At 41.1% G+C, this 144,179-nt stretch overlaps 7 protein-coding genes across 10 annotated transcripts in view; 4 read left to right on the top strand and 3 right to left on the bottom strand.

Moving 5' to 3' along the window:
* Window positions 1–5,722, bottom strand: part of hs3st3b1a (heparan sulfate (glucosamine) 3-O-sulfotransferase 3B1a) — a 14,478-nt gene extending 8,756 nt beyond the window's left edge. The window contains exon 1 of the mRNA XM_084071103.1: window positions 4,991–5,722. Coding sequence (XP_083927229.1) covers window positions 4,991–5,517 — 527 coding nt within the window. The 5' untranslated portion in view covers window positions 5,518–5,722. The remainder of the gene's footprint in view (window positions 1–4,990) is intronic.
* A 26,110-nt stretch (window positions 5,723–31,832) lies between these two features.
* Window positions 31,833–80,480, top strand: arhgap44a (Rho GTPase activating protein 44a). 4 transcript variants are annotated; one of them, XM_084071326.1, is made up of 21 exons: window positions 31,833–32,104; window positions 52,447–52,486; window positions 53,414–53,533; window positions 54,084–54,160; window positions 56,155–56,266; window positions 56,469–56,545; window positions 58,711–58,825; window positions 59,388–59,456; window positions 59,656–59,737; window positions 60,824–60,951; window positions 62,291–62,402; window positions 63,908–63,989; window positions 64,196–64,276; window positions 65,283–65,396; window positions 65,899–65,990; window positions 67,025–67,211; window positions 70,526–70,720; window positions 71,998–72,570; window positions 75,605–75,753; window positions 76,253–76,663; window positions 80,017–80,480. In XM_084071326.1, exons 1-21 carry the CDS (start codon window positions 32,052–32,054, stop codon window positions 80,142–80,144), a joined length of 2,997 nt encoding a protein of 998 aa, XP_083927452.1. In that variant the 5' UTR covers window positions 31,833–32,051; the 3' UTR covers window positions 80,145–80,480. The 4 variants fall into 4 exon arrangements, with proteins under 4 accessions (XP_083927452.1, XP_083927451.1, XP_083927454.1 ...); XM_084071325.1 differs by having other exon boundaries at window positions 65,283–65,411; XM_084071328.1 differs by lacking the exon at window positions 71,998–72,570 and having other exon boundaries at window positions 65,283–65,411; window positions 75,647–75,753.
* A 2,172-nt stretch (window positions 80,481–82,652) lies between these two features.
* On the bottom strand, window positions 82,653–84,881 carry LOC311055046 (RING finger protein 222-like). The gene has a single exon (XM_084071120.1). The coding sequence runs from the start codon at window positions 84,862–84,864 to the stop codon at window positions 84,217–84,219; it is 648 nt and encodes a 215-aa protein (XP_083927246.1). The 5' UTR covers window positions 84,865–84,881; the 3' UTR covers window positions 82,653–84,216.
* A 1,231-nt stretch (window positions 84,882–86,112) lies between these two features.
* LOC311055045 (RING finger protein 222-like) lies at window positions 86,113–87,010 on the bottom strand. Its single transcript, XM_084071119.1, has one exon. It carries the CDS (start codon window positions 86,818–86,820, stop codon window positions 86,125–86,127), a length of 696 nt encoding a protein of 231 aa, XP_083927245.1. The 5' UTR covers window positions 86,821–87,010; the 3' UTR covers window positions 86,113–86,124.
* Window positions 87,011–88,039: 1,029 nt separating this feature from the next.
* Window positions 88,040–103,994, top strand: LOC311055634 (nuclear distribution protein nudE-like 1-B). The gene is made up of 9 exons (XM_084071883.1): window positions 88,040–88,154; window positions 92,397–92,502; window positions 96,095–96,248; window positions 99,283–99,431; window positions 99,908–100,044; window positions 100,223–100,393; window positions 100,494–100,585; window positions 100,784–100,932; window positions 101,618–103,994. The coding sequence occupies exons 2-9, from the start codon at window positions 92,408–92,410 to the stop codon at window positions 101,706–101,708; spliced, it is 1,038 nt and encodes a 345-aa protein (XP_083928009.1). The 5' UTR covers window positions 88,040–88,154; window positions 92,397–92,407; the 3' UTR covers window positions 101,709–103,994.
* Window positions 103,995–111,009: 7,015 nt separating this feature from the next.
* On the top strand, window positions 111,010–117,121 carry LOC311055271 (nuclear distribution protein nudE-like 1-B; the record flags this gene model as incomplete). Its single annotated transcript, XM_084071398.1, is given in 9 exon segments — window positions 111,010–111,095; window positions 112,334–112,487; window positions 114,488–114,636; window positions 114,925–115,061; window positions 115,353–115,523; window positions 115,939–116,030; window positions 116,229–116,377; window positions 117,033–117,035; window positions 117,037–117,121. Coding segments are annotated over 9 exon segments (1,026 nt in total).
* Window positions 117,122–118,351: 1,230 nt separating this feature from the next.
* Window positions 118,352–121,545, top strand: LOC311054737 (TATA box-binding protein-associated factor RNA polymerase I subunit A-like; the record flags this gene model as incomplete). The annotated part of the gene is made up of 5 exons (XM_084070742.1): window positions 118,352–118,405; window positions 119,109–119,175; window positions 119,398–119,521; window positions 120,846–121,006; window positions 121,505–121,545. The coding sequence occupies 5 exons, from the start codon at window positions 118,352–118,354 to the stop codon at window positions 121,543–121,545; spliced, it is 447 nt and encodes a 148-aa protein (XP_083926868.1).
* Window positions 121,546–144,179: the final 22,634 nt, after the last annotated feature.

Below are 144,179 nucleotides of genomic sequence, written 5' to 3'. Positions count from 1 at the left end.
CTTATACTGAGAGCTCTCTCACTTAACACAAATTCCCCTGCGTCCTTGAAAAAGACGAACCAAAAGTGTCGAGTAAGCAGAATGCCACTGGTGGACTTACATGAACCTACTCCTGGGAAATGCAACTTTCAACTCACAGATGCCTCAGAGCAAAGTCAACTTTCTGGCAAAAAAACAACAAAAAAAAAGCTTAGGCGTTTGAATCTTTTTCCTGGTCGGGTTCCATTGAGGGTTCTTTCTGGTGGAACCCCCGCTGGGCTTCGTCAAAGGGCACTTTCACCCTCTCTGAGTACATTTGCATACAAAGTGAAGGCAGAGAAAACATGTTTCACACTAATTGTCTGCTCTTTTATTGTCAGGGTTAATGCAGACCTCAGGGGTTCCCCGGCATCCCCTTTCACTCCAGCTTCATAATACTGCCGGAGTTTCTAAAGACTCACTTAAAATTTACTACCCTCTATCTGCCAGTGTGCACTGTAAAATCCTGAGCGTTGATTAACTCCAAGAGTGTGCAAATGTAACCAAATGGACCCTTGGTAACATTTGTACACTCTCAAGAGTTACAAATGGATAAATTCACATTGACGATATTACTGTGTGGGCTGCAATGAGCTCCCCAGGGGCACTGTTCTGGACTGGGCTGTCTTCTCTGACACCCTCGGTGAGTTATGGTAAGAAAACCACTCATTGTTTTATATTTGGAACCTCCAGAGGAAAACACAATTCAGCATGAAACATGCACCCTCAAGACCTTGATTTTAGCTGGAGCAAAGATACAGTAGACAAGTACAGTAGTAAAGACGTCAAAAGAGGCGTCAAACGGAACACGCCGGCACAACGAGAGAACTGTTATTAAAGAAAAGGAAGAGGCAAAGAGGAGGCCGTTTCCCACGGCTTTGGGAGTTGCCTTCTGCGTTCTGTATGGGTAAGCGTGTACAATTGTCCGGCTGTTTCTCTTCTCCCGACTGTGGGTGAAAGCGTGGTGTATTTTGTGGTTTGGCGCCCCCGCTGTGGCGGGCCTCTCCGCTAACCCCTGCAGGAGGCGCATGATGGCAGACCTCCTCCGTGTCAGGACAAAATGGTGTGGGCACAGCTCAATGCCACCACAGGCGATGATGAGCCCACCCAGAGATCCGCCTCTCTCGCCAAAAGCCACCGCTCGCTGTTAGTCCGGGAGCAGCGGAGTGAAACATTTAGCCAATGACGTCAACACACTTTATCCAGGGTTTTACACCCTTTCTGTTATCTCCTGTGACATGCACTGGCTTTATGAGGACAGGTGGATGTGTTGAGAGAGTTTTAATTGGCCTAATAAACCGATTTTGAAACAGAGTTTTAAGTTGTGAAATTGTAGCCCATAACACGATGCGTGCAAAAACCTCATGTGACCAACCGCAGTTCTCCTAACACTAAAAATGTAGTTCACTGTGTCACAGGGGGTGATTATTTCAGTTGGACTGAGGTGGCGATGGTCTTGCTCTTGTATAAAGACAGCTGGGGTTTTCCTCGCCGCACAAAATGATCATTAAGGGCTCACTGTGGCGCTGCTCTGCTGTGTGGGGTCAACCTATAGCATGGTACTCTGGCTGGGCCCGCTCAAGCCAAGCTGTTTTAATTAGCCAGATTACAACTCCAGGGAAATTAGACTTCATTAGACACAGATCTCCAGATAAATCTGTAATACAGGTCTCCCAAGTCCACCCGCATAGTAACGTTTCATGTAAGGTACTGAGTGTACTGTGTAGTGAGAGCTGGTTTCCTGGATGTACTGTATATCCTGTGTGAAAACCACAGCTGCAACTTCTCTGCATTAAATACACCTTCGCTGTCACCTATAGTATTAGGGGACATGTTGGCCTTTGATAATATTTCTCCCCACTAGCCAATAACTATCTTTTAGTTCAATGGTTACTGTCTACTGTGTATCAATTACTATTTTGTTTGTTCTCATTCCTCAACTATGGACAAAGGACTCTTCTTTACATACTAATCATTTGAAAGTGTCCAACCTAAACCTAGATCCGGAAATTCTTGGACATGCTTAAGCGAAAAGTCCTTTGAACAATGCTTCACTTCACCCCTATTGTAGCTTCATGGAGCCAGCTTTGACACAGAATGTCTAGTCTAGAGCCTTTGACATCAGTCTGCTAATCTCCAAACTCAGTCAAATGGACACTTGAAATGCTAGTATTATTAATCCCTTATTGATAATGTTGTTCCTTTGATGCAATATGTCTTCAGTGCCAAATGATTCGTGGAACTTTTTTGGGTACACAGAAGATCAATAATGTCAGGGTTATATGTGTTTGTGAATTACACCAGATTCCTCAAGAGAACAAGTTGCATAATTGTACACAGGACTGAGTAAACAGGTGGCTGAATCACAAATGACATCACATCAAGATAGAGAATTTTAATTAGACATGATCATGTCGCACAACTTGTGGAAGCCGTTAGCAACGTTGGCTCCTTGATCTCCTTCCTTTGAAATTTGAGGCCTGGCTTGCTCCAGTTCTATAAGAAAACATTGCCACTGAATCAATACCATAGGAACTAATACTGTATGCTACTCCTGCCCAGGACTGATATCCTACCATGATGTAGCCAGTGCTGACTCTGAACTATAAACCATTGGTTCTCGAAGTGGGGTCCGGGGACCCCCAGGGGTCCTTGAGGGAGTTCCAGGGGGTCCCCAGCTAAATGATTGATAGTTAGGGAGGGACCAAGTGGACCTTTATGGGTCTGTAGCTCTGAGAGTGTACAAATGGAACCAAATGGACCCTAACAGGTCCATTTGGTTCCATTTGTACACTCAGAGTTAAATTATCATTGATTTTACAATATAAATCGGAGTAACAGAGATAGAAATGCCATTAAATGGCCGTCCGTAGGCTAATGCATGTCAAACTGGGGGTCCTTGAAATTAAAATGGTTGAGAATCACTGCTAGAGCCGTAAAACTCTTCTCTTATAGGGGTCCCTGGCATATATTTTCAAATGGGGGGGGGGTCCGTGGGCTAAAAAGTGTTCATTTGGGGGTCCTTGACATGAAAAAGTTTGAGAACCACTACTATAAACCATCAGCTGTTTTACTGCATAAGGGACTCTGGTCAAGCTAAATGGACACTCATTGCACGAACTGGTATTCCCCCCTCCCTTTTCAGAACACCACAGCTTGTGGAATTCCAAGGGCAGATGTATAAAAATTCCAGGAACTCTGAGCGAAGGTCATGCAAACCGGCATAAAATCGATAGTGCTTTGTAAATGAACACGACATGCTGTGAGGTGAGTAGCCTGAAATACCAGAGTAAATGGAATATTTCTGGTGTTTACGGAAAGATGTGCAAGGAGTCCTCTACCGAACACTACCAGGGTTAGGGGTTTGATTGCCTTTGGCATACCACCCACCATTAAAAATGTAAGCTATGTGGTAAAGGCATTGGCCATGCAATCTTTAGGCTTCTTCTCACTTTTCACAGCAAGTGATTTCAGAGGCTTCAGCTCACTTTTCACAGCAAGTGATTTCAGAGGCTTCTGCTCACTTTTCACAGTAAGGGATTCAGAAAAGAATCTAGGCTAATGATAACATTGTATAATCAATTCCTTAGCTGACACTTATCACTATCTCATCTCTTGATTGTTTAATTGGGCCAATATGTCATTTTGTTCATATTCATTCAGTTGTTATACAAAATTGGAAAATGAAATAAATGTGTTAGGCTATTTCATTATTAGTTTATGAATCTGATGGAAATCAATTAAGCCCATGGGTTTGTTTTGAAACTTTTGACTTTATGCTCAGCCTCAGATCAAAATTGGGAATGGAAAACAGGGCCATGGCAGACAGCAGAGTTTCATTTTCAATTTGATGAAAATTAACACTCAATACCAGTAGCCTATTCTCTTCTGCTCCACAAAATATAAATGTATTTTCTTGACATATCATATAAGGCACCAGGCTACTAGACATTTATTTTATTATACTTCCTATCTTCTATTATTTATTCAAAACATAATGTTAATTGGACTACCAGGATATTTGTATTGTGTGTTCAATACAAAACCTTTTCCTCAATCATATATATTATACCTCTGTTTGATTTCTGCATATAAATAAATCGGGTCAATTTCAAACATAACATTAAATTATGGCCATGTTTATTTTTATAATAAATGACAGTCCATCTGTCTAATAATAATTTACCTGCAGTGGTGTAAAGTAACTAAGTTTTACTCAAGTAGGCCTACTGTACAATTTTAAGGTATTTTTACTTGACTGGAATATTTCCAGTTTTAAGTAGCCTACTTTTACTTCTACTGCACTACATCTCAGAGGCAAATATTATCCTTTTTACTCCACTACAATGTTATGAAAACGTACAGATTATTATTACAAAGGACATTAACCACTTAAGCCTTATATAGCCTACATTTCGGCCATTTGAACATAGCAGATCTACAAGCTCACAATGCATTGCATCGCAACACATTGTGAGCTTGTAGATCTGCTATTTTCTAAAGATTTTTATACATTTGAAAACTTGTGAAATGGGGACATTATGCGTGACGAGTACTTTCTACTTTTGGTACTTTAAGTACATTTTGATACCAATACTTTTGTACTTTTACTCAAGTGAATTTCAAATTCCGGACTTTTACTTGGTAACAGTATTTTTCTACATTGCATAAGTATTGATACTTTTACTTAAGTAAAAAATGTGAGTAGGCCTACTTTTTACACCACTGATTATACCTCCGTTTGATTTCTGTATATAATAAATTCGGGTCCATTTCAAACAAAGGCAAACCTTAAATTATTATGGCCATAATTATGGTCATAATAAATGTGAAGTCCGTCTGTCTGTCTGTCTACTAATAATAATGTAGCCTACCGTATATATGATGATGATGATAATATATAATGATAATAATGAAGGCCCTACCTGTACCTATAATAATAATATTTAATATATAAATATTAATAAAGTACCTGTACCACTCCAGGCCCTTGTCGTAGTTGCGGTCAAAGAAGTGCGGCTCCGCTCCCACCGCTCTGATGTCGGGGTGAACGCGGAGGAACTCCAGCAGCGCCCGCGTGCCTCCCTTCTTCACCCCGATGATGATGGCCTGGGGCAACGTCCTGCTCTCAGACTCGTTGGAGAAAGAACCTGACGCGATGGCGCTATCTTCCCTCGCCTGGTCGCCTCTGATCTCATCCCAGTCCTCTCCTCTGCTGTCCAGATCATTATTCTCGTTATTCAGTAAGTCCCTCCTGGACACTCCGAGAGAAGAAGAGGAGTCCCGATTGTCAAATAATCCAACAACGTCGCTCCCGGTGTCCGTCTCCGGACGTCCCGCTGGTTTATTTACGCTCGGCATGGTGGAGCAGTAGCCCACGCAGCAATAGATCATGTACACCCAAAGTGACAGCATGATGCAGAATACAAAGAGTTTGTTTTTCACGTGGGGTGGTGGCACAACAACATGTAGATTGTGTAAAAGCGGACTATATTCCATAGGGCTGCCGGACAGGAGTCATATTCCAATTAGGCATTTTGGCAAAGTTCCTCCTTCAGTCCTCTTGCATCGCTGAAGAATCTTCTTTCTTGAGCATCACATCAGCATAACTGCCGACAGCTTGTTGTATGCAAAGTAAAACTCCATAATGTGAAGGTAGCATAGATACCAGGCTCTATACAGGACATAAAAGAAAATCACAGTCGCGCAGGTAAATCAGCTGAGCTGTGCGTAAAGAAGTGAAGTCTCTCATCACTTGTTCTGGTGTGTGTGTGTTTGCGTGTGTATGTGTGTGTGTCAGAGCGCAGCCCAACACTCCTCCACGGTGATGCGCACACGCACACACGAGGTGCGTTTGAATGACAGCGGAGCTGGCCAATCCTAGCAGCCGTAACGGAGAGCAGCACAGCCCCATAGCCCAGAGGGAGAGTCCTGTTGTGATTGGCAAGTTAGGATTTTTGTTTGGGTTTAAGTTCAGTTTAAAAAAACTAAAATCATAGGAGTGTATGTATGTATGTATGTATTTTTGTTTTTCTTTGAGTTTAATTCTATATATAGATATATAAATGTTTAAGATTTTTGTCTCGTTATATATATATATATATATATATATATATATATATATATATATATATATATATATATATATATATATATATATATATATATATAGCTAAGCTAGTATTGTTGCATATGTCTCTTAGAATTGTTCTTTTCTGTTGGTTTAATATGCAAAATGGCCAATCAAAATGTAAGTCATAAAAAAAAACAAAAAAACATGCTGTTCACTCTTAGAGGTATTTGAAGGGGTCTCTGCAACTTTTGTTTAAAGAAATTCTGGTTTGAGAAACTATATCTAGCCACTAAGGATCTTAGACCGGATGAAACATAAATCAGAGCAGTTATTTTGGTTGTCTCTTGTTAGATAATCAACACACACATGTATGTGTGTTCCATTCTGCTGTGCAAAGCATACTATCATTTGTTTTTGGTGGAGCCTATCCATTCATTTGTGTTATTGTGAAGGCACAGGGTCACCACAAATCTATTCTCTTTAAAAAACAATTGTGGTTGTGTCAGTCTATTGATCTTAATAGGCAACCCTAGACGAATATTGATATTCGAATGATATATAAAATTGGTACCAGAGCTAGTTGACTCATTCTTCCCGTCATTTCCATCAGAATGTTTCGACTTTCACTTGTGAATATCTGTCATAGAGAACTTGGCATTGATAAAAGGGTACACGTGTGAAAATATCTGACACTACTCAACTCAAACTTTATTTATAAAGCACATTTACAATGACCAGGGGTCAACCAAAGTGCTTTACAAGGTCAGATGAAAAACAAGCATACAGAAAACAGGAAGGCAGATTAAATAGGGGAAACAAATAACACAAGGAAAATGTCACTTCTCACAATCTCCCCCACATTGCCTGGTGTTGTATAAACTGCAGTGCACACTGAATCATTGCTCATAATTAGGTTACTAGTACATACCATTAACAGAGCTATAGGTGAAGAAAACGTGTGTGGTGCCACCTTTAACCCTTTAAAACCGGGAAAGAATTTGTCGTTTTAGATTTTATACGTTGACTGTTCAAAAATAGCAGATGTACAAGCTCACAGCACGTCACTTTGTGCCGCGCTGTAAGCTTGTACATCTGCTATTTTTGAACATTTTTAAAAAATCTTGTAAGTGTTTGAAAAGTGTTGCATAATTTTGAATTACGAAAAAGTTTGAGAACTGCTGATTCAGAAGGCATTTGTAGAATCGGCCTCAGGTCTTAATGGTTTTAACTCAGTCAGGCTTATAATGTAGATGTGTGACTACTATCTTCTTATGACACCAAATCGTGTGTGTGTGTGTGTGTGTGTGTGTGTGTGTGTGTGTGTGTGTGTGTGTGTGTGTGTGTGTGTGTGTGTGTGTGTGTGTGTGTGTGTGTGTGTGTGTGTGTGTGTGTTGATTAGCACCCTCCTCTGGTGTGCAGGTCAAAGGCGTCCGGACCCTGAGCACCCCTGAGCTGCAACAGGATTAGCAGGATTACCGAAGAGCTGCCATGTCAGTCAGAGTTTCACCAGAGACACCCCCCGGTAAGCCCCCTATCTCATATCTCCCACAGCCAGATATGATATGTGAGAGCGGTGGGCATTATGCTGTGTGTGTGTGTGTGTGTGTGTGTGTGTGTGTGTGTGTGTGTGTGTGTGTGTGTGTGTGTGTGTGTGTGTGTGTGTGTGTGTGTGTCCTCACAAAATAAAGGATTGTTTTTAAGCCTAAATATTTTTGAATTATGAAAAGATTCAGGTTGGGTCTATTTCACCCATTTTCAACCTGTTTTCATATACAGTAACTGGTCCTCACTAATGCTCATTATAGATGGTACCGTTTCTGTCTATACTTGGTCTATGTCTCAGGACAGTTCAGAAACCTGCCTACCAATGGCATCATCGGTACGCAGGTTTGGCAATTTCAAATTCAAACAAGATTTCAAACTTTGTTTACTTTTTCGTATTTTTTTTTATGAATGCAAGAACAATGGCTTCTATTTCAGCATGATAACTTTCCAGGAAGAGAAAGGCTGTACATTCTATTTAATTAGATTGGAATCCCCATCGATGATGTTATTGGTAGTCACTGCTAGGCAGGTATCTGAACTGTCCATAGCCCATGAGACGCAGAGTGAGTAGATTGTGCTATCTTATAATGCCATTAGTAAGGACCAAATATATGAAGACAAGGTTGTTGTTAGGGTTACACAGATTGGCTATTTTCAGTGTGAAACACTGTCACACAACTAAGTATCTCACTATCGATTAGTCACCCCATGGAGACTTGAATTCATGGATATTTCTTTGTTTTTGTCGCATTCCTAAGCCAATAATTTGATGTCCATCGGACCGGTAAGTAGTGGTTCCGGTAGGAGACACAAAGGAGACTCTTTGTGTCTCCTACTGGAACCGCTGCCGGTCATCAAATTATTAGCTTAGGAATGCGATAAAACCCCCAAAATATCCATGAATTCAAGTCTCCATGGGGTGACTAATCAATTAAAAAAAAGTTATTTTGGGGGTGAACTATCCCTTTAAGGGTTAAGGTTAAAATGGCCTAACATTTTTACGCCTCACAAGTATACTAATACCAATGTGTGTGTGCATTAGAGAGAGAGAGAGAGAGAGAGAGAGAGAGGGTTCCACTGGATGTTATAGCATTTCCACTGCTATATAGTTTCTGATGTACACCTCGAGGGTTCCGTGTTCACATTCAGATACTAATGACCAACAGTCAAGGCTGGTGGAAGTTGCCTCCGGTGCAGTATGGCATTCAGCTCAAGCACAGGACCGACATCATTATCTCACAATACACAATGCACAGTATCACATCATGGACACAATGAATAATTACAGCAAATTATCACCCTGTTGGACACACACAAAGTAATCAAGTAAACCTTGTGGGATATGTATACATTATCACATTAAACACAGAAGTTACATCACAGAAGAAAATGCAGTGTGTGTAGGACAGAGATTTTACTGAACCATGGATGTACTGTATATACAAGTCCATAGCTTCAGAATTAAATTAACCGTCCAGATTTTTCTGTGTGGGTGGTAAAAGGCGGATGATGCACTGCCTTTAACCTTATGGCTGCTGTCTAGTCAACTTTGTTGTGTCTCACTGGAGAAATTGAGAATCAAAATGCAGCTGGAGTTGTGAATATTAAGCCTGATTTATACTTTGTCGTATGACGGAGTAATGTACAACCTACAGTGTAGTCTACCTACAAGCTCACAATCATTGGGACTTGTTTGTAAAGTTGAATTAATGTTTTTGTTAAAATGTTTGTCTGTGTCGGACCCCAGGAAGACTAGCTTTTGTCATGGCAAAAGCTAATGGGGATCCTAATAAACAATGAACAAACAATACACTTTTGAGCTTACAATTTTCAGCACACAACTAAATTAAGTTACACTACTATGAACTTAAGTCTTTTGTGCAGTATGTATGGGTGACCATTGACCAATATGAAACTACAAAGAAATCAACTCAGATCTGCCTATCAAGGATTAGAATTGCTAACAAAACGCACTTGTCTGAAACAATGTTGTTTGTCAAGTATGAGTTGTAAGTCAATTATGAGTCACAACTCACAACAAATGATCTTTTTGGGCCCAGTCAATTAAGTTTGACTAATGCAAACATACCAAAGAGGCATTAGCCTAAACATTTCTTGAGGTACTCTCAGACGGACTGAAATAGAGTTATAGCGGTCGGAAAACGCAATGCCACTGTAGCGTGTCAAACTAAATATGTATAGAACTGTTGCCGTTGGCAAGAGACCTTTTTGAATGACAGTTTGAATGAACTAAGAAAATGTGTAATATACACAAGGCCCTTTTTTGTGGACCTAAAAAAAAAAGCATTAAACATTGTTCAGTTGGTGCTCTCAGTTGCCTTTGAAAGTCTTAATTTCATGTGACCACAACATAAAAATGATATTTTTTCAAGATATATTTTGGCATTTTATGCTTGATTTCAGATTGGATAATGTAGAGAGACAGGAAACCATGGGCAGAGAGAGGAGAGACATGCGAGACAAATGGTCTGCATTTTTATAGAGCTTTTATCCAAAGCGTTTTACATTCTCCCATTGACCCACACATTCAAACACCGATGGCAGACGCAACCATGCAAGGTATCAACCTGCTCATCAGGAGCATTTAGGGGTTCGGTATCATGCTCAAGGACACTTTGACACAAAGCCAGGAAAAGCTATGGATCAAACTGGTACCTTCCAGTTCCCAGATGGTTAATCTAACTGTCCAAGGATTTGAGCTTGGGTCCTTGCTACAAGGCGCATAATGGTCTGTAGCTAAGCCACCATGCAGGCACCCCTCTTTTTTACATGCCAACATGTAATATGCGTTTAAAAGTTGTATTAGGGAGGGCCCAAAGCACACAAACTGTTTTTTAATCTGTAGATGACTTTTAACCATCCCAGGGAACACCTGCTTGATATTTGGAAAAACAGGAGACCCGTTTACCACCATTTTCTTTTTTGTTTGATGAATGTTTTGAATAAGAGCAGTTGTAAAACAATTTGACTGTCTTTTTTTTTATGTTTTCAATTGCATTTGTTTTCACCATTAAAAGCTAAAGATATAGCCGTCAAAAATGTGTACATGCACATGCAAGCACACAGACGCATGAATTTACACAGTAAGCATTTACTGTAGCTGATGCTCTTACCCAGAGTGACTTACAAAGTGCAAGATCAGAGTTAATGATATGAACCCTGGTCCACAAACAACAGGGTAAATGGTCATGTAAGTAGAGTGCAAAGAAAACTATTTAGTGCTTCAAAGTAACTGTACCAGTTAAACGTCAAACCTAGAATTTGTCTAAACAACATGCTTTTTACCTAACATACTTAGCATTTGTGGACAGGCAACCAACATACGGTCTGCATAGTATAACTAGCATCTATCTAAATAGAACAACAAATGACACGGAATGAGGAGTGCTAGGGTGAGGTAGAGGTGAGTTTGAGAGTACAATGGAAAATGGGTGAGTCTGCACACCTCACACCACACACACACACACACACACACACACACACACACACACACACACACACACACACACACACACACACACACACACACACACACACACACACACACACACACACACACACACTGACACGTACAAGTGGAGACATACTCCTTATTTGTCCCATCTCCTGTGGTTTAGTCTTTGTGTGCATGGATCCCTTTGGAGGGGATTGACACTTCAAAGTATAGACCAAAGTCATGGCAGGAGGAGACAGAGAGCATAGGAACAAAAGACACCTGACGGGCGCGCACACGCACACACGCACGCACCACACACACACCCACACCCACATGTGCGCACACACAGATGCACACACATCATCACATACAAGCAGTGCATGTGCACAGACTTTTTCCACAGTTCCGGAAAGATCATGTGTACTGATTTGTTCCATCTGTTATGCTTCATGATGCATGGAGACAATACCTCATGTGTGTGTGTGTGAGCACACACACACACACACACACACACACACACACACACACACACACACACACACACACACACACACACACACACACACACACACACAGAAACTGTTTCATCTCACAGCGACTCAGGAGAGGTACAGACGACACATTAAAGAGAACTTCTTGCCCTTACACATCTTCAATAAGATTACACCAACTCAACCATGTTAACAAGCTCCTCTCCCCCGCAGCATAAACACATGACAACATGTCGCTGCCACACGTACATGGAAACATGGGAAGAGTCTCACACCGCCCGCTTCATGGAGAATATTTAAGCAAATGCTTAAAAAGATGTATTGGTTAGCTGTTTTATTTATTCTAAATAGGAAAGCACTGCATCTTTACTAATGCAGTGCAAATTACTAATGTACGTCTAGTAAATGTGTGACTAGGGGTTAGTGTCTGCATTACAGAGCAGATAGTGTTGTTGTTTTTTGCCATTTGAACAAGGTAAGTAAAATCCTGAATGTTAATTTAACCAGTTGTTGAGAGTATACGAATGTAACCGAATGGACCCTTACATATGTCCATTTGGTTACATTGTACACTCTCTGAGTTTAATTAACACAGAAATGTTTTGCTGTGTAAATGTAATAAAAAAAACTTTAGGTAGCACATTCCAGCATAATATACCTCAGTGTGCTTTTCAATATTCAAAACAAGAGAGTCGCTATAGAAGTGTTGCTGCTTTCTTGCTGGAGAGGAAACCTCAAGCTGTAACATTCTACCTAAAATGTCCATGTTCACTCACCACTTATCCAGCCTACTTAATATAGCTGTAATGGTGCTGTTAACAGCCTGTACTTCCTTATCACCTTCGCGTGTCAACACACTTAAATTTTAGATTTCGGCGCCTGCAGCCTATACTGTATCTCATTATTTGTGTGAATCAAATGTGGGAATTAGATGCATATAAATGTATGTGTGCGTGCATGTGTTTGCGCTTGTTTGTTTGTGTGCGTGTGCATGTGCGTGTGCGTGCGTGTGTGTAACGGCAATCTATGGTAATACCTCCTGCACACACAGACAACCTCACGTACACATAATATAGGCACTGACGACACTGCCGGAGCACCCGCCAGATGTCAAAGATCCGAGCCCATTAGCTGGTTAAGTGGACTGATGGATGAGCTCATCCTCCTCCCTATCCAACAGAGTACAAACAAACCCAAACAACAGTTGGACCAACCTCGTATACTGTACGTCCGCACACAATACCCTCGCTCTAATGACGGGGTTATTAGCTGGGCCCGTCGGCTCTGGCTCCTTAAGCCCTCCTCCAAGGTCTGCTGCTCAGGCTAAGACCATTTAAAACGTATCAATTCTCTGGAGCCGTTTTATCTTATCTTCTCTTTAGGATAGCCCCGGATAGCCTGAGCGGATTTCCTCACTTCATCCTGTTGAAAAGGCTATTGCTGTCCTCCGCATGCTAGAGGCAGTTCCTTGGCAGGCTGGAAAGCACAGAGAAGCTTTAGATAGTTACAGTGCTCTGCCAAACCAAGCACACGCCAAGGTAAAGCTCCATGCAGTTAGTTCCATTATAATAGCCCTTTGCAAAAACAGTGATTTTCAGTCCATTAGAGTGATGTTGAACTGTAGTAGAACCTAGGTTATATAGCTACCTGGTCATAAGTTCATAGTGTTGCACAATGTATACTGTACAATACATAGACAAATGAAATGGACAAGAAAAATGTATGCATAATGCCTTCTTCCTTAATGCACATTACCCATTGCTGCTAAAGATATCGTACCGTAATAGGTTTATCATACGTGCCGCTATACCTGTACTTTAACTTTATTTCTATCTTATCTATAATTTTCTTATTTCTGTTACGACATTACATCCAGTATTATTTGTATTATTAACTTGTTATATTGTATTGTTGTGTTTGCACCGTCTTTGTGGAACACATTCCATCAAAAATTCAAGGCTTGTACTTGTATGAGTGAGTGACTTCTTGATTCTTGATTCTGTGCTCTGTGAGCAAGGAATTACATGTTCTCTCTCCATTCGCTCTCATTGCAAAACAATCACACTTTAAAAACAAAATCATATATATACTGTATAAATAAAAAATATAAAAATCAAGTCCTGGTATGGTATTTCTTTGGAAATATTATGGCTTTATTCCCAATATAGAAATCTATAGGTCCACAATAACAATAACAATTGACTTGGTTGTCTCTCTCTTACCAGTAGGCGGAATAGGCTGGGGAAAAGTAGCAGGAATGGAGAGAGAAGAAAATTCAGTTCCTTATTCGCAGAACACAGGAGCAACTGATAAAGGTGATTGACAATATTTGGATTCATTTCATGCCTAGTACCCATTAACCCAATGTCCTACCAAAGTTCAAGGGGACTGAAAAAACTATGTCTTGATTAATTTCCTGAAATAAATGTGTAAGAGTACTCTCATATATGCCCATTTTGCTCTTTTTATGTTATGTGATTTATGACAACAATCTGCACTTTGTACATAAAAGTAGAGTAGTAGCCTGCTGTAAGATTCTAATGTAAGGCTACAGGAAATGACAAGGAGGCAATGTTTCCTCTCTTTAAACGGCTGGTGACAGTCTAGACATGACCCATCAGCTCATGTTAAAAGCATTCATTTGGTAAGGCAGCTGAGATGTTCAGCAGAGACGTTCTGCAGCTTGTCCCAGATATGTTATTTAATGGGTTCAAGCAATCTAAACACATGCTCTAATTTGGATATTATGTTTGGTACTCGCAGGAAGATTTTGCCAGCTCATTTAACAGCCCTTTTACCCCAGTAATGTTGCCAAGAAACTGAACATTTTTGCACAGCGTATACACACCATCACTTTGAGGAGTTGTTTTTGTTATCTCCGCCAGGAGATCATACGCTCCGCTGTGTGTGTGTGTGTGTGTGTGTGTGTGTGTGTGTGTGTGTGTGTGTGTGTGTGTGTGTGTGTCTGTCTGTCTGTCTGTCTGTCTGTCTGTCTGTCTACAGCTAATCTTGCATAATGCTTGGCCAGTCAACGTAATATTTCTTGAGTATGCTAACAGCAGGTCACGGACCTGAATTTCCGAATAACTTTCAAAATGGTCAAAGAAAACTATGTCATTTGGGGGAATTAATAATTGTAAAGCAATCATCGCTCCAGGCTATTGGATATTAAGCGCCCGGCCAGGCTATGGACCAGAACTAGCCAATGGACAGGCCCCCCAGTTAAGCCATTCCAGCAAATTAAGTTCAGCCATTCATGTCTGTCGACTATGTTTAAGAATTTGTCCTATTTGATCAGATAATGCGTGTTGCTGTGCCTTTGTTTATTTCTCTGTGTTCCACACATAACAGGCATTTATAGAAAATAGGTCTCACAAAAGACTCACAAAGTAAGTGAGTCACTTGCTTACATCTCAAATCACAACCTTTGATTGACTTGTGATACAAACATAATTGAATCAACAATCAGGCACATGTGTGAAAACATTGTCATCACATGTGGCAGGCGTTTCCCTTGGCAGCACAGTGACACAAGCTTCGTTTTTTGCCTCTGAAAGGCAGACAATAATATGTCTGTCTATATTTTGGATTAATTACACACTGCATAATTGTTCATCAGTCCATAATAAATAATGATGTGTGTGTGCATATACTAATACAAATAAATGTAATAATATCAGCCTCTCTCTCTCTCTCTCTCTCTCTCCCTTTTCACCCAGACTATTGTTCTCCAGCTTTAGCGGCCGTCCTGGAATCGGAAAGGCTCCCGGTTCGATTCCCGCAGCTCCTCCCAGCTGTGTGTTGAAGTGTCCTTCAGCAAGACACCCTTAACTGCCTCCGATGAGCAGGTAGATAGATAGATATATACTTTATTAATCCAGAACGAAATTTGTTCTGTTCAACAGCTCCAGTTGTCATACATTCATACAGATTTGTCAGTAAAAAAGAGCAAGATAAATATATATTAAAAAACCTTGCATCAGTAGAATTAGAATGCAGAGAAAAACTATAAGTTCTAAGAAGTTAGAAATCCTAAATAAAAAAAGCACAACACAGTTAAAACTCAGTTCCACCACCATCGGTGGGTGCTATATATTCCACCACCATCGAAAGGTGCTATATAAATGCAGTCCATTTACCTTTCCCAGACAGAGGGAAAGAAGTAGACATGAATGTCTACCAGAGAGAGGAAGGAAGACAATAATCGTACACCTGGTGTTGCACTAATGCCTGATTAATACTTAGCCGTGCGCCGGTGTCTCGCACTGAAAATAGCCGATCTACAAGCTCACAACGCGCTGTGAGCTTGTAGAACGGCTATTGTCAGTGCGAGACACAATGTGCAAAGTATAACTGAGACATACGTCTTCCATGGCTGTAAGTCTAGGTAGTCATGTAACTGCATACACAGTGATTCACTGTAATTATTAAGGAATGCCTCCTGGTGGAGATTTGCACTCTACTGAGTGCACCTTTCTAGTTGGTCTATAATTCTGGTCCCTTTTATGCCAATCTGTCTTGTTATTTATGGGTTGTAAATGTTAAAACGGCAAATAATAAATTGCAGATTACAAAGAGAGTTTTATTATATGAGATTCTCATATTTTATTGATCCATTGCCCTGAGCCATTTAAGGTGTGAGTAAGTGTGCCACTGCCAACTAATGCCTGATTTATACTTATACTTCGTGCACCGAAAAAATAGCACATCTATCACGCATTGTGATTTTTGATGCGCGCAACTAAATAAGACTTTACTGTCACTACGCCCTTTATCCCATTATGCTTTCAGCACCCCTTGTTTTTAAGTAACTATATGCTTTGTAGATGCTTTGCTTTTCTCAACACTTCTTTGCTTGAGTATCCATTTTCTCAGCACCCTCTTCTTCTTCTTCTCTCAGGTCCCTACAGTAGCACCATCTGATATTGTTGCCTCACTAGTTTGAGATTCTTCATAATAATGAAACAACAGCAAGGAAAGTGAGAAATATCACATATGTAGGGAGTTGATTATTATTGCACTACTCCTAAAACCCAACTGAGGTTTATCAGTGCAAGCTCAGTCATGGACATGGTTCAGTTTGATCCCAGCTGCCAAAGTTTGCACATCACCTACCTGTTATTCAGGTATTAATCAGTTTCTGTGTCCTTCATTCATAATCAGACATGCAAATGACACCTTTCAGTGAAATTCCCCATTTAGAATGAGAAATAGGTTAATAGGTCAACTATACACATGATACATCTCATAATCTAATAGGCAGATTGCAGTATTATGAACCCTACTGATTCTGGTGACCTTTTACTTAATCTAATTTTACAGTACAGTATCACTATACTGTGTACTAACTGTGTTTAACAGGAAATTATACAATGGTGCATATCTTTCTTCACTGCTGCTAATGTACATACAACCTCATATGTGAATATTCCCAAAATAGAGATTCTATTAGCTGACAAGCAGAGGTTGCGATGAACATAACATTGAGTTGTAACAGTAGTAGCAACTAGATACGCTCAAGTTCAAGGTTTGGAGGCTGGGAGTACCCCAGGGGGTATACCCTGAATGAAAATGTAGCCCATTGTTTGAACTGAGAACAGGTGCTTTCAACAAAGAGCTCTGCATCATTACGTTCCTCTGGGAAGCAAGGGAAAATGTCAACCTCCAGGAATTTACTACACAACCCTTTGATCGCAGAGCAGATTAGATGGATCAGACCAAGCCAGGGTTATGAGTCAACTACTAGAGAATCCATTTATTTGAATGATATGGATGAACAACAGGAAAGCGTTTCTAAATGAGGAAAGGATGGAGGGTAATTTTCTTTATCAGCATATGTGACACCACATGAAAATTATGATTAGTTGTCTGCAATCAAAATGTTATTTTGATTCTGCCATGTATGATTGATTGGCTTCATTACTGTTAATTACTAGGTATCATTAGATTGCACAACCATGGTGAAGATTGTTTGAAGATTTTTCCCCTTCTTGTAAAAATGCAGCATTCTAATATGTATGATTTTATTTTATATTATTGATGTAATATATTCCATTTTAGTTGTGATGGATAAGCAAATATAACTGCATTGCTCAATGTTATGATCTACAGTTTGATTTGTAAGACATGTAAAAACCATGTATCCCGCAGTGAGTAAGACATTTCATAAGCCATTTGCTTCGGTGCTCAGTGTCAATTATTTGATTATTTCACACAATTTATTGTTCAGTGGAGAGATCATGCATGTCAGCAGTATTCTGAGGTCAGAGGAAAGCAGGTCTGAGGCCAAGACAAATCTCTGACTGGAGCGCACTGTGGGTGGAGGTCCTCTAAAGACACATTACGCTCCAGCATTTGTGCCGGAGCTCTTGCTCCATGCTTTTGTTTCAAACATTCCTGGCGTGCTTCACCTTTCACACCTCTTTCATCCGTCCCGCTTGTCTGGATTAGAAGTCTTTACAGATATCTGATTGTCCACAGATATCTAAACCACTTAAATCCTACATGCTTCGTTGTAGGTAAAACGGCAAAAATAGCCGATCTACAAGCTCACAAAGCGCGTGGTTGCCGAATGTTCACCTATCGTGACATGCCCATAATCGGGACGCTAATGTTCATGTGGTTAATAATCTCTCTCTAATCTAATATAATATAATCTCTAATCATCTCGCTTATAAACAAACTTTCCCTCAATGCCATGAGAGCTGGACACAGGGCATCCCACCTGATACCTAATTCATACTTATAGTCACACGACTGTGCCGCTCACATGCAGAAATAACTAAACTAATAAATACATGTTTTGATGATGTGTACAGTATACATCCTGGTTAGAGATCTCCCACCTCCGCTCATGGTGGTGACCAAGCCCCACCCATGTGCCATAATACTGGCCTTCAACAAGGACCTTGGCTGCCGACATACCTGAGCGGGGGACCCTTTGATCAGGGTTGAGATGACAAGGCTGTGTGGTCCCTCCGCCCCAGGCCACCTCTGTCACCACACAGCCACTATAATATGACAGGGTCACCCAGGGGAAGGGCAACGGCCAGGAACACACATGTTCCTCAACTGTGACATGCTCAACAGTTTTGCTCTGTGAGCAGCAAAATAAATGATACTTTGTCACGTTGTATGTGTGTCGTGTGTCAAACTCATCTTCAAGTGAAAAACGTTCACCTGAAAAGCTTAATACTTTTTTCTTAAAGTGTAAATTAGGCGTCAGTGCCCTAAACCTCAACGGCATGAAGGAGAGTATGTCTTTTTTCGCTGTTATGATTTAAATATGTAAATTTGATGTCCTACACATGGGATTTGGAACCGGGTGGCCCGGTGAGAAGCTAAACATCTACCACTCAGCCAAGAGGCAATCCCGCTTGGCCAGGGGAGTTATTGCTTAAGGCAGTGTTACTGTCCGACCGTCCGACATCAGGGTCTAAATGCCTCAATGGAAGAGTAGGGAGACCACCTCCAACCACTGCAGATGTGCAAGTTATTGACACACTTTACCATACAGATTGCTTAAAATAACGTTTCATTTATTCATTAAAATGAGTTCCAGATTGCAGCTTTAAAAACACCCCACTCAAGGTATTTACACACACACACACACACACACACACACACACACACACACACACACACACACACACACACACACACACACACACACACACACACACACACACACACACAGTGTAAACTTCATCAAACCTGTTGACGGTATCTTCTGTAGGCTGTCAGGTCCCTGGGCGACTCGTCTACCCCCTGAGGAAGACAAACATGATAAGAGGCTGTGGGTAAAATTACAGACTGCAGACAACCCCTTAATGGAGTTCAAACCCAGAGCTGAGGGAAATAAGGTCAGTCAGACAGTCAGGCAGTCAGTCAGGCAGTCATTGAAGCTGATGCTAAACTGGAATAGTGACTAATTATTGCAGTCAAAGGCCTCAAGCAAAACAAAAACAAAGAATCCTATGTGCATAAAACTTCTATGAACACATAAACAATGCTTTGTGAGACTGTATAGTGTATAGCACTTCCAGGACAGAAAATAAGGCTCATTTTAAAAACTTGAATGAAGCCAACCCAAACAAGGTATTAGGATGAATGTGAACCGTTTCTGTATAGGGCTAACCACAATCATTAGCATTAGATAAACACACGGCTACACTAGCAAACTGTGTGGTGTACTGTATGCATATTTCACCAGCACTGTGACAGTCCATTGAACTTTCGGTCTCCGTCCAGGTTTTCATAGCAGTGAGGGTGGGCAAAAACAATCATCATCTAATGGTTGGTGATGGTACCTTTCTTATGCATAGTTAAAATCCTAATAGTAGTTTTTGTTAAGCCAAAAATTCTCTACACGAGCTGTATTATAACCTGAGGCTTCATGGTTGAACTATACCAGAGGGATTCATTACTCTTTCTTTGCATACAGTATAGAGCTACTGCTACTGTATATAGTAAAATCCTCAGTGTTAATTTAAATCTCAGAGTATACAAATGTACCCAAATGGAGCTTGGAGAACTAATTTGTTGACCGGGGTCCCCCGGGCCCTATGGTTGGTCCCCCCCTTATTTAAAAAAATTGCAGATCTATATATTGGCTATTGTTCGCCCAGAACGTCTGGGTTCATGTGGTTAACATTCAAGATTTTAGGAGAGGGCATGTAGGCTTATACGTTCCAACACTGTACATTATATTACATTATATTCTTCCCATGGTCTAAAAGCAATCAGCTGTGATATGTTGCCTGTAAATCTCTATCAACGGTGGCAGATTGCCCAGAGAAAGAGAGTTGGCTTGTCACTCATGCTGTTTGCTTAAATTTATATCATAAATTCTGGACCATCTGAGCTTAATCTGTTCTTCAGAAACCAGGAAATGCCAAGGCTACCTCAAGGCCTCGGTTTCCAGCAGTGGTGTGTGTGCGTGCGTGCGTGCGTGTGTGTGCGTGTGTGTGCGTGTGTGTGTGTGTGTGTGTGTGTGTGTGTGTGTGTGTGTGTGTGTGTGTGTGTGTGTGTGTGTGCGTGTGCTTGCGCGTGTTTGCGTGCTTGCGTGCAGTGCATGTGTGTGTGTGTGTATGTGTGCGTACAGTATGTGTTTGTGTATATGAGGCTGTTGGAGCTTCACACCAGTGACAAACTGTACCAACATCACCGTGCCAAACCTGCACGATAAGGTGAAGTCAATTGCGTCAATCTGTTGGATAACTTTATGATTAGCCTTTCAGCAACGAACCACACCTGCAGAAAGCTGAATGTCGGGTTTACGCTGAATGTTCTGTGAAATGTTGGTGGAGGTGATGTGAGCATCTCAGATACTAGAGCTATTGTGCGTCTATCATAAAAATCTCATAATTTACCCATTTTTTTCCAGTCAGTACAAAGCAACGCAAAGGCGCCAAAACATCTGCACTGGTACAAATCAATATACATGGTGGTTTGGCACATACTGTACACTGTAAACTTCTAAGCGTTAATTTAACTCTGTGAGTACAAATGAAATGGAACACTCACAGAGTTACAGAGCTGCAAGGTTCCAATTGGTTCCATTTATACACTTTTTTGTTAAATTAACATTATAAATAGCATTTTACTGTGTTGCTCTCCTCTCACAAGCATCTGCTCTCCATCAATGTACAAGGCACGCTAAACTCCCCCTACGGTTGCATGTGTGCCTACAAACTGGCTTGCATGTGCACACATGCACTCTCTCAGAACGCAAATATACACGCAAGGATACACAGCAGCTGGAGCCTTTACCACACCCTGGCAACCAATTATATTGTTCAAGGAGATGTGGTAGCAAAGAGCACAGCAGCATGTGAAGAGATCGAGCTTCTTGAGTGAATACTGGCTTCAGGACAATGCTTGTTGTCACAAACTATTCCATATCATTCCATATATAGTGTGATTTTGGAAATATATGTATTCTTATTATTTTTTCTCTTTTTGTCATTTGGGTACCTTTTATGTCATTTCACCAATACAAAAAACAACAAACAAAAAACAACAAAGAAAAGGTATTCCATACTTTATATAGGCTGGATAGAACCTGAAGGTCCATTATAGATCATATACTGTAGCAATTGCCGACACCCAGCATTTCTCTTCAATACTGTCAAATCCTGAGCGTCAATTTAACTCTGAGAGTTACTAAACAGCTACTTCCCCCGTACAATCAGATTTATGAACGAATAAGCCAGGAAAAAGAAAAATAAGCTTAGAAAACATTTTTCTAAGCTTATTTTTAATTTTACTCTTATGTACACAAGATAAAGGTAACAATAAAGAAACCTTGATCCCTGAAAATTGACCCCCAACACATGTTGGGTTCTCAACCATAATTATTATCTGTAACAGCATCTCATCACCAAGCTGAAATGAAGGTGTTGAGAGGTATCCTGTGAAAGATAGCACCTTGGCTGCTGATGTGAAACCATTATTACAAATTACTTTTATCATTGTTTCAGGCACCTATAGATTGCTCTCCTTATAAATAGAATTGACTTACACCCCCGCACCCCGCTCAACCTAATCTGGGAAATACTGAGGGCTACTGTGAACTCAGATCATCATCATAGTCATTTATATTACTTTTTAAAAATGTGTATTATTTCTTGATTATTGTGATACTTTACTGTTTTTTAAACCGACATGTGATCTAATATAATAATAATTATATATTTTTTATTAATAATAATAAAAAATATAATCTCAATATAGGGCTTTGCTGGTATCACTGAGACCAAGGGATATGATCAACAGGTCCATCTTGCAGACCTACGTTTAGTGTCTCAAAGGGGTTGTGACAACCATCGTTTTCCTCCATTTGATGCACGGTAAAACTGCCAGGGTTGCACAGCTTAGACCTGTAATATCGGCCTCCGTCAGATGTCGCAACGTTTTCATTAGGTCTGGCGCTTGGCTGGCTATAGGGCTCATTATGGCCTCAGATAACCCTTCAAAGACAAAACATAAAGTCTGGCCCCAGCGCTTGGGATTAGGACCTTAAAGGCTGGAGTTAAAGCCTAGAATGCACTTTGTTTCTCTACACCCAGATATTCAGGAGGGAGGAACATCTTCAACCACAGAAAATAGAACCTCGTCCTACAATTTGTTTTGTTTTTTAAAGTGTCAATCCATAATTTACCCGAGAATGAGTGGACACATGCTGCACTTAAACAATTTCTCCAAGCAGAGAGTTTAAAGTTCATGACATTGTTGATCTGCTTATACACAGGTCCTAGATGGACATGTCATACTCCTCTTAATGACAGGCTAAAAGGCTTGTAGTGGCCCACCCAGTCTGATTGATCTAGGTAATACGACGCTGTTTGTCTGAAGATAAAACACAGGCATGGTGTCAGGTGATCCCGCTGACCCACCCCTCTGTTGACCATGTTGTCTTTTAACCTCCGGTCATAACCTCCCATTAAAGTCTGTCTGCCCAACGCCCTGAGTCTGATGGCTTTGTGTAAGCTAAACACTTTTCCACAATCATGACATTTACATTTCTAGTCAGACCTAACCCATCTAATGACAGAAAAACATGCATACCAAGAACCATAACCAGAACTTACAATTGCAACTGTAATGCCTGTGTGTGTGCGTGGGTGTGTGTGTGTGTGTGTGTGTAGTGTGTATGTGAGAGCAGGTCATTGTCAAAGTCCAGCCCACATATCAGTAGCATTGGGGGTTGGCAGGTTGAGGGGTTATGACCCCGAGAGAAGGCTTCATTAGGCTAACTGGAGATGTACTGCCTGGGGCCAACGACTCCCCAGCTGCCCAGTGGGAGGACATTATGGCCAGGGAAGCACCGCTCAGTCACCTCTGTGCATGACAGGAGTAGTGGGATGTCCGATGAAGGATTGTGGACATTTCATATCCTTTTGTTTTGGCCAGTGGTGGACAGTAACTAAGTACATTTACTTGAGCACTGTACTTAAACTTCTTTAAGTGTCTGTACTTTACTTGAGTATTTGTTTATTTTTATTTTTACATTTCAGACAAGACAAATATGGTACTTTTGACTCCACTACATTTCAAGGAAGGGGCCCACAGGACCACAAGTTACAACATTACATTATGAATTAACCACTTATGTTCTATATAGTTCAGTATTTTTGGGACACATTTCTGAAACTTCTTTGAATTTAGTTTTGCAGGGAAAATGTCAAAAATTCAATCAACAATGTATTGATATTGAAAAGAAAACTGTGTAGTTGGTTCTAGAATACTTTTTTTTAAAAAAGCATTTATTTTTGAATAAGTACTTTAACTCAAGCACAAATTTGACTGAGCAACTTTCACTTGTACAGTAGTTGAGTAATATTTGTCCAGGAATATCTATACTTTGACTCAAGTGCTGGGATCGAATACTTTGTCCACCACTGGTTTTGAGTACTACTGTCATCAGCACACAGCGCTGGATAAAAAAATCCAGAATGAAAAACGGGATAGAGACCCTCCTCTGGGTCCTGTTGGAGTTACTGTATATTCCCTGATTGTCCTTTCTCCTCTGTTGCTTCTGCACAAGGGTATAGCCTTCATTTCAGAGGGATTTTTGGGTGAAAGAGTTTCTGAACCAGGACAGCGGATCATGTGATGATCATCCATACTGATTTAGAAGTGTCCAGGGACCCTCGGGGGGGCCTGAAATATGGAGTTGACAGGACCCCCTGACGCCCTGAGATGGTTTCAGACATACTACTGAGTGTTGGTGTGGGGATAGGTTGTCTGGATTGGGACCGGCCTGCTTGTCTGTGTGGGGGCTAATGAAAACAAATGCTGGGACAAGGTCAGGAGGTCGAGATCAAGGCCACGGGACCCCCCCCCCCCTTCCTCAATTTCCAATGTGGAAGATTAATGATGCTTAAGCAATAATGGCCCGGAGAGCAGTCATTTCTCAGTATCACTTACCCCCTGAGGTCTCAGAACACTGTGGTAGTTGGTGATTAGCCCACCTGTTGTCCCACTGAGTCTTAAAACGACTTAAATCCTATATACTTCATTGGATGTCAAATAGAAAAAAGAATCAACCTATAAGCCTGTAGATCTGCTATTCTCACCAAATGTTTGCCTATTTTCGCCAAATGTTCACCTATTTTCGCCGAATGTTCGCTCATTGTGACATGCCGAGAATAGGGCCGCTAGGGTTCATTTGGTTAAGATTCTGGGCCTGAGGGCATTGGTCTTGTGACTTCTCGGTTCTGTTAACATGACAGTTAGAACCAGAGCTCACCATGATTCATTTTTTTTATCCCCCCCATGCAGTCCCACCAGTATAAACCAGTGTTTCTCAAACGTTTTCACGTCAAGGACCCCCAAATTGATATGTATTTAGCCAAGGACCCCCATCTGAACAGGTTTTGTGCCAGGGACCCCCAGAGGAGAAGATTTATGTAAAAAAAATGATAATAATCTAAATTATTCACAATATAGCCCCTGTTGAGCTAATCTGGGAGATTTCACACAAGATGTTTCTGCTCCTTTTAGAACACAATTCAAGCAGCACTGCATCTCCCCAAGTGAACACATGTACTGTACATGGGTTTCAGATTCAGGATATTCTTGGCAGATCAAATGTCCCAAAATTGCATGTGATATTAATTAGGGAATTATATACAACCAGCAAATGATCAGCCAGTGTAATGATGCTTCAACAATATGGTAGCTCCTTTTAGACAAGGCTCACTGATGCTGAGGGGTAGTTGAGGCAAGGCCGCTCTCTACTGGACAGTTAAAACAACACAAGAGGCAGTCAGCATTAGAAAATCAGAAATCAAATTGATATACAATCCTCTGAACCTCGCACACAAGTTAAGAAAAGAAAATGGATATAATAAAATACTAATTGTAAATCAGTAAAAACGACATACTAGCGCCACTGTTAAATATTGTGATCATATGAGAAGAATTTTGATTAAACTCTTTCAAAATGGCATCCCTACTTTGGGCATGTAATTAATTACAGGCTTTACAAAGCCTTGTGCAGTGTTGGGAAAGCTACTAAAAGCGTAAAGCTACAAGTAGTTCACCATGGCAGTAGCTTGATCAAGCTACATTTCTACCCTTGGAGAAATGTAGCTTGTAAAGCTACAGCTACATAGAAAAAGTAGCTCAGCTACTTTTTTTCCCCAGCGTTAAATTGAGAACATGAAACAAAATATAATAAAAAATATAATATCCTACAACAAAGTCACTTGCCAGCAGAAATATGCCTCTCAACTGAGTTTTATTTAAAAAAGGTTGACATTTTCTTTAACAAACATCTGTGTTCCTAAAGCAGGGGTCATCAACCCCTGGGCTTGTGATGGACATTTTCCTCAAATAATATTAGGCACGTATCCGCCACTGTTTGGTACCTGGTTTATAAGGTTTGAATACCTGTCTCGCAGTGTCTTTATTAGAGTGTTAATGTCAAAGGGCATTTGGGAAACAGCTCTTATCCTGTTAAGTCAAAATCAGGTCATCATTGGCATGGAAGACATTTTTTTAAATGGAGGGAGTTCCAGGGGGTCCCTAGCAAAATTGCTTAATAGCATCAAAATATGTTTAACCACGTTAAACCTATTTAAGCATACAACAATGGACAGCAGGCATCTTGATACTTATATACTTATGCTGTGCTTAATATGATGTTGCAGATATGCTGTGAAGAGAGAGAGAGAGAGAGAGAGAGAGAGAGAGAGAGAGAGAGAGAGAGAGAGAGAGAGAGAGAGCATTCTGTTGGGTTGAGGCCACTGTTCAACCAGATCAAAATTATAACACAAAGCCTTATGCTCCACCATACAATGCTATTTTCACGCTTTCATGCTATTTAGTGCAGTACTCAAGTAAACCCTTACTGTGTCCAGACTGTGTGTGTGTGTGTGTGTGTGTGTGTGTGTGTGTGTGTGTGTGTGTGTGTGTGTGTGTGTGTGTGTGTGTGTGTGTGTGTGTGTGTGTGTGTGTGTGTGTGTGTGTGTTTGTGTGCGCGTGCGTGCGTGTGTGTGTTTTAATGACGCTTTAAGGCTCATAATGATACCAAGTGGTATTTCTTTGAGACAAGGCTGCTCTCTTCTGGACAGTTATTGCAATACCAGATACAGGCCAGGATGACACATTAGAAATCATTCAATTTGAAAGATCTTAAACCTAATAGCACACAAGTAAAAAAAAAAAAAAAAAAAGAAGGAAAAGAAAATAGACCTAGGCTACTTATTGTAAGCCTAAATTAGTAAAGAGAATAACACACTAGTTAAATATGTTGATGAGATGAGAGAGAAATGGTTCTTATAGGGCAGGCAACATGAACAGGGAGCCCAATATTTCATACTTGTGTAAGTTTTGTTCATTTATCAGTACACATTCACTCATTAGTTTTAAGATGCCATAATGAGGCTACAGTATTAGATGTACTGACGCAGCGAGGCCACTGGATGGAGGTGTAACCTAAGGCTCATTCATTATCTCATACAGAACTACATCAATATCCGATTATATTTCTGCTCTGTGAAGTAAACATACCATAAGGGTATAATGCTCCATGTAATTGTGTTTCGTCCTGTGGCAAGGTTAGTGTATAGGCCTACTAACATATTTCACGAAAACCGAATGATTGAAGTAGCTGAAGTAGCCTAGTAGCCTACCTCTGGCTCTGTGAATGAACGGTGGCCGGGAACGCTCGTATGGGCTTAAATTAGTGCCAATAATATTTTGTACTTGTAAAAATAATTTGTATTTGTAAACACATTTTGCATTTGTAAAAAAAATATTTGTACTCGTAAAAATAATATGTACTCGTAAGAATATTTTTTGCATTCGTAAAAAAAATATTTGTACTCGTAAAAATAATATGTACTCGTAAATAAAATATTTGTCTTCGTAAATAAAATATTTGTATTCGTAAATAAAATATTTGTATTCGTAAATAAAATATTTGTCTTCGTAAAACAAAGTTTTGTATTCGTAAATAAAATATTTGTATTCGTAAATAAAATATTTGTCTTCGTAAAACAAAGTTTTGTATTCGTAAGATAAAAATGTGTGTTGTAATTGTAGAATTACATTTACAATGAACATTGTGACCAGAAAAAAACAACAGCTTGCGCGCTCGAAGATCTGTTCTACGGATTGCAAAACTTTATTTTTGGCACTCTGCACTTCCGGGTCTGAGCCAATCACGTGAGGCCTTTTCCACTACCCAATCATAAAGCTCCATAGGTCTCCATGGCAACATGGCAAACGGGGTTGCCATGTTGCAACCCCAAGAGTTTTAACTGCAACATAATTCCATTGCTCAGGAAATAAACAATGGATTACAATAATATAACATTCCCTACAATCAGTAACATGTAGGTGATACCTATGTCTATCAAATATGGTTTTACTGAAAGGCAATCAAAGGCTAGATCGAGTATAGAAAGCAAACAGGTCATGTCTGGGGGCCTCAGTGCGGCTGCAGAGTTTGATTGAGTGTGAGACTAGGACCCACATGCCATATGTCAAAATGAGCGGCTTCATCGGGAATCGTGCGCATGTATTTTACTAAGAGATTGGTTACATAGTTTAATTGATATTAATGTATTAGTGCATTCAATTTCCCCATCCACTTTAATGGGAAAATTAAAAAACTCGATTTCAAGTATTTTTTTTTTCAGAAACTGTAAGGGCTAGAGTTACAAGACTTGGAGGGGAGGTTCATAATTTAATCCGAAATTATAAAAAAAAAGAAATACACCAGTCGGCCTCATGGTGGCGCTATAAAAGCCCCCTTTATGTTTTGGCCTATAACTCTTGAACCGTAGGTCGTAAAATAAAAATATTTTTTTCCCTAGATTCCTTGGGCCATGACGCAACTCCCCATATAGGCCCATTTGCGCCAGGATAGATTTTCCGCCATTTTGAATTTTCTTCAAAACACACTTTTAGCTCCTCCTCCCACATATTTTGTCCACATTTCACAAAAATCGCTACACATGATCTTTGGACCCATGCGATAAACATCTCCAAACCGAATTTTGATAGTCCATACGGTTCTTCCATAAATGGCTTCCAAAATTTGCGGGAGGGGCCTGTTTTACAAAAAAGCCCCCACCCCCTCCTCCTCCAGCATTATAGGCTTGACAGCACTGCTACTGACCTATAGGGTGTACCAACGTTGCGTCACCAAAAGTTCGCCACGCCCACCTTTTCGATGCTACAGCCCTTGAGGGGTCAGGCTGTACATAGAGACACGCTTAAGACTAGGTGGTTTGTGTTTGTAAACATTAACTTCTTTGCCGACTACATAGTGATAGGGTTCAAACAGGCCCATTGAGGGACAGATGAAGTGTGTGCGCGCGCGCAATTTTTCTTTTAGGTTCAGGGCGGGTTGGGTTCGTTTTTTCCCAGTTTTTGGTTTCTTTATTTCGGTTTTAGGGTTAGGATTAGGGTTAGGTTAGGGCTATGTTATTTAATTCTTATTTTTGCCTGATTTTACCGATTTATTATCAAAAAAAAAATCTTCTTTTTTTCATATCTTTGATTTTCGGGACATTGCTCTGCTTGTGCGGGACGCGGGACAGAGGGTTCAATTTCGGGACTGTCCCGCGAATTTCGGGGCGGGTGGTCACCATAAGTGATCATTGCACACTGCACATGTGTGGCTGGTCTATGAGAAAGCTGTCGCAGCTCTCCTCTTCAAGATTGAATACAGTGTGAGGCTAACAATGTAGGCTATTCAAGAGACGTAGTATGGCTTGGATCTCAGCTGTACCACACAAAGATTTAACGTTCAAGAACCTACCCAAATACAGCCGTGTTTGTTCACGTCATTTTCTCAAAGGTACATTTTTACCAAAAACATGAAACTGCTATTTTGTTTCTGCTAACTAAAAGTAACTAGGTAATGCAACTATAGGGTGGTCCAGAGTGTTAAGTGACTTTTTTTCCCCTCTCTAACGATTTGACACGCGGGCTGCTCTGCTCATAGACCGAACATTCCACTACCGTGCGAGGTCTCCAACTTTAATAAAAACTAGACGCGTAGCAATTCTGGGAAATTGCAAAGTGTGGTTGCGCCGATGCCGGTCGCGGGTCTCGGCCGCCGGGACTCGAGGGATACGCCGGGAGGAATACCGTCGCAGGCCGCGCAACGTGCCATTCGAATCGGGTGCCGATCGGATCCTGCCTTCGTGATACATGCTGTTTTGATTTTAAGAAATAGGCCCCTCCCACTAAATAAATAGCCCCCTCCCAGAAATGTAACGGGCCAATCATATTGTCACGTCACTCCTGATATCGCTTTTATTACATTTTGAAAGGATCGTTCCACCAAAAAATCATGTTTTTGCATCAAACGGTTACGTTTTGTGCATTTGTGAGGCCCCCTATGGGTCAAAGTGGAAATGCTTTTGGGGATTCGTTGAGTAAACCACCCTCGACATGTGATTTAAATTTGGGATTGACCGGATCGTTCGTGATTTCTGGCGTTTTTGGTAAAACAGGCCCCTCCCACTAACTTTGGAAGCCATTTACGGACGAACAGTAAGGATTATCAAAATGCCGTTTGGATATGTTTATCGCATGGGCCCAGAGATCATGTGTACCGATTTTTGTGAAATCTGGACAAAATATGTGGGAGGAGGAGCTAAAAGTGTGTTTTGAAGAAAATTCAAAATGGCGGAAAATCTATCCTGACGCAAATGGGCGTGGCCTATATGGGGAGTTAGATTTTTATTTTACGACCTACGGTTCAAGAGTTATAGGCCAAAACGTAAAGGGGGCTTTTATAGCGCCACCATGAGGCCGACTGGTGTATTTCTTTTTGTTGATAATTTCGGATTAAATTATGAACCTCCCCTCCAAGTCTTGTAACTCTAGCCCTTACAGTTTCTGGAAAAAAATACTTGAAATCGAGTTTTTTAATTTTCCCATTAAAGTGGATGGGGAAATTTAATGCACTAATGAATTAATATCAATTAAACTATGTAACCAATCTCTTAGCAAAATACACGCGCACGATTCCCGATGAAGCCGCTCATTTTGACATATGGCATGTGGGTCCTAGTCTCACACTCAATCAAACTCTGCAGCCGCACTGAGGCCCCCAGACGTGACCTGTTTGCTTTTTTAAACTCGATCTAGCCTTTGATTGCCTTTCAATAAAACCATATTTGATATACATAGGTATCACCTACATGTTACTGATTGTAGGGAATGTTATATTATTGTAATCCATTGTTTATTTCCTGAGCAATGGAATTATGTTGCAGTTAAAACTCTTGGGGTTGCAACATGGCAACCCCGGTTGCCATGTTGCCATGGAGACCTATGGAGCTTTATGATTGGGTAGTGGAAAAGGCCTCACGTGATTGGCTCAGACCCGGAAGTGCAGAGTGCCAAAAATAAAGTTTTGCAATCCGTAGAACAGATCTTCGAGCGCGCAAGCTGTTGTTTTTTTCTGGTCACAATGTTCATTGTAAATGTAATTCTACAATTACAACACACATTTTTATCTTACGAATACAAAACTTTGTTTTACGAAGACAAATATTTTATTTACGAATACAAATATTTTATTTACGAATACAAATATGTTATTTACGAAGACAAATATTTTATTTACGAGTACATATTATTTTTACGAGTACAAATATTTTTTTTACGAATGCAAAAAATATTCTTACGAGTACATATTATTTTTACGAGTACAAATATTTTTTTTACAAATGCAAAATGTGTTTACAAATACAAATTATTTTTACAAGTACAAAATATTATTGGCACTAATTTAAGCCCATACGCTCGCCCCAAAACAAAACATACCCCATTTCTTTTGCGGACCACTCACCCCCAGCCGTTCTTGTATTTGTTTTACTGAGGTTATGGTTAGGAGTAAGTTTAGGGTTAGGTTAGGCTAGGCTTGGGGATAGTTTTACTGAGGTTAAGTTTAGGAGAATAGGCCTACGGCTAGGTTTAGGCATAGCTTTACTGAGCTGAGGTTACGTTTAGGAATACGGTTAGGTGTTCGTGTTTAGGCATAGTTTTACTGAGGCTATATACGTTTAGCAATACCTGGTTGTGGCGGCGACCGTTCCGAGGTCGCCGGATTAGACCCGGGGGTGAGCGTGTTTTGGGGCGAGCGTTCTTGTATTAGTTTGTAACGGCTTTGGTTGACTACATTTCCCACACTGCATTGCTGTATAGCGACTACTACTTGTCACTGTGCTGTCGCGCTCTGCCCAAGTGCCCATAGCGGTCCAGACCAGCATCCCTGCGCAGACCATGGGACAGATGTAGAAAATGGGAAAGAATCCATTGAAAATATGTAATTTCCAATATTTACACCGTGTTGCCGATTGCAATGAGGGAAGGACAATGTGATGATAGAGTGGATCGTTTACTGTGCCTCTGTGGAGCAAAGGCCGTTATTTTTAGAGAAATGCGGTATCTTTTCCCCTGCTGTAGGTGTTGTTAACGCAGAAGATACAAGATGAAGAAGCAATTCAACCGAATGCGACAGCTCGCCAACCAGACGGTGGGAAGGTAGGTGATCTGTTTCCATTTGGATATATTTTATTATCGGATTTTACAAGTGAAAGGAAAAGAAACCGCTCCTGCTGCGTACTGTAGGCTATACGGCGCTGGTCGCACTTCTTAACCATGCAAAATGTAATTTTTATTACATGCAATGATGCTTAAATATAGGCACAGAATAGAAAATGAAGCAATGCAACCGGGATGACAACACAATCGAACAAAAGAAAAGGCTATATTCCCAATGCATTGCATTTAACAGCACTCCTTTGCGTAATGATGGCTATTGGAATTATACCGCATAGGCAGCAGCGTGTAGGCGCATTGCTGCCCTACAGTAAGAGCTACAATACAACCTGACCAGTGGCAGTGACCACTCCACTGAAATACTGGAAATAATACAACACACTCCTCCACTGACTCATCATCCCAGTGAAATGATGCTTCACGTTAATACCGGCTCTCATAGAAAGTTCATAATAAATGGGCACGGTGCTGATGCTGAAAATTGCCTCCCGCTGTCACCCGGACCTGTCAAAGGTGCATATGATGCAGACTGATGCGGTGTCGACTCGGCTGCAAAGGCGCAATGTTTTCATTACGCAGTAATGTCAGCTGTGGACCAGGGGGAGCACCTCATAGGTGTGTGTTGTTAGCAAATCTGTGCCTACATGAAGGTCGTCTTCTCTCTGGAGCTGCTGCTGCTGTGTGCTTGCTTTGTTTTCATGAGCAAAAAAACATAATTTGCAATTTCTGTTGCCATGAATATATTTTCATTTTGTAAAATAGCCTGTTTAAGGTATTGGGGGAATCCCTAAACAACACACTAGAGAAGATTGAATCTTATAGATCAGGGGTCTTCAACGTTTTCAGGCCAAGGACCCCCTAGCTGAGAGAGAGATGAAGCAGGGACCCCCTACTCTATATGGTATAAAATTGTGTTTCAGATGAAAGTTATTTTTTACTTAGTCTGCTATTTTTTCCCTCTACGCCTATAGCCTCTTTGCCAAAAATAGCCGATCTACAAGCTCTCAGCACGAGGTGTTGAGAGCTTGTAGATCTGCTATTTTCGACTAATGTTCCCCCCAGAAAAGGAATTCTAGGGTTCAAGTGGTTAATGTAAAAAAACACAAAGATTTGGCGGACCCCCTATAGTAGCTCTGAGGACCCCGTAGGGGTCCCGGACCCTCCGTTGAAGACCCCTGTTATAGATAAAGTAGGTTGAGGTTCCTATGATCCATTTCCTCTCAGACAGTCAAATCCTCAGTTGTTAATCTCTCTCTGAAATGATGTACCATGCAGGGAGTGAAGTAGAAACTCTATGGCCTCTACAGTATATGCCAAATTTTCATGATTTAAAAAAAAATAGCAGATCTATTAAACTCATAGCGTGGCACAAAGTGGCACGAAGTGCTATGAGCTTGTATATCTGCTATTTTTTGAATAGCCAAAGTATAAAATAATGGTTAAAGTGGTTACACAGATGCTACTCCCACATCATAGTGTCTGTAACTTCACACCTCACTGACATGAACATGCTCTGCTTGACGCTTGACCTTTCTAACCACGTGAACCCTACAGCTTCGCCATTCTGGCGCAATCATTTGGGCGAAAAATAGCCGATCTACAAGCTGGCGATGCTTCGCAGCATTCTCCAACACGCTGTAAGATTGTAGATCTGCTATATGGGCAGTGTGTTTATCACTTCCCCACCCACCACCACCACCACCACCACCCTGTTTGTTCACCTCCCAGGGAGTAGAGGCAGAGCAGCTTGTCATGCAGCGCGGGGGCCAGAAGGTGCTCTCCGCTCCGTATTGGGGGATTAGGACAAGGAGGTGTGGGTCATTATGAGTACAAGGCTCTGTGCTTGTCATGCACTCTGGAGGGGGGGACACCCCTCACAGTAAATACAGGCTCTGCAAGGCAACGCTCTCCCTGCCCTGGCTGCCACCAGTGGTGGGCCTACACTAACAGTATACAACGCCTGACAGCTGCCGCTGGCATGGCCCGCTTTTTTCTTAAGGTCTTTTTTTAGCCATTTCTGTGTGAATCATTTAGAGTATGTGTATCTGTGGGCTTTGTGGTCGGTTACATGTATGCATGTGTGTGTGTGTGTGTGTGTGTGTGTGTGTGTGTGTGTGTGTGTGTGTGTGTGTGTGTGTGCGTGCGCGTGTGCGTGTGCGTGCGTGCGCGTGCGCGTGTGCGTGTGCGTGTGTGTGGTTGGTGGGGCATTTCTCGGGTTTGTTTATATGTGCACCTGTGTGGGCGTGCGCGCACAATTATTATAGTTAACTGTGCACCACCTCATTTGTATTCACTGCCCACATGAAGTGGATGCATCTGCTGCTGCGCCCCATAAGGGCATCATCATCATATTCTTATTCCATAACATTTTCATTATTCACATTCCACTGACTCTTTGCCAAGATGGGCAGTCCGGGGTGGGCAGAAGGAACCTGCTGAGGTGCTTCTGTCTGTTCCGTCTTGTGCCATAATGAGCAAACACATGCTCCTTGCTTGCCCGAGAAGTGTTGCATCCCAGATACCCAGGGTACTGTGCTGTGCAACCCCAAGACTGCCACTTGTTACCCCAGTGGCCACTACAGTCAAACAGCCATCTAATGCTCTATTGCAGTGGTTGTCAACCTTTTCAGGCCGTGACCCCACAAAATAATCATATTTGAACTGGGGACCCCCCACCCAAGCACTTGGAATGTAGGAGTTGGGGCATTCAATTTAGTTTGACTGGGTTCCACTGATACTTATTGTGAAAATAGCAGATCTACAAGATCACAACGCGAGGCGGCGTTGTGAGCTTGTAAACAACATATTATATTATTTGGTCAATTGTACAATTTGGCCAATATTTGACCAGTTTTTATAGTATAGTTTTTTCTTAGGTATTAAAAAGGTCTTAAAAGTCCTTAAATTGTCACTTCACTGTCATCTGGGGACCCCCCTCAAAAAAATCATGTAGGGGGGGGTGGGGGGGGTCCCGACCCACAGGTTGAGAACCACTGCTCTATTGCTGCATGTTGGTATCAGGCACTGTGGGGGGGCGGGGAAAAAGGTAATGACACTCTAGGTGTGTGACCTTGAGGACTGTTGTTGGTCGTACTGGGAAAGATGGAGAGGCAGGGGAAAAGCACAGGTCTTCTACACCACTCTCACTGATTTAGTGCAGAGGTTAGCGACACATTAAGATTACATTTAGATTCGTATTTTGGGTTTCTGTCAGGTAATTACAATGTATGACGTGAGTAGATTATTTTATAAACACATTTTAAATAGCACAATGTACATGCATCACATGTTGTGTGGGCTATTAGTGCAGGTCATATGAATCACCTTCAATCTTGTAACCATGAAACTCAAAATGATACAATTGCACTGTTATGTAGACCATCACTGTGTGTATCTGCATGTAAGATAAGATAAGATAGGATAAACCTTTATTGATTAGCTCCCTGGGGGGCATCCAGGTGGCATAGCAGTAGCAGCAGTTATAATGAAATACAGAAACAGATTAGAGTCAAGAGCCAATAAAAAATGAAATAAAGATACAAAATAAAATAGTTAGACTTAGGTTCTGACATAAGACACGTGCAGTGGGTCTCTGAATGAATGGGTTAATATACTTATACAGTATCAATACATGTGATTATAAATGTACATTCCATACAGATACATGGAAAGCAAAGAAACGAAAATCATCATAATAATGGTAATGGTCAGCGGTCCAGTCAGGCTAATGGCTGAGTCCTCGTAAAATCATACTCATAATGTCTGGGTACATTATACATACATAAACAGGAACATTGTTCAGCTGGTCAGTAAACATCAGTCCATAATTTCAGGTACATAAAAGTAGTTGGGTAGTTCAGTGATCAAACAGTAGGTCTGGTTTAAGTCATGAATGTACATTCCTATCACGTATATGAAGGCAAATATGTGCAGACTATCAACATTGAATATGAGAGTGAATATATGTGCAGTCTATACAGTGAGTATGATAATTAATATACATTATGTACAACCTTGGTTCTCAAAGTGGGGTCCGGGGACCCCCAGGGGTCCTTGAGGGAGTTCCAGGGGGTCCCCAGCTAAATGATAGATTAGGCACCAAATGGACCCTTATGGGTCTGTAACTCTGAGAGTGTACAAATGGAACCAAATGGACCCTAACGGGTCCATTTGGTTCCATTTGTACACTCTCAGAGTTACATTGACATAGATTTTACAATATAAATTGCGGTCCAAGTGATAGAAATGCCATTAAATGGGGGTCTGTAGCCCTAATGCATGTCAAACTGGGGGTCCTTGAAATTAAAATGGTTGAGAATCACTGGTAGAGCCGTAAAAGAATCTTCTCTTATGGGGGTCCCTGGCATATCTTTTGAAATGGGGGTCCGTGGGCTAATAAGTGTCAATTTAGGGGTCCTTGACATGAAAAAGTTTGAGAACCACTGATGTACAGTGCAGGCTTCAACAGTGAGTGTCTGGATAATATATGTATCAACAGTGAATATATAATTAGGCATATATGCAAGTCTCTCATCAGTTATTCTTAACAGGCACCTGTCAGGGATCTGCACTGTACATCCTAGTAGTTCATGGGCAAGTGCACCTGAGTCAAAGCCAGAGTCAGCAGTCTAAAAGAACACAGTGCCAGAGTTAAAGCAGGAGTCACAAATCCCATAGAACAGAAGAACAGAGAGTGCAGGTCTTATATTATGGACTGGAGGGGTCAAGCTTGGTTGTGGTGGAGCCTGATGATGGCTACTGGTACGAATGACTGTCCCAAGTCTGTGTTCTCCCCGTATGGCCAGCTTGCTGCTACCTGTGTCTTGCTGTAATGTCACCGTGCTTGTATTTATAGACTCTGTGTCCTCTGCTCCCCATTCATATTTTGGTGGAGGAGAGTGGGCGTTCTGCTGAGGCGTGGGATAGCTGGAGGAAGCAGAGTTGAAGGGAAGCAGTGTCCCTTCAGGACAGGATATAACTACCGCCTACTTCGAAAGTGTGTGTGCATGCGTGCGTGCATGCAAGGGTGTGCGGCGTTAATGCATGATTTGCTGGGACTCCAATTCTGCACTCTGCATCAGTGTGTGTGTGCCAGATAACTGTGTGCATGATGAATTACAGTATGGTCACGGTCAACCGTAATGAAGCGACTCGCACAACGAGGAGACATGACATGTTACATCTCGTACCCCTGTAGCTGTCTTTCACTTAACAAAATCACTGCAGCTCACCTTCTGTACGGAAGAGAGAGAACTGCACCGTCGTTTTAATGGAGGATGGTAAATAAACTGACTAAGAGTGTCAAGGCAGGCAATGAGCTATGTTGACTGTAATGGAGATACGCCTTGGGCTTCCACACCAAACTGCCCCCTTCTCTCTCTCTCTCTCTCTCTCTCCCTCTCCATTGGGTTTCTGTGTATTCAAAACATTATGACATTATGAAACAATCTGAGGACATGGAGGGCAGTGAAGTCACAGTTTTAATTGGATCCTGATCCCCACCTAATACTTCTTGTTCTACTACTACTTCATCTACTTGTGCTCACGGAACATTCAGCTCCCCGTGTGAGACATCAGTTGTACCGTTTTGCCATGAAGCCTAATTCAGACTCATGACTCACAATGAGATGAAACAGTTTCAAGCCCATTTTATACTTTGTGGTACGACAGAGCATACATCACATTAGAATGTTGCGGAGAGTGAGTGGTTGACCTGTGCAACCCCTAATGGAGCAGTCTCAAGGGAGCCAAGTCAATGTTGCTGAGCAGTCCGTAGTCCCCTGTATTAGACTCCATGAATCTTTGCCATCCTGGAAATGGTCTAGTGTCAAATCGGTACTAAGAAATTTGGCTGCATTGACTGCATTGTGTGTGTGTGTGTGTGTGTGTGTGTGTGTGTGTGTGTGTGTGTGTGTGTGTGTGTGTGTGTGTGTGTGTGTGCGTGCGTGCGTGCGTGCGTGCGTGCGTGCGTGCGTGCGTGCGTGCGTGCGTGCGTGCGTGCGTGCGTGTGTGTGTGCGCGTGCGTGTGTGTGTGTGCGTGTTTTAAATGGAAGGAGGATTGAGGGTGGGGGGGTTTGTGGGTCATGGGTGCTGTGTCAGCATCTCCCAGGCTCTCTGCCTGCCTGGGCGGGGTCCATGTCACATGATGACTAGCCTGACCAATCCTTGAGACTTCATATTGGAAGATGTGCAGCCATGCATATTCTAAAGAAGAAGAAGACCATGCTGTGTGGAACAATAGGAGGAGAGACAAAGGAACGTTGACATCATATTTAGGCGTTTGAAGATAATAGTAATCAAGTTACTGACCTTTTAAACGGTAAAGCCATATTATGTACTACATTTGAGGTGATTTGTCTGTTAATTTCCTGACATATATACAGCAAGCAAACCAGGAGAAAAAAATAAAAGTGTGGTTCAGCTAGTTTCCACTCTCCCTTCCCTTTCTCTTGACCCATTTCTCACTTAGCCAATTCCCCATCTCACTGCCCTATCTAGGTCTAGGACAGCCTGTGAAAAGACTGAACGCTGTGAGCTTATAACAATAATTCATGCCTTACATGCGGTAGACAGTATCCGTCAGTCTGCATGCGACAGTGACAGTCAGGCGATAAAGGGAAGGAAGAGATCATTCAAATACATGCCTCACTGGTTGAATCTGTGGGTTGTATATTTGCATACTTGTCAAGGGAAACCCTGCCCCCTCCTTTACCTAGCTCCCTTAACATCCTCCGTCTCATGCACTCATATCCACACTGCATCAGTCACCACCACCCCACCCACTCAGATAGTGCAGGCCTCCTCTGGACAACACTATGGCACGATTATGAGAGAACTGCAGCAACTGGAAGTGTGGCAGATGAGTAGCGGATTCTCACACCTCTCTCTGTTTACTAGGTCTATGTTGGCCTTTCACAGTGTTTTGATGACAACATGCAAACGTCCAAGGGTTTGTGTGTGTGCGCGTGTGTGCGTGTGCTTGTGTGTGTGCGTGTGTGTGTGAGGTGGGGAGAATTGTGCACACTATGCATGTGTGGCCACATGTCCTGCACTACTATTTGAGTGCATGCTGGTGAAAGATTGGACCTTATTGATGACAAAGGCTCCTTGGCACCTTTGATTCAACCTCGTTTATGTTGCGCTTTCATGTGCTTTCTTGCATTTGGGAACACAATGGACAGTATATAAGTAACTAAGCTACTAGCTTAATCTTAGCTTAGCTTAACTACATTTCCCAGTAGCTAGTGGTATAGCTTCACTACTTTAAGTATAATGTAGCTTTCAAGTAGTTCAGCAATTTATTTTCACCATATAGCTTTGTAGCTTGGCAAAAGCTGCATCACTACATTTTCAGTGGTACATTCATTGACATCAAATAGAAAAGAATAGAATAGAATAGAAGAGCATTCTCCAGCCATTTTATTTGTAGCTTACTTACATATTTGAATATTTTATTCAATTATTCAATGTCATAATTATGTCCACATTAGGTACAAAGTAGCTTCAATGCTAACTTATTTTACCAGAGTAACTTGTAGTGTAGCTGGCTACTTATTTTGAAAGAGAGCTTTTAGTGTATCAGTTACTTCTTTTGAAGAATATACTAGTAACTTAGCTGTACATTTGTAACCACATGTAGTATCCCTATTCTGGGAATGTCATAATAGGCAAACATTCAGCAAAATGGCAGATCTACTGTATACTGTATGTATGGAGGGAGAAAAGGAGGGGGACTACTAGTATAGACCCCTGGGGGACATCAGCCATCTAAGTCTATTGCAGTGTTTCCCCAAACAATGGGTCGGGACCCATTTTTGGGTGGTGGACCCATCTTGGGTCTATCTATGGGTCTATGGGTCACAATGCTTTTTTTAATCATATTTCTTCTGAAATATTCAGAAACATTTCAACAGTGTAAACAATCACACCCAGTGTGAAGTGAGTGGTGTGGTCATCACAGTGATGGAAGCTCACTTTTAAAAAAAAGTTTTTTTTTAAGTGCATAGTCCTATTTATAGGTTATTCATTTCATCATGTGTCTCGCTAGCCAATCACAGTGCTGAATAGAGTCAGCCAATAGAGTCAGCCAATCACAGCACAGCTGGGTGTACTAATGTAGAGGGGTGTGCTATTATGAGCCAATCACAGTACAGCGAAGGGTGTACTAATGAGGTGTCCCAACCCCACTTATAGGAGCGGCTACACCGCTCAAAAATAATTCATAAAAATAAGCTTGATAAATAGTGATAGCAGATCTGCTAGCTCACATCGCGACACATTGTGAGCTTGCAGATGTACTATTTTCACTATTAAGTAGGACTGTAACTGTAAATTCATAATGTATTTTTGTCAGTTTGGGTCCCGGGGGAGACACCAAATGTATCTTTTGGGTCTCAGCTGAAAAAGTTTGGGAACCACTGGTCTAAGGGGTTTAAGTGGTGAAAGTAGCTGGACTTTTTTACCGATGCCTTTGTCTTGGCAGGAGTGCTGTACCAGGGAGCATATGGCAGGCAGACAGGTAACGTTACGCCGTGGGAGGTAACCCTATTACATACAGAGCAGCAAAGTGATCTGGCTGTTGTGTGTTCCTTCATCTTGGCCTCCTCCTCTGCCTCTCTCCTCTCTCCTCTTGTCCTCCCACACATCCTCTCTTCTGGTTTAGCAGAGCAAGGACAGCGCCATCATGGAGATCTGGCCTTCGCAGCACCGCAGCAGATGATTCACTGCTCTATTTAACACACCTCTGTGGAGGTTCTTGCTCATCACATTGTCAAGCTCTTTGTGACAAGCACCACTGTCTCCACGTCCTATTTATCCAGCGAAGGCCCTCTCGTGTGACGCAGGGTCTTATTGGGTGCCAGTAGTAGTCGTTCATAATCACAATTGAGTCATCACTTGTACAGTACATACACCCCACTGTGTGTACTCATCCATTTCTATAGATATTACTATATTGCTATTGCTCTGCAACTATCAGAGGTTCCATTAGGACAGGGGTTGTCAACGTGGGGTCCATGGGGACCCCCAGGGGTCCCAGCTAGCTTCCCAGCTAAATGATTGATAGTTAATGTTCACCTTACATCATTACATCATGTACAAGTTAATACAACTAGAGAACGTACGTTTTGATCAGAGTTGAACTGTTATCTCTATACCTACAGTAAATAAAGGAATTATGGACCAAATGACCAAACCAAGTCTAACAATAAAATAATTCTGATGATTTTGTCCCAGAGATGAAATTGTGGCCCGCGGTCTAATCGCATATCAAATTGCGGGTCGTTGACATGAAAAATGTCATGGACCCGAAATCACTGCATTACGATAACCCTCCCATAGTAACCACAGCAGTGCCTCTCAGAGACAACTTTCTGCTGGGTAGTTTGTTTGTAATAAAGAGCCTTTGTCAAGAAGCCATTTTGGCCCTCAAAAGAGAAATGATGTAATAGCAGACAGCAGGGCTGTCTCTCCCTTTCCATGTCACTGATTCTACTGCTTAAAGAGCCCCTGCACAGTAAAATCCTGAGTGTTAATTTAACTCTGAGAAGTATACACATACATGGAGCCAAATGGACCCACAACGGTCTATTTATTAAATGTATACACGCTCAGAGGTACAAGTGGATAAATTATCGCTGAGGATTTTACTGTGTGTAAGGCTTCCTGACTGCGACTTGAATGAATCTCACTCTCGTGTGCACATGTGTGAGTGTGATGTGATGTTCCATCCGTCCATGTCAACCTGATGCATATTACTTACAGTGAAGTGGGTTCAGCGCCGTGGCTTACAGAACGCCCATGGGTGTTGCCACGGAGGAGGTCACCGTCAGTCTGTTGCACATGTATGAGCTCAGCGCCGACAGGAAGTGACCTCAGGGCCTGACGACAGGGTTTTGGAGCTAATGAGTCAGACACATCCAAGCTGCGACGGTTCGCAGCCATGCAGCAGCAATTATGGGTCTGGAGCAGGGATCGATGAGCACCCTTCTGCCTTCTTCGTTTGGTTAACCACATGAACCCCAGCCAGCATCCATATTCTGGGGTTGAACATTAGGCAAAAATAGCCGGTTATGTACGAGCTCAGAGCGCGTTGCAGCGCGACGCCTTCTGAGGCAATGTTTGGCGAAGAGATTTGGTGTAGACGGGGGGAAAAAACGCCCCATAGTGCAGAGTCAACTCAGGTCCAGTTTACAGTCTAGAGCAGGGGTCTTCAACGTTTTTCAGGCCAAGGACCCCTTAGCTGAGAGAGAGAGATGAAGCAGGGACCCCCCCCCCCCCACTACATATTGGATTCATGTTAAATGTGTGTTTTCAGACATTTAACCACTTAAAACCCTCAATACTTTGTAAACTTGACCATTGGCTGTGTATGTGGTCTGCTCCTTTTTCCCTGTAAAGCAATCCTCTTTACCAAAAATAGCAGATCTACAAGCTCAACACACGTCGCAGATGCGTTGTGAGCTTGTAGATCTGCTATTTTTGGCTAATGTTCCCCCCAGAATAGGGATGCTTGGGTTCAAGTGGTTAGTGAACCAATAAAGTCCCAATCACACAAAGATTTGGCGGCCCCCCTGCAGTATCTCTTAGGACCCCCTACTAGGGCCCCCCGGGTCCCCGGTTGAAGACCGCTGGTCTAGAGGGTTTAAGTGGTTAATTGACCACTAGTAGCTAAATAGAGTTTTAGCTAGAGTTTTAGAGTTTATCAAAGCAGATCCCAATTGCAGTTGTAAGTACCGGTATATAACATTTATCTATTCAGAGAGACATAATGATGCTTACATTACATATTTTAGTATACCGTAGATCCAATTAACTTTCATTCATTCTTTCTTTCTTTCTTTCTTTCTTTCTTTATTTCCATCCACACAGCATAAGCTAAGTACTGTACACGCTCATAGAAACATTAACGTGCAAAAGAGTGAAAGTAATACTTTTCCTCCTGTGACCATTGTCCACCTATATGTCCTATAGAAGTATCCATCTATAGCCTATAGAAGTAGTTCGCAAAATGGGGTCTAGGGACCCCCAGGGGTGCTTGAGGGGGGCTTTCAGGGGGTCCCCAGCCATGAGGAGTAGTTTTATTTCTCTATAATTCAATTTACTTGACATTATTACAATGCCAAAATTGTATCAGCGACTATTCTAACAATATGTAACAATATAATTAGACCTACTTGTGGGCCGTGAGAATATTGCGCGGACCCCCAAATAATTGGGAAAACATTATGATTTTATTGACAATATTTATATTAAAAAAAAACGAATGTAAAAACAAATCTCACAGTGTTTTTTCCATAAAACCTTGAAAAATGCGGTTTCATTGTGCTACCAATAAATAGGAACTTAAGTATACTGCCTTAAGTTCCATTGACCCAAGCAGGAACACAATAAATTGATTGATCATTAAACAAAGACACTCTGAAAATGCATGCGGTCCATCCATCTGACCACTTAGTTGAACGGCTGCCTTGTTAAGTGGCCAGATGGGTGGTCCGCGAACGCTTCTGAGAGTTTCCAGTGGGCTCTGATCTAGAAAACGTAGGGAACCACTGATTTAGACAATATAATTTAAACCAAAAACATGCTTTGAAATCGGGTCCGTGGCCCGATGTAAATCGATTTGGGGGTTCCTTGACGTGATGAAAACGTTTGAAAACCCCTGGTCTAAAGTTTGGGCTTAGCCCACGTCTATGAAATACATGATTCATGTTCAGTATGAAGCTAAATATTATCCAAGTAAAGTCAGTTAAGTACTAAAGCTCTTCTTCTCCGGTGGTCCATGAGGTCATTGTCAAGTTAGCTGTGATCTGTGCAATGAGCTAGCAGCAACAGCATGTGGCGTTGCTGTTGGGAATAACATCCCCGAAGGCTGCGTTGATGGGCGACTCCCTGCCTCAATATGCCCACTTCCTTCCATTCATGAATGGCCAGTCAATAGACTCCACACAGGAAGCGCTAATCCACCACATAATCACTTCCTGTTTTGTTTACCTCTCTCATCTCTTTTATACTTGTGCTGTTTTATGTCATGCAAAATGTCAAAGCAGAATCTGGATGGGGCACCCATCAACACAATAATAATGAGACAGACAAAAATTCAGTTTCCAAAGTATGAGAGAGTTTAAAGTATTAATACAGTGGAGTGAACATACACCTCTCAATGGGACATGCATGCGGACTCAATTGAAGCAATGGCCAGCACAGACTTAAATAGGCTTTTCTCCCAGACCCACCCATTCAGGGTGAAGTGTCAACCCAAAACAGCAGCATAGAAAAGGTATTGTTTCATGTTGTTTGATGTCTTGCAGGCGAGCCACACCTCTGGGTGCAATGGCTCTGTATAATGAAATCAGGGGTATGCAAACTAGTAGTCACAGGAGCCTAGTCTACTGGGATCTCTACACATTGGGCTGCCCATGGATTACTTTCTTAGCGATTGTTCTATCGATTACTTTTTTGATTAATCAAATAGTAATATATATTTTTTTATATCAACACATCGATTAACCACTTAAGCCCTATTTTGTAATGGTGTCGTGCAAAAATGGGAAAATCTACAAGCTCACAGCGTGTTGTTAGTTTATACGGTAGATCGGCTATTTTCTGTATTAAAGTTTTTATTTAATATTTGAACATATTTTTGCCTATAATTACATCAGTTATGAATCAATAATTGTATTAAATGATCGATTATCGATCATTATTTTATAATCAATCAAATCGATGAGTTCGATTAACTGTTGCACCCCTACACACACACACACACACACACACACACACACACACACACACACACACCCCACCCCCTCAAAGGGGTAGGTGGAGAAGAATTCATGTGGTTGCCTAGGAACACGGGTATGGTGTCAGCAGTTGTATCCTGTTAAATATCAGAGCTATACAACAGAAATTATACATAGCGGCATCGAGCGGCATTGTGTTTGCTCTGTATATTATTAGGTATTTCACACACTAAACTTTAGGAAACAAGTGTGTGTGGTGTGTGAGGCACTGTATGACAGATGTCACGTGTGTAAACAGTCATTTTGAGCGTAAATTCTACATGAATAAAGTTAGCATTGCTAACTCATTGCTTGTTTCTAATTTCATGCTACTGGATGCTGCAGGCTCTCTCTCTCTCCCTCTCTCCTCCATCTCTATCTCTGCACCCCCCCCACCCCCACTGTGTGTGTGTGTGTGTGTGTGTGTGTGTGTGTGTGTGTGTGTGTGTGTGTGTGTGTGTGTGTGTGTGTGTGTGTGTGTGTGTGTGTGTGTGTGTGTGTGTGTGTGTGTGTGTGTGTGTGTGTGTGTGTGTGTGTGTGTGTGTGAGCGTGTGCGTGCGCGTGTGCGTGGGCGCACGCGTGCCGCCGCACATATGTGGGCATGCACTCTGCTCACAGTTATTCTTGCATACTTAACAAAGCTGTGACCCAGTTTGCTGGACAACTAGTAACAGTACATACAGTAAGTGGGTTGTTCTGTTTTAGTAACCTTAGCATCGCTGCACCGTGCCCGTCAGCTATCAGCCCTGTCATTTCAGGGAGGAAATCATGTGGGCCTCTCCTTTTTTTTGCAGCACAGCAAAGATATTGAGAGGGAGGGGGTGTAAAAAATGTTCAAAGGAGAAATGTTTACAGAGAGCCCTGGCATTGAGTGGAGTGTGTGTGTGTGTGTGTGTGTGTGTGTGTGTGTGTGTGTGTGTGTGTGTGTGTGTGTGTGTGTGTGTGTGTGTGTGTGTGTGTGTGTGTGTGTGTGTGTGTGTGTGTGTGTGTGTGTGTGTGTGTGTGTGTGTGTGTGTGTGTGTGTGTGTGTGTGTGTGTGTGTGTGCGTGCGTGTGCGTGTGTGTTTGGGGTTGGGGTTCAACTATGGATCTTTTGACAATGCTCTGGGTCTCAGTGAGGCCCAGAGCCACCATTCCTATCATTTAATCGCAAGATTGCACCCTCTGATTTTTATATTAAAATAAAAACAAGGATATAATCTCACGATTAAATATTGAGTGATAGCGCTGCGACATCTTGTGAGCTTGTACTGTAAATCGCCTATTTCTGGTGAGCAACACTGGCACAATACTAAGTATAAATCAGCCTTAGCATGCCTTTGTTAGCTAGGTTATGGCTGTGGATGGACCTAGAAGGAAACCAGAGCTTGACCAGCCAGTGTGTGTGGGTCAGGAGGACCTCTGAACTTGCTGAGCACAGACCTGTACGTTGGCAGTGTCAAATCACAGCGTTGGCTGGACACCAAGTCAATATGCTCAGGACTGGGGAAGCTATTTGATTTGCATTTGATTATTATCCACATGCATTATTCATGCTTTCATAAACCATGCACTGTGCTGGAGGGCTGAGCACCCGGCTCTCCGATAGTCACATATCTTGAGATGAAAATGTCTATCCTATGAGACATATTTCTATGGAATGCACAGCTGAAATGGTTGTCTTTTTCACATTGTCATTTTACTCAAATTACAGTGAAGGTAGACAGAACATGAATGAAGGTACAAGCATAGGGTAATCGTGCACATTGGCCATGAAATATACTGTAAGTTGAACCCAAAATGTCCTGAAGCTGAATCACTTTTGGTTTCTTATCAGTACTTTGTTAATGTTGCCATCCGAGACAGAGAGGGTGTTCTTCATATTCTAGTCCTCGGTCTGTCTGGGTAAATATTGTCTTAGCTAATTCGTCTTCCTCCAGTGTCTGCAGGCGCCCCATGTTTATGCTGCAATAGCTTTGTAGATATTCATTCCTCTGAGGGATTACATAAACCAGCAACGTTTTTACTGTCCATGTTTGAATTTAGTATGTTGAAAGCCAATTAATTTATTATTAGTTTCAGGGATCAGTGTTTCACTCTGTGTATTCATACAGTTTCTGCATCTGTGTGTGCGTGCGTGCGTGCGTGCGTGCGTGCGTGCGTGCGTGCGTGCGTGCGTGCGTGCGTGCGTGCGTGCGTGCGTGCGTGCGTGCGTGCGTGCGTGCGTCCGTTGATTTGTATGTGTGTGAGTGTGTGTGTGCATGCACATTATTGAATCATTAGCTGCCTCAGGTAAAGGAATGGCTGTGAAGTGGCAGATGGTTTGGCACGGACCTGGCAGAGTCCTGTGCCCCATGGCGAGCACACCACCCACAAGACTGCCAACTTTCCCCTGTATTTACTTTCCTCTCAGGACTCACTCTGCACGCCGTGTTTGTTGGTAGGACTCTCAAGCCCGTTTTGTACTTCGTTGTACAACGGTGTTGTGCGCTGACAATAGCCGATCGACAAGCTAACAACACATCGCGGCTATGATGTGTTGTGAGCTTATACTGTAGATCTGTTATTTTTGGTCTGCGACACGTCGTACATGGAGCATAAATTAGACATCATCACTTTTCAACTCAGCAACCTCTCCCCAGCTTTACATTAGGATTCTATATAAGACCAACCAGCTCCGTTACTTCCTGTTTTCCAGCCAATGCAGTGCCGTTTCATTTCGGCACTCGTCTTGATGGGCTGATTATGTGCTATGCCGATATCCTGGGAGGAAATGCCTTCCGTCTGAAAACAAACATGCTCAAAGAGAGAAAAAGCTGTCTGTCTTTGAACAGATCTGCTCAGATAGGCTGCAATCTTTTTGATGATAAGGTTGGCTTTCCTTGTTTAAAGTCTTGAGTTGAAAATATGAATGTGAATACCAGCTCTCTCTCTCTCTCTCTCTCTCTCTCTCTCTCTCTTTCCATGTCTCTCTCTCCCCCTTTCTCTCTTTCTCTCTCTCACCCCCGCCCCCCCCCCCCCCCCCCCCCCCCACACACACACACACGCACTCACACACACATGCTGTCTTCTTGTTTTGAAGGCACGATGGGTTAGCTTATCACAAGAGAGCCCTTGATGCCCTTGATCCCTCCATCCGTCCGTCCATCCGTCTGTCCAGCCATCCAACGGTCCATCTATCCGTCAATCCGTCCGTCCATCCATCTCATTCCAAACAAGACATGCACTTCTCCTAACTTCGCCATCATCTCGGGCTTCCTCATGGACGGCTGTCACATCTGCGCTGCCGGATCCCCGCTGGTCTCCCTCAGCTGCCATGCCCTCCCATGGACACCTCAACGAGCCAATGGAAGACCAGAAACACTCCGATGGGCTCACAGCTGCGACCGCAGACCTCCCCCGGCTACACACTCAGCATGGAAGATGTGTGACACTCTGCTCCACGAAAGATTAGATTGTTTGTACAAGTTAAAGAATGAAAAACATATTTTTTTCAAGAGATTTGTTGAGGCTGCGGCAGCAACCTCGGCAGCAACGTGGAAAAGCTGTGCCAAATTTATAGTGCTTCTACCGAGCTATTTTCGTCTTCCTTTGCCTCGCGATTGGCAATCTGCAATCACACTTGCAGCGTCATGCCAGAAATCTCTCTCTACTGAATCTTCCTCTCTCTCTCTCTTTCTCTCTCTCTCTCTCTTTCTCTCTCTCTCTTCCCCTTGCGCGCACACATGCACACAGTGCTTGTCTTTGCAGGCCCAGGGAGCAGAACAGAGCGGTTTTCCAAAAGGCTGGTTGTGATTAGATCCAACAGTACATGGGTTGACCCAATTCCCATGGCTTTATTCTCTACACGCCCATCTTGGCACTAAGAATGAGGATGCTAATAACTGAGCTCGTCAGAGCTCATTATCTCTCCAGTTGGCCACAATGTATATACGTAGAACATCCATTAACGACTGCATATCAGCATTAAATGGACAGATTGGAATGCTTTTGTTTCCAGCCATCATTGCAATTGTCTTCAAAACAAGAGCGTACAATGCAGGATGCATTGGATAAGAAAGAGCTGTCCATTGTGATGGACAGCTTTGTAATAGAGGCATCCTACATGAAAATAGCATTTCAGCCTTGTGAATGTGTTGATGTATTTTGGGCTCACCGTTTGAATAATAGAGCAGATGCCTATTCTAGTGCTGCTATAAGTAAACCTTGCCTGGAAACCAGACGAATCTGCCAGAGCCCATTCTCTTAGTCGGCAGAGAGGCGAAGTGCGTTTTTGTTCTTAAATAAATGACAGAAAATGCCTATTATTCTGATTGGCACGGTTTTGGCACAATACTAGGAAGTGGGCTGTGCAGACAGGGAGGGGAAGGGAGGTGGGAAGAGAGTCTTCATAGCCGGGGTGGGCTATTGCTGGGGGGTCTACAGGCCCGGTTTTGACTCATATTAACCCTGCTGAGAGGTCAGACTGTATATCCCGGTAATTTCTGCCCCGTCAGCCAGCAGCTCATTTTGAACAGGAAGTACATGTTATCCTCCGCTCTGATTGGGCAGTCCTGATAGTCCCTGGAATGTTGCTTTGAGGAGACACATGTTCTGGTGCTCTGAGTAAAGAGGTTGTTTCTCCAACTATGCTGAACTTTAGCCATTTGTGCATCAGCACAATTTGACAGCCGAGCAGCGTTGATATAATTAATATAATTAACGATCTGATATAAATGAACATGTCGTTTCAGGGCTCTTGCCCTGCTCTTCATTTGGCAGATCCTCCTACTACACACATATTTATGGGATGCAGTGGTGTGCCCTTTTCCAAGCTAATGGCCCATTCACTGTTCTGGATGAGTGGCTTTATCATCGTATGCCATTTCCTTCAGTCTGTGCTGTGGCTGAGTCCCTTGTCCTTCTGCATGGACTCGCAGCAGGATGTACAGTTGCTTCTCAGTGGGAGCCTGTGCTCATTCACATCACCGCTGTCCTGCTTGTTTTCTGCTTTGCCATCGGATTCGCTCAAGCGATAAAGCGTAACAAACATACATTGAGGCATCTGCTGCTACCCTTGTTATTAATTAATTAATTAATTAATTAACATGATGTGTTATTATTCACCAAGATCATTGGTCAGAGAAATTAACACAAGCACAGACACAGTCACAGAATGACCAATACAGTACTATTACACACCTGCTACTCTACTACGCACGCACGTGCACACACACACGCTCACACACACACACACACACACACACACACACACACACACACACACACACACACACACACACACACACACACACACACACACTTTTGAATTATTTTATTTGGATCTGCACAAAAAGTGCAATACATGATACTGTAGATCCAAACACTGATCAGAAGAAGGTTACATTGTACGGCCAACTGCTGCACATGTTTAATAACACACAAAAAGATAAGACATTGATGACATACTACTATATACAGAAATTTGATTGAAATTTGAAATCTTCTTTTTTTCTCCCCCCTTAGCTACTCAAGGATAAATGAAACATCGTCTTCTCCAGATAGACAGACTGCCCATGATAACTGAGACAGCATTTGCATTTGCCTTTTGCAATCCTCCCAGTCGCAGACCACGGAGCACAAGTTTGTGAACGTGGCCCAGACTCCCAAACACAAGACAGTTATAAAGGCTGATATTTCATAAGTTTGGATGTAAAACAATAAGTGTCCATACAAATCAAATAGGCAGCCTATTTCAAAGATAGTAACGGTTTTTCAAATTTCATTAATGAACACAAAATCTGGGCTATTTGGAATATCTTGCAGTGAATTGACATGTGTGTCATTGGGATCAAACCAGTCTAGTTTTACAGTGCTGTTTTTATACATTTTTGTTGTTCTTTCCTGTACTTCTCTGATCTTGTCTGAGACCAGATGAACCAGACAGTCATGTCTGGCAACGTACAGTCCTTTATAGTGGCTGCAGCCATTTAAGATGTGTGCGACTGTCTCTTTGTCATGTGGTACTGGGTGTAGGATACAGTATGTGTCATGTTCTGATGGGTACCAGCCAGGTTGCCAAGTTGAGCTTGGTCGGCAGCACTTGTAAACAAGCTTTAATGGTGAAAATAAGAATGTCCTCAACAATGGTATTATTTGAGGGAACAGAATGTGACAGTGAGTGGTTTGCAAAGGGAAGAAAGGACAGTTTTCCTTGCAGCTTCAGACTGGTCCAGTGTCGTGCACTGTGTGATCGTCTCATTCCTAGAATGAAGGCTCTCGCGGTCACGGATTTGATTGACAGCTCATGATGCGTACCGTCCTGCTCATAGGTCGCACATGCATGGACAAGCGGATCTGTGATGATGACGCACACATGCACACGCACGCGCACACACACGCACACGCACACAGCACATCTGGATCTGGCCCATGCAAGATGAGTCCTGACCAGTCTCGCAGGAGTTTATCATATAAAAAATACACTCAATGGAACTTCTACTTATAATACAAAACAGCTGGGCCTTTATTCAATATAAAGCATTCAGCTGCTCAGTGGTATTGGGAAATGTTTTGGCAAAGACACAATGCAACAGGGATTGATGTAAGTCTTATAGAGAGGGCCTCAGAGTCCCAGTGAGGTATTATAATATACTAATCAAAGGTATACACGCTGTATGTATGTGTCATCATGAGCTCATATAGCGAAACAGTGCAAATATTTCATCTTAGGATTACCCCAGATGTATGCTCTCATACTGTAGGTGCACAGTTCAGTTTCTTCTTCCCTTGGGTATTTGAGAGACTGGCCCACACAGTAAAATCCTCAGATTAACAGTTAACCACATGGACCCTAGCGTCCCTATTCTGGGCATGTCATAAAAGGTTATAATAACATTCAGCAAAAATAGGCAAACATTCTGTGAAAATAGCAGATCTACAAGCTCACAATGGGATGGGTTGTAGATTTGGTGTAGAGGGGGAAAAAGGAGGGGGCCGAGAGGGTAAAAATGAAACCAAAGGAATCTGTAAGGGCAGAATGCCACCGCTGGTCCTCACAAAAAACAACCATGATAGCATTGTGAATTACAAAACAGTTTTTTTCCCTCCCCAATTCAATCGCAATTGCAATCCCCCCCCATCCCATGTGTGTAGTCCCCTTTCACTGGCAACCCTTACTGTTGGTCTGGGGAGGGTGTCGAAAACCACATCTCCTCTGATACCCATGGAGCCGATGTTTGACCAGAAGTGTGTCACACCTCAGGAGGAACATACGGTAATATCCCTCCCAGTTCTTCTCCTTGCTGAACAGACCGCCCGACCAACCTGTAGGAGTCGTTAGTGCAGTGACCGGCTTCCCACCCGCGAACACGGCTAATTGTGTTCCTTGGAGCACGTATACCCTGCCAAGCCAGAGGCACCGCAGAGGAATCGAAGCACAGGTGGTGGGCAGATACTTTGACCCTGCACCACCCGGACGCCCTCACACATCCCTAGTTGTTAGAAGTGCAATCGATGTTTCTTACAAGTGTGGTGCCAAATTCCCCCACCCTCCGAAATCCTAACCGTTTTGTCTTCATCCTTACAGGGCTGAAAAAACAGAGCCGTTAAGCGATGATCTTTTACAGGTGAGCTGTGTGTGTGTGTGTGTGTGTGTGTGTGTGTGTGTGTGTGTGTGTGTGTGTGTGTGTGTGTGTGTGTGGGTGTGTGTGTGTGTGTGTGTGTGTGTGTGTGTGTGTCTGTGTGCGTGTGTGCGTGCGTGCGTGCGTGCGTGCGTGCGTGCGTGCGTGTGTGTGTGTGTGTCTGTGCCTGCACGGCGTGCACGTGTGCAGGTACATTGTGCAATTGTATGCATGCAGAGAAGGCAAAGGGGAACACCTGACCGAGCCAGGTGTTTGATTAAGTGACGGTCTCATAGCAATTGTGGGAAGCTGTGAGCGTGTCATTGTTCAGTCTGTTCTATTTGAAGAGGTGTGAATAATGTGATTAAAGGTGTGATGGTGTGCAGCAGATTTGTTTCTGATAGCTTTTCTGATAGTGCATTTTGGTTTTGTAAACACGCTGCATTGATGAAACCAAGCATCACATTTTACATCTCAGAGACAAATATTGAACTTTATACTCCACTACAATTAATTGATAACTTTAGTTACTAGTTAGGCTACTTAGATAGATACGTAGATTTGGATTATTATTACAAAACATACATTACACACTTGAGCCCTTTATACAGCACATTTCGGCTATTTGAAAATAGCCGATCTAAAAGCTCACAATGCGTCGCATTATGAGCTTGTAGATCTGCTATTTTCAAAAGATTTTATACATTTGAAAACTTGTGAAATGGGACATTCTGCATAATGACTACTTTCTACATGGTGGTAATGATACTTTTACTTAAGTAAAAAGTGGCAGTACTTCTTCCACCACTGCTTGGGGCTTGTGTGCGTGCGTGCGCGCGGGTGTCATAATTCCCGGGTGTATGTATGCATGCATTATGCGCCAAGTCCTCTGATGTGTGTGTGTGTATGTGTGTGCGTGCTCTTGTGGACCAGGTGGAGAAGCGTCTGGATCTGGTGAAGCAGGTCACCCACAGCACTCACAAGAAGCTGACCGCCTGCCTGCAAGGCCAGCAAGGAGCGGACGTGGAGAAGAGATCTGTCAAGTCACCCTCCGTAAGTCAGTCATTCTCAAACTTTTAAATTAAAAAATGTTACCTCTGGGACCCCAGTCTATGCTGTGAAATCCTCAGTGTTAATTTAACTGAGCCGTGACTCCTCAAGCACCCCTGGTGGTCCTCGGAATCGGATCTCACTTTTAGAACCACTGCCGTAAGTAACCACATCCGCCAGACAGTCACTCCAAACCCCCGACTGATGACGTCAAGGGATGGCATTACATGACATGTGTTTGGTTGTTATTGTTGATTTAAATACCCTTTTTTTTTGCTGCCGTGCAACACTTTTGGCTCCTGAAACAACCGCATCCACTGGGAGATTAATGATGTTATTATAAGGTGTTGCATGACAGATTATTAACCACTTAAGCCCTATTTTGTACTTTTGCATTTTGAAAATAGCACATAAAACATTTTTTGACAAATCTTGAAAAAGTTTGAAAAATCGTGAAACATTTTTGATAAAAATTGCCATGGTTAAAGTGGTTAATGAGACATAATTCAATGTGACACAATAAGAATGCTATACTATTTCTCTCTGCTATCAGAAAAAGCTACCACTCACCACCCTGGCACAATGTATGGTAGAAGGGGCAGCAGTATTAGGAGACGACTCCCTACTTGGGTAAGTCAATATATGCAAATATAGATATATACAAATATGTGCACACACCCTTGAGCTTACACTTAAGCCTAATTTATACTTGTCAGAAATAGCTGATTTTCAGTTATTTTTGGCGAGCGACACTGCCATGGCACAAAGTGTAAATTAGGCTTTGCACCAGCTGTCACACGCACATTCACACACACTTGTAGGTGTGTGTGCGCACACAGTCATTGTTAATTATTGAGTCAGTGAAATCGTGTCTGTTCTCACGGCTTCTCTTGTGCATAACATTTCTGTCAGATTGGCTGTAATGCCAGGTAATTTTGGTAGTTGCTGAATTTATCATTTGCTGTGATGATATTGTTGACTTCGTGATTGGTTGTGATGATGTTGACATTATCATTGGCTGTGATGTTGTTGACTTTGTCATTGGCTGTGATGTTGATCATGAAACTTAAACCTAAACACTCCAACTACGCCTAACTAAAGAACCTCCACCCCAAAATGGTCTGACTATAACACTATAACAAGCCACTTCACATTAATAACAATACAATTAACAGTACCTCTAACACAAAACTATATTCTACACTCCCACAAATCAACATATTGTGTGTATCATCAACAGTAATCCCTCAACTTCTACAGATTCCACTCACCTCTAGTGACTGAATTCCGAACATTGCTGGCCAACAATAACCTACCTGACCTGGCAGAGACCTGTGCTCTGAGGAGCTCTTTTTCTAGTTGGCATTGTGATTGGCTGTGAGTGTTGTGGTGTTGTTGACTGTGAATGGATGTCATGATGCTGTTATCGCCATATATGCTGTATAGCCATCGGAGATCATCACTTTCACCCCTGTCTGTCTGTCTGTGTGTCCATGTTTGTCTGTGAGTGTGTGTGTGTGTGCGTGCGCGTGTGTGGGGGTGTCCGGGGCTAATCTCGTGAACTACTACATTGATCAGTGTCAAATGTCTTGTGCACGTTGCCGGTAGGCCATGGAACTCAATTCCCACATTTGCCAAATCCATCAATCACAACTATTTTTGTGAATTTATAGCCTGAGACCCACCATTCCTCCAGGCTATGGAATACGAGTCCGCAACGGTATGGAGTGAGACTAACTAATCAGGCACAAGCTGTCCATCTGTGTGTTTTCCCTGTGCCAATTATCTCCTCCCTTCGGCTGAAGCCGTGCAACTATTGCCTCCTAGTTGATTATCTGGCATGCAAAAATATATTTTCCAGTTTATCTCTCTTACTTATACCAACATTGTTGTGGTGTAACACAGCCACGGGAGAGAAGCACTGTGCACATACGATGCACATGCACACCCCTTATGATTGGATCTGATGATGTTGCTGACTTTGTCATTGGATGTGATGATGTCGCCGACTTTGTGATTTGATCTGTGCTGGCTTTGTGATTTGATGTCATGTTGTTGCTAGGGTTGTCATGATTATGAAATTTACTTGACGATTAATTGTCATACAAATAATTGCGATTAACAAATTAATTGTGTGGCTTTTAGATCTTGTAAACAAAAGTTGCATGGGGCAGATATGACAAAAAATTTAATACGCAAAGAAATGACCAATACCAATAATCAAAATAAATAATTACAAATTACGCCAATCAAAATGTTATACTCGAAATGTGTTGACGTGTTGTGAGCTTGTAGATCCAATATTTTGGAAAATGTTTAAAAATGTACAGTATGAACCTTTCTCAGCATGGAAACGATTATGAAAAATAATTGCAATTATCTCAAATAATTGCGATTAGGCGATTATGTAATAATGTGACAGGCCATGTTGTTGCTGACTTTGATTGGATGGGATGATGAAGTTGTTTACTTTGTAAGTGAATGTGATGATTTTGCTGACTTTGTGATTAGATGTGAGGATGTTATTGACTTTGTGATCGGATGTCATGTTGGCGCTGACTTAGTGATTAGATGTGAGGAGCGATATTGACTTTGTGATGGGGATGTGGGATGTGGCCATACAGGAAGATGCTGAGGATGTGTGGGGAGACGGAGGAGAGGCTGGCTCAGGAGCTCGTCCAGTTCGAGTACCAGATCGAGAGAGACGTGGTGGAGCCGCTCTATGTGCTCGCCGAGGTGAGCCACACAAACCACACTGCAGGCACAAAATGTATGTCACCTATCATAGCAGCTTTGTCCTTAGTGTGACTGCAGAAGATTGAATTACAGAGCTAATCTGTCCATTTTTTTTCCAGAAATACAAGTGGTGAATATTTTTGTGAGAGGTCAATCCTGCGGATTAATTATTGGACTTGTGTTTAATTTCCCATGTCATTAGGTGGACATTCCCAACATCCAGAAACAGAGGAAACACTTAGCTAAGCTTGTATTGGACATGGACTCATCACGCACAAGGTGAAGCGCACTCGTCCCTCTCATCACTTGTTCATTCCTTTAACCCATTAAAACCGGGAAAGCATCTGTGCCATTTTAGATTTTAGCTATATATTTTATATAGCAAGTTTTTCAGAAAACTCTTGGTCCTTGGTACGAAAAGGGACTGGTCTAGAAGGCATTTGTAGAATCGGTCTTAATGGGTTAAGGCAGGGGTCTTCAACAGGGCGTCCGGGACCCCTAGGGGGTCCTCAGAGTTACTACAGGAGGCCTGCCAAATCTTTGTGTGACAGGATTTTTTGTTTTACCTTAACCACTTGAACCCAAGCATCCCTTTCCTGAGGAGAACTTTAGCCAAAAATAGCAGATCTATTTTTGACTAAGAGTTATAGGTGTAGAGGGAAAAAAGAGCTGCAAAAAATGTATCTGAAACACAATTTTATACAATATAGAGGGGGTCCCTGCTTCATATCTCTCTCAGCTAGGGGGTCCTTGGCCTGAAAACGTTGAAGACCCCTGGGTTAAGGTGTGGCGCCGAACGGGCCAGCCATCTAGAACAGGGTTTGTCTGTATCAATGCGTGTGTCTCTGTCGCCACAGCAGTATAGACCCATCACAGTGTGGCTCATGGTGCCATGTGCATTCAGCGAACCCCACCGCTCAGCTCACACACTGCCACTTGCATACAGCAAACCATACAGCTCAGCTCACCCTTCTACCCCACTCACAGCTCAGCACACGCTGCTATATGGGCATACAGTGAACCAGTGATGGAAGAAGTACTCACATTCTTTTACTTAAGTAAAAGTATCAATATTGTAGAAATAGTCTGTTGCACGTACAAGTTCGGTATTCACAATTTGCTTGAGTAAAAGAACAAAAGCATTGGCATCAAATGTACTTAAAGCACCAAAAGTAAAAGTACTCATTATGCAAATGCAAAAAATTATAAAACTCTTTTGAAAATAGCAGTTCTACAAGCTCACAACGCGACACGTTGTGAGCTTGTAGAACGGCTATTTTCAAATTGCCAAAGTATTGGTCGATAATAATAATCATTTTGTAATAATAATCAAAATCTACAAAATAACTGGTAACTAAAGTTTTCAAATAATTATAGTGGAGTAAAAGCACAATATTTACCTTTGCGATGTAGTGGAATAGGAGTAAAATTATAAGCTGTTGTAAGTACTTCAGTAAATAAGATAAAAACAAAAAATGTTACTTAAGTACAGTACTTGAGTAAATGTACTTATTACTTTCCACCACTGCAGTGAACCACACAGCTCAGGGCACTCTTCTAAGCCAATCCCAGCTCAGCTCACGCTGCCACAGTGACAAGTCCAAGCTCACATTAGCATGTTGTTGTCATTGCTATATTCTGATGCATTAATTTACATGTACATCACTGCATCCCAATGTAGACTGTGGAATGTAGAAAACAATTCTCCCACTACAGTAGGCCTACGACTAAATGTTTTCAATTGATATTTTAAGAGGCTATTATATATATAGGGGTATTCAGGCCAGTTAGCCAGATAACTGATGAATAATTTAGCTAGCTGTCTGAGAGCCTTTTCAATTGCACAGCATGTGCCATGGCCATGGTGCATATTTATTTTGCCTGCATTAACCCTTTAAGACCGGGAATGCATCTGTGTCATTTTAAGATTTCTTTGGCTCTATAAAAATAGCAGATATACAAGCTCATAGCGTGGCACAGAGTGCCGTGCTACGAGCTTGTAGATTTGCTATTTTTTAATTTGATTTTTAATCGTGAAAATATATATACTTTTTTAAAGCAGAAGTTTTTAACTCAAATCTTTGCTTCTGGGGATTTTACAAATGTCTTCTAAATCCTAACAGGTTTTTTTTCCCTAAAGTTTTTTTCTTTTTTCTTTTTTACTTATGTTGCTATATTTTCAATGGTTTTCAAACTTTTTTCATGTCAAGGACCCCCAAAATAATATGTATTTGTCCGCGTACCCCCTCCCATCTAAAAATATTTTGTTCCAGGGACCCCCAGAAGCAAAGATTTGAGTTAAAAAATTATTTGCACAAATTTTCAAGATTTTTCTAAAAATAGCCAAAGAAATCTTAAAATGACACACATGCGTTCCCTTCCCGGCCTTAAAGGCTTAATTACTTATCAATAGCGATGCCTATTTCTTTTTTTCATGCTTGCAGATATCAACAGTCATCTAAGTCATCCAGTCACCCGAGCACTCAGCAGCCCGGTGCCAAAGCTGAGTCCCTCCGAGAGGAGATGGAGGAAGCAGCCAATCGAATGGAGATCTGCAGGGTGAGTCGACCTATCGGGAGCTGGACACTACCAATATGCAGTGGTGGAAAAAGTACTCACGTTTTAAAGTAAAAAGTATTAATACCGCAATGTAGAAATACTCTGTTACAAGTAAAAGTCCGGTATTCAAAATGTACTTGAGTAAAAGTACAAAAGTATTGGCATCAAAATATACTTAAAGTACCAAAAGTAAATCACAAAGTAACTAGTAACTAAAGTTTTCAAATAAATGTAGTGGAGTAAAAGTACCGTATTTGTCTCTGAGATGTAGTGGCGTAGAAGTAAAAGTATTGGGGGAAAAATGGAAATACACCAGTAAAGTAATAGTACCTCAAAATTGAATTTAAGTACAGTACTTGAGTACATGTACTTTGTTACTTTCCACCACTGCCAATATGTCCTTCCTCAATTCCTCTGCTCAGCATGATTAATAACCTTCCCTTGGTAACAGACTTAATGGGATCACGACGTCACAATCATATCAGATATCTGGGACATCAATGAGACACATTTGTGAGAAATGTCTTAGGAGGTCACCGGTGTGCTCTACTTTCTTCCCCAGGATCAGTTGTCGGCTGATATGTACAATTTTGTGGCCAAAGAAATAGACTATGCAAACTACTTTCAGACGGTGAATATGTCTTCTTTCTTATCTTTAATCTCTTCTTGCGCATCAATATTGCTACAATGAATTGTATTCAAAGGACATTTGTTATGTCCCCCTTAATCTTACAGTTAAGATTTTAACTGCACGTAATAGATAAGATGTTATGCTAGATTCGTTGCTGTAAAAGATTGTATTATATGGTTTGTGTTTGTTCCCCCTGCAGTTGATAGAAATACAGGCAGAGTATCACAGGAAGTCATTAGAGATTCTTCAGAGTATCCTGCCCCAGATTAAAGCCCACCAAGGTGAGCCGTACGTCATAAATCAGTTGATTCTGGTTCTGATAAGTGCTGTGTGTGTGTGTGTGTGTGTGTGTGTGTGTGTGTGTGTGTGTGTGTGTGTGTGTGTGTGTGTGTGTGTGTGTGTGTGTGTGTGTGTGTGTGTGTGTGTGTGTGTGTGTGTGTGTGTGTGTGTGTGTGTGTGTGTGTGTGTGTGTGCCAGCATGCGTGCGTGGGCGTGTGCGTGTGCGTTTGCGTGTCCAAGTATACAAAGCTACAAACTAACAGGCTACCATTCATTATCAATGAAGCCAGCGACATGAAGACACAAACTAACGCCCGACACTTGTAGCTTTTGATGCTCGCTACAAAGCTATAAAATAAAGTTGAGCTGCTGGCTTCAACATCAGACTAGCAGCTACAAAGCTACAGAATGAGCATGTGTTGTTGAATCATTTCCACTCACCTTCTCTCTCTCCACACAATTCCTGCTTGTAATGAGGGAAAAACTAATTATTTACATCCTCCAGTTCCCTGTTCTTTTTAACCATTAAAACTGGGAAAGCATCTGTGTCATTTTAGATTTTAACCATTATTTTATACTTTGGCTATTAAAAAATAGCAGATATACAAGCCCATAGCGCGGATCTTGTAGATCTGATTTTTTTTTTAATCTTGAAAATGTGTGCAAATCTTTTATATATATTTTTTAAGCAAACATTTTTAACTAAAATCTTTGCTTCTGGGGGTCCCTGGAACAAACTATTTTGAGATGGGGGTCCATGGCCAAATACATGTCATTTTGGGGGCCCTTGACATGAAAATGTTTGAGCACCACTGATATAGCAACATAGGTTTTTCAGATTTATGTCTACACCAAACCTCTTTGCCGAAAATACGTTCGGCTAAAGTTCTCCTCAGAATAGGGAAGCTAGGATTCAAGTGGTTAATGATTTTAAAAGAAATCCTATCACACAAAGATTTGGCCCTGTAGTAACTCTGAGGACCCCCTAGGGGTCCCGGACCCGCTGCTGAAGACCCCTGCTGTACAGTGTTGCTCCGCTCTGCTCTCTAGGAATAACAGCCAGTTTGTTGTGTTGTGTTGTGTTGCAGAGGCGTGGGTGGAGAAGCCGTCCTATGGCAAGTCTCTGGAGGAACATCTGAACATCAGCGGGAGAGAGATCGCCTTCCCCATCGAGGCCTGTGTCACCATGCTGCTGGAGTGTGGCATGCAGGAGGAGGTACACCACAAAATACCAGTAGGCAGCGGTTCCGGTAGGACAGGGTTCTCAACCTTTTCAGGCCGCGACCCCCAAAATAATGATATTATTTCCCGCGACCCCCCGCGCGTGCACGCGGGTGGTCCCGTTCGCGCGCGCGAAAAAAATTGCGGCTCTGGGCGGATTGGGTTTGTTTTTTCCCGGTTTTTGGTTACGGTGTTAGGGTTAGGTTATTTAATTATAATAGGTTATTTGATAATTGTTTATTATCGAAACGTGTTTTTTGCAAAAAGTGGGTAAATTGAGTAAATTAACTGATAAAACATGAATTCATAATAACATAAAAAAATATTTTGTTAAAAAAAAAAAATACATTTTTTTTTTCACATTCCCCAAAAAATCTGGCGACCCCCCCAAATTATTTGGCGACCCCCCTGGGGGTCGCGACCCCCAGGTTGAGAACCACTGCGGTAGGAGACACAAAGGAGACTCTTTGTGTCTCCTACCGGAACCGCTGCCGGTCATCAAATTATTGGCTTAGGAATGTGACAAAAGCAAAAAAATATCTATGAATTCAAGTCTCCATGGGGTGACTAATCGATAGAAAAAAAGTTATTTTGTGGGTTAACTATCCCTTTAACTCTGAGAGTGTACAAAGGGGCCCTGCGGGTACCTCAGTGTTAATTTATCCATTTGTAACTCAAAGAGCGCACAAATGGAACCAAATTGACGTGCTCTCTATGAGTTTCATAAACACTCAGCATTTCATAGTGTGTGGTTCATAGACACGGACACGAGTGCGTACTGTAGCGATGCACTTGCGCAGGTGTGTGTGTGTGTGCTGCTCAGAGACGCACTGATACACTGCTGACACATATCTTTCAAGAAAGAGGAGCTTTCGATACTTTAAATGCTGTAAATGAGCCACATATGGCCTGATGTTGGACTGAAATCAGCCCTCGTTGTTACCTAGCAGACTGTGTCTATCTCTGAGATGTTTGATGTTTAAAAACAAACACAAGATGTTCATCCACCAGTGTTGAGTACATCAATACATGTATACATGCTTGTATTTGTGTCAATACCTAACCGGGAAAGCATCTGTGTCATTTTAGATTTAGTGTTGGCTATTCAAAAATAGCAGATATACAAGCTCACAGCACGTCACTTCGTGCCTTGTACATCTGCTATTTTAGAACATTTAAGATTAATCTTGAAAGTTTTTGAAAAATGTTGAATAATATTGAATTACGAAAAAGTTTGAGAACTACTGATTTAGAAGGCATTTGTAGAATCGGCCTCAGGTATTAATGGGTTGAATGATCAGATCTGATAACGCTGCTGTGTGTTTGGTGTTTAGGGGCTGTTCAGGGTGGCTCCCTCGGCCTCCAAGCTGAAGAAGCTGAAAGCCTCGCTGGACTGTGGAGTTATGGATGTTCAGGAGTACTCTGCTGACCCGCACGCCATCGCAGGTTAAACCGCACCCACACAAAACGCCTCGCTCACAGCCCGTCGCCATGGCGACGACCCTCCGAGGTCACGTGTTGTACTGTAGCGTAACTGATAGATAGATGTAATTCTTCGCATCTGCGAGAACCTGTTCTGTTCTGTGGAAATCCCATCTATTGTACATAATGAAAGTCTTTTCAGATGTGCTTGTGTAGCTCAGTTGTTACGTGTGATAGGTCTTGTTATGTGTTGTTGTGTGTGTGGACGCCAGGAAGAACGGCAGTGGTGGAAAGTAACTTAGTACATTTACTCAAGTACTGTACTTAAGTACAATTTTGAGGTACTTTTACTTTACTGGAGTATTTCCAAATTTCAATACTTTTACTTCTACCCCACTACAATTATTTGAAAATGTAGTTACTAGTTACTTTGTAGATTTTGATTATTATTACAAAACATGCATTAACCACTTCAGCCCTATATACATTTTGGCCATTTGAAAATAGCCGATCTACAAGCTCACAATGCGACGCATTGTGAGCTTGTAGATCTGCTATTTTCAAAGATTTTCATACATTTTATACATTTGAAAACTTGTGAAATGGGACATTCTGCATAATGAGTACTTTCTACTTTTGTACTTCAAGTACATTTTTATACCAAAACTTTTGTACTTATACTTAACTCATTGAGTGCCATTAACGTGTTTCACGTGTTTTACTGCTATGGCGCAACGTGCCTTTGACGTGTTTTTTTTTTTTTTTTTTTTTGAAAAACATGTTCAGAACCCAATATATCATTATCTGAAGATTTGCAGCTCCATCCACTCCTTGTTTAACTTATAACTGAAAAAGGCTGTATCTTGCTTCCTAAGCACATTTTTTTAACTTAATCTCTGGCACTGGGACAACATAGCCAGAAATAATTCTGGCACTCGTGAGTTAAGTACATTTTGAATTCCAGACTTTTATTTGTAACAGAGTATTTCTACAATGCAGTATTGATACTTTCACTTGAGTAAAGAATTGGAGTACTTTTTCCACCACTGGCTAACGGGGATCCAAATAAAGAAAATAGAGCTCCTGCTGCTGCGTCCTAATCCAATGTTTTGAATTATTTTGACTAGCATAACATTTGCCACACAGTCTTGTCTGTTATCTGCCCCTTGATACGTGGTTTTCCTAAAAGCTCTCTCTACGTTCTACCACTTTAGCGAAGCAGCAATGTGTAGAGTAATGTGAATCTGTCAGCTACATTAGCTGCTACTGTAGGATGGGGTGGATGTGGGGGCAGGGCCCTAATCATTCTTCTGACGAGAGAGAAAAAACACATCTCCCCTAAGGTCTAATGAGATTCTACCCTCTCTTTCTCTCCCTCTCTCGCTTTCGCTCTCTTACCCTCTGTCTCTGTCTCTCTCTGTCTCTTCTCTCCCTGTTCTCTCTCTCTCTCTCTCTCTCTCTCTCTCTCTCTCTCTCTCTCTCTCTCTCTCTCTCTCTCTCGCACTCCATCCATGCTTCTTTATCCTCAGGCGCTCTGAAATCGTACCTCCGTGAGCTCCCTGAGCCGCTGATGACCACTGAACTTTACGATGAGTGGATTCAGGCGTCCAAGTGCGTATAGCTGTTTCCTTAATGAACCTGAACACAGTATTTTAGGTTACACCCTTAGGTGCCATTGTAAAATAAATAAATGAATATAAATATGGGGGGAAAACACCGAAAGTAGTAAAATAATCTTTCTACAAACATTCTTACATGAAAAACAATGAGTTGTTTTGACACGCACATTGTAACATGTCATTTTCTTTCCTCATCAGCGTTCCTGATATGGACCAGAGACTACAAGCTTTACTGACAGCGTGTGAAAAACTCCCTACAGACAACTTAAACAATTTCAGGTCAGTCACTCACAACTCCTAATCTCCCTTTCCTATATACTGTAAAGTAAGTCTAATCTAACTCACTGTACAGTCCATTAGGGCTGCAACTATCCATTATCTTCTTAGCGATTATTCTATCAATTTACCTTTTAGATGAATCAAAAAATCTTTAAGGTTGTTATTTTATATATTAATGAATCAACGTGAATTGATTGATCATCACTAGGACACGGTTTGACCTTGGCACAAGAGCACGTAGACTCATTTAGAGAGAATTACATTATTGAGATCACTTGTTTTAACCACATGAACCCTCATGAAAACAAAGGGAAACATTCGGTGGAAATAGCTGATCGACAAGGGCACAATGGATAGCAACGTGGCGCGTTGTGAACTTGTAGATCGGCAAAGAGATTTGGTATAGAGAGAAAAAAGGAGGGTTCCCAGTAGGGAGACCCGGGTCATATACAGTATATGGTTTAAGTGCTTACCAGGAAGCCTTAGGCATTTTTTACACATATGAATGGCTTCTCACAGTCTGGAACAGAATAGTCCTGTGGGGAATAAAAATGTTTGTCTGACATGTGCACAGTTACTTATATCAATGGAATACTTAACAACATCACGTGCACTATAGCTATGTGCACGCGAGACACCGCATGAAAGAAATGCCTGTTTCAAAGAAACCCCCTTTCGTCGCTGGAATTCTAAAGCGTTCATAAGAGATAGAGATAGAAGGATTGGGTGAAGTTGATAGCATATTTATATTGAGAGTGGATGTTTACACATGACATAAGCGCTCGCTGATGCGTGTGATATCTGTCATTGTGTGTGTGTGTCCCGGACCTCCTATCTGGGCTAAAACCTCTTTGGCAGCATGCGTTGAAATATTGATAACCATCAGAGTCCTCCTGCAGGGGCGGTGGATGTGTGTGGCTGAACAGTGTGGCTGAGGAGAATAGATTATAGTGCTCTCCGGTCTATGTAGCTTGATAGGCCCTCTTTCATTTGGCTCCTTCTTCAGATACCTAATCAAATTCCTGGCCAAGCTGACCGAGTACCAAGACTCCAACAAGATGACTCCGGGCAACATGGCTATTGTCCTCGGGCCCAACCTGCTCTGGACGCACTCTGAAGTGTACGTATTTGACGTGTGGGTATTCGATCATATTCTCAATATGATAGTAGTTGTTAGGCCTGTCACAATTAATACATAATCGCCTAATTGCAATTATTCTTTGCATAATCGTCATAATCGTTTCCATGTTGAAAAATGTTCACGCATTTTCAAATATTTTTGAAAAGCAGAAATAGCAGATCTACAAACTTACAAAGCGTCACGAATGTAAGCTTGTAGATAAGCTATTTCTGCTACAGTATGTTTACATGTTTGAAATGATTAAATATGTCAATAATTTCTTTGTATATTTAAGTTATTTGTCATATATTCCCTTTGCGGTTTGTGATTATTAAGCCTAAAAAGAAAACATAAAATGTAAACGTTGTATTCATATGCTCCAATGTTCAATTTCCAAAAACACAATTAAATCGTTAACCGCAATTATTTTGTGTGACAATTAATCGTCAACTTAAATGTTTTAAACGTGACAGCCTTCAACAGTTGTTGTTGTTGTTTTCAGGAATATGACAGAGATGATGACCACCGTGTCGCTTCAGATCGTTGGCATCATTGAGCCCATCATCCAGCATGCTGATTGGTTCTTCCCTGGTGGTGAGGATGGCACATACTAAAGTGTGACACTTACTGTATGTGGTGTTATAGTTATATGTATACTGTATACTGGTTTGTTTTTCTATGGTCCTTGATTGATGTGTGTACTTAAAGATTTGTGCCAGTGGTAGAAGAAGTAATAGTAGCAGCAATACCACAATGTAGAAATAAGTAAAAGTCCTGTATTCATAGTTTTACTTGAGTAAAGATACAAAACTGTTGTCAAAATATACTTCCAGTACCAATTTCATAAGAATATCATTTAATTGCGAGTAAGAATGCATGAATGTTGGTAAAGCTGGGCTGATTTTAATTACTTTATGTGCTATTGGGAAGCATACTGTGCACCCTCATTTATCATTTAATGTGTGTTTTGTATAAATATATACAAGGTAACTAGAAACTACCAAGCTAACCCTTATGGGCAGTGGTGTGTTCTAGGTTTTTTCGGAGGGTATACGATAATTATTCCCTGCACGACATGCGTGATACGCTATCGCGTTTTCAATGGATGAAATAGTTATTAGACTGTATACGCTTCTCTCCAAAATAATCTGCACTGTATAAGGCGTATACAGCGTAACATGGTAGAACACACCACTGCTTACGGGTCCATTTGGTTCCATTTCTACACTCTCAGAGTTAAATGAACACTCAGAATTTTACGGGATAAACCAGTTGGTTGTCAACCTTCTCTGGGTCAGGGCCCACTTGAAAATCTTGCTTCGTGTTTGAAAATCTTGCTTAGTGTTTGCGGCCCGCCCATCTGATCAAGTGGTCAGATGAGTGGGTTGTTGTGTGCATTTTCAGAGAATGTTCATTTTAATGATCATTGTGTTACGGCTTGGATCAATGGAACATCATTTTTTATACTAATGTTATATATTACTGCATCATTAAAATCTGTATAAATGTGTTTTGCCAATTATTTGGGGGCCACTTGCAATATCCTCATGGCCCACCAGTGATCCCCGTCCCACAGGTTGGGGAATGGCTGGTGTAAACACTAAACAGCATCTGTGTTGGTCCCTCAGAGATCGAGTTCAACCTGACAGGATGCTACGGCAGCCCCGTCCACACCAACCACAACTCCAACTACAGCTCCATGCCCTCGCCGGACATGGACCAATCGGATCGCAAGCAGCTGCAGCACGACCAGAGCCGACGCCCACTCAGCGTTGCCACGGACAACATGATGCTGGAGTTTTACAAGAAGGATGGGTAGGCGGCCGAATGGAATGCACCCACCTACCCACAATCCCCTCTGTTCTTCTCTTTCACTTCCTTCTCTCTCTCTCTCTCTCTCTGCCTCGCTCTCGATTACAAATTTAAGTTGACAATTAATTGTCATATAAATAATTGCGATTAATGATTTAGTTGTGTTTTTGACATTGAACATTGAAACATTATGAATAAAAACTAAATTTCTGTTTGGTTTTCTAGGCTTCATAATCACAAATTGCACCGGGCAGATATATGACAAATAACTTAAACATACAAAGAGATTACTGACACATTTATAATAATTTTGTATTTCAAACAAAATAGCGTAGCTATTTCTGCTATTTTTGGAAAATATTTGAAAATGTATAAACATTTTTTAACATTAATAATTATGACGATTATGCAAAATAAGTGCGATTATCTCAAATAATTGGGATTAGGCTCTCTCTCTCTCTCTCTCTCTCTCTCTCTCTCTCTCTCTCTCTCTCTCTCTCTCACTTTCTTCAGCACACCCACCACACACTTTTTTAAAAGATATTGAACTCTTCCCCTTTTGCATGGCCTCATTAAAAATTCCATCACTTTGGTACAATATTTACATATCCTCTGATCTAAAGTCTAAGCCAGGGGGTTTCCCCAAACAAAGCTCACCTGTCAGTCATTCTCCCGTCCAATTACGTTGCTTGTTATCAGGTTTCATCTTGCGAGAGTCGTAGGCTTGGTCTCGTTGGTATAGACAAGGGCTGATTGAATTGCATCGTCTCTATGGTAACCAAGCTCCGTTGGTGGGCTGTTGGTTATCTCTTTTCTCTCTCTCTCTCTCTCTCTCTCTCTCTCTCTCTCTCTCTCTCTCTCTCTCTCTCTCTCTCTCTCTCTCTTAGTATTATTATTATTATTATTATTTTTTTTCCAGGAAATATTTCTCCGGTAGTTGTTGCTCATGCCCATTCCTCCCACACAGCACACACACACCTACACACAGTAAAGTCCTGAGTGTTAATTTAACTCTGAGAGTGTACAAAATGTAACATTTTGTACCCTCTCAGAGTTACGCATGGATAAATGAACACTGTGGATTTCACGGTGTAGCTCGTGCTTCACACCATGTCTGGCACGACACTGCAGCCTGCTGCCTGACTCATACACCACCAGCAGAAGGAAAATCACCCGCAGAAACTGATACTAAAAGCAAAAAAAAACACTTTTAATAAATTACAAGAATGGCCCCGTAATAGTGACAGCGTCGAACGATGTTTGACAACACATCATTAGTTGTCATGTCATTTTGTCATAATGTCGGCTTGTTCCCCCCCCCCCCAGAGAGCGGCTGCTCCTGTGAGAGAGATGGGGAGTGTTTTTATATGCATAGTAGTGTATACTGAGAGATGATGTGACAGACGTGTCTGTCCTGCCGTTCCCCTGGACTTTAGAGCTGTCGCTCTGTCTTTTGCATATCGTCGCTATCGGGCGGAAATCCCTGTGCGTCCAAAACCGTTTACTTTTCACTAAATAGAAAAAAAAGAACCTGTGTTCCAATGGTTTCAATGTTAATACTTCTCATTGGTTAAGTATTTATAAAAGCCAAAGACAGACTTTCAACCTGGCGTCTGTATTTTGGGCGCGTCATTATAGATGGAAATTAGAATTTTATTTCAAGAATAGCAAAAATAGCTGATCTACAAGTTCATAATGCATGGTGATGCGATGCATTGTGAGCATGTAGACATTTTTGCTTCTTTTGCAGAACACCGTCATACAACATAGTATAAAAGGGGCCATTCATTTATTCATGAGAAAAGATTAAAAGATACAAGGTTTCTGCCCGACAGCGAGCGACGATGTCTAGAACCAAGCTGCTTTACAGTAATTAGTGCTAACAGGGCTTTAATTGGTACCTCAGTAAAAAAAACAGTGCAGGCTGCTCATTTAGCCTGGTATGTTTTAACCTCTAGAGCGCCCACTCCTCTCCTCCCCGTCACCATGGGTGTCATCTCTCCATCACACACACGCACAAAGAAACATGCATACATTAACCCATTAAACCCACCAGGGAAAGCATCTGTCATTTTAGATTTTAGCTACTATATAGCAACATACGATTTCGGAAAACTCTTAGGATTTAGAACAGTGGTTCTCAAAAAATAGCAGATGTACAAGCTCGCAGCACGTCATTTCGTGCCGCGCTGCAAGCTTGTACATCTGCAATTTTTTTACATTTTAGAAAAATGAATTTATTACGTTTTTTTAACACAAATCTTTTCTTCTGGGGGGGGGGGGTTGGGGTCCCTGGCACAAAACATTTTTAGATGGGGGGTCTGCGGCCAAATATATATCATTTTGGGGGGTCCTTGGCACAAAAAAGTTTGAGAACTACTGATTTAGAAGGCATTTGTAGAATCGTCCTCAGGTCTTAATGGGTTAACACGCCGTTTTTGTTTGAGTGTGGCTTTCTAGTGCAGTATGAAGGACATTCATACTGTTCCATCCATGTACATGCATGAGTGTTTTAAATAGTGTTGATGTTGTCAGTCCTTTCTTGCATGACGTCTGATCCGACCATCCTCTCATATGCACTCTGCCTCTCTCTTCCCTATACTAACGCAGCATTAGGAAGATACAAAGGTACCGTATCTACCACTTTTACATCTTCCTAGTTTTTCCCTCCCTCCCTTGCCCCCCCCCCCCCCTCATTTGTACATATTGAAGTGTCACATGACCGTGTCCCTCATTTCTAGAGCCTGACCGATATATCGGATCTGCCGATATGTCAGCCATTATTTGACTTTTTTTGACGACATCGGTTTCCGCAATTATGCAGCCGATGTGTCCCGATTTTTTTTTACCACTTCCAGGCCTGGCTCCCCTATTTTGGGCATACAGTACAGTATAGGTGAAAATGTTTGAAAAGGGCTTAAGCGTAGATAAACTGAAAAAAGATTGTGTGTGTATTTTATATTTACATGTTTGGTTGTTATATTTATGTAATTAAATTGTAAATTAAAGTGTAATATACTTAATTTAGAAATTGTAGATGTGATTAAGTTATTTTGTTTATTTTTATTCATCTCTTTGCTTGTACGTTAAATGTTCTCAAATAGAAACTTTCTTCGTTTATCAAACAGATTTCAAGATCTTTCACTTTTTGACAAAATATCAGTCAAAACATCGGTAATAATCGGTGGTCTAGGAATCACCGAAATCAGTAACGGCATCGGACAAAAGAACTCTGACATCGGTTGGGCTCTGCTCATTTCATCAATGCTTGTAGTCAGTAGGTACGTGACCAGAAACGTCTGTCTGTGTGTCTCCAGTATGGGCGTGCGAGTGATGGACACGTCCTGGGTGTCTCGCAAGGGCTCGTCCACTCTGGTGCGCAAGGCCTCGTCCACCCCTCCGGGCATGCAGGGCCCGGCAGGCTCTCCCGCTGACACGCTCATCCCCGAGCAGCCTGGAGAGTTGGCCATCTCGCCGGCGGCCACGCCTCCTCCTGGGGAGAGGGTTGTTGGGTAAGTCGCCACAAACTTCACTCTCTTTCCCGCCCTTCTCCTCCACCTTTCTTTTTCTCTTCTTTTTCATTGGTGCCATTGTCGTCGTCATCATCGTCGTCATTGTCATCGTCATCGTCATCGTCAACTCCGTTAGCTCTTCTGTGTGTGACTTGTATACTCGGGCTGTGTGAATCATTCGCAAGGTTCATTTTCCGTTCGCTGTCATGTTTTGATTGAATTTTATACATTGTTTTCCATTTTCTTTGTTCATTGTCATATTATGATTTGTCATTTTACTTCATAACTCTCTCTAATGCTTCATCAAGTAAATTGTCACTGTGGTTGAAATGGGGCGAGTGACATTGTATGAGTAGTTTTTAGGGGCGCTATACCGTTTTGTTGCAAATCTTGAAGCTTCATTTTTATCTGAAAATGGTGCTATGCTTCGATCCACATGTCCTTGTGATGTAAGCATGTTAATATTTCCAAAACTCCCATTGATGTGGCTTTGGCTTCTGCAGTTTTGATTGTGACTTCTTTCCTTTTACGTTCACACAGACTGATTTCACCATTTTCCCTTGTGGACATTATTAGCATATTTTAACACGCAAATAATCACCTCATGGCGGCTGGCTCTGCCTTCTTGACTAATTGTGATATGGCTTGGCTGGCTTTTGTCTCCTATCCTGTGGCTCTTTCAGACGATGAAAGGGCTTTGTGTCTCTGTCAAACTGCCCTGAGCTAACGGTGGGACTTGCAATGCAAATAAAAGGCTTTTTATCATATGTGGTTTTCAAGAGTGAAGATAATCACTTCACAGTTGAACTTGGTAATGTGGATAAGTGTTTTGGATGGACTGCAGACCAGTGCTTTGATCCTCACCGCTCCTTGCAGTGTGCAGACACAAGGTGATCACAGAGTGGAGTTCTACGCACTGTATTTTGTCCTTTTCCTTTGGGAATCTCAAAGGTTTTCCTTTGCTTTGCTGTTTCTTTCTGCTTGTCTTGTTTTCTTTTTTACACAAAGCTGAGTGTGTGCTAAGCTTGGTGCCCACTACCTGCCCTTTATGCACCAGGAAAATGCTTTCATTTCTTTTTTTCTCCTCCTTTCTGTTTTTGCACCAGGCCAACTAACAAACTAACACACTAAGGCCTGATTTATACTTAGTTGTGCACCAAGTATAAATCAGGCACAAGTCATCACTAAAGCTAATCCTCTATCACTCCAATCGGTGTCCCTGTTCAATCACTAGAGCTGTTTGTTTTTTGTGCTGTTTATTCTCTTAATATCTACAGCTCAGATGACGTGTCGCCCAATCGGCTGGACACCTCTCACGCCCACGCGCCCCCTGCTGGGGGGGAGGACCGCCCACCGCCTCCTTACCCGACCACCCTGTGCCACTCCGCCCTGCCCCCGCACCACTTCTACCCCACCACTACCCTTACCCGGCCGCCCTGCGCTCGCCCTGTTGCCCCGGGTCCCGAGTCCCAGCCTCCCGCCTCCCCGCCTCCCCCCTTGCGCTGGTCCGGTTTCACTCCCCCCGTCCCGCCCCCTCCCACCTCCTCATCCTCCTCCTCCTCCTCCTCGCTCGACATCAATTCGAACCCCAAGCCCAGCTGCCTGCACTTCCCCCCCAAGCAGCACGGCCCCCCGCCTGCCGACGTGTTGCATGGCCCCGCCCCCCCGTCCGACACTAACGCTTCGCCGCACTACATCAAAGCCCCCGTGGTGCCGCTAGCCCGCCACGACAACATGTCCCTCTGCGGCCACGCACCCCCTAGCCTCCCTTCATCTGCGCCCCCCCCACCCCCGCCGTGGGCTGCCTGTCCATGTGCCCGTGAGAGAGGACCCCCCCCCAGGCTGACTAGGTAACTACCACACAATGGACGCTGCACCACAGATACAGTGGTCTGGTATGGATGCTGCGCCACAGATACAGTGGTCTGGTGTCTCTCCAGTCTGCTCTACCTCGCTGGCTCATTGGTTTTGTTTTTTGCTTTTGTTTTGTTACCTCTCCCATCTCAGCAGTGGTGGAAAGTGACTAAGTACACTCAAGTATTGTACTTAAGTACTATTTTGAGGTGCTTTTACTTTACTTGAGCATGACAGTTTTTCAATGCTTTATACTTCTACTCCACTGCATCTCAGTGTCAAATATTGTACTTTTTACGCCAGTACACTTATTTGAAAACTTTAGTTACTAGTTGCATTTCAATTATTATTACAAAACATATACAATGACCAATTAAGCCCTATTTTATACATCGGCTATTCGAAAATTGCAGATCGACAAGCTCACAGTGCGTCACGAAGCGACTGGTTGTGAGCTTGTAGATTTTGTAACAGCATATTAGTACATTGTTGTTTTACTTCTTTTACTTTTAGAAGTTTTATTTACCAAAAAAATCCAAGTACTTCTTCCACCACTGTATCTCAGAGTCTGTAACATTCAGGTTGTCGGGGGATGCCTCATGGGGGTTGCCTAGCAACTAAGGATGTTTCTGGCTCATAGAGTGCTCAGTTACAGGCTGGCCGCTGAATAGGTGATGAGTACCATGGATAACCCTGCATATGGCATCGATGCTCAACCTGTGGGTCGGGCCCACTTGTGGGCAGTGAGGATATTGCAAGTGGGGCCCCAAATCATTGGCAATTTTTTCAAATAAAATAGTAATGGTATTTTCTTTAACCCATTCAAACCGGGGTAGCATGTGTAATTTTAGATTTTTGGCTATTCAAAAACAAGTGTTTGAAAAAATTATAATAATTTGAATTACGAAAACGTTTGAGAACTCCAGATTTTTTTTGATTTGTAGAATCGACCTCAGGTCTTAATGGGTTAAAACTTGTGATAGGGTTAGGAACTAGTTCCATTGATCAATCGATTGATTGATTATTAAAACAAACATGCTCTGAAAATGCAGCCCACCCATCCATCTGACCACGTGTTAAGTGGTCAGATCACACATTCATTCAAGGGAGCCCCGATCCAGAAGAGGTTGAGGACCACTGGCATACGGTTATCAATGTATTGCTATACAAAGTCTTTGCTAATTGGCTAAAGATAAAGATACGATTATGAGGGACATAAAGTGGCGCTCCTTCCTCAATAATGTACAGATTATTACCTCTGGGTTTTATTCACTTCATTTTTCAGAATCATCCCAAGTGTCCTTGATCTTCCTGTTACTGTTGAGTCATGGAAACACACTGTGTGGGACAAAGGTCAAATATTACAACATACCAATTGTTTTTGCACAGCCATGTACTGTACTATGATCTATATACATGATCTAACTCAGTGGTGGTGATCCAGCTACGCCCAGCAAGACCCTAATAGTCTGGAATGATTCTGACAGTTTTTCCCAAGTCTTCGTGTCGTGTTACAACCACACAAGACAGCATGAATAATTAGGCCAATTCTACGTCCGCATTTGAAACCAGCCTGCTTCATATCTCTCCCCCCTTCCCCCCAATCCTGACCACCCATGCCATCCCTTCCTTTGGGAGCACATGACTCAAACAGACCTACTGTAGCAATAAGCCACACAGGAGGATGAAGCTGTGAAACCTCTAACTAATGCATGTTATTATGAGTGATACAGACACTTAAGAGGCCTCATCTTCTGAGACAGTTTCATATCATATTAAAAATGTAAGATACTGCTACTTGTGTTTTGATACCAACAAAAGCAGTTCAGCTGAGATCTGACATTTGCAATGGGATGAAGGTAAGCCCAATTAAAGATTTCTTTAACATATAATTTGGATCACCTTCAAGTTCCCATCATCAAGTGCCCTGAAATACCAAGCTTGTTACATTTTGGTGTATGCTGGATCCATTGAGGGATTCTGGTGCACTAGACAACATCAAAATGTTTGTAAAATGATTGTGATTAGTTTATTATAAGAATGTTTTTTTTAATATACATTTTGAATTTGCATTTTGTTTTTTAAACAAGTCAACCTATAGCTGTGTAGACTGCAGAGTTAAGCTGCCTGGTTGTCTCAGCCCAAGTTTGTTTTGCCATTTGTAGCACCCTCTGCTGGACAAATGTGAGGACAGCGTGAATGAAATACATACACAGAGAAACACAAACTCATTACAATAGATTTGCATGTGTGTTTTATGTGGCTCAACTAACAAAGACATAACTTTGGCACAATGCGGTGCCATGGATTTTGCTGTGTGTTTATATAACGCTTTGCTGTAGTCTGTACGCTCTCCTGTCTTAATAACGACTCATCTTCACTTACCCTCTGAAAACTTAAAACTAATGCAAAAGGAAGTCTGCTCTTTAGTTGTTGTCATGAGCATAATGGTTAAGGCTATTGTGTACAAAGGCACTTTGGTTGGCTAATGCTTGTAGTAGCAGTCACTTACAGTATCTCTCCAGCAGACTGCTGAGCCCCTGTGACAGATTGATGGCGTTCTGGTGGTGGGGTATATGCTTATGGCATTATCAAAATAATGCCATACAATGTGCAAGGAAATGTTGTGGCTAATTTCAGTTCTGAATATCTGTATGTTCAAGTGCAAACCTGCTCAATTTGTTGATGTTCTTAAAAATACATTTCTCAAATGTTTTATGCTATTCTTTACCTCAGTGCACCCTTTTTTGTCTTTTCAAAACATTCACTAAGGTTTTGTTTGTTTTTTCCAGGGCACTCTATGGTCTGTAAACACCGGCAATTCCATTTGAGTTTCACTAAACTTTCTTTTAACAGTTTCCTTACATGAATTAGAGTATGATGATGATGATGGTGGTGATGGTGATGATGATGATGATGATGATGATGACGATGATTATGTTGTTGTGTAATATGAATAAACATGAGGTACACTGACAACAAACATACTGTCCTGACGTTCATACACTAATGTATGCCTTTCTTTTCCAGTACACTGAAGAGTAAAGAGCTTTCCCCTGTGATTGGACACAGGCAAGGCATCCCTGTGGCAGGCCCAACAGTGCCCCCTGGCAGTAGTCCACAGAGCAGCAGCCAGTCCCCCCACTCAACAGAGCACAGTCCACACACCCTACGCAAAGGTCAGAGGGCATACATCACTGAACTAGCATGGGCCTGTTGTAACTTATGACCATTGACCAGTGGTGGAAAGGCACTAAGTACTTGTACACGTTTTGAAAACAACATTTCAAAACTTGTGAAATGGGACCTTCTGCATAATGAGTACTTTTACTTTTGGTACTTTAACCGAACGTGTGTCATTTTAAGATTTCTTTGGCTATATAAAAATAGCAGATATACTGCTATTTTTGATATTTTGATTTTTATTTGTGCAAATCTTTCAATATATTTGTTTTTTTAAGCGTTAGGATTTGGGAAAAAAATGTTTTAATCGGCCTCAGGTACAAGTACATTTTGATGCCAATACTTTTGTACTTTTACCCAAGTACATTTTGAATACAGAACTTTTACCTGTAACAAAATGTGAGTACTTTTTCCACCATTGCCATTGACCATGTATGTTTTTGTCCTATTGTGAGAGCAGACAGACCCTTTACACTGGTGTCGTGTGCCCCCCAGGTTGTAAGAAGTTGGCCCCGGTGCCTCCCAAGATCCCATACGGCGGCCAGTCCGGCGGGATGTCCGACCAATCCACAGGTCAGCCGTCGCCGGTCAGCCTCTCCCCCACCCCTCCCAGCACCCCTTCCCCGTATGGACTGGCCTGTCCCCCGGGGCAAGCGCTCGCGTCCTCCCCCGGGCAGACCCCGCTGGGCGCAGGGCCCCACTCCCTGTCCTCCCCGCCCTCCCTGACCGGCACGCTCACCAAGTCTCGGCCCGCCCCTAAGCCCAGGCAGAGACCGTCTCTTCCCCCGCCTCAGCCTCCCACGGCCCCCGCGGGGTACTCGTCCGGCCCGGCGTCGGCCCCGATTCCCCAGCCTCTGGAGCAGGGCCTCCTGGACGGACTGTCCCCGGGGGAGAGCATGTCCACAGGTAATCATCACCAGCCCATGGCGGCAACACCCCCTCCTGCCCAGCAGGTGGTGCTGCAGCGGCCCTCTCTCAGACTGGCCGTGGCTCTGTCCAACGGAGACGCTGGACGAGTGTAGTAGGAACTCCTTTCATAAACGTCGCTGTTAGAAAAAGAAAAAAAAAGATCCCCCGTTCCCTCTTTTTTGTATCGACTGCTTCCAAAAAGAATGTCTTTGAATGAAATAACGGTTGCCTTTTTTCTTAAGACGCAGCAGTTGCCTGAGAATGCCGTGTGATAAATCCTAGGACTTTTTTTTCTCTCTTCTGTGCAATTGTATAGCGTGAGGAACTCTCTTGACATATGTATTCATTGCTTTGTGTTATGTGATGATGTTTCCGGGTTAACGTTGTGGAAACATCAGAGAAGCATAGCGCGCGTCCTGCTTGTTTGGAAGTTGCCATTAGATTCATCATGTGCTCTCTGTTTATTTGTTACCCAGACCCTCACTCGGCAGAGGTAGGTCAGAAGGCTTACACAGTACACCAGTCCAATCTCTCTCAGTAAACTTAAAGGCGTGGAGACCTAAGGCCTGATTTATACTTAGTTGCTCGTCAGTGTTGCGCATAGACAATAGCAGATCTACAAGGTCAGCTGAGTTTGTAGATTGGCAATTTTTCGTGTACGACACGATGCAGCAGCCAAGTATAAGTCAGGCGTAATAGACAGATGTACCCAACAGTATGTCAATGATGCTCTGATGATGAGGTGCTGCTCTGTCAATAGTACTATACCAGTCATTTTGTCACTTTGTTATATTTATCATTCTCTTGTTCCCCCTGCTACTACTGTGTACCTTGCAGCTGTGTGAGGCCAGGGATTCAGTGTGGGCTAAGTGTCAGGGGGACTATTAGGGTAAGCCAGACCGCCCCCGCCCCCCCCGTGCGCTCCATCTCACCGCCTGGCCTACTAGCGCTGTGGTTTGCCTCTGGGGTCTCCTGTAGCCTGCAGCGTCAAAACCATACGTTTTACCTACCTCTAGCTGTCAATCCAGACACTCCATTTTCCCGTTTCCAGTGGGCTCGATAGAAACGGTTGGGTGTTGTTGTTCACCATTTCAATGCACGGCTTAAGGACTTCCCAGAGTGCACCGCAGCGCGCTCACATTGCAGACGCCGTCGCTTCTCGAAGGTTCATCTTAAAAGCCCCCATCCCTTCCCTTTCTCCCCCCATCCTAAGCCTTATATCAACAGGCACCCCCCCCTCTAACGCTGCTGCCACCGGTATTGGGAGGGGGGCAACAGGTAAACCCCCCAACCCCCCCACCCGTCCTCTGGCAGGTTCATCGCTTTGTATAATCTCTCCTCTTACCGCACTGCCACACTCCATCTCATTCCGACACAGGAAGTAGTCATCACTCTCGCTGCCCAAAACGCAGCAGCGATGCCATCGATCAGCTATACCAAACACAACAGTACTGCGCCCTCACCAAACACAGAGACCTCCATTGTTATGTATAATCCTTGGCGTCACAGTGCCACCTTTGACAGAGTTTCAAACACACACATACACATACACTGAAACACACACACACACACACACACACACACACACACACACACACACACACACACGCTCTCGCGCACACACACACACACACACACACACACACACACACACACACACACACACACACACACACACACACACACACACACACACACACACACACACACACACACACAAACAAACATGCACATCTTGTTGCCTCTGTGTTGGTTCACCTAGCCATTGTTGTAAATGTGTGCAGTACTGTGTTCGTTGTGCAGTCATTCGGACTTGTTCTTGTGTTTGACCGGTATATATGTTGCTTCAAAAGCCACAGAGAACACAGAGCCCTAGTGATGCGACATGCAACACACAGATGACATCCTTGTGTAGAATAATGTCAGTCAAAGATACATGTAATCTGCTGATCCCCTCAGACCAGGGCAAACCTCATATGGCACTTTCCACGAGTCCAGAACTCAAAAAGACTAAACTTTTTATTTCTGCTCTCTTCCATTCTTTTTTACACCCTTCCATCATCATGATCATTATGACCTTTTCTGCTCCTCCCCCTCCTTGCCTCTTACTCACCACCGCCATTCTGCTCTGCCATCCTCACCTTCTCCGCCATGCTCACCACCATTAGATATCTTCAATTATGAAATCCCCTCCATCAATGTCAATCTGGACAGCCTCATCGATGAGTTCGCCACTGCCCCCCGCAGGATCTCCCGGGCAGTGGCAGACTCTCCGGAGAGGGAATGGGATGCTGTGCCTGAGGAGGAGCCCCAGAGCACCGCCCTCTGACCTATGACCCTAATGACATCACATCACAGAGCTTAAGCGACGCCCCCCCCTACGGCTGTACATACTGTAGCCGTGGCGAGAAGCTGCCGCCGAGGCCTGATGGAAAAGCCACTGGGCCTCTTCGATGCCCACCTGAAACGAGAACTCTGCCCCTCCGTACCCCACACCCCACACCCCCTCACATCCGCTAACGGCTGCAAGGAAACTTCAACTCTTAGAATCGCTAGCTAGTTTCGTAAATGTGACTTTAAAATTAAAATAAAAAACACACCAAAATGCCATAGTGGATTAAACCGTTGCCTTTTGGAGGGAAGACTGGAAGCATGGCGGAGGAGGAGGAAGCCAAGTTCAGTTTTTACTTTGCTGGTGGTTTTTATTTATTGTTTGCCTTGCTTTGTGTATCTTTGTTCATTGAAGCAGTGAAGCTGTATTTTTGTGAATTTTGCTTTCATCTTTTTTTCTTTTCTTTTTTTTTGCCTTATTAGACAACGCAATGGAATTGCAATATGAAACTCAAGTTGTACTTAACTGACTCTAAAGGGAACCTCAGAACCTGACTTGTTTAGGAGTAAAAAAAAAAAAAAGAGCCTGTCCTCAGGGTTAAAGAGAGAGAGAAGGAGAGAGAGAGAGAGAGAGAGAGAGAAAATAAGAGAATAGTCTACGTATGTGTACGTTCTTTACAGGGTATTGTAATTTTTCTGCACATAAGGAAAGAACTTGGAGTGAGTTTAAGCATGCAGCATGGATCCCTTGGTAATTGCTGCATTGTTTCATGCTGTTTTATTCTTACTCACACCTAGTCCTGATTTCCTCTACCATGTAAACAATAGCTCTAATAAGCAGTGTTATGTACTTGCAGGTAAGGAAGATAGTTTTAGTCCATCTTTGTCACTTTATGATTTCTTTCTACAGGGTCGAGGCATTACGCGCACACTCTTTACCAGCACAGTATGAGAAGAATGTTAAAAGTTTATGACCACACGTATATTGATAATCTTTTGTTTTTTGTTTTCCTTTTCAGTCATTGCTGAAGCACATTATGATTTCATGATGGGTAGCTTTGGTCGTACAATAGTCCTTTGGATCAAGGCCCTCCGTGCGACAGAGAGGTTTTTTATTATTATTATTTTTAACATTGGTATTTATTGACCTTTTGTGTTAGAATGTCAGCCCAGTCCCCCCACCCATGGGTTGGTCCTGTTTGACGTGGATGCTAAAACATACTGGAGCTTGAGGTTTAAACCTGACTTTACTGCCTACACAGGTTCACACACTGCTCTCTCTTAACCTTGTTTTCAAGTGCTTCAGGTTCAGTGACCGTTTGACCCCTAGTGTAAATACAAAGACTGTACATAAATGGATGTATATAAAACCTGAGAGGAAAATTATATGTAAAAGGCATATCTTGAATATACATAATATTAATATATAATGTGATCATATTTATCATGTGTAGAAAATGCAATGATTAAAGATTTGATGTTATTTTTGTCCCCTGCACACGGTTGCCAGTTTTGCTGTATACGTTCATGTTGTTTCACTACTACGAAAGGTAACAACGCTGCGTTCCATTTCTGCTTGAAATTAAGAGCAGTTCTGTCCCTCGAGTTTCATTTTCAAACGGGGCAGAACTCTACGGCTCACCAATTTGACATCATGAAATATTTTTCAAGGCAGTTATTGAGTCCTACAAGTAAAATGTAATTCTCCTTGAAAATGTAATTGAATTATTAAGATTAAGGATCGATGTACTCCTAAGATTGTATTAAACTGTCAATAGAAGACAGAAAAAACACCATCAGAATGGCTAATGACTGAATGGATGGTTTGGCTTGCCAGTAACAAAAAAAAAAAAAAATTCACTTTTAAGTATTTAGAATTCCTTTATATCTTTAGGCAAACATTTGGTTTCCCATGATGGACCTTGAGAGATCGGGCCAAGCTAAAACATCTGGTAGGTTTAGGCAGACAGTTAATTAAATCCATTCTGACTCATCAAACAACGGATGCTGCAGTGTCACTTTTCTAATTTAATAGAAAATGTCTTAGGACTAATTTTGTCAATTGAAGTGCAATTATGCGGTTTACTTATCCACCTCAGTCCAAAAAGTGGTCAAAGTCAAACGTTCCCCACCCCACAGAAGAAGCCATTATTTCTATTTCATAGAAATTGATTTATTCTTTCCATTTATTTGTTTTCTGTGTTGGTTTAACTTCTGACAGATGAATTCTAGATTAACACCTCTCATCAAGTGATCTATGCCTCAGTGTGTGCTCTCAATGAACTCGGTTTATATAAAAAATCATACAAATAATTATATAGGTAGTTGTGGTGATCATATGATGACAATTGCAAGTGCCCTCACAATTGTTGTTATTTTTTTTGGAGCTGTGGGTATAATTAATGAGTATTATTTATTTAATTTTTTATGAGGAGGCAGGGGTATCTCTTCTTTGTGTGCTGACTGAATGTGACTATCTCAGATTTCAAATAGTAGGATACTTGATTATTGTGATAACTCCTTGGGTTAAGTGCTGGTACAGTAGTTTGAATGAGTTGTTTCCATGGAAGTACAGTAAGTGAGAGCCCGTTGGCATGTATTACAAACCATACAGGGCAAGTGTTATACAAAAAGCTTTCTCTGCATAATAACTGGAACTCATGTGTCACTTAAAAGCATGCATTCATCATACAGTAGGTGTGTTTGTTACGCAGTTGAAGCGATAAATGTGTAACTTCCCTCCCCAAACACTTTTCATTGTCCAACGGCATATCGTTTTTTAACCAGTAGAGTGATTTTCTGCAACTGATTCATAGGAACCACACCATTGCATCAAATGGCACACACCCACAGACTTTCAAAGTCAAGCATTAAACCTTATATTTCTGCTATAGAAGTCTCCTTCCCACTCGTCAACCAAGTCTGTGTAAATCTAGAGCAAGTTTGTGAACGTTTTGTTTTCGGGGAGATTTTTCAGAGAGGACGTAATAGGAAATATCTGACAATGTCATGCATGCACTTAGATAGTGTTTTTTGATAATCTATGATTTGTGACGATCATTGTCTTTTTTAGGGATAGTAAAGAGCAATTTTGAAGGGTACTTGATGGAACGTGGCACGGGGTTCTATATGGAGAATGTGGATCACAATAAAAGATCCAGAGGGAGTCATTTAGCAATACTGTAGAAGTGTGGATGTTGTTGGTTGTACTGCCTCCTTCTGCTTTCACAACTAGGTGTACAAACAGACCTGCCGCTTGTCAAACCCACCAATGCCCCCCTCCCCTCTGCTTAGCATATCAAGTGGAACACAGTATGTACTGTGAAGCCTACCGCAATCCTTACCAGAATGTCAGAAATAAATATATATATAGATATATATTAAACTCTACATTTTTAATAATCCCACCTGGTTTGTGTGTTTTCTTAATTACTTTGTTGAAGATTGATACACCAATCTTCAACCTAATCTTCCCATTCAAGACGTTTGCCAATGGTGGCAAACACTTCAGGTTGTCTGGAGACATACACTTGCTGAGAAAGAAACGATATAACTCCTATTCAAAATCCTCTCATTCTGAGCACAATGTCACAGTGCTGATTTGAGAAAAAAAGATAATGCTTTCGTTCTTTATTAAAGTTTTAATCTGCAAACATTTTTGTATGATTTAATCAATTCTGCGTGGAAGATATCTAAAGTCAATGCCATTTGCTTTAATTTAGATTATCAGCGATTGTGATTAAATTAGTCAGACTGAAGGTCATTTATTATCTTCCTCCCACACACTGTGAGACCAGACACAGCATGGACAAATGAGTCTCTTTAAAACCAGTAAGACTGGAGCAGCAAGTTGGGCGAAGGCCTCCAACAGAGGGAAACTGCAATAGGATTAGTGCACACATTTTGTTCTGATGATGGAGAAAGTGACTAAGCTCACTTTATTTGCGTTTTATGGGATGTATTAGTTATTCAGTCATTCACTCTACTGCATACAAATTGTCCAGTGAATCAGCTTTAGAATCAGAATTTATTCAGCTTTATTGTGGCTTTGCAGTGTTAACTTGCACTTTCATTACTGTGCATATAACCTTCACTAATAACTCTTTTCCCCACTGTGTGTCCCTGCTCGGTCTCAATTATGACCCTTTAAATCACTAGTAATCCAACACCACAGTCAACCTATCTCCTTACATCAATCAGCCAGGCTCTGCTCATCTCTATCTGCAAGTCTATCTCCTTGGGCCTCCCAAAGACACATTAATAATTTGTTGCAGAAACTTTTGAAGGTGAGCTTGTTTACACTGCCTGTGTTCACAAAGTAAGCCAGCCTGATCTGGGAGTGCATCGCTTCTGGCCATGTTAATGACATAAACGAGCATTCACTTTTTTTTTTAACTTGATCTTGCCTTTGCTGTTGAAAAATATGGACATTGAATATGTGACTAAAAATATCTGTTCATGTGATTCCAGAGATGAGGAGATGTATGTACAATCTACATAGTGCCCTGAGGACTGTTGATCACATGGTCATAATTATATCACCCACACAGCCTTATTTGAGTTGAGACTTGGATGCCAAAATTGGGCCCTGTCTTTTCTGGAGGACAATAGAAAAAAAAAGAAAATCCCCAGTCCAGAAAGTTACGCTGTGTAATCTATGCTGCCTTTCTCCATAGTCTGTAACCTTGTGGCCTGGTGCTTGGAAACTGTGTATCCAACAACATAGAAAGTGAACAAAGGAGTTGGGATTTGTTGGGGTGGGTTACAGAGCCCCTTTGTTGCATTTATCCAGCTAACCTTGTGTTTAAAATTGTTGCTGATACTATAGGCACAGAGAGTTTACATGAAACTATTGGAATGTGTTTTGTAACAGTTTCACGTGTAGATCTCGCAAAACAGGTAAAACATCTCACAACCTGGAATGCAGATTCAGCTGTCTCTGCCCTAACCTTTTTTCTTTTCTTTTTATACGCAGTTGCTTGGTGACACACCAAAGGCATGCTTACTTTTGTTGTTTTCAATTGCACCATCACAGAAATGTGTTCATACAATTCAAAGATTTGTTCATGAATGAATAGTTGACTCTGAGAAAACTTTAAGTGAAGTTATTGCGTTGTGGCATGCTGTAAATGTCAGGTGCTCATTTCATTTGACACTAGCATGACAATAGCATTATATTGCATAAAGACATTCAGGAATCTAATTCATATCATCATAGGCTATGCCAGCAAAATCCATGGTAGGGTAGCAGCCACTAATGCAAGAATAGTGAACGCTGAGAGCAAGACGAGCAAACATCTTGCCGTGGTACAAATCCTTCGCCGTCGCCTGCGCTGAGGTTGGACCACAGCAGTCATAACAACGCTAAGTGCATCCTCTTCGACCATGGGTCGCCCCTGATCGCTGATTATGAATATCTGAGAGGCTTTGTGGCAGGGACTGACCAACCTGCCTCGATTCACCCTCTCCGAGATCCTCCTGAAGAAGCGCAAGATCCAATTTGTTGCTCCGCCGTTTGTGGAGGCGCGCCGTGCGTCATGGAGATGGATATGTCCACGGTCTTCCAGAGGCAGAGAGATGGGAACCTCCAGGGTCTGTTGTCCATCATCTGTATCTTTTTCCGTGACAAGTGACACCACAACTTCCTTTTGTTTCCTAATGAACGTAAGGTGTCTGCAAACAGGACATATGATAGTGTCCTTGATAATTCCATCCCTTGTAACGCTTACCAGGGTTTTGACCAGACAGTCGTGGCAGAATACGTGTCCACAGCTCAGTGTCCTCTCTGTTCCAGACAGAAACTCATAGCACACCGGACATTCTGGTTCTTGTGAGTCCTTTTGGGCTTCGTGCATGTACACGGCCATGGAATAAGTGCGGCAGACAACTGATAATCCACGGCAGTGCGTAAAAAGAGGTAATCAACAATGACCGAAATTATTTTGAAGTAAACTCGTTGTGTTGATCTCTCGTCAAGTTTTCTTCATCGCAACACTTTTCCTTGCTGTTGTCTCTGAGTGTGGAGGAAGAGAAACGTCTTGTAAGGCCTGGCTGGCTGTCACCTGTGTGACTTACTTGGCTGATCGGGTACCCTGAATGGTTTGGCAGAAGCTGTCAAGCAGGTTCACATTTCATTCATGCCCCGTTGTTCCCCTTAACAGCCAATGGTTTAGGCCTATTTCTACCATACTAGCAAGACGCACAGCAAAGACATAATTGATCATTGTGATAGTAGTAGTTAGTAGCCTAGTAATAATAATAATGTTTCATGTGTAGATCTCACAAAACAGGTAAAACATCTCACAACAAGGAATGCAGATTCAGCTGTCTCTGCCCTAACCTTTTTCCCCCCTTTTCTTTACACAGTTGCTTGGTGAGACACCAGAGGGCATGCTTATAATATGGTGATTTCGTTTTTTCAATTGCACCAACACAGAAATGTATTCATACAATTCAAAGATTTGCTCATGAATGTATAGTTGAGTCTGAGAAAACTTTAAGTGAAGTTATTGTGTACGTGGCATACTGTAAATGCCAGGTCCTCATTTCATTTGAGTATCAGTGGTGTAAAGTAACTAAGTACATTTACTCAAGTGCTACTGTACTTAAGTACAATTTTGAGGTATTTTTTTTACTTTACTAGAGTATTTCCAGTTTTCAGTACTTTTACTTATACTCCACTGCATGTCAGAGGCAAATTAGTACTTTTACTCCACTACAATTATTTGAAAACTTTAGTGTCTAGTTACTTTGTAGATTTTGATTATTATTACAAAACATACATTAACCACTTCAGCCCTATACATTTCAGCCATTTGAAAATAGCCGATCTGCTAGTAGATCTACTATTTTCAAAAGAGTTTTATACATTTGAAAAGTTGTGAAATGGGGACATTCTGCACAATGAGTAGCCTACTTGCTACTTTTGGTACTTTAAGTACATTTTGATACCAATACTTTTGTAATGTTACTCAAGTACATTTTGAATTCCGGACTTTTACTTAAACAGAGTAGCCTATTTCTACACTGCAGTATTGATGCTTTTACTTAAGTAAAAAAAATGAGTAGCCTACTTTTTCCACCACTGACAAAAACATTCAGGAATCTAAATAATATCATCATATAGGCTATGCCAGCAAAATCCAAGGTAAGGTAGCAGCCACTAATGCAAGAAAAGTGAACGCGGAGAGCAGGACGAGCAAACATCGTGCCGTGGTACAAATCCTTCGCCGTCGCCTGCGGTGCTGAGGTTGGACCACAGCGGTCATATTAACCACGCTAAGTGCATCCTCCTCGACCATGGGTCGCCCCTGGTCGCTGATGATAAAGATCTGACAGGCTTTGCGGCTGTATGGACCGACCAGCCTGCCCCGATTCACCCTCTCCGAGATCCTTCTGAAAAAGCGCAGAATCCAATTTGACGCTCCGGCTCCGGCTCCGGCGTTTGTGGACGCGCGCCGTGCGTCATGGAGATGTTGGTGATGGAGATGCGCACGGTGCAGGTGGTCCCCCAGAGGCAGAGAGGCGATGGGGACCTCCAGGGTCTGTTGCCCATCGTCTGCATCTTTCTCCGTGACAAGTGACACCACGACGGTTTCCTTTTGTTTCTTGATGAACGTGAGGTGTCTGCAAATAGCACATATGATGGTGTCTTTGATGATTCCATCTCTCGTGACGCTCACCAGGGTTTTGACCAGACAGTCGTGGCAGAATACGTGTCCACAGCTCAGTGACCTCCTCTCTGTTCCAGACAGAAACTCATAGCACACCGGACATTCTGGTTCTTGTGAGTCCTTTTGGACTTCGTGCATGTACACGGCCATAGAATTTATCAGTAGGCAGACAACTAATCCACAGCAGTGCGTAAAAAGAGGTAATCAACCATCACCAAAAATGATTTTGAAGTCAAATCGTTGTGTTCATCTCTCTCTCTTCACGTTTTCCTTATCGCAGCATTTTTCTTCCTGTTGTCTGTGTGGGTGTGGAGGAAAGAGAAACGTCTTGTAAGACAGAGCTAGGGCCTGTCTGTCACCTGTGTGACTGACTTGGCTAATCGGGTCCCCTAATGGTTTGACAGCCAAGCTGTCAAGCAGGTTCACATTTCATTCATGCCCCGTGGTTTCCAGCCAATGGTGTACTTCTTCCATTCTAGCAAGACGCACAACAAAGACATCATTGTGGAAGTAGTAGTAGCCTACTAGCAGTAATAAATAATGATAATGATAATGATAATGATGAAAAATAATGATAATGATAATGATAATGATAATGATAATGATAATGATAATAATAATAATAATAATACATTCATTATCAAAGAACAGAAAAATCAAAGAACAGAACAGTGTAAAATAAAAAACGTTATTTTACTAAGAGAATCAATAAATAGAACATGCAGTGAAATAAAAACAGTGTAAAACATGTAAAACAAACACAAGAGGCTCAACAAATAAAAACAGTGAATACAAAAATACAATTTCAACATCTAAATGAATGTATTGAAAATAGGTGGTTACAACAATTGCTATATTCCCAAAATATAGCAATTAAAGGTAAAGGTGGGGAAAGCATGCCATCTTGTGGTCACTGAACAATCTCCTAAAGGAACATTGTCAAAATGTGTCGATAGATTCTTCTTGATCTCTCTTTCCTTTTCTTCTTTTTGCTCCATTTCTTTCTTGAAAACATTAAAGTTAGGTTTTACTGTAGCAAGTGAATGCAACACAATACACAAATATAAAACGTTGCAAATAAATAAATACAAATAATACAAATAATGCAAATAATAATAATAATACAAATAATAATACAAATAATAATAATAATATAATAATAATAATAATGTGATTGGTCAGAAAATACTATTTTTTGTGTTGGTCCCAAAACACATTAAAAAGGCACAAATCCAAGATTATATTTACTTGATCTATTTCTAGAATCACCCAGCCCCGCCCCCCGTCTCTCTGACGTAAACGTGGGGTGACGTCTGGTTGACGTCGACGCGTCGGAAGTTACGCTCTTCCTCGACGCGTTGGCAGTTTCCTGAACTCAGCTGATGATGATAGAGATGAGATCACATACAACAGGGTAGAAGAGAAGATGTGTTGGATGTAAAGCAGCTCGAAGGAGAGACACCTACACACACAACAGCAACAAGGTACAGAACCAAACATTTAACATGAATATGTTTGATGTGATTAAGTCTTGTTTTATTTGTGTGATTCAAGCCGATGACAGGGCATTTTGAAGCGTCGAAACGAATATTACCTCTAGAATTGGTTGCATCGCCAGTAGACAGCAGTTGCCATTTCATGTTTCCTCTTGAACACTAACAATACATATTGATAGTGTAAACATGACAGTACAGCTGTCACCTTATCGCTGTTGTTCCGTTTATTATCATCATTCACGACTAATGATGACTGCTTTTTCTCTACATTCGTTGTGTGTCGATGCATTTTGGCTGTCAATTAAATGAAATCACGAATTAGAAGGATGGTTATTTGTCCGGTTTACACACTATATAGAATCGGACGACCTTGGTGTAAGAAATGGGATAGTATACTAGTGGTATAATGTCCATGGGCAACAATAGCACACATTGCTAAGGCCTGTGGAGTCTGTCCCACTGCGGACCAGACATAAGGTAATTAGGTAAGTAGGTAAACCCAGGTCAGGTGGACACCATAAGGTGTTTTGGATTAAAGGACCTGTTCCTCAAAGCCCTGCTGTATTAAACCAGTGGTTCTCAAACCTTTTAATTTCAAGGACCCCCCCCCCCCCCCCCCTCACACACACACACACACACACACACACACACACACACACACACACACACACACACACACACACACACACACACACAAACTCTTGTCAGAGATACAGATCTGTAATGGTCAATTTGGAAACCCCAAGGAACTCTTGAGAGTCCCTTGAGGGCTCCCTGGACCCCACTTTGAGAACCACTGTATTAAACAAATACAAGTAACTGCAAACCTGGACTCTGGAGTCCAGACATCTGCAGTGTATTTAAAAAACGGCATGAGAAGGCCAGTAAATAATAATAAAGCTTTATTTATATATACCACCTTTTAAAACCTAGTTACAAAGTGCTTCATAGAGAGGATCAAACACAACAAGAACAAATAGAGCAAAACACATGACACAGCAAATGCAGTAGGACACAATGGGTTAAAACGTAAACACAACCTTGATACACACCTTGAAATATACAAAACATACACATATATATATATATATATATATATATATATATATATATATATATATATATATATATATACATATATATATATGAATGAGATGATTTCTGAGATTACTTGAACAGATGACAGATAATGGTTTTCTTATAGCCTATCAGAGTAAACTGCAGATATTATGTATAGACTGTCTGCTACATTAATTGACAAGACAGTATAGTACTAGGCTAGCATTGTCTCAGTCTGTCCATGTTTCTTTGAGCTAGTCCAGGTAGCAGATGGGTTTCTCTCTTCTCCAGCTCTAATGGGTGGGCTACTTGATCAGCCTTGAGAAAGTCATTCATCTGAATCACCATGGAAACAGCAGCAGCCTCTTGTTTTGTCACTTCTGTAAATCAATGGTGATCTAATCAATATGACCTCACAACAGTAATTACGCTATGTTTGTGTTATACCCAGAAAAATACCCACCACATACCCTTATGATTAAAGCTCAAATCACATTTTATTTGCCAGTTGGGAATATTTTCACTCTACCCTGGCGTTGATGGGCCTCTGCTGTTTCCTGTACATTTCTGGTGGTGATTCCCAGAAAAGTAGTTCACTGTCTGACACGTGAGGGGGCTGTGTTCCTGTAGCGTCAACTCAGAGGAATGTTGAAGGGAAACAGGAGCTGTCCTGTCTCTCACGCCTCCTCCTATAGTCTATATGCACAGTCACTACTGTGAGACCTGGAGTGTAAATTTAACTCTGAAAGTGTAAAGATTAAGAAGTGTTGGTACCATGTTCTTACACTAGCTCCGAAAGTGTAATAAATGTACTTGTACCTGTCCATTTTTACACATTGGCTGTTTCAGTGTCATCATTGCAAAAAACACTAGCACATCCTCTTATGTTGGCCAAAGCCTATAAATACGACCAGACCACAGTGATATTCGGTTGGATTTAGATTTGTTTTAAGGTGCTTTTCTTAATATCTTCACTTTGGTGCCAATCAAAATGCTTGGATAAAAATGGGTTTGTTTCTGGAGATTTCCTAATTCCTACCAGTGGTCAGCCTAACAATAGCTGTTGGTCAGCATGGTTTGTTGACTTTAAAACCAGTGGTCCTCTAGCTGCCTCGGACCCGTGTGCTAGAAATCCCTCTAAGCTGCTGTTTGTTTATAAACAGTCCTAGAAGAACCACATACTGTAAGTGTTGAGCATTGCGGTTGTATGCCTCACACATTGCAGTGCAATGCACACACTCTGTTCCAATCCACATGTGTTGAATTGTGTACTGAAACCGCTGGTGTTTTGTGTGTTCCATGGAGCTCTGATTTAAAATAGTGTTAAATAGCAAGCCAGATTAGGGGAAACAATCAAAGTGGCGCTGGCCCCTAAACAGGATACAACATGAAAAGGCTGTGGCCGGAACTTCAGTTCAGGCCGACATTACATTACATTACATTACAGTCATTTAGCAGACGCTTTTATCCAAAGCGACTTACAATAAGTGTATTCAACATAGGTAGGGAACGAAAACTACTAATCACCAGAAGTTTTAAGTACATTTCCTGCAAAAACAAGCAACCAAGAGTATACCTAGCGCTAAGGTAAAAGTGCAATATATCAGCTACCTACTTTCTTAAACAGATGAGACAAAAATGGCAAAATCAAATGAGCACGAGCTAAAACAAATAAGTGTATCGACTAAACAAGATCCAATAAAACAATACAAAAATAAAACAAGAGTTCGTACAACTAGTTAACAACAAGTAGGCCAGGCAAAGAGGAAGGATAGTGTTTCCTGAAGAGGTGGGTTTTCAGCCTGCGGCGAAAGATGGGCAGTGACTCTGCTGTCCTAACATCAGTGGGAAGTTCATTCCACCACTGTGGGGCCAGAACAGAAAAAAGTCGTGACCGTGTCGATCGACCAGAAGGACCGTTGAGTGGCGAGGGAGTCAGTCGCCCCGAGGTGGCAGACCGGAGTGGTCGGGCAGGGGTGTGGGCATTGACCAAAACCCGGAGGTAAGAAGGAGCTGTTCCTTTCACTGCTCTATAGGCTAGCACCAGGGTTTTAAACTGAATGCGAGCTGCTACGGGGAGCCAGTGCAGAGAACGGAGAAGGATAGTTGTGTGGGAGAACTTGGGGCGGTTGAACACCAGACGAGCCGCAGCTTTCTGAACAAGCTCCAGAGGTCTGATGGCTGATGCCGGAGCACCAGCAAGGTGCCGACATCACACTCGGCTTTGATCTACGTGACTTTCATTAGCCACACTAAATGAATAGCGGTCGATAAGCAAAGCATGGTGGGTCTGTTGCCCTCACATGTCACAACTTTGCCTGAGAGGATGTTAGACATTTTAATGAGGAGGTTAGTGGAATGCTTCCCCGTCATTGGAGCTTTTTTCCTCTTGTCACATCCAGGAAGCTTGCCGAGTACTACTGCTCATGCGACATGCTGTAAGAAAACGAAGCTCTGATTGCCGAACAGCGGGCTTTGTCATCAGAGGTTGCAGTCATTGATTCATAAGTAATTGAGGGTGAAATGGCCTCCGAGTTTTGGTTATCCATCCATGCCCACTTGGGTCTGTAGCTCACTCTCGGGGGAAACTCAAAAGGAGGCCCTAACAGTTAGTGATTAGTGTATGGATGTATGTATGCCATGGGGAATGACAGGAAAGTGGTTCCAGTTCTGGACATCTAGCCTACTCCGTGGCCATTTTCTTTGTGGATGATGTGTGGGATTGGCATCACCCAGGAGATCAGGCCAATAGTCAGTACCACCTAAGGATGGAAAAATGTAATGTCTCACATCACATTTAACGTGTGTTAAACTGAGTTTGTCATAAGTCTGAAAATTGTAAAGCTGTCCAGTTAGTCCTCGGGAATTTGCCCTATAATACACTTTGTTGCCTGGTGTCCCCCCCCCCCCCCAATGGCCCACTCATTTTTCTTCCCTCTACACCAAATCTCTAAAGCGAATATAGCAGATCTACAAGCTCACAATGTGTCGCGTTGCAACGCATTGTGACCTTGTAGATCTGCTATTTTTGCTGGATGTTTGCCCATCATGACATGCCCAGAAATGGGTTCTAGTGGTTCGTATTAGCCTTCAGTGTCTTATTTACGCTCTTCGTAACCTATGAACACAAAATGTCCATAAAGCTCATTAGTGTTTCTTGTTTACCTGTAGGCAGCCCCACCATGGACATCGAGATGATTCCCAAATTTTCTTCAAAGGATGAGGAAATTGAGTACTGGAAGTCTTTAACCATCAAATATAAGCAATTTAAGCAAAGGTAAGCTATACCTACATTTCTGTCCGAAATCAAGTATATTTTAGGCAAACCTATGATGTGGGGTGAAAACTGTTTTATAAACAGTTTATGGGGCGGCAGTGGCTCAGGGGTAGAGTGGCCGGGTAGAGTGAACTGGAAAACCGCAAGGTTCCCAGTTCGATCCCGGGCTGGGGCGCTCCCCTAGAGTTGGTGTCGAAGTGTCCTTGAGCAAGACGCTGAACCCCTAATTGCTCCCGATGAGCAGGTTGGTGCCTTGCATGGTTTCCTCCGCCATCGGTGTATGAATGTGTGTGTGAATGGGTTAATGGCACAATCAATGTAAAGCGCTTCGGATAGAAGCGCTATATAAATGCACCATTTACCATTTAAACTGTTTTATATCACCTATTTAACATTTCATAGCTGTTTTTACTGCTGTAGAATCAAGTCATTTCATATTTTTATTTACCCTGGGGAGGTTCGCTGAGAACAAATTCTCTTTTCTTGGAACACCCTGCTTCACATTTACATAGACACACACAAGTCATACTAGAACAGCAGCTCCTTCCAAGGCTAAATGTTTAAGTTCTTTGTTAAGCTGAGCTCCCTTCAATAGTACTGTGTACCCCATTGTTGTGGAAATCACAGTGCTTGTTGGTTACACAAGGCAGTGGTTCGCAACCTTATTAGGCCGTGAGCCCCCCAACATAATCATATTTGAACTGGGGACCCCCCACCGGGTGCTTATCAGGGTGGGGTTCCGTTTTGTTTGACTCGGTTCCACAGATAAACATTGTGAAAATGGCAGATCTACAAGCTCGGCTATTTTAAAAATGTTTGCCTCTTTCTTATATTATTGACAATTTGGCCAATGTTTGACCAGTTTTTATAGTATAGTTTGTTGATTACTTTTGTTACACTAGTGGTATTTTTCTTTTGTCTCTTTTTTTATTGGGGGGGGGGGGGTATTAAATATATCTTAATAGACCTTAAATTATCACTTTACTGTCATCTGGGGACCCCCCAAAACATGTGGGGACTTGGGGGTCCCGACCCACAGGTTGAGAACCACTGACATAAGGTAGCTTCTCCTGAGGCTTATTATGTTCACTTCTACAAATCAGGTTATGCCATAATGTGTCCTATATCATAAGTGGTGCTCTGTTACGCATTTTACCCTCATTGTTAAAGGGAGCATTTGTTAAATATGGTGTTGCTTTCCGCTGTCACAATTACAAAGACTTTACGAAAAATAAAATGGAGCAACTCCTAGTAGGTCTTTTACAAGCTACTTAAAGGATCTTCTTTGCGCTCTAATTTCTTAGTATTGAATATCAATAGTTCTAACCAATTTGCTAGTTTACTCAAATGACTTGTTAAAGTGCTATTCAGTAAAAGCAATTCAATTTTCATTTATTTTAAACGATTTTGTATCAAAACAACTTAAAAAAAACAGTGATTATCTATTTTAACTTTGTATTTTATTCCGGATGTCTTCTCTGAGTATAACACCATTTGAGAGCTTGTTCTAAATTATGTTTGACATACACAGCTGTGGACAGCTGTATTTTTTAGCAACCTGTGTTGTTCCTTCATGGTCTGACAATTTCCTGTTGGAGTTAGGACCTGTACATGTAGTATGTCTCCCAGATGCAGAGAGAAATGGCACACAGGGGGTTAACATCCTGGAGGTTTCCTAAGTATTTCCTGCTGCGGGTACATATGGAGGGGAAAAAACATCAACCTGTGGAAAAAGAACTCAAAGGCTGTAGTTAGCCTTGGTTTAGCTTGCATGTTTTAGTTATGTTTTCTTGTGTTCACTTTTACTGCGAACAGTGGTCACTCACATGCACCAATGACAACCTTTTTGATTTGAGCAGATTTCATGTTATTAGTGTAGGCTGACTGGGCAGAATATTTTTTTTTATTATGGCTAATAAATGTCTATTGTCTATAATCTGCCTATTACTTACTAAATTAATTATATGTTAAACCATTTAAGCCGTATACGTCATCTATTAAAAAATGGCAGAGCTTATTTTTGAACAATTTTGAAGCATTTGGAACCTTTTTGCCTATAATACGGCCAAAATAGGGAGGTGCCAGGGTTAAGTTGTTAAAACGCCTTTTTGTGCAATTGTCATTTTCACGAATATATCCATGCACAATGCACATACGGTATGTCATTAAAATGGAGAGAATGAGGCAGTTGTAGTGGGTAAAGTTGAACCAGAGTGTCATGATGCCCAGGGTGCTGAGGAAGCAGCCTCCATGGCATGCTGGTATGTGTGGAATGACCAGGCACAACAGTCCATTCACAAATTCCACCACTACTCACTGCGAGGCTATCATAGCATCAGATTAGCTGATCTCAGAATTAATGTGTTCAATAATGCGTTTTGAGCTTGTAAATCTGCTATTTCCACTATTTTTTTTAATGTTTGAAAAAAAAGTTTTAACATGGAAACGATTATGACAATTATGCAAAATATTTGCGATTATCTCAAGTAATTGTGACAGGCCTACTAACCTTACCTAGTCTGTTAGAGATCTTTACTCGACTAGGCGGCCTAGGTTTGTCCAGTGAGACTGGGAAAGATGTTTTCACAGGTTTTTTCGCCAGACTGGGGAGGGATACATCTTGTGTTTTGACACTTCAGACCCATCTGTGTTCTGTGTTATCTACAGTGCAACCTTTAACCTGTCCATTAACAGAAGACACATGCGAACCTGTTTCTTTAGAGCTGCCACGTAACTAACTGAACGTGCTCGCTCTCAACTCAGCTGTCTCTTCAGAGCTATATATTCAGACTGCTTGTTTCAACATGCTGACCCGCACACTTGTCTCTCTTTGAGGGAGATGGGTTTGAAGGCGAAATACAGCCTTAGTGGTGCCTGCAAATATCGAATGGGCTTCGTGATCCTGGCTACTGTGTTCAGTCTGCGGTTTTGTGGCTAACTGTAGAGATGAAGCTACCAGAATCTGTGTGTAACCCCCGACCCATATTACACAGACAAAAGACATCCCTCGTTCTAGAGCTTGCCACTGATCATTTGAGGTCATTCAGGCAGTCAGAGCAGCGCCACAGAAAGGAATGAGGCAGGTTTGCTGGTATGAGACTTTCATTGTTAATGTATTTAGACCTGAGGCTGATTCTACAAATGCCTAGTTCTAAACCAGTAGTTTTCAAACTTTTACGTGCCATGGACCCCCAAATTGATATAGCTTATATGACAGCGGACTCCCATCTGAAAATGTTTTGTGCCAGGGACCCCCAGAAGAGATGATTTGTATTAAAAAAATCTAAATTATTCACGATTTTTCAAACACTTTCAAAAAATTTCAAAAATAGCAAATGTACAAGCTCGCAGCACGGCACGAAGTGATGCGCTGTGAGCTTGTACTGTATATCTGCTATTTTTTGAGAACCACTGCTCTAAATCTTAAGAGTTTTCTGAAAAACTTATGTTGCCATGTACAGTATATAGCTAAAATGACATATGCGTTCCCGGTTTTAATGGGTTAATGCCGCTCCCCACTGTGTGTGTGTGGGTGTGTGTGTGTGTGTGTTCTGTGTTAACAACGTACGTTTTATTTCTCTGATTTGTCCAGCTACATTGACTCCCAGGAGGAACTGCAGGAGTTCCAGGAGGGCAGTCGGGAGCTGGAGGCTGAACTGGAGGCCCAGCTGGGGCAGTCGGAGCACCGCCTCAGAGACCTGCAGGTGGAGAACCAGAGGCTGAGGAGCGAGGTGGACAACCTCAAGGTACAGTAACCAAGCCAGGTCTGCGCACTGCAGCCTGCAGTATGTCATCAGAGACCATGGCTGCATGCTGTTTGGTGCAGTACCAATTAGATCCCGAACAATGCCAGATATTTCGGTCCGATCCCAATTCTGTCCACCAATTACCAATGTTTTGACTGATAATATCAGTCAGTCAGTTGAAAAACTTAGAATGTCATACATATGAAAGAAGCAATACATATGAAACGCACAAACTGAACTGTACTTTATTTAAACTACTAAGCACTGTTAAAGATCACAATGCGTCACATTACCCATAATTCCTGTAGAGCCTTTACCTGTATACTATACAGCGAGGGGCAACTGGGTTGACTTTTAGTTTGACACGTGCAATTGAATTCAATGTCCAGAGCAAGTTGTTTCTTTTTGGATATGTCAATCCATTTATTCACATAAAGCCGTTCAGATAAACATAAACTCACTTGATAGAACATAACATTGAACGGCGCCAGCAACACACGGCATGACATGACACGATCAAAAACTGCGTGGCTTCTCCCATTACACACCTGCCCACAATCACCCACTGACAGGTATTTAATGGTTACCGTGGCAACCACCACGGCTGTCATAGCCATTATCAAGGCCACACATTCAATTAAATAAAACAAAACAAATAAACAGAAAGGGTAATTTGGCTCCAACAATACCTATAATGACATCGGCTGCATGATTGCCAAAACCGATGTTGTTCAAAAAAGTCAAATAATGATCGATATATCAACCAGAACGATAGATTGGTAATACAGTACATGCATTGAAGCCTGGGTCCCAGGCTGGCCTCTGGGTCAGTGAACCAGGGCATGCCCTCAGGTAATCCTGTCACACCCTGTAATAGGATGTCAGGATCAGCTGAGAAATAGAGAACTAGGTGAACTTTCTCTTAACAATACAAGCCAGGCTGGAGTAGCCATCCCTGTGAGCCGAAGTATGTTTTTGTCGACAACTGTATTGGCAGCACTTTTTCAGCACAATTTTCTATTTTTATTTAATTTGAACTTTAATCAATTCTGCTCGCCTCATTAGCCATTATTTCACCCAATTCATTTTGCTCAACTAAATCCAAAAAAGGTCTTCAAACCTCTTTGAAAGTATCATGTTTACCCATGACCATGTACTGTATGTTATCCTTTCCATTGTGAGACAAGATGACATTTCCCTCAGCCATTGGCCAATAGTGGGCCTGCTCATGTTTTTCCAGTTAAAGGGATAGTTCACCCAAAGAATAACTTTTTTCTATCGATTAGTCACGCCATGGAGACTTGAATTCATGGATATTCTTTTGTTTTTGTCGCATTCCTAAGCCAATAATTTGATGACCAGCGGGCCGGTAGGCAGCGGTTCCAGTAGGAGACCCAAAGGAGACTCTTTGTGCTGCCAGTCATCAAATTATTGGCTTAGGAATGAAACAAAAACAAAAATCTCCATGGGGTGACTAATCGACTCAAAAAAAAAGTAATTTTGGGGGTGAACTATCCCTTTAAGGGCTATCGAACGTTTTGCCTGTTGTAAGCACATATCTATAAGTGATTTAGCTTTATTATTGGGAGAGGCAAATGTACCAATACCCATTTGGGAAATCATGTGAAAACGAAAAATTGTATTTCTTTTCACAGTCTCACAGGCAATGAAACAAAACCTTTTTAGAATGATTACGTACACTTATTGCATATGTCTGCATATGTAGTATGTACTACTAAACCTAATAGATTTTCCAGATTTGGACAAAATATCGGTCTAAAGATCGCTATCAGACAAAAAATCTGGCATTGGTCGGCCTCTACTGTGTGAGCCTAACTGATTTTAGGCAGAAAAGATAGAACAGCAACATTCTCGATGAGCCGCAGCCTGGCTATCCTTTTAACCAGCTACATCATGTATCCATATGGGTTCTCCATTTCAACCTGCAGACTATAGAGAGGCTTGGAGGTTTTCACATGATGCTAACATGTGAGTGTGGATGCGTCAGATAGTTGTGTGAACAGAGGGTGGAAATGAGCCCAGGGGGCGAGGCATGAATCACGCTCCCCTGTCTTTGTGCCGCGGGGGGCCAGAGCTGAGGCAAGCAGCCCTGCCTTTAACCCTGTGCTGACGTCGTCAGCTCTGTAATAAATTCATAATGTGAAGGAATGTTTTTTACTAGTAATGACCCTACGATTTAGAAATGATAAATTTCGCCACAATGTTCTTCATCACAGTCAGCCACAGGGAGGAAAAACAAACTACTGCCTAATTTATACTTTGTCGTACAAGTTTTTCGGCGAGTGACGCGGTTGTGTGACGCTATTCTGTATAAATGAAGCTTAACCATTTAAACCCTACAGTATATCTACTTCATTGACCGAGGTCCCCAAGGGGTCTAATATACATTGTCCCCTTCTCTTTCCCTCTTCACTCCGCTAGGGTTCATGTGGTTCAAACGGGGCATGTGTGTCATTTATTTAACCTTTTATTTAACCAGTAGAAACCACATTGAGACTAGAGTCTCTTTTACGAGTGTGAACTGGCCAAGAGGCATAAATGTGACATAGCTCTGCCAGTAACAACAAATACAGGACAATGACAGACATATATAATATCCGTAAAAACATACCCACTATCTAATAAGCTCAAGAAAATTTTAAATAAAAAGACAATCTACAAAGTGGCCAATATAAAACTAAGAGCAACAACATTGGCTACACATCAAAGCAGGAGCAATGTCTGGGAAGTTTGTCCATGGCAATCCTTGCCATGGACACAGAGAGATCATCAATCATCAATACTAGAGAGATCACAAAAGCCAATTTGAGTCTGGTCTGCAGGTCGTTCCACGACCAGGGCCCAAAATAGGCAAGGCTTCTTTTTCCAGCCTCAGATTTTGATGGGGGTACAACATAGCATTTGATCTGAGATTGAGAGAGTTTTGTTCTCTACAACTGTATGCTCTTCTTCAATCACGGTTTCACTTAAATCCCTCATTTCCCTTCTCTCTCTCTCATTGTGTCCATCACAGGAGAAGTTGGAGCAGCAGTACGCCCAGAGCTACAAGCAGATCAACGTGCTAGAAGATGACCTGGGGCAGACACGTAGCATCAAGGAGCAGCTTCACAAATACGTCAGAGAGCTGGAGCAGGCCAATGACGACTTGGAGAGAGCTAAGAGGTCAGGGATCACGTCTGGCACTCACTCTCTTGCGTTTATAGCAACCAGAAAAACCAGCTGCAAGCAGCCGCTTCAAAGAACGTAGATGCATGCATAGACTTATTAAAATATTTTAAGATTGCGGTTAAATTTAACCCATTATGACCTGAGGCCGATTCTACAAATACAGTAGTTCTCGCACTTTCACGATATGTCAAAAATGTTAAAAAATAGCAGATGTACAAGCTCGAGCTTGTACATCTACTATTTTTGAATAGCCAACGCTAAAATCTAAAATGACACGGATGCTTTCCCAGTTTTAATGAGTTAAAGATTTCACATGAATGTATTGCAACTCATTCAGTCCTGTAGGCCTTTATCTCAGCCTATGTACTGTCCAGTGTTTATATTACATCACATTACATGTTTGTTTCCATAAGGCTTTGTGCCTCCACATTGGTATGAAGTCAGTAGCTCACCCTGTCCTTTACATCCAGGGCTACGATAGTTTCCCTGGAGGACTTCGAAGGTCGTTTGAATCAAGCTATCGAGAGAAATGCGTTCCTGGAGAGCGAACTGGACGAGAAGGAGTCCCTCCTGGTCTCTGTGCAGCGGCTGAAGGATGAAGCGCGAGGTACGACAGAGACACCAAGCATTATATTACCTCTGCTGTTCTGTCGTCTCTGTTCAATTACTAAAGTGCTGGGGGGGGGCCTGTTTATTATTCAGCAGTTATTTTAACAAAAAAGAAAATCCTTTAATTCCTTGGTTCATGTGGTTAAGTGGTGGCATCTCATGCGTTTCTCCTGCAGACCTGAGACAGGAGCTGGCGGTACGGGAGAGGACCACAGACAGGATGTCGGCACCCAGCTCACCCACCTTAGACATCGACAAGATGGACTCTGCGGTGCAGGCGTCCTTATCACTGCCTGCCACACCTGTAGGGAAGGGCTTGGAGCACCCCTTCTCTATCAACCCAAAAGGTCTGCATCTCTCTTACCGTTTGTTTGAAGTTGGGACAGGTGGGCCTGTGTCTGATGTATTAACATTATTTTCTCATGTGATCTATTTGCCGCCTTCTAGCATTGACCAATGGCTGTGGCAGCAACTCTCTCACGCCCTCCGCTAGAATCTCTGCTCTCAACATTGTCGGTGACCTTCTGAGGAAAGTCGGGGTACGTGTCATTTTTCTAAACTGGATGGATTTAATTTACCTTTAGGTCTGTGTTGTTGAACTGTTTAAACATTTACATCTCACCAAAGTAAGTTGTCACATTGTGCTTCGAATTACAAGTAGGAGGACGTGTTTGATCATGTCTACATGATGAAACCCACGCGTTATGTTAATGTTTCCTACTTTGTCACCTCACCAGGCATTGGAGTCCAAACTGGCTGCCTGCAGAAACTTTGCCAAAGACCAGGCAGCGAGGAAGAATTACAACAACGCAGCCAACGGCGCACTTATCAACAGCAACGCCAACAAGTTCTCCCACTCGCTACACACCACTTACTTTGACAAAGCGTGAGTTCCTATAGCCTCTCCCACCCCCGTTTGATTGAGCTTGCGGGACTTGGCTTTAACAAGTGCCAAAGTCATACATACCATGCAATGGTGTAAAGTACATTTACTCGTACTGTACTTAAGTACAATTTGAGGTATTTTTTTCTTTACTGGAGTATTTCCAATTCTCGATGCTATAACTTCTACTTTACTACTTCATCTCAGAGGCAATATTGTACTTTTACTCCTACAATTATTTGAAACCTTTAGTTACTAGTTACTTTGCAGATATACATTATTATATTGTAGAACATACATTAACCATTTAAGCCATTTTATACCTAGGTTATTTGAAAACAGCCGATCACCAAGCTCACACCGGTCGCATCGCCACGCGATGTGAACTTGTAGATCTGCCATTTTCAAACATTTTAGTACTTTTACTTTTGGTACTTTAAGTATATTTTGTTGCTAATACTTTTGTACTTTTACTCAAGTAACATTTTGAACACAGGCCTTTTACTTGCAACAGAGTATTTTTATATTGTGGTATTACTACTTTTACTTAAACTATCTGAGTACCTCTTCCACCACTGGTAACATGTCACCCCCACAGCAGATGTGGAGTGAATACCAACTTGATCGTATCACTGTTTTCACATGTGTTTCTGTGTCTCCTCTCTTTTCAACCCGTGCGTGATGGCAGGACTGTAAACGGGCTGGACCCCAGCTCCCTGACCTCCATGACATCATCCAGAGCCGTGTCTCCACCCAGCATGCTGCCGCTCAGTGTATGAGGTATACCTAAACCCCAACTAGAACCTCTGAAGGAAGCTCCTCCACACCCAGCAGAACGAGGGAACATGGGACACTTGAAAGACCATTACATTGTGTGCATACTGTATGTGTGCATCTGAGAGAAAGAGGTGTGCGTGTGTGTTCATGTGTGTGGCGCGCGTGTGTGAGGGAGAGACTTGACTGCACAATGATATTTTATTGATTTTGAATTATTTTTTTGCAGCTCGATGTGCACCTACAAGCACGTATGTGCCGAGTAGTGTGTTCATAGATTTTCTTTTGTGTGTGTATATCTACCACACACAGGCATGTGCCTAAGCTGCAGTGGACTGTTACTGCACCGTACTGCGCTTGTGTGGATGCGAATACAGACGTGTTGCTCCCTAGACCTCTGCTCCGAGGTGGAACAATTATATTAACCAGGTTCCACTGAACAACTGACAACTACTATATGTGACAAAGGTCCTAATTTGACCGCAGCTTTCTCTTAACCTCTCTTGTACTTTAATTGCACAGATAAAGCTCATTTCTATTTAGAATGTGTTGTATTTAAAAAGGGATATGTTCAAAGTAACTAAAACTTAAAGGGATATTTCACCTTAAAAAAAAAAAGTGGGTCATTTTATCGTCTACTCAGGCTTTTGTGAGCCCCCCAGACAGTTTTTAACCCATTTAGACCTGAGGCCAATTCTAAAAACGCCTACTAAATCCAAGTTTTCTGAAAAATATTTATTCAAAACTGACTTCAAATATGTTGCTATATACTGTACAACACCAAACGGGGTTCCCGTCCTGAAAGGTATAGTTACAAATAGGGGTTCCCGTCCAAAATGGGTTAAATTGCTTGATTCACTATTTACATATTTGATATTATTTTTTATCAGACGCACCCTTCCTATACAAACCCATTATAACTTCAAACTCCATATTTAACATGTTAGATTCATCAAAAACACCCGCCCTTGGTTCTGGCGACTCATCCTGCCCTCCTAATACGTGAGGGGCCTGTTTTTTTCCGATTACTTTTTCCATTTGTTTTATTAAATTCTTTCATTGTATTTTTTCTTTTCATTTCTCCTCGCATATTAGGACTATATCAGTCACCAGAACCAAAGACGGGTATTTCCGATGAATCTAACATGGCTAAAATGGAGTTTGAAGTTACAATGGGTTTGTATAGGAAGGGGGCGCGTCTGATAAAATGAATATCAAATATCTAAATGATACTGAATCAAGCAACTTAAAAACTGCCCAAGTTGCTCCCAAAAACCTGAGTAGACGATAAAATGACCCAATTTTTTTTAAAGTGAAATATCCCTTTGAATCTTACTGTATGCTTAAAGATTAAATATTTCTAGTTTGTTTGCTTGCACAACGGTGTACAGTAGGTGTGATGGCCACTATAGCCACAGGCATGGCTGAAGTGGACGTTCATGGTTCAAAGCCCCTTCCTCTGCTTATTACACAGTAAACATATGTTTATGTAACTTGGAGAGTGACTAAATGTAACCAAATGGATCCACAATCCACATTTGGTTACATTTGTTCACTCTCAGAGTTACAGTACATTAACACTGATTTGACTGTTTAGGGGACTGTTTAGGGGAATGCCTTTTTGTATATATGAAATGTTATGAAACTTTTTTATTTGTACTTCATTTTTTTTCCATCTCGGATGACAGGCACACCTCCATTCTGATATGTAAGTGGTATCAACTATTGATTAGTAATGTGAGTGGTTGAGATTGGCTCTGACAACCTTCACTGTATTCCAGTCCCACCGAATTAATGAATTAAATGATAGAACTCTTGTCTTACCAAGGGACAGTATGTCAGCTTTGGGTGCTGTATATTTATGGTGCGTCATGGCCTTTGTGTCATCAAACACTTGTTTGTCGATTAACTTTGTAAACTTTTTCGCGTGCATTAGATGTTGACATTCTATTTATTGTCCTGAATTGTCTGCTCCCATTGACAAATCTCTCTTAAAACTTCAAATGGTGTCATCCCCCCTACCCTTCCACATTTTGGAAGCATCATTTGGAGCTTTTAGTCAAATCTTCCAGGTTATTTCACATGGGGAATTCCTTTTTGAGCACTACATGAGCCAGTTGCTACAGTAAGTTTAACGGTGTACATACGTTTGTAAGGATTGTAAACTTTGCCTACCACATTTGTACATACTGACATTTGGCATCAAGGTCCTATTTATTTGAGATTCTGTATGGCATGTTGTAATGCTCCTGACTTTTACAAGCGTACAATTGTTTGTCAAATATGTTTGAATAAATAAGATACAATAAAGGTTGAAAAGAACAGTTTTCCTTCATTCAGGATCAAATAAATTCACCATACACCCACCGCAAAAAATACTTGGTCATTAACCTTAAGGGAATCCACTGTTTTTCAACATTATCTTCATGTGTTTTATCAGTGACTCCATGTTACTTTACTAAGTTTGTCAATGCTTTCTGTATCACTGAGGTAACCAATCGAAAGCATATCCTCGCCAATGCGCGGGGGGCGTGAAAAGGTCAAAGGCTACAGCTATTCTCCACTCTGCCACTAGGAGCAATAGCTTGGAGAACCAAGCCTTTGCAGTGACAGGTGAGCTCTGATATGTTGTGACAAGCGTTGCCATGTCTTTCTATAAGTGACTTTTTTTTCTGTGAAGTCCCTTGTAAATCATTATTGGTGGTTGCGGTTATTTGGACTCGTTTCTAAAGCGAAATAGCTTATTTTATTGGGCTTGCTTCCTAATGTTTAAACCAGTGATTCTCAAACATTTCCATGTCAATGACCCCCAACTTAATATGCATTTGTCCTTGAACCCCCATCAAATATTTCGTGCCAGGGACCCCCATACAAGATTTGTGTTGGATTCCTTTTCAAGATTCTTTTTAAATTGCTACTCTACTGTTGTCTGTATAATCTGTGTGTGTGTGCATGTGGCCTAGTCGCTTCTTTTGCGCTTGTTTTCATAGACCTGGTTGCTTGTTCCTTTCGCAAGATCTGGCAATATTAATTGCAACATCAGACAGCAAAACCCCATGCTCAGCATGGGACAAAATAATTGCATTTTCATAGGCCAGTATTGCATATAAATAATCAAAAGGTTTTGTGTCAATCAACATCACACAGTCTGAACATTTCTCAATTTGACTTGAAGTTTGATTTAATACTTTATTAACAAGTCTGTTAACAGTAGTACAGGTAGTAGCCAACTCAAAGGTTATGCTAAAAGGATAACAAAAAAAGCCCCTGGGCCTGGTTTCCATTGTGGTCAAGTAAAAGTATCAATACTGCAATATAGATATACTCTGTTACAAGTAAAAGTCCGGAATTACAGCGAGGAAGAATTACAACAACGCAGCCAAGGGCACACTTATCAACAGCAACAAGTTCTCCCACTCACTACACACCACTTACTTTGACAAAGCGTTACTTGAGTAAAAGTACTTAAAGTACGCAGAATGTCCCATTTCACAAGTTTTTAAATGTATAAAATGTATATAAATATTTTGAAAATAGCAGATCTACAAGCTCACAATGCGTCACGTTGCAACGCATTGTGACCTTGTAGATCTGGAGCTGCTGCAAGTCTGTACATTAGCCTTCAGTGTCTTATTTACGCTCTTCGTAAACATTATAAAACATATGAACATTTGTTAGGCTGCCCTACCATGGACACAGAGAATCAGAGATCCATCCCAAATTCTCCAAAGGTTTTCTTCAAAGGACGAGGAAATTGACTACTGGAAGTCTTTAACCCTCAAATATAAAAGGAAAAGGTAAAAGAAAATGTCGCTATGCGTCGCATTGTTGTAATGCTGCTGACTTTCACAAGCGTACAATTGTTTGTCAAATATGTTTGAATAAATAAGATACAATAAAGGTTAAAAAGAACAGTTACCATCATTACCATCATTGAGCGTTTAAAGTTTTTAGTCTTGCTGTAGACAGATTGCCTGCTGCCAACCCTAAAAATGTATTATAGTAAACAGAAAGCCCCTTTCTGAAGCCCCTTTCAGAAAACGTAGAGTCTGCAACTCTGCCTGGTGACCGGTCACCTTCTTACGGCTGGCAATTCGTCACGTGGCTTCTGGAATGACAAAGAAAAATGTTTCATTAACTGGATAATTTAGTGTACATCTTTTCCTCTCTTGGTAGCTAGATGCAAGACATACAATGAAAGCATCCAACACCATACACCATGGAAATACAATAAACAGATTGACATTACAGTAAATAAAGTAATTAGCAAATTAAAACTTACAATGATTTCTCCAATGGTGCCATCTGCAGCTAGGTCCTTAGCTATCCCACGTTCCACAGCCAGGGACACATCTGTTGTGGTGACAGTCAACGCACTGCAGCCTGCTCTCTCAGCTTTGCCAGGAGTTTAACAGCTACATTGTGAAAATAAGAGGGTTTCATGAATACAAAGTTTAATGATAGTTTCCTGCAATACACATTTTTTTCCTTCAGATTACAGTAAATTATACATGGTGAATTTATTTATATGTAAAGGAAGTATTCGCACATCTACTTATTTTGGATGCAGGGGCGTTGGACAGTGAAAACTGAAGCAAATGTGAACAAATGTTCTCATGAACAAAAAGTCCCGCACACTGCTCTTGCTCAGCAGCTTCTTTTATTTAAATTGACAGACATTTCATTCCCACTGGACCTTCATCAAGAGTGTCTTACAACAATGATACCAACATCTCCTCATATATATACACCCCTTCATGTTCACAGGTGTGAGACAATCACGCTCCTCTGTAGGAGTGTCTCTCAGTGATTGCCTGTGACCTGTGTGTGGCTGATCACACCAACCAGACCAGGACATGATTCTGTGACATCATGACCTATAGGCCCAACCCAACACATAGTATAAATTTACATTATTTACAAAAAATGCACAACTAAGAAATGTAAACATCGGCTTTGCAGCTTTAATAAGTCATTCCAACATGTGCATAGTGTACAAAGTGTATCTTAGATTGCAAGTTTACAGATGGCTTTAGATTTAGGGTGAGACAGAGAGACAGAGAGAGCTCAGAGTCTTAACTTAGAGAAACAATTATAGAAGAGACATGACACTCTGTCGCATCAGCTATTTTCAAATGGCTGAAATGTATATAGAGCTGAAGTGGTTAATACTGTATATGTTTTGTAATAATAATCAGAATCTACAAAGTAACTAGTAACTAAAGTTGTCAAATAATTGTAGTGTAGTAAAAGTACAATATTTGCTTTTAGTTCTACTGGATCTCTTCTCCACTTGTCCCTCCCTAACATTTTTGTCTACTTTTCATTTGTTGACGAAATTGTCAATATTCAGTTTTTGTCAGTGAAAAAAGGTAGTAGACAAACATTTTTCGTCAGAGTTTTAGTCGACGAAATTAACACTGTATGAGTGACACCCTCATAAATAAGCGAGTTGTTGTGCCCCAGCGAGAGCTCCGGTGGCCCAAGCAGATCAAATCGAGCAGCAGCTGTACCTGGCTGGGTAGGTGACAGACACTCGATGCCCATCTCTGGCAGCTTGTTTGTAAAGGATTTATACATTTTAGATCAGAAATAGGCCATGTAGTTTCTCAGTCATGAGTAATTTCACTGCTAGTTCAAAACTTTGTTATCAATATTTGAAACTTCTTTACAGTAGGCTTTCTATGGTGTTGAGTGTATATCAGTATATACCAACCCCACGCTTACTTCAGAGCATAGCTCGCTTCCGATTGACTTGATGCTCTTTCTCGAAGCGTCAAATTGAAATTTTCGCAACTTTGTTGCTTGGCGTTATGCTTTCCCCACCTCCTGCCACAGTGGGGAACACGGCGTTCGCTCGTCTCCATAGACTTTAAATTAAGTAAATTAAGTGAGCATGTAGCAATGGTACTACCCAGTGGTGTGTTCTAGGTTTTTTCGGAGGGCTTACCATAATTATTCCCACATGCGTCACCGAATGAAATAACCACTCTATTGTTAAGTAGTTAATGTGTGAGTTATTTCAAAACTCCAACGGTCAGCGGTCATTATCACCTCAAGACAATAGTCACACATAAGCCTTCACCTCAGATGCCACATTATCACATGAAAAAGGCTATTTCAACTGAAGTCTACATTCTTGCTGCCCCCAGCCCCTCCTCCTGCGTATCAGATACGCTTTCTCGGACAGTTTTTGGATGGCTACGCTTGGCTACGATTTTTTTTTGCAGGTCACACTACGTATATAGCGTAACACGGTAGAACACACCAGTGGTACTACCTGTCTCCTCCTCATACCTGGCCCTTGCAGAAAGCTTGCATCTCTTCTTCATTGGAGGCTTGGCCCACCTTTAACTTGATGCAACCACACACCTGCTCTCCCAGACTCCCAGCCTCTCATCTTTCACCCCAATCACCTAGGACACAGGCAGAGAAACACAATGCCAAGAATGTATTTCTCCGAAGAGAGACTAACAGACGTTCATGCGGATGTCATATCTTCGTTGCTCATGAAATATTTAAACTAAAACATCTCAAAATTCCTCCCCCAAAACTCCTCTCCAAAATCCAAAACAGTAGATTAGCAGCAGCATGAAGTTCTTGTGAAGAAAAGGGAAAGTACCTTTCCCTTTAAGATAATGTAGGAAACCAAATGAATGTTTCAGTGGCAGTGCAATTGGATAAAGGCTGTGGATATTCAGTTGTCCTCGGCTTTGGTAAAAGATACTATCCATCCAGCACTGCCCCCTAAACGCATGCCTAAATGTTTACTAATAGTGCCTAATGTTAAGTCTGGGAGCATGTCTGTTATGAGAAAGTAATCAAATCAAATAAAAATCTTATAACTGACCCTGCTCAAATTGCATTATCACGCTTATGCCGTGGCTGATTCCGCAATTACCAATAATTCTTTCAGTGACACAGTATGAGTAAAAATTATTAAATAATGTATGTTGACAGCCCAAATCTACCAACAACTTGGTTCAACAGGTAAATGATCTTTATGATGGTCCATAGGAAATACATCCATACAGATTTTAGACGTATGTACACAATTAAAGACGTTTTGACAATTGACAGAAACTAATATTTTGAATTAGGTATGGAGAGCCTTCACCCGACTCTTTGATGTCCTCTAGTGGTTCTCAGTCTCACCTGCGCCTCTTGTACTTTGGGATGGGTGTGTAGAAATGGCTCTATTTCAGCAGGATACAAATGTTCTCTCCCCCTCGGATGATCATGTCCTTTATGCGTACTTTGATCCGGCAGTATCCCAAACCATTCAGACTGGTAATATCACTGTGTACAGACAGAGGCACAGAACAGTCAACCTTCATGTGGTCTTCATGATACTGACGGTGGACATGATACTGGCCATAATACTGACATGATTTGGACCTTGATAGAAAGTTGATACAGACATACTGTACTTAAGCATACGTACTTAAGCATACGTACTTGCACACGTTTTAAACTCGGTAGGGCAGACCACTGCTTTGCACTGGACCTGTGCACATCAAATCAAGTTCCATTAATCCACTTGAAAGCTAGCATCACTATTCTGAGGGGAATATTTGACAAAAATAGCCGATCTGCAAGCTCACAACGCAATGTGTTGTGCTTTGAGCTTGTAGATCAACTTTTTTGCTCAAAGATATTTAGTGTAGAGCGTTGTATAGAGCCCTTGGGACTCTGATAAACTAAGCATAGCATTTAAGTGGTGTGTGGACAAATCAAAAGTGGGGCCTGTATTCCAGCATTGCTGTGTGTAGAATGATTTCAGAACCAGCGGACATGTTTCTTCGCCACTTTATAAACAGTGGCATGTGCTTGTGTCACTAGATCGAGATAACCCTTACCCCGGCACGCTCTCTGACGCACTAGCCTCACATTATACTGCACACCTTTCTCAGGGCAATCTCCAGTTCCTTCAGCTGATAGGCTGGGTTCACGGACACCTGCAGGGACAACAAGCATCGCAAGACTACGTTAAAAGATAACGTGTGACCAATTTGGCTTCAAACGATGATGGCTAAAGATCAACAAACCAAAAATGTATTTACTTATTACCTACCTATCTACTGCAGTGGTTCCCAAACCTTTTGTGCTCAAGTGTGTCGCATTTGTAAAGAAAAAAAAAGAAAACATTGAAATTAAAACTTTTTGTATATTATACGTAGGCCTATATTACAATAATAACGTGTGGTTGTCACAGAATCCCAAGGCATGCCTGGACTTGCCTCATGGCACACCAGTGTGCCTTGGCACACCATTTGGGAAGCATTGCTTGATTAAAAGATCATGTGTGACCAATGGCTTCAAGCGACAATGGCAACTAACCGATAAACAAACAAACAAAAAGGCATATGACTTCTACTGTAGTATACGCCAAACATCCTGAACTGACCATTATGATGCCAGCCTTGGCCGTAGCAAACTGGAAAATGATCCATTCATTAGTGTTGGGGCCCAATACTCCCAGTCTGTCTCCTCTCTTCAGACCTAGAGCTAGGAGACCTGCCGCTAAAACATGTGTACGTACAATAATAACAAAAGATATAAGGCACACAATAAATAATGCAACAGACACAATCAGATCATTGATGAAATAAAAACTAGTCACTAAGAGTGATTTAAAGGATCAAAGAGATTTAGCTAAATATTCTCAGGTACTGTAGGTGTATTTCAGATCATCTCTGCAAAACTCTTTCTATAAGAGCGAGAATCTAGGAATCTCCAGACCACTATATTGTAAAGATGTACATCCAAATTGAATCCCTGCCAAGATCATAGAAACTCTTTGTTGTGTACGTATGTAGACTTCCTACTCCTAAATTACTTGATTCTATTTATGGTGAAGTTTGGTTCACAAATCTTGAATGTGGGCTCTGAAATCCTTTTATTGCCTTAAATGTGGTAGAGCTTAACAGTGTGTAGAAGAATAGAATTTGCAACGGAGCCATGAGACACACACATCTTGCTGAAACTGGGCAAACGTTTTCCAAATGCCAAAAACACAGGTTTCACAGCAAAAGCTGTGCTGCTGTCTGTGTGTCACTGCTGTCACACGCACGCACTCACGCACGCACGCACGCACGCAAGGTCTCATCAATCAATCAAGTCACTGATCAGTCACGCCAGTGATTGCAATTGCAGCCACACCCTATTATAAAACAGTGTCAGTCTGCAGTAGTGAGTGAGGTGCACATCACTCTGGATCTGCTGCAGGTCTGTACATTAGCTTTCAGTGCCTTATTTACCTCTTCGTAACATATGAACACTTGTTTACCTGTAGGCTGCCCTACCATGGACACGGAGATGATTCCCAAATTCTCTTCAAAGGACGAGGAAATTGACTACTGGAAGTCTTTAACCCTCAAATATAAAAAAAGGTAAGCTATAACCTACTGCACATTTCTATCAGAATTGGAAATCAAATATAGGGCAGACCACTGCTTTGGCATGACTGGCTTAAATTGTCCGTGAATGGCTTAAATTGTCCGTGTTGCTCCAGCTTTCATCTCTTTTTGGAAATCAAATATATTTTGAGCAAACCTATCCTAAAAAAACAAAGTTTTATTTCACCTTTAACAATTCATAGAAGTTTTTTACTGCTATAGTATCAAGTAATTTCACCTTTATTTACCCTGGGGAGGTTTGCTGAGAACACATTATCTTTTCTTGGAACACCCTGCTTCACACAGACACTAGTACTGTGTAGTGTACCCCATTGTTGTGGGGTACACACTACACAGATATTGTGTGGAAATCACAGTGCCTGTTGGTTACATAAGGTATCTTCTCCTGTGGCTTATTATGTTCACTTCTACAAATCAGGTTCTGCCATAATGTCTCATATCATAAGTGGTGCTCTGTTGCGCACCTTATCCTCTTTTTTTTTAATAAAGGGAGCATTTGTTAAATGTGGTGTTGCTTTCCACAGTCACAGCAATTGAAATTTCATTTATTTTAAATGATTTTGTATCAAAACCAACTTCATTATCTATTATAAACCTATTTTGGATGTCTTCTGTGAGCATAACACCATTTGAGAGCTTTTTTTTGCAACCTGTGTTCTTCATGGTTCACAATTTCCTGTTGGGAGTTAGGACCTCTACATGTATGTCTCTCAGTTGCAGAGAAATATGGCACACAGGGGGTTAACATCCTGGAGGTTTTCTAAGTATTTCCTGCTGCGGGTACAAAAAAAACATCAACCTGTGGAAAAAGAACTCCAAGGCTGTAGTTTGCCTTGGTTTAGCTTGCATGTTTTAGTTATGTTTTCTTGTGTTCACTTTTACTGCGAACAGTGGTCACTCACAAACACTCATGACAACCTTTTTGATTTGAGCAGATTTCATGTTATTACTGTGTAGGCTGACTGGGCAGAATATTCTTTCTTATTATGGCTAATAAATGTTACTGATATACAGTGTATCTGCCTATTACTTACTTTATGAATTATTTGTTTAACTATTTAAGCCATATTCTTCAGCTATTCACAGATAGCAGAGCTTATTTTGGGAAGATTTTGAAGCATTTTGCCTACAATAATACGGCCAAAATAGGGAGGTGCCAGGGTGAAAGTTGTTAAAACTACCTTTTGTGCAATTGTCATTTTCACGATTAGATGCACAGACTCCCAGGAGGAACTGCAGGAGTTCCAGGAGGGCAGTCGGGAGCTGGAGGCTGAACTGGAGGCCCAGCTGGGTCAGTCGGAGCACCGCCTCAGAGACCTGCAGGTGGAGAACCAGAGGCTGAGGAGCGAGGTGGACAACCTCAAGGTACAGTAACCGAGCCAGGTCTGAGTACTGCAGCCTGCTGTATGTCATCAGGGTGTGACCATGGCTGCATGCTGTTTGGTACAGTACCAATTAGATCCCGGTCAGATCCCATTTTTGGAGTTGTAATCCACCAATTACCAATGTTTTGACTGATAATATCAGTTGAAAACCTTTAGAAGCACTGTTCACAGCTCACAATGCGTCACATTACCAACTAGAAAAAGTGCTCCTCGGAGCTCAAGTCTCCGCCAAGTCAGGTAGGTTTTTGTGGCCTCCTGGTGGCGCTATAATAGGCCAATGTGAAAAGGGTGGCATTTCTTTTTAGGCCTTGCACCCCAATCGGACACTGCATTCATGATTTGAGACATTTTGTTCCAAAAATGTGGTTTGCTAAATTAGACCTGCTGGTGGCGCTATAACAGGCCAATTTGAAAAGGGTGGCATATCTTCCTCTGCCTAGTGGGAATGTGCGTGTAAAATTTCACGGAAATCGCACACTGCGTTCATGATTTGAGGAATTTTGTTCAAAACTGACCTATCCTGCTAACTTTGGAAGCCAATGTTAGCCAAGTAGGATGGAATATGAAATATCGGACACATCCATCTTGATCACATGACTATAGATATACTGTGTACCAATTTGCGTGATTTTTGGACAGAATCTGAAGGAGTAAGAGCAAAAAATGAGTTTTACAAAACTCAGCCTCCTGGTGGCGCTCTAAAAGGCATATGCATGAAAAATGCAGGGCAAATGTTTTTCCTTGGCCTCTAGGGAGTGTGCGTGCAAAGTTTCACGCAGATCGGTGCAGTTATAGCTAAAAATGTGAATCAGCCTGTTGTAGCGCCACCATGAGGCTGATTTGAACGTTTTCAAGTGGCATTTCTGTCTAGGCCAAGTGGGAATCTGAGTGCAAAATTTCACAAATTGCATGCTGCGTTCATGATTTGAGGCATTTTGTTCGAAATGAACCAATGCTGCAAACTTTGGAAGCCAATTTTAGCCAATCAGGATGGAATATGGAAAATCAGACAGATCCGTGTTGATCACATGGCTATGGAGATACTGTGTACCCATTTGCGTGTTTTTTTTGGACAAAATCTGTAGGAGTACTGTCAAAAAATGTGTTTAGCAAAAGTCGGCCTCATGGTGGCGCTATGACGGGCTGATCTGAAAAATGTGGGGCAGAGGTTCTGCTGTGGCATCCAGGGAGTGTTTGTGGCAGTTTCACAGCGACCGGGTCAACGGTGGCAGAGATTAGCTGGTCGCAGACAGAAGGACGGACAGACAGGGCGCAAAATATACTCTCTCGCCATGCCTTTCGGTCTGGCGGAGACAATAATGACATGCCAATTGGCTATAATGCCATCGGCTGCATAATTGTCAAAACCGATGTTGTCAAATAATGATCGATCTATCAGCCAGAACGATATATTGGTAATACAGTACGTGCATTGAAGCCTGGGTCCCAGACTGGCCTCTAGGTTAGTAGTGAACCAGGGCATGCCCTCAGGTAATCCTGTCACAACCTGTAATAGAATGTCAGGTAGAGTATCTCTTACGAGCGTGAACTGGCCAAGAGGCATTAAATGTTACACAGCTCTGCCAGTAACAACAAATACAGGAATATGACAGACATATAACATACGTAAAAACATACCCACTATCTAGGAAGCTCAAGAAAATAAAGACAATCTACAAAGTGGACAATATAAAACTAAGGCCAACATTTGCGACACAGCAAAGCAGCAATGTCTGGGGTTCAGCACTCCTTTTAAAACTCACTAGAGGGATCACAAAAGCCAATTTGAGTTTGGTCTGCAGGTCGTTCCACAACCAGGGCCCAAAATACACAAGGCTTCTTTTTCCAGACTCAGATTGTGATGGGGGTACGACATAGCATTTGATCTGAGATTGAGAGAGTTTTGTTCTCTTCAGCTATATGTTCTTCATCCACGGTTTCACTTAAAACTCACTCACTCATATATTGTGTCCATCACAGGAGAAGTTGGCGCAGCAGTACGCCCAGAGCTACAAGCAGATCAACGTGCTAGAAGATGACCTGGGGCAGACACGTAGCATCAAGGAGCAGCTTCACAAATACGTCAGAGAGCTGGAGCAGGCCAATGACGACTTGGAGAGAGCTAAGAGGTCAGGGTTCGAGTTGGCACTCACTCTCTTGCGTTTATAGCAACCAGAATGCAAGCAGCCACTTCAAAGGACGTAGAGGCATGCTTAGGCTTATTAAAAGATTTAAGTTTACCGTTGAAGATTTCACATTCATGTATTGCAACTCTCATTCAGTCCTGTAGTAGGCCTTCATCTCAGCCTATGTACTGTCCAGTGTTTATATTACATCACATTTGTTCATTTCCATTAAACTTTGTGTCTCCACATTGTACTATGAAGTCAGTTGCTCACCCTGGCCTTTACATCCAGGGCTACGATGGTGTCCCTGGAGGACTTCGAGAGTCGTTTGAATCAAGCCATTGAGAGAAATGCGTTCCTTGAGAGCGAACTGGACGAGAAGGAGTCCCTCCTGGTCTCTGTGCAGCGGCTGAAGGATGAAGCGCGAGGTACGACACCACGACAGACGCAAAGCATTATATTACTTAGTTACTCTACTGTTCTGTCTTCTATGTTCAATTACTAAAGTGCTGGATGGGGGGGGGGGGGGGGGGGGGGGTATTCAGCAGTTATTTTAAATATCACTTGCACCCACTTTAATACTGCTTTTTAGCTAAAATAAAAAATGACACAGATGCTTTCCCGGTCTTAATGGGTTAACAAAGAAATACCAGTTGTACCCCCTTTAGTTCCTTGGTTCATGTGGTTAAGTGGTGGCATCTCATGCGTTTCTCCTGCAGACCGGAGACAGGAGCTGGCGGTACGGGAGAGAACCACAGACAGGATGTCGGCACCCAGCTCACCCACCTTAGACATCGACAAGATGGACTCTGCGGTGCAGGCGTCCTTATCACTGCCTGCCACACCTGTAGGGAAGGGCTTGGAGCACCCCTTCTCTATCAACCCAAAAGGTCTGCATCTCTCTTACCGTTTGTTTGAAGTTGGGACAGGTGGGCCTGTGTCTGTATTAACCCATTAAGAACTGAGGCTGATTCTACAAATGCCCTCTAAACCAGTAGTTCTCAAACCTTTTTGTACCAAGGACCCAGCCCCAAAATGATATGTATTTGGCCACGGAGCCCCATCTGAAAATAATTTGTTTAAAAAAAAAAAAAAAATCAACGGATGTTTTCAAAAATAGCAGATTTACAAACTCGCAGCTTGTATATCTGGTAGCTTGTATATCTGCTATTTTTGAGGGCCAATGTTCTAAATGCTAAGAGTTTTATGAAATACGTATAGCTAAGCTCTAAACTGACATGGATGCTTTCCCTGTTTTAATGGGTTAATATATTTTTTTCGTGTGATCTATTTTCCGCCTTCTAGAATTGACCAATGGCTGTGGCAGCAACTCTCTCACGCCCTCCGCTAGAATCTCTGCTCTCAACATTGTCGGGGACCTTCTGAGGAAAGTCGGGGTACGTGTCATTTTTATCAACTGGATGGATTTAATTCACCTTTAGGTCTGTGGTGTTGAGCTGTTAAAACATTTAAATCTCAACAAAGTAAGTTGTCACATTGTGCTTCGAATTACAAGTAGGATGACGTGTTCGATCATGTCTACATGATGAAACCCACGCGTTATGTTAATGTTTCCTACTTTGTCACCTCACCAGGCATTGGCGTCCAAACTGGCTGCCTGCAGAAACTTTGCCAAAGACCAGACGGCGAGGAAGAATTACAACAACGCAGCCAACGGTGCACTTATCAACAGCAACGCCAACAAGTTCTCCCACTCGCTACACACCACTTACTTTGACAAAATGTGAGTCCCTATAGCCTCTCCCACCCCTGTTTGATAAAGCTTGCGGAACTTTGCTTTAACAAGTGCCAAAGTCATACATACAGTAAAATGCAATGGTGTAAAGTAACTAAGTACATTTACTAAAGTACTACACTTAAGTACAATTTGAGTTTTTTTTTTCTTTACTGGAGTATTTTCAATACTTTAACTTCCACTTCACTCATCTCAGAGGCAAATATTGTACTTTTACTCTACTATTATTTGAAACCTTTAGTTACTTTGCAGATATAAATTAGTATATTATAGAACAGACATTAACCACTTAATTAAACCATTTTATACCTAGGTTATTTGAAAATAGCCCATCTACAGTACAAGCTCACAACGCGTCCCGAGCTTGTAGATCTGCTATATTCAAACATTTTAGTACTTTTACTTTTGGTACTTAAAGTGTATTTTGATAATACTTTTACATTTTTAACACTTTATACTTGTAACAGTATTTTTATATTGTGGTATTAGGCTACTACTTTTACTTAAGTAAAATATCTGAGTACTTCTACCACTGGTAACATGTCACCCCCACAGCAGATGTGGATTGAATATCAACTCTGTCGTATCACTGTTTTCACATGTGTTTCTATGTCTCCTCTTTTCAACCCGTGCATGATGGCAGGACTAAACGGGCTGGACCCCAGCTCCCTGACCTCCATGACATCAGCCAGAGCCGTGTCTCCACCCAGCATGCTGCCTCTCGGTGTATGAGGAATACCTAAACCCTAGCCCTGGTCCAGAGCGTTATTGAGTTCTCTCTAACGCCCTGCCAGGCGCTCGGCTCTGCTCATAGACAAGGAACTAACCTAGGTTAGCCCTGTCATAGACAGGGCTAACCTAAACCACAACTAGAACCTCTGAAGGAAGCTCCTCTGCACCCCGCAGAACGAGGGAAGATTGGACACTTGAAAGACCATTACAGTGCATACTGTATGTGTGCATCTGAGAGAAAGAGGTGTGAGAGACTTGACTGCACAATGATATTTTATGGATTTTATTATTATTATTTTTTTTGCAGCTCGATGTGCACCTATGCAATTGGAAATAAACTTTCAACTTTTTTTAAATTTGTATTTCCTTTTTTTTTTTCATCTCGGATGACAGGCACACTCACCTCCATTCTGATATGTAAGTGGTATCAACTATTGATTAGTAATGTGAGTGGTTGAGATTGGCTCTGACAACCTCCACTGAATTCCAGTTCCACCGAATTAATGAATCAAATGATAGAACTCTTGTGTTTCCAAGGGACAGGCTGTCAGCTTTGGGTGCTGTATATTTATGGTGCGTCATGGCCTTTGTGTCATCCTCCAACACTTGTTTGTCGATTAACTTTAAACTTTTTTGCATGCATTAGATGTTGACATTCTATTGTCCTGAATTGTCTGCTCGCATTGACAAATCTCTTCAAATGGTGTCACCCCCCTACCCTTCCACATTTTGGAAGCATCATTTGGAGCTTTTAGTCAAATCTTCTAGGTTATTTCACATTATGGGTAATTCCTTTTTGAGCACTACATGAGCTAGTTGCTACAGTAAATTAAATGATGTACATAGGTTTGTAACAATTGTGAACTTTACCTACCACATTTGTACACAGTAACATTTGGCATCAAGGTCCTATTTATTTGAGATTCTGTATGGCATGTTGTAATGCTCCTGACTTTTACAAGCGTACAATTGTTTGTCAAATATGTTTGAATAAATAAAATGCAATAAAGGTTAAACTGTTTTCCTTCATTCAGGATCAAATAAATGCACCATAAACTCATCGCAAAAAATACTTGATCATTAACCTTAAGAGAATACTCCAGTTTTTCAACATATCTTCATGTGTTTAACAGTAGACTCCTTCATGTTACTTTACTAAGTTTGTCAATGCTTTCTGTATCACTGAGGTAACCAATCGAAAGCATAGCCTGACTCGTGAATAACTGATCCATGGGTGATGTGAAAACATCAAAAGGCTACCACTCTGCCCATACCCTAGATGGGGTTGGTGAAAGGGCCAGCTAGCTTCACTATATATTATTAACTGTAGCGGGCGAAATGTCTCCGAAATGGGCGAAATGTATGGGCGAAATGTCCGACTTTTTGGGCGAACTGCGAAATGGGCGAAATGACTGGTATTCAAAGAAAGTACTCGTGTGGCCTGCAGTTGCTTCTTTTTGGCTTGTTTTCGTAGAAATGGTTCCTTGTTTCTCTCAGAAAACCTGGCAACACTGAGTGAGGATCCTAAAACTCACCCTGCCGTCCTAATACGCGAGGGGGCCGTGTTTTTTCGATTACTTTTTCATTTATCTTTTATATATTTTTTGGAAAATGAAAAAAATTAAATACAATAAAAAATATGTATAAAATAAATGAAAAAAGTAATCAAAAAAACACGGCCCACTCGCGTATTAGGAGGGCAGGATGAGTCACCAGAACCAAGGATGGGTGTTTGTGATGACTCTAACATGTTAAAAATAGAGTTTGAAGTTATAATGGGTTTGTATAGGAAGGGGGCGTGGCTGATAAAATGAATATCAAATATCTAAATACTGAATCAAGCAACTTAAAAACGGTCTGGGGGGCTCACAAAAGCCTGAGTAGACAATAAAATGACCAAATGTTTTTTTGAAAGTGAAACATCCCTTTAAGTACAAAATGGAATAGAGTCTAAGTAGACATTTTCATTTACTTCCCTTTGTCTCAGACTCTCCACACAAGAGTCCCCAGCCATGAGCTGATGCTGGAATACAGCACTCTGCTGCTTCAGTCAGGTAAACAAAGTGTATTTCGATACTTGCATTAAAAATTGGATATCATAAAAGTCACCACCCTCTCGAATGCAACATTATTGCAAAATTCTAAATATGATATTGTTTTATTTTAAGTACACTAAGATTAAGTTATAAATAAAATACATTTGATTATTTGTATTTTAGAGAAATTTAGTCTGTTGTCCCATTGTTCCATAATAACATCCATCCCTTCTTTCCCAGACAAAGAAGGTTGTATCCAGACGGCATTAGAGGTTGTTCTGGATATGCTGGACTATGCCTGTTGGAAGAGCAGTCTGGATGTATGGAGCCATTTGAAGACCACCATCAGTAGATTAAAGCACCAGTATGTATGAGACATTAACCACTTCCACATTCCAAAACATATCAAGTTGTGCAACAGTTAATCAAACTAATCAATTTAATTGATTATAAAAAATAATTGATAATTTCATAAAATATTCGATTGATAATCATATATAAACCATTTACATTTTTTAAATAATTAATTGATAAGAAAATAATTGATAGTTGCAGCCCTAGGCAAGTTTGCACATACAGTAAGTAATGCAAGTAGGTGGTCCTGCTGCGCGTCTCTAAACCAGATATACTGAGCGATATTTTCCATTTGCAGAACATCAAATCAAATTGATTCATTAAGCACAGTAGCACAGCAAGCCAGTTGTGCCCAGTTAGAGCCAGGCCTTAATTTTCAGGCCTGTGGAGAACTCTTTGAGAGAGAGAGAGACACACACAGACAGACAGACAGGCAGACAGACAGACAGACAGACAGTGTCTGTCTGTCTGTGTCTCTCTCTCTCTCTAAGAGAGAGAGACAGACAGACAGACAGACAGACAGACAGACAGACAGTCAGTGTCTGTCTGTCTGTCTGTCTGTCTGACTGACTGCCACAGTATGATTTTATTTTTGGGGCGGTGTAGCCGCCCCCTATAAGTGAGTTTTGGACACCGACCAAAACATTTGTGTACCCCCTAACCCTTCCATTGTTAATGCAAATCGATACTTTTTTCATATCAGCCAATCACATTACAGCTAGTGTCATCACCACTAACTGTAATGTGATTGGCTGACTTTGCAAATTCAGGACTGTGATTGGCTAGCGAAACACATGACACATGTGCAGCCCTATGAATAGCAGTATGGACTTTAAAAAAAGTCATTTATCCTTTTTTAGAGTGAGTCATGTTGTGATGACCACACACCGCCCACTTCACACTGGGTGTGATTTTTTTTATATCAATGATATCAATGCTCAAATGCATTGATATCGTGCTCAAATGCTCTCAGGCAGGATGCCATATGTGCCATCACTAGTTGTTGATGTGTGACTGACTGATTTGTATACTTTTGTCTATACTTTTGTCAAATAAAAGTATATTTTCCTAAATCTGGATATGTAAACTATACAGATTATTACTGTGCACATGTACTATATAAGATATAACACTTTGTGTTTGAGCATAAATATGCATTTTGAGAACCCCCCAAAAAATTGGCCCTCCCACCCAAAATTCCCACCAGCCGCCACTGAAAATAACCGATGTGTTGCAACGTGTTGCAAGCTTGTAGATCTGCCATTTTCGTACAATGTTCGATGATAGGTTTCATGTGGTTAAAGCTTACTCTTGTGTATTTTATTTCCTTATAGAAATGGAACAGACTTTGGGAGCGTCGTTTCTGAAACGATGGCGACAAGGAAAGATTGGTGGCCCTCATACCACTTCACAAGCTTTCATGCCCAGAAAGATTATGCAGAGAACCTAGAGTTGATGAAAGTGAAGTCATTACTGGAAAGAAAGCTTTGCCCAGGTAAATACCTGAGATACTGTACCTGTATCCGATTGTAGGTTAATTCTACAAAAAAGGTGCTATTTTCTTTTTGTAAAAGAAAAGTGTTAAATACACTTACTTGTAGGTCTATATTCCATTGTGTTTGTTCAGTAACATGGGTCTCCAGATCTCACCAGCTCTTAAGTAAACAAAAAATACATTTTCAGGTCGGAATACCAATTGTACCCAGTCAGGAGAGGCAACTCAGATACGATGCAGGGTAAACAAGGGGAAAATATGTAGACAAAATTGGAACCGGGACACTATACATTTGAAGCTGATGAATTAATCTTTGTAGGGTTCTCTCTCTTCATTGGATAAAATTAGACTTTATCCCTTTATTTAGCTTTTAACTATTACAAACATGACTGTTGTCAGCAGCAGTCAAACAATTGTTTTTTTTTTTTTTACAGTTTGTGTACCACTTGCTCGTCGTATATAGAGACCAAGTGATCATTGTGTGTTTTCTTGTTACAGTTCATTCTAGCTATGTTGCCGCTGCAAGGAAAATCGGGTAGCACTTTACAATAATGACCCGTTATAAAGCATTTATAAACGTTTATAAGTAGTTTGTAGACTATTAACAAATCATTAACAACCTGTTTGTTGACATTCGTAAATGATTACTAAAACCTTTATAACTACAGTTACAAATCATTTATAAAGTATCAGTAAGTAGTGAACTATTCATGAATAAGCCATTATATACATCTGTAAAAGATTATTAAATCATTTGTAACGACCCATTCTAAAGCATCTATAAACGTTTATAAGCAGTTTGTAGACTATTAACAAATCATTAACAACCTGTTTATTGACATTCGTAAATGATTACTAAAACCTTTATAACTACGGTTACAAATCATCTATAAAGGTATTTTATGACTATTCATGAATAAGACATGTATAATACATCTGTAAATGATTATTAAATCATTTGTAACTGATGTTACATAATATATACAAGCTATTGGTAGCTTGTTCATGTTTAACATATGCTTTGTTAAACATTCCTAAAGTATCTATAAATCCTTAATACATGTTATTATGTGCCCTATAGTAAAGTGAAGACAGTTCATCATTTACAACTGTCTGTTAATGTGTTTGTTCATGTTTAACATGCTTTGTAAAACATTCCTAAAATATCTATAAATCCTTTGTACATGTTATTATGTGCCCTACAGTAAAGTGAAGACAGTTCATCATTTATGACTGTCTGTTAATGTGGACTTTCTCCTTACCTGTTGCAAACTACCTGGCTTTCATGAATGCAGACACCAAACAATTACTAGAATTATCATTCATGTTAAGCAAATGATGCGTAAGACATTCGTAAAGAGTATGTAAACCATTTGTGGTGTTAGGGACCAAAAAAGTCACTACAAAGTACTACCAATCAACTCTAAATTGCCTGAAACGTACTCCTAACAGGTTTTTGGGGGGACGATTTTGGCCTCCACACTTAGTGATTATTTCGGATTTAACTTTCGTTTCGGTGGTGACCAACTTTCGTTTCGGTAGTTTGATTACAAAATGTAAGTTGTGTAAAAAATAATCTGACTATACTAAGTTGTTATTTGTTTGTTTAAGTCGGGCTATACTCTACTCAGAGTCATAAGTTTACAAAATGTACTAAAGTACAGTGAACGTCTGTGTGGTTTGTCTTCATCACTGAAAATAACGTACATGTAAACTGATGTCATGTGCAGTTGGGGTGAAGAAACACAACCATTTCACTCCTAATAATACCTATTTGATTTGACATCCTGACTTGCTGCTGTAGCTGAGGCTTGAACCTGTTACCTGCGGCTCACTAGTCAGTGACTCTATCCATTCACCTACAGCTATTTCCTTGGAATCTGTGGTTCTGAAACTTTTTGTTGTCAACCCCCCAAATTGACATGTATTTGGGCAGTGGACCCCAATGTGAAAAGATGTAGTGTCAGGGCCCCCCATGAAAAAGATTTATATTTATGCTGTAACACATTTTTTTAAAGTTATTTGTCTTGTTTGTTGTTCAAGTCAAAGCACCAGGAAGGCTGTACTTGTCAGCCATCTGTTAGCTCAATGGGTTGAGACGCAGTATTCATGATCCAGAGGCCATGAGTTCAAATCCCATTGATGTCTTTCCTATGATTCTTTCCTTTGCAGACTGGCTTCCAGAAGATCAACTGAAAACTACCAGGAAGGCTATATTTGTCATCCAACTGTTAGCTCAACGGGTTGAGACGCAGTATACATGATCCAGAGGCCATGAGTTCAAATCCCATTGATGTCTTTCCTATGATTCTTTCCTTTGCAGACTGGCTTCCAGAAGATCAACTGAAAAGTACCAGGAAGGCTGTACTTGTCAGCCATCTGTTAGCTCAATGGGTTGAGACGCAGTATTCATGATCCAGAGCCCATGAGTTCAAATCCCATTGATGTCTTTCCTATGATTCTTTCCTTTGCAGACTGGCTTCCAGAAGATCAACTGAAAACTACCTGGAAGGCTGTACTTGTCAGCCATCTGTTAGCTCAATGGGTTGAGACGCAGTATTCATGATCCAGAGGCCATGAGTTCAAATCCCATTGATGTCTTTCCTATGATTCTTTCCTTTGCAGACTGGCTTCCAGAAGATCAAGTGAAAATGACCAGGAAGGCTGTACTTGTCATCCAACTGTTAGCTCAATGGGTTGAGACGCAGTATACATGATCCAGAGGCCATGAGTTCAAATCCCACTGGTGTCTTTACTGTGATGCTTTCCTTTGCAGACTAACTTCTAGAAAAACAAGTTAAAACCACCAGAAAACCTGTAACTCTCAGCTAACAGCATAGCTCAACTGGTAGAGCGTCTGTCCAATAACATGACTTGACTTGACTTGAGTGGGTTCGATTCCCACTCGAGTCAAGTGTCCCCGGTAACTTGGGGCAACGGATAAATTGACTGATATCCTTAGTAATGCTTCCCTTTGCAGACTAACTTCTAGAAAAACAAGTTAAAACCACCAGAAAACCTGTAACTCTCAGCCTACAGCATAGCTCAACTGGTAGAGCGTCTGTCCAATAACATGACTTGACTTGAGTGGGTTCGATTCCCACTCGAGTCAAGTGTCCCAGGTAACTTGGGGCAACGGATAAATTGACTGATATCCGTAGAATAACTTGTAGGAGTTATTCTACGGATATCAGTCAATTTATCCATTGCCCCAAGTTACCTGGGACACTTGACTCGAGTGGGAATCGAACCCACTCAAGTCAAGTCAAGTCAAGTCATTGGACAGACGCTCTACCAGTTGAGCTATGCTGTTAGCTGAGAGTTACAGGTTTTCTGGTGGTTTTAACTTGTTTTTCTAGAAGTTAGTCTGCAAAGGAAAGCATCACAGTAAAGACACCAGTGGGATTTGAACTCATGGCCTCTGGATCATGTATACTGCGTCTCAACCCATTGAGCTAACAGTTGGATGACAAGTACAGCCTTCCTGGTACTTTTCAGTTGATCTTCTGGAAGCCAGTCTGCAAAGGAAAGAATCATAGGAAAGACATCAATGGGATTTGAACTCATGGCCTCTGGATCATGAATACTGCGTCTCAACCCATTGAGCTAACAGATGGCTGACAAGTACAGCCTTCCAGGTAGTTTTCAGTTGATCTTCTGGAAGCCAGTCTGCAAAGGAAAGAATCATAGGAAAGACATCAATGGGATTTGAACTCATGGCCTCTGGATCATGAATACTGCGTCTCAACCCATTGAGCTAACAGATGGCTGACAAGTACAGCCTTCCTGGTACTTTTCAGTTGATCTTCTGGAAGCCAGTCTGCAAAGGAAAGCATCACAGTAAAGACACCAGTGGGATTTGAACTCATGGCCTCTGGATCATGTATACTGCGTCTAAACCCATTGAGCTAACAGTTGGATGACAAGTACAGCCTTCCTGGTACTTTTCAGTTGATCTTCTGGAAGCCAGTCTGCAAAGGAAAGAATCATAGGAAAGACATCAATGGGATTTGAACTCATGGCCTCTGGATCATGAATACTGCGTCTCAACCCATTGATCTAACAGATGGCTGACAAGTACAGCCTTCCAGGTACTTTTCAGTTGATCTTCTGGAAGCCAGTCTGCAAAGGAAAGAATCATAGGAAAGACATCAATGGGATTTGAACTCATGGCCTCTGGATCATGAATACTGCGTCTCAACCCATTGAGCTAACAGATGGCTGACAAGTACAGCCTTCCTGGTACTTTTCAGTTGATCTTCTGGAAGCCAGTCTGCAAAGGAAAGAATCATAGGAAAGACATCAATGGGATTTGAACTCATGGCCTCTGGATCATGAATACTGCGTCTCAACCCATTGAGCTAACAGATGGCTGACAAGTACAGCCTTCCTGGTGCTTTGACTTGAACAACAAACAAGACAAATAACTTTAAAAAAATGTGTTACAGCATAAATATAAATCTTTTTCATGGGGGGCCCTGACACTACATCTTTTCACATTGGGGTCCACTGCCCAAATACATGTCAATTTGGGGGGTTGACAACAAAAAGTTTCAGAACCACAGATTCCAAGGAAACAGCTGTAGGTGAATGGATAGAGTCACTGACTAGTGAGCCGCAGGTAACAGGTTCAAGCCTCAGCTACAGCAGCAAGTCAGGATGTCAAATCAAATAGGTATTATTAGGAGTGAAATGGTTGTGTTTCTTCACCCCAACTGCACATGACATCAGTTTACATGTACGTTATTTTCAGTGATGAAGACAAACCGCACAGACGTTCACTGTACTTTAGTACATTTTGTAAACTTATGACTCTGAGTAGAGTATAGCCTGACTTAAACAAACAAATAACAACTTAGTATAGTCAGATTATTTTTTACACAACTTACATTTTGTAATCAAACTACCGAAACGAAAGTTGGTCACCACCGAAACGAAAGTTAAATCCGAAATAATCACTAAGTGTGGAGGCCAAAATCGTCCCCCCAAAAACCTGTTAGGAGTACGTTTCAGGCAATTTAGAGTTGATTGGTAGTACTTTGTAGTGACTTTTTTGGTCCCTAACACCATAAATGGTTTACATACTCTTTACGAATGTCTTACGCATCATTTGCTTAACATGAATGATAATTCTAGTAATTGTTTGGTGTCTGCATTCATGAAAGCCAGGTAGTTTGCAACAGGTAAGGAGAAAGTCCACATTAACAGACAGTCATAAATGATGAACTGTCTTCACTTTACTGTAGGGCACATAATAACATGTACAAAGGATTTATAGATATTTTAGGAATGTTTTACAAAGCATGTTAAACATGAACAAACACATTAACAGACAGTTGTAAATGATGAACTGTCTTCACTTTACTATAGGGCACATAATAACATGTACTAAGGATTTATAGATACTTTAGGAATGTTTAACAAAGCATATGGGTTAAACATGAACAAGCTACCAATAGCATATATATTATGTAACATCAGTTACAAATGATTTAATAATCATTTACAGATGTATTATACATGGCTTATTCATGAATAGTTACTAATACCTTTATAGATGATTTGTAACCGTAGTTATAAAGGTTTTAGTAATCATTTACGAATGTCAATAAACAGGTTGTTAATGATGTGTTAATAGTCTACAAACTGCTTATAAACGTTTATAAATGCTTTAGAATGGGTCGTTACAAATGATTTAATAATCTTTTACAGATGTATATAAATGGCTTATTCATGAATAGTTCACTACTTACTAATACTTTACAAATGATTTGTAACTGTAGTTATAAAGGTTTAGTAATCATTTACGAATGTCAACAAACAGGTTGTTAATGATTTGTTAATAGTCTACAAACTACTTATAAACGTTTATAAATGCTTTATAACGGGTCATTATTGTAAAGTGCTACCTTTTTTTTTTGTCTATCTGCTGTTTTTGCTATTTTAGAATGTTTATGCTGAAAAGTAACAATTTTGGCCATAATGAGGTTTCCGCTCGACAGACAATATAATATTTATATTGTACATGCTAAATTGCGGCTATACGAAAACGTATTGTTACTGCACTGTTTCTTATTTTTATTTTCATTTGTAATAAAATGTCACTGACATCACAAGGTATTCTTCATTTTACGTATGGTCCAGTATTATTATTAATTCATATCAGTCACTGTATAGGAGTACGTTTCAGGCAATTTAAAGTTGATTTGTAGTGACTTTTTTTTTGGTCCCTAACATTCATCAAGCTCTGGACTTAGTAATTTCTTTTCCGTTTCGGTAGTGACACAATGGTGACACTACCGAAACGAAAAAAAAATTGTTCCCCCAAAAACCTGTTAGGAGTAAGTTTCAGGCAATTTAAAGTTGATTGGTAGTGACTTTTTTTTTGGTCCCTAACATTCATCGAGCTCTGGACTTAGTAATTTTTTTTCCGTTTCGGTAGTGACACTACCGAAACGAAAAAAAATTGTTCCCCGAAAAACCTGCAAGGAGTACGTTTCAGGCAATTTAAAGTTGATTGGTAGTGACTTTTTTTTGGTCCCTAACATTCATCGAGCTCTGGACTTAGTCATTTTTTTTCCGTTTCGGTAGTGACACTACCGAAACGAAAAGAAAAAAAAATCCCCCAAAAACCTGTTAGGAGTACGTTTCAGGCAATTTAAAGTTGATTGGTAGTGACTTTTTTTTTGGTCCCTAACATTCATCGAGCTCTGGACTTAGTAAATTTTTTTCCGTTTCGGTAGTGACACTACCGAAACGAAAAAGAAAAAAAAATCCCAAAAAAACCTGTTAGGAGTACGTTTCAGGTAATTTAAAGTTGATTGGTAGTGACTTTTTTTGGGTCCCTAACATTCATCGAGCTCTGGACTTAGTACATTTTTTCCGTTTCGGTAGTGACACTACCGAAACGAAAAAAAAAATTGTTCCCCCAAAAACCTGTTAGGAGTAAGTTTCAGGCAATTTAAAGTTGATTGGTAGTGACTTTTTTTTTGGTCCCTAACATTCATCGAGCTCTGGACTTAGTACATTTTTTTCCGTTTCGGTAGTGACGCTACCGAAACGAAAAAAAAAAAAAAATCCCCCAAAAACTTGTTAGGAGTACGTTTCAGGCAATTTAAAGTTGATTGGTAGTGACTTTTTTTTTGGTCCCTAGAATTCATCGAGCTCTGGACTTAGTACATTTTTTTCCGTTTCGGTAGTGACACTACCGAAACGAAAAAAACATTGTTCCCCCAAAAACCTGTTAGGAGTACGTTTCAGGCAATTTAAAGTTGATTGGTAGTGACTTTTCTTTTGGTCCCTAACATTCATCGAGCTCTGGACTTCGTAATTTTTTTTCCGTTTCGGTAGTGACACTACCGAAACGAAAAGAAAAAAAAATCCCCCAAAAACCTGTTAGGAGTACGTTTCAGGCAATTTAAAGTTGATTGGTAGTGACTTTTTTTGGGTCCCTAACATTCATCGAGCTCTGGACTTAGTACATTTTTTCCGTTTCGGTAGTGACACTACCGAAACGAAAAAAAAAATGTTCCCCCAAAAACCTGTTAGGAGTACGTTTCAGGCAATTTAAAGTTGATTGGTAGTGACTTTTTTTTTGGTCCCTAACATTCATCGAGCTCTGGACTTAGTAATTTTTTTTCCGTTTCGGTAGTGACACTACCGAAACGAAAAAAAATTGTTCCCCGAAAAACCTGCAAGGAGTACGTTTCAGGCAATTTAAAGTTGATTGGTAGTGACTTTTTTTTGGTCCCTAACATTCATCGAGCTCTGGACTTAGTCATTTTTTTTCCGTTTCGGTAGTGACACTACCGAAACGAAAAGAAAAAAAAATCCCCCAAAAACCTGTTAGGAGTACGTTTCAGGCAATTTAAAGTTGATTGGTAGTGACTTTTTTTTTGGTCCCTAACATTCATCGAGCTCTGGACTTAGTAAATTTTTTTCCGTTTCGGTAGTGACACTACCGAAACGAAAAAGAAAAAAAAATCCCCAAAAAACCTGTTAGGAGTACGTTTCAGGTAATTTAAAGTTGATTGGTAGTGACTTTTTTTGGGTCCCTAACATTCATCGAGCTCTGGACTTAGTAAATTTTTTCCGTTTCGGTAGTGACACTACCGAAACGAAAAAAAAAATTGTTCCCCCAAAAACCTGTTAGGAGTACGTTTCAGGCAATTTAAAGTTGATTGGTAGTGACTTTTTTTTGGTCCCTAACATTCATCGAGCTCTGGACTTAGTCATTTTTTTCCCGTTTCGGTAGTGACACTACCGAAACAAAAACAAAAAAAAATCCCCAAAAAAACTGTTAGGAGTACGTTTCAGGCAATTTAAAGTTGATTGGTAGTGACTTTTTTTTTTGTCCCTAACATTCATCGAGCTCTGGACTTAGTCATTTTTTTTCCGTTTCGGTAGTGACACTACCGAAACGAAAAAGAAAAAAAAATCCCCAAAAACCCTGTTAGGAGTACGTTTCAGGCAATTTAAAGTTGATTGGTAGTGACTTTTTTTGGGTCCCTAACATTCATCGAGCTCTGGACTTAGTACATTTTTTCCGTTTCGGTAGTGACACTACCGAAACGAAAAAAAAAATGTTCCCCCAAAAACCTGTTAGGAGTACGTTTCAGGCAATTTAAAGTTGATTGGTAGTGACTTTTTTTTTGGTCCCTAATATTCATCGAGCTCTGGACTTAGTAATTTTTTTTCCGTTTCGGTAGTGACACTACCGAAACGAAAAAAAATTGTTCCCCGAAAAACCTGCAAGGAGTACGTTTCAGGCAATTTAAAGTTGATTGGTAGTGACTTTTTTTTGGTCCCTAACATTCATCGAGCTCTGGACTTAGTCATTTTTTTTCCGTTTCGGTAGTGACACTACCGAAACGAAAAGAAAAAAAAATCCCCCAAAAACCTGTTAGGAGTACGTTTCAGGCAATTTAAAGTTGATTGGTAGTGACTTTTTTTTTGGTCCCTAACATTCATCGAGCTCTGGACTTAGTAAATTTTTTTCCGTTTCGGTAGTGACACTACCGAAACGAAAAAGAAAAAAAAATCCCAAAAAAACCTGTTAGGAGTACGTTTCAGGTAATTTAAAGTTGATTGGTAGTGACTTTTTTTGGGTCCCTAACATTCATCGAGCTCTGGACTTAGTACATTTTTTCCGTTTCGGTAGTGACACTACCGAAACGAAAAAAAAAATTGTTCCCCCAAAAACCTGTTAGGAGTAAGTTTCAGGCAATTTAAAGTTGATTGGTAGTGACTTTTTTTTTGGTCCCTAACATTCATCGAGCTCTGGACTTAGTACATTTTTTTCCGTTTCGGTAGTGACGCTACCGAAACGAAAAAAAAAAAAAAATCCCCCAAAAACTTGTTAGGAGTACGTTTCAGGCAATTTAAAGTTGATTGGTAGTGACTTTTTTTTTGGTCCCTAGAATTCATCGAGCTCTGGACTTAGTACATTTTTTTCCGTTTCGGTAGTGACACTACCGAAACGAAAAAAACATTGTTCCCCCAAAAACCTGTTAGGAGTACGTTTCAGGCAATTTAAAGTTGATTGGTAGTGACTTTTCTTTTGGTCCCTAACATTCATCGAGCTCTGGACTTCGTAATTTTTTTTCCGTTTCGGTAGTGACACTACCGAAACGAAAAGAAAAAAAAATCCCCCAAAAACCTGTTAGGAGTACGTTTCAGGCAATTTAAAGTTGATTGGTAGTGACTTTTTTTGGGTCCCTAACATTCATCGAGCTCTGGACTTAGTACATTTTTTCCGTTTCGGTAGTGACACTACCGAAACGAAAAAAAAAATGTTCCCCCAAAAACCTGTTAGGAGTACGTTTCAGGCAATTTAAAGTTGATTGGTAGTGACTTTTTTTTTGGTCCCTAACATTCATCGAGCTCTGGACTTAGTAATTTTTTTTCCGTTTCGGTAGTGACACTACCGAAACGAAAAAAAATTGTTCCCCGAAAAACCTGCAAGGAGTACGTTTCAGGCAATTTAAAGTTGATTGGTAGTGACTTTTTTTTGGTCCCTAACATTCATCGAGCTCTGGACTTAGTCATTTTTTTTCCGTTTCGGTAGTGACACTACCGAAACGAAAAGAAAAAAAAATCCCCCAAAAACCTGTTAGGAGTACGTTTCAGGCAATTTAAAGTTGATTGGTAGTGACTTTTTTTTTGGTCCCTAACATTCATCGAGCTCTGGACTTAGTACATTTTTTTCCGTTTCGGTAGTGACACTACCGAAACGAAAAAGAAAAAAAAATCCCCAAAAAACCTGTTAGGAGTACGTTTCAGGTAATTTAAAGTTGATTGGTAGTGACTTTTTTTGGGTCCCTAACATTCATCGAGCTCTGGACTTAGTAAATTTTTTCCGTTTCGGTAGTGACACTACCGAAACGAAAAAAAAAATTGTTCCCCCAAAAACCTGTTAGGAGTACGTTTCAGGCAATTTAAAGTTGATTGGTAGTGACTTTTTTTTGGTCCCTAACATTCATCGAGCTCTGGACTTAGTCATTTTTTTCCCGTTTCGGTAGTGACACTACCGAAACAAAAACAAAAAAAAATCCCCAAAAAAACTGTTAGGAGTACGTTTCAGGCAATTTAAAGTTGATTGGTAGTGACTTTTTTTTTTGTCCCTAACATTCATCGAGCTCTGGACTTAGTCATTTTTTTTCCGTTTCGGTAGTGACACTACCGAAACGAAAAAGAAAAAAAAATCCCCAAAAACCCTGTTAGGAGTACGTTTCAGGCAATTTAAAGTTGATTGGTAGTGACTTTTTTTGGGTCCCTAACATTCATCGAGCTCTGGACTTAGTACATTTTTTCCGTTTCGGTAGTGACACTACCGAAACGAAAAAAAAAATGTTCCCCCAAAAACCTGTTAGGAGTACGTTTCAGGCAATTTAAAGTTGATTGGTAGTGACTTTTTTTTTGGTCCCTAATATTCATCGAGCTCTGGACTTAGTAATTTTTTTTCCGTTTCGGTAGTGACACTACCGAAACGAAAAAAAAATTGTTCCCCGAAAAACCTGCTAGGAGTACGTTTCAGGCAATTTAAAGTTGATTGGTAGTGACTTTTTTTTTGGTCCCTAACATTCATCGAGCTCTGGACTTAGTACATTTTTTTCCGTTTCGGTAGTGACACTACCGAAACGGAAAAAAAAAAAATCCCCCAAAAACCTGTTAGGAGTACGCTTCAGGCAATTTAAAGTTGATTGGTAGTGACTTTTTTTTGGGTCCCTAACATTCATCGAGCTCTGGACTTAGTAATTTTTTTTCCGTTTCGGTAGTGACACTACCGAAACGAAAAAAAAAAAAATCCCCCAAAAACCTGTTGGGAGTACGTTTCAGGCAATTTAAAGTTGATTGGTAGTGACTTTTTTTTTGGTCCCTAACATTCATCGAGCTCTGGACTTAGTAAATTTTTCTCCGTTTCGGTAGTGACACTACCGAAACGAAAAAAAAAATGTTCCCCCAAAAACCTGTTAGGAGTACGTTTCAGGCAATTTAAAGTTGATTGGTAGTGACTTTTTTTTGGTCCCTAACATTCATCGAGCTCTGGACTTAGTACATTTTTTTCCGTTTCGGTAGTGACACTACCGAAACGAAAAGAAAAAAAAATCCCCCAAAAACCTGTTAGGAGTACTGTACGTTTCAGGCAATTTAAAGTTGATTGGTAGTGACTTTTTTTTTGGTCCCTAACATTCATCGAGCTCTGGACGTAGTCATTTTTTTTCCGTTTCGGTAGTGACACTACCGAAACGAAAAAAAAAAGGTTCCCCGAAAAACCTGCTAGGAGTACGTTTCAGGCAATTCAAAGTTGATTGGTAGTGACTTTTTTTTTGGTCCCTAACATTCATCGAGCTCTGGACTTAGTACATTTTTTTCCGTTTCGGTAGTGACACTACCGAAACGGAAAAAAAAAAAATCCCCCAAAAACCTGTTAGGAGTACGCTTCAGGCAATTTAAAGTTGATTGGTAGTGACTTTTTTTTTGGTCCCTAACATTCATCGAGCTCTGGACTTAGTAATTTTTTTTCCGTTTCGGTAGTGACACTACCGAAACGAAAAAAAAAATGTTCCCCCAAAAACCTGTTAGGAGTACGTTTCAGGCGATTTAAAGTTGATTGGTAGTGACTTTTTTTTGGTCCCTAACATTCATCGAGCTCTGGACTTAGTACATTTTTTTCCGTTTCGGTAGTGACACTACCGAAACGAAAAGAAAAAAAAATCCCCCAAAAACCTGTTAGGAGTACTGTACGTTTCAGGCAATTTAAAGTTGATTGGTAGTGACTTTTTTTTTTGTCCCTAACATTCATCGAGCTCTGGACTTAGTCATTTTTTTTCCGTTTCGGTAGTGACACTACCGAAACGAAAAAGAAAAAAAAATCCCCAAAAACCCTGTTAGGAGTACGTTTCAGGCAATTTAAAGTTGATTGGTAGTGACTTTTTTTTGGTCCCTAACATTCATCGAGCTCTGGACTTAGTACATTTTTTTCCGTTTCGGTAGTGACACTACCGAAACGAAAAAAAAAAAAAAATCCCCCAAAAACTTGTTAGGAGTACGTTTCAGGCAATTTAAAGTTGATTGGTAGTGACTTTTTTTTTGGTCCCTAGAATTCATCGAGCTCTGGACTTAGTACATTTTTTTCCGTTTCGGTAGTGACACTACCGAAACGAAAAAAACATTGTTCCCCCAAAAACCTGTTAGGAGTACGTTTCAGGCAATTTAAAGTTGATTGGTAGTGACTTTTCTTTTGGTCCCTAACATTCATCGAGCTCTGGACTTCGTAATTTTTTTTCCGTTTCGGTAGTGACACTACCGAAACGAAAAGAAAAAAAAATCCCCCAAAAACCTGTTAGGAGTACGTTTCAGGCAATTTAAAGTTGATTGGTAGTGACTTTTTTTGGGTCCCTAACATTCATCGAGCTCTGGACTTAGTACATTTTTTCCGTTTCGGTAGTGACACTACCGAAACGAAAAAAAAAATGTTCCCCCAAAAACCTGTTAGGAGTACGTTTCAGGCAATTTAAAGTTGATTGGTAGTGACTTTTTTTTTGGTCCCTAACATTCATCGAGCTCTGGACTTAGTAATTTTTTTTCCGTTTCGGTAGTGACACTACCGAAACGAAAAAAAATTGTTCCCCGAAAAACCTGCAAGGAGTACGTTTCAGGCAATTTAAAGTTGATTGGTAGTGACTTTTTTTTGGTCCCTAACATTCATCGAGCTCTGGACTTAGTCATTTTTTTTCCGTTTCGGTAGTGACACTACCGAAACGAAAAGAAAAAAAAATCCCCCAAAAACCTGTTAGGAGTACGTTTCAGGCAATTTAAAGTTGATTGGTAGTGACTTTTTTTTTGGTCCCTAACATTCATCGAGCTCTGGACTTAGTAAATTTTTTTCCGTTTCGGTAGTGACACTACCGAAACGAAAAAGAAAAAAAAATCCCAAAAAAACCTGTTAGGAGTACGTTTCAGGTAATTTAAAGTTGATTGGTAGTGACTTTTTTTGGGTCCCTAACATTCATCGAGCTCTGGACTTAGTACATTTTTTCCGTTTCGGTAGTGACACTACCGAAACGAAAAAAAAAAATGTTCCCCCAAAAACCTGTTAGGAGTAAGTTTCAGGCAATTTAAAGTTGATTGGTAGTGACTTTTTTTTTGGTCCCTAACATTCATCGAGCTCTGGACTTAGTACATTTTTTTCCGTTTCGGTAGTGACGCTACCGAAACGAAAAAAAAAAAAAAATCCCCCAAAAACTTGTTAGGAGTACGTTTCAGGCAATTTAAAGTTGATTGGTAGTGACTTTTTTTTTGGTCCCTAGAATTCATCGAGCTCTGGACTTAGTACATTTTTTTCCGTTTCGGTAGTGACACTACCGAAACGAAAAAAACATTGTTCCCCCAAAAACCTGTTAGGAGTACGTTTCAGGCAATTTAAAGTTGATTGGTAGTGACTTTTCTTTTGGTCCCTAACATTCATCGAGCTCTGGACTTCGTAATTTTTTTTCCGTTTCGGTAGTGACACTACCGAAACGAAAAGAAAAAAAAATCCCCCAAAAACCTGTTAGGAGTACGTTTCAGGCAATTTAAAGTTGATTGGTAGTGACTTTTTTTGGGTCCCTAACATTCATCGAGCTCTGGACTTAGTACATTTTTTCCGTTTCGGTAGTGACACTACCGAAACGAAAAAAAAAATGTTCCCCCAAAAACCTGTTAGGAGTACGTTTCAGGCAATTTAAAGTTGATTGGTAGTGACTTTTTTTTTGGTCCCTAACATTCATCGAGCTCTGGACTTAGTAATTTTTTTTCCGTTTCGGTAGTGACACTACCGAAACGAAAAAAAATTGTTCCCCGAAAAACCTGCAAGGAGTACGTTTCAGGCAATTTAAAGTTGATTGGTAGTGACTTTTTTTTGGTCCCTAACATTCATCGAGCTCTGGACTTAGTCATTTTTTTTCCGTTTCGGTAGTGACACTACCGAAACGAAAAGAAAAAAAAATCCCCCAAAAACCTGTTAGGAGTACGTTTCAGGCAATTTAAAGTTGATTGGTAGTGACTTTTTTTTTGGTCCCTAACATTCATCGAGCTCTGGACTTAGTAAATTTTTTTCCGTTTCGGTAGTGACACTACCGAAACGAAAAAGAAAAAAAAATCCCCAAAAAACCTGTTAGGAGTACGTTTCAGGTAATTTAAAGTTGATTGGTAGTGACTTTTTTTGGGTCCCTAACATTCATCGAGCTCTGGACTTAGTAAATTTTTTCCGTTTCGGTAGTGACACTACCGAAACGAAAAAAAAAATTGTTCCCCCAAAAACCTGTTAGGAGTACGTTTCAGGCAATTTAAAGTTGATTGGTAGTGACTTTTTTTTGGTCCCTAACATTCATCGAGCTCTGGACTTAGTCATTTTTTTCCCGTTTCGGTAGTGACACTACCGAAACAAAAACAAAAAAAAATCCCCAAAAAAACTGTTAGGAGTACGTTTCAGGCAATTTAAAGTTGATTGGTAGTGACTTTTTTTTTTGTCCCTAACATTCATCGAGCTCTGGACTTAGTCATTTTTTTTCCGTTTCGGTAGTGACACTACCGAAACGAAAAAGAAAAAAAAATCCCCAAAAACCCTGTTAGGAGTACGTTTCAGGCAATTTAAAGTTGATTGGTAGTGACTTTTTTTGGGTCCCTAACATTCATCGAGCTCTGGACTTAGTACATTTTTTCCGTTTCGGTAGTGACACTACCGAAACGAAAAAAAAAATGTTCCCCCAAAAACCTGTTAGGAGTACGTTTCAGGCAATTTAAAGTTGATTGGTAGTGACTTTTTTTTTGGTCCCTAATATTCATCGAGCTCTGGACTTAGTAATTTTTTTTCCGTTTCGGTAGTGACACTACCGAAACGAAAAAAAAATTGTTCCCCGAAAAACCTGCTAGGAGTACGTTTCAGGCAATTTAAAGTTGATTGGTAGTGACTTTTTTTTTGGTCCCTAACATTCATCGAGCTCTGGACTTAGTACATTTTTTTCCGTTTCGGTAGTGACACTACCGAAACGGAAAAAAAAAAATCCCCCAAAAACCTGTTAGGAGTACGCTTCAGGCAATTTAAAGTTGATTGGTAGTGACTTTTTTTTGGGTCCCTAACATTCATCGAGCTCTGGACTTAGTAATTTTTTTTCCGTTTCGGTAGTGACACTACCGAAACGAAAAAAAAAAAAAATCCCCCAAAAACCTGTTGGGAGTACGTTTCAGGCAATTTAAAGTTGATTGGTAGTGACTTTTTTTTTGGTCCCTAACATTCATCGAGCTCTGGACTTAGTAAATTTTTCTCCGTTTCGGTAGTGACACTACCGAAACGAAAAAAAAAATGTTCCCCCAAAAACCTGTTAGGAGTACGTTTCAGGCAATTTAAAGTTGATTGGTAGTGACTTTTTTTTGGTCCCTAACATTCATCGAGCTCTGGACTTAGTACATTTTTTTCCGTTTCGGTAGTGACACTACCGAAACGAAAAGAAAAAAAAATCCCCCAAAAACCTGTTAGGAGTACTGTACGTTTCAGGCAATTTAAAGTTGATTGGTAGTGACTTTTTTTTTGGTCTCTAACATTCATCGAGCTCTGGACGTAGTCATTTTTTTTCCGTTTCGGTAGTGACACTACCGAAACGAAAAAAAAAATGTTCCCCGAAAAACCTGCTAGGAGTACGTTTCAGGCAATTCAAAGTTGATTGGTAGTGACTTTTTTTTTGGTCCCTAACATTCATCGAGCTCTGGACTTAGTACATTTTTTTCCGTTTCGGTAGTGACACTACCGAAACGAAAAAAAAAAAAATCCCCCAAAAACCTGTTAGGAGTACGCTTCAGGCAATTTAAAGTTGATTGGTAGTGACTTTTTTTTTGGTCCCTAACATTCATCGAGCTCTGGACTTAGTAATTTTTTTTCCGTTTCGGTAGTGACACTACCGAAACGAAAAAAAAATTGTTCCCCGAAAAACCTGCTAGGAGTACGTTTCAGGCAATTTAAAGTTGATTGGTAGTGACTTTTTTTTTGGTCCCTAACATTCATCGAGCTCTGGACTTAGTACATTTTTTTCCGTTTCGGTAGTGACACTACCGAAACGGAAAAAAAAAAATCCCCCAAAAACCTGTTAGGAGTACGCTTCAGGCAATTTAAAGTTGATTGGTAGTGACTTTTTTTTGGGTCCCTAACATTCATCGAGCTCTGGACTTAGTAATTTTTTTTCCGTTTCGGTAGTGACACTACCGAAACGAAAAAAAAAAAAAATCCCCCAAAAACCTGTTGGGAGTACGTTTCAGGCAATTTAAAGTTGATTGGTAGTGACTTTTTTTTTGGTCCCTAACATTCATCGAGCTCTGGACTTAGTAAATTTTTCTCCGTTTCGGTAGTGACACTACCGAAACGAAAAAAAAAATGTTCCCCCAAAAACCTGTTAGGAGTACGTTTCAGGCAATTTAAAGTTGATTGGTAGTGACTTTTTTTTGGTCCCTAACATTCATCGAGCTCTGGACTTAGTACATTTTTTTCCGTTTCGGTAGTGACACTACCGAAACGAAAAGAAAAAAAAATCCCCCAAAAACCTGTTAGGAGTACTGTACGTTTCAGGCAATTTAAAGTTGATTGGTAGTGACTTTTTTTTTGGTCTCTAACATTCATCGAGCTCTGGACGTAGTCATTTTTTTTCCGTTTCGGTAGTGACACTACCGAAACGAAAAAAAAAATGTTCCCCGAAAAACCTGCTAGGAGTACGTTTCAGGCAATTCAAAGTTGATTGGTAGTGACTTTTTTTTTGGTCCCTAACATTCATCGAGCTCTGGACTTAGTACATTTTTTTCCGTTTCGGTAGTGACACTACCGAAACGAAAAAAAAAAAAATCCCCCAAAAACCTGTTAGGAGTACGCTTCAGGCAATTTAAAGTTGATTGGTAGTGACTTTTTTTTTGGTCCCTAACATTCATCGAGCTCTGGACTTAGTAATTTTTTTTCCGTTTCGGTAGTGACACTACCGAAACGAAAAAAAAAATGTTCCCCCAAAAACCTGTTAGGAGTACGTTTCAGGCGATTTAAAGTTGATTGGTAGTGACTTTTTTTTGGTCCCTAACATTCATCGAGCTCTGGACTTAGTACATTTTTTTCCGTTTCGGTAGTGACACTACCGAAACGAAAAGAAAAAAAAATCCCCCAAAAACCTGTTAGGAGTACTGTACGTTTCAGGCAATTTAAAGTTGATTGGTAGTGACTTTTTTTTTTGTCCCTAACATTCATCGAGCTCTGGACTTAGTCATTTTTTTTCCGTTTCGGTAGTGACACTACCGAAACGAAAAAGAAAAAAAAATCCCCAAAAACCCTGTTAGGAGTACGTTTCAGGCAATTTAAAGTTGATTGGTAGTGACTTTTTTTGGGTCCCTAACATTCATCGAGCTCTGGACTTAGTACATTTTTTTCCGTTTCGGTAGTGACACTACCGAAACGAAAAAAAAAAAAAAATCCCCCAAAAACTTGTTAGGAGTACGTTTCAGGCAATTTAAAGTTGATTGGTAGTGACTTTTTTTTTGGTCCCTAGAATTCATCGAGCTCTGGACTTAGTACATTTTTTTCCGTTTCGGTAGTGACACTACCGAAACGAAAAAAACATTGTTCCCCCAAAAACCTGTTAGGAGTACGTTTCAGGCAATTTAAAGTTGATTGGTAGTGACTTTTCTTTTGGTCCCTAACATTCATCGAGCTCTGGACTTCGTAATTTTTTTTCCGTTTCGGTAGTGACACTACCGAAACGAAAAGAAAAAAAAATCCCCCAAAAACCTGTTAGGAGTACGTTTCAGGCAATTTAAAGTTGATTGGTAGTGACTTTTTTTGGGTCCCTAACATTCATCGAGCTCTGGACTTAGTACATTTTTTCCGTTTCGGTAGTGACACTACCGAAACGAAAAAAAAAATGTTCCCCCAAAAACCTGTTAGGAGTACGTTTCAGGCAATTTAAAGTTGATTGGTAGTGACTTTTTTTTTGGTCCCTAACATTCATCGAGCTCTGGACTTAGTAATTTTTTTTCCGTTTCGGTAGTGACACTACCGAAACGAAAAAAAATTGTTCCCCGAAAAACCTGCAAGGAGTACGTTTCAGGCAATTTAAAGTTGATTGGTAGTGACTTTTTTTTGGTCCCTAACATTCATCGAGCTCTGGACTTAGTCATTTTTTTTCCGTTTCGGTAGTGACACTACCGAAACGAAAAGAAAAAAAAATCCCCCAAAAACCTGTTAGGAGTACGTTTCAGGCAATTTAAAGTTGATTGGTAGTGACTTTTTTTTTGGTCCCTAACATTCATCGAGCTCTGGACTTAGTAAATTTTTTTCCGTTTCGGTAGTGACACTACCGAAACGAAAAAGAAAAAAAAATCCCAAAAAAACCTGTTAGGAGTACGTTTCAGGTAATTTAAAGTTGATTGGTAGTGACTTTTTTTGGGTCCCTAACATTCATCGAGCTCTGGACTTAGTAAATTTTTTCCGTTTCGGTAGTGACACTACCGAAACGAAAAAAAAAATTGTTCCCCCAAAAACCTGTTAGGAGTACGTTTCAGGCAATTTAAAGTTGATTGGTAGTGACTTTTTTTTGGTCCCTAACATTCATCGAGCTCTGGACTTAGTCATTTTTTTTCCGTTTCGGTAGTGACACTACCGAAACAAAAACAAAAAAAAATCCCCAAAAAAACTGTTAGGAGTACGTTTCAGGCAATTTAAAGTTGATTGGTAGTGACTTTTTTTTTTGTCCCTAACATTCATCGAGCTCTGGACTTAGTCATTTTTTTTCCGTTTCGGTAGTGACACTACCGAAACGAAAAAGAAAAAAAAATCCCCAAAAACCCTGTTAGGAGTACGTTTCAGGCAATTTAAAGTTGATTGGTAGTGACTTTTTTTGGGTCCCTAACATTCATCGAGCTCTGGACTTAGTACATTTTTTCCGTTTCGGTAGTGACACTACCGAAACGAAAAAAAAAATGTTCCCCCAAAAACCTGTTAGGAGTACGTTTCAGGCAATTTAAAGTTGATTGGTAGTGACTTTTTTTTTGTTCCCTAATATTCATCGAGCTCTGGACTTAGTAATTTTTTTTCCGTTTCGGTAGTGACACTACCGAAACGAAAAAAAAATTGTTCCCCGAAAAACCTGCTAGGAGTACGTTTCAGGCAATTTAAAGTTGATTGGTAGTGACTTTTTTTTTGGTCCCTAACATTCATCGAGCTCTGGACTTAGTACATTTTTTTCCGTTTCGGTAGTGACACTACCGAAACGGAAAAAAAAAAAATCCCCCAAAAACCTGTTAGGAGTACGCTTCAGGCAATTTAAAGTTGATTGGTAGTGACTTTTTTTTGGGTCCCTAACATTCATCGAGCTCTGGACTTAGTAATTTTTTTTCCGTTTCGGTAGTGACACTACCGAAACGAAAAAAAAAAAAAATCCCCCAAAAACCTGTTGGGAGTACGTTTCAGGCAATTTAAAGTTGATTGGTAGTGACTTTTTTTTTGGTCCCTAACATTCATCGAGCTCTGGACTTAGTAAATTTTTCTCCGTTTCGGTAGTGACACTACCGAAACGAAAAAAAAAATGTTCCCCCAAAAACCTGTTAGGAGTACGTTTCAGGCAATTTAAAGTTGATTGGTAGTGACTTTTTTTTGGTCCCTAACATTCATCGAGCTCTGGACTTAGTACATTTTTTTCCGTTTCGGTAGTGACACTACCGAAACGAAAAGAAAAAAAAATCCCCCAAAAACCTGTTAGGAGTACTGTACGTTTCAGGCAATTTAAAGTTGATTGGTAGTGACTTTTTTTTTGGTCTCTAACATTCATCGAGCTCTGGACGTAGTCATTTTTTTTCCGTTTCGGTAGTGACACTACCGAAACGAAAAAAAAAATGTTCCCCGAAAAACCTGCTAGGAGTACGTTTCAGGCAATTCAAAGTTGATTGGTAGTGACTTTTTTTTTGGTCCCTAACATTCATCGAGCTCTGGACTTAGTAAATTTTTTTCCGTTTCGGTAGTGACACTACCGAAACGGAAAAAAAAAAAATCCCCCAAAAACCTGTTAGGAGTACGCTTCAGGCAATTTAAAGTTGATTGGTAGTGACTTTTTTTTTGGTCCCTAACATTCATCGAGCTCTGGACTTAGTAATTTTTTTTCCGTTTCGGTAGTGACACTACCGAAACGAAAAAAAAAAAAAAATCCCCCAAAAACCTGTTGGGAGTACGTTTCAGGCAATTTAAAGTTGATTGGTAGTGACTTTTTTTTTGGTCCCTAACATTCATCGAGCTCTGGACTTAGTAAATTTTTCTCCGTTTCGGTAGTGACACTACCGAAACGAAAAAAAAAATGTTCCCCCAAAAACCTGTTAGGAGTACGTTTCAGGCGATTTAAAGTTGATTGGTAGTGACTTTTTTTTGGTCCCTAACATTCATCGAGCTCTGGACTTAGTACATTTTTTTCCGTTTCGGTAGTGACACTACCGAAACGAAAAGAAAAAAAAATCCCCCAAAAACCTGTTAGGAGTACTGTACGTTTCAGGCAATTTAAAGTTGATTGGTAGTGACTTTTTTTTTTGTCCCTAACATTCATCGAGCTCTGGACTTAGTCATTTTTTTTCCGTTTCGGTAGTGACACTACCGAAACGAAAAAAAAAATGTTCCCCCAAAAACCTGTTAGGAGTACGTTTCAGGCAATTTAAAGTTGATTGGTAGTGACTTTTTTTTGGTCCCTAACATTCATCGAGCTCTGGACTTAGTACATTTTTTTCCGTTTCGGTAGTGACACTACCGAAACGAAAAGAAAAAAAAATCCCCCAAAAACCTGTTAGGAGTACTGTACGTTTCAGGCAATTTAAAGTTGATTGGTAGTGACTTTTTTTTTGGTCCCTAACATTCATCGAGCTCTGGACGTAGTCATTTTTTTTCCGTTTCGGTAGTGACACTACCTAAACGAAAAAAAAAATGTTCCCCCAAAAACCTGTTAGGAGTACGTTTCAGGCAATTTAAAGTTGATTGGTAGTGACTTTTTTTTTGGTCCCTAACATTCATCGAGCTCTGGACTTAATACATTTTTTTCCGTTTCGGTAGTGACACTACCGAAAAAAAAAGAAAAAAAAATCCCCCAAAAACCTGTTAGGAGTAAGTTTCAGGCAATTTAAAGTTGATTGGTAGTGACTTTTTTTTTGGTCCCTAACATTCATCGAGCTCTGGACTTAGTCATTTTTTTTCCGTTTCGGTAGTGACACTACCGAAACGGGAAAAAAATTGTTCCCCGAAAAACCTGTTAGGAGTACGTTTCAGGCAATTTAAAGTTGATTGGTAGTGACTTTTTTTTTGGTCCCTAACATTCATCGAGCTCTGGACTTAGTAAATTTTTCTCCGTTTCGGTAGTGACACTACCGAAACGAAAAAAAAAATGTTCCCCCAAAAACCTGTTAGGAGTACGTTTCAGGCGATTTAAAGTTGATTGGTAGTGACTTTTTTTTGGTCCCTAACATTCATCGAGCTCTGGACTTAGTACATTTTTTTCCGTTTCGGTAGTGACACTACCGAAACGAAAAGAAAAAAAAATCCCCCAAAAACCTGTTAGGAGTACTGTACGTTTCAGGCAATTTAAAGTTGATTGGTAGTGACTTTTTTTTTTGTCCCTAACATTCATCGAGCTCTGGACTTAGTCATTTTTTTTCCGTTTCGGTAGTGACACTACCGAAACGAAAAAGAAAAAAAAATCCCCAAAAACCCTGTTAGGAGTACGTTTCAGGCAATTTAAAGTTGATTGGTAGTGACTTTTTTTGGGTCCCTAACATTCATCGAGCTCTGGACTTAGTACATTTTTTCCGTTTCGGTAGTGACACTACCGAAACGAAAAAAAAAATGTTCCCCCAAAAACCTGTTAGGAGTACGTTTCAGGCAATTTAAAGTTGATTGGTAGTGACTTTTTTTTTGGTCCCTAATATTCATCGAGCTCTGGACTTAGTAATTTTTTTTCCGTTTCGGTAGTGACACTACCGAAACGAAAAAAAAATTGTTCCCCGAAAAACCTGCTAGGAGTACGTTTCAGGCAATTTAAAGTTGATTGGTAGTGACTTTTTTTTTGGTCCCTAACATTCATCGAGCTCTGGACTTAGTACATTTTTTTCCGTTTCGGTAGTGACACTACCGAAACGAAAAAAAAAAAAAATCCCCCAAAAACCTGTTAGGAGTACGCTTCAGGCAATTTAAAGTTGATTGGTAGTGACTTTTTTTTTGGTCCCTAACATTCATCGAGCTCTGGACTTAGTAAATTTTTCTCCGTTTCGGTAGTGACACTACCGAAACGAAAAAAAAAATGTTCCCCCAAAAACCTGTTAGGAGTACGTTTCAGGCAATTTAAAGTTGATTGGTAGTGACTTTTTTTTGGTCCCTAACATTCATCGAGCTCTGGACTTAGTACATTTTTTTCCGTTTCGGTAGTGACACTACCGAAACGAAAAGAAAAAAAAATCCCCCAAAAACCTGTTAGGAGTACTGTACGTTTCAGGCAATTTAAAGTTGATTGGTAGTGACTTTTTTTTTGGTCCCTAACATTCATCGAGCTCTGGACGTAGTCATTTTTTTTCCGTTTCGGTAGTGACACTACCTAAACGAAAAAAAAAATGTTCCCCCAAAAACCTGTTAGGAGTACGTTTC

Source organism: Gymnoscopelus microlampas, assembly GCF_963454915.1.
Source record: "Gymnoscopelus microlampas genome assembly, chromosome: 11".
NCBI lineage: Eukaryota > Metazoa > Chordata > Actinopteri > Myctophiformes > Myctophidae > Gymnoscopelus > Gymnoscopelus microlampas.
Note: the sequence above shows the minus strand (reverse complement) of the source record. Positions and strands in the feature narration are given on the sequence as shown.

Excerpts from the sequence above, each read along its gene's own strand:
- LOC311055634 (XM_084071883.1), top strand. The coding sequence starts at position 92,408 with ATGGACATCGAGATGATTCCCAAATTTTCTTCAAAGGATGAGGAAATT. Across the intron at positions 99,432-99,907 it reads GACTTGGAGAGAGCTAAGAG|GGCTACGATAGTTTCCCTGG; the intron begins GTCAGGGATCAC and ends CTTTACATCCAG. Across the intron at positions 100,394-100,493 it reads CTTCTCTATCAACCCAAAAG|CATTGACCAATGGCTGTGGC; the intron begins GTCTGCATCTCT and ends GCCGCCTTCTAG.
- LOC311055046 (XM_084071120.1), bottom strand. The coding sequence starts at position 84,864 with ATGGCCGTGTACATGCACGAAGCCCAAAAGGACTCACAAGAACCAGAA.
- LOC311055045 (XM_084071119.1), bottom strand. The coding sequence starts at position 86,820 with ATGGCCGTGTACATGCACGAAGTCCAAAAGGACTCACAAGAACCAGAA.
- arhgap44a (XM_084071325.1), top strand. The coding sequence starts at position 32,052 with ATGAAGAAGCAATTCAACCGAATGCGACAGCTCGCCAACCAGACGGTG. Across the intron at positions 65,991-67,024 it reads TGATTGGTTCTTCCCTGGTG|AGATCGAGTTCAACCTGACA; the intron begins GTGAGGATGGCA and ends TTGGTCCCTCAG. Across the intron at positions 76,664-80,016 it reads GGGGGAGAGCATGTCCACAG|TCATTGCTGAAGCACATTAT; the intron begins GTAATCATCACC and ends TTTCCTTTTCAG.